This window comes from Cimex lectularius, unplaced genomic scaffold, assembly GCF_000648675.2.
Source record: "Cimex lectularius strain Harlan isolate CLEC.00 unplaced genomic scaffold, Clec_2.1 scaffold13, whole genome shotgun sequence".
NCBI lineage: Eukaryota > Metazoa > Arthropoda > Insecta > Hemiptera > Cimicidae > Cimex > Cimex lectularius.
Window position 1 is genome coordinate 1,728,811 of NW_019392649.1, and position 144,179 is coordinate 1,872,989.

The 144,179-nt window shown below is 35.3% G+C and overlaps 6 protein-coding genes and 1 long non-coding RNA gene across 12 annotated transcripts; 3 read left to right on the top strand and 4 right to left on the bottom strand.

Annotated features, from left to right (window-relative positions):
* Positions 1 to 39,564: 39,564 nt before the first annotated feature.
* LOC106664637 lies at positions 39,565 to 66,276 on the bottom strand. Its single transcript, XR_001340212.1, has 3 exons — positions 66,195 to 66,276; positions 45,999 to 46,106; positions 39,565 to 39,676 (listed from the first exon to the last, which is right to left on the bottom strand). It is a non-coding gene; the product is annotated as an uncharacterized LOC106664637 (long non-coding RNA).
* Positions 66,277 to 66,293: 17 nt separating this feature from the next.
* On the top strand, positions 66,294 to 69,829 carry LOC106664636. Its single transcript, XM_014390550.2, has 3 exons — positions 66,294 to 67,012; positions 68,974 to 69,227; positions 69,286 to 69,829. The coding sequence occupies exons 1-3, from the start codon at positions 66,575 to 66,577 to the stop codon at positions 69,722 to 69,724; spliced, it is 1,131 nt and encodes a 376-aa protein (XP_014246036.1). The 5' UTR covers positions 66,294 to 66,574; the 3' UTR covers positions 69,725 to 69,829.
* Positions 69,830 to 71,711: 1,882 nt separating this feature from the next.
* LOC106664437 (rRNA-processing protein FYV7-like) lies at positions 71,712 to 73,959 on the bottom strand. Its single transcript, XM_014390139.2, has 3 exons — positions 73,784 to 73,959; positions 72,094 to 72,223; positions 71,712 to 71,999 (listed from the first exon to the last, which is right to left on the bottom strand). The coding sequence occupies exons 1-3, from the start codon at positions 73,881 to 73,883 to the stop codon at positions 71,762 to 71,764; spliced, it is 468 nt and encodes a 155-aa protein (XP_014245625.1). The 5' UTR covers positions 73,884 to 73,959; the 3' UTR covers positions 71,712 to 71,761.
* Positions 73,960 to 76,718: 2,759 nt separating this feature from the next.
* Positions 76,719 to 80,874, bottom strand: LOC106664663 (TP53-regulated inhibitor of apoptosis 1-like). Of its 3 annotated transcripts, none has more exons than XM_014390592.2 (4): positions 80,607 to 80,874; positions 77,853 to 77,948; positions 77,600 to 77,746; positions 76,719 to 76,970 (listed from the first exon to the last, which is right to left on the bottom strand). In XM_014390592.2, exons 3-4 carry the CDS (start codon positions 77,732 to 77,734, stop codon positions 76,875 to 76,877), a joined length of 231 nt encoding a protein of 76 aa, XP_014246078.1. In that variant the 5' UTR covers positions 77,735 to 77,746; positions 77,853 to 77,948; positions 80,607 to 80,874; the 3' UTR covers positions 76,719 to 76,874. The 3 variants fall into 3 exon arrangements, with proteins under 3 accessions (XP_014246078.1, XP_014246079.1, XP_014246080.1); XM_014390593.2 differs by having other exon boundaries at positions 77,853 to 77,997; positions 80,607 to 80,863; XM_014390594.2 differs by lacking the exon at positions 77,853 to 77,948 and having other exon boundaries at positions 80,607 to 80,864.
* Positions 80,875 to 81,122: 248 nt separating this feature from the next.
* On the top strand, positions 81,123 to 89,411 carry LOC106664540 (UPF0061 protein Tbd_1019-like). 3 transcript variants are annotated; one of them, XM_024230586.1, is made up of 10 exons: positions 81,185 to 81,258; positions 81,338 to 81,763; positions 84,011 to 84,141; positions 84,370 to 84,575; positions 84,834 to 85,091; positions 85,155 to 85,276; positions 87,356 to 87,594; positions 87,654 to 87,769; positions 88,504 to 88,654; positions 89,330 to 89,411. In XM_024230586.1, the coding sequence occupies exons 1-9, from the start codon at positions 81,242 to 81,244 to the stop codon at positions 88,624 to 88,626; spliced, it is 1,638 nt and encodes a 545-aa protein (XP_024086354.1). In that variant the 5' UTR covers positions 81,185 to 81,241; the 3' UTR covers positions 88,627 to 88,654; positions 89,330 to 89,411. The 3 variants fall into 3 exon arrangements, with proteins under 3 accessions (XP_024086355.1, XP_024086354.1, XP_024086353.1); XM_024230587.1 differs by lacking the exon at positions 89,330 to 89,411 and having other exon boundaries at positions 81,123 to 81,275; positions 88,504 to 88,841; XM_024230585.1 differs by lacking the exon at positions 89,330 to 89,411 and having other exon boundaries at positions 88,504 to 88,841.
* Positions 89,388 to 98,810, bottom strand: LOC106664537 (WD repeat-containing protein 91). 2 transcript variants are annotated; one of them, XM_024230584.1, is made up of 14 exons: positions 98,597 to 98,810; positions 95,489 to 95,612; positions 95,259 to 95,399; positions 95,064 to 95,179; positions 94,477 to 94,652; positions 94,304 to 94,419; positions 92,189 to 92,264; positions 91,861 to 91,966; positions 91,685 to 91,806; positions 91,450 to 91,626; positions 90,198 to 90,312; positions 89,898 to 90,125; positions 89,683 to 89,838; positions 89,388 to 89,618 (listed from the first exon to the last, which is right to left on the bottom strand). In XM_024230584.1, exons 1-14 carry the CDS (start codon positions 98,714 to 98,716, stop codon positions 89,466 to 89,468), a joined length of 1,926 nt encoding a protein of 641 aa, XP_024086352.1. In that variant the 5' UTR covers positions 98,717 to 98,810; the 3' UTR covers positions 89,388 to 89,465. The 2 variants fall into 2 exon arrangements, with proteins under 2 accessions (XP_024086352.1, XP_014245836.1); XM_014390350.1 differs by having other exon boundaries at positions 91,861 to 91,984.
* On the top strand, positions 98,684 to 103,047 carry LOC106664541 (complex I intermediate-associated protein 30, mitochondrial). Its single transcript, XM_014390353.1, has 4 exons — positions 98,684 to 99,153; positions 102,194 to 102,408; positions 102,470 to 102,655; positions 102,749 to 103,047. Exons 1-4 carry the CDS (start codon positions 98,904 to 98,906, stop codon positions 102,971 to 102,973), a joined length of 876 nt encoding a protein of 291 aa, XP_014245839.1. The 5' UTR covers positions 98,684 to 98,903; the 3' UTR covers positions 102,974 to 103,047.
* The last annotated feature ends 41,132 nt before the right edge of the window (positions 103,048 to 144,179 follow it).

Here is a 144,179-nt window from a genome sequence, read left to right on the forward strand (position 1 = left end):
GGTTGTATGCCCGAATTGTTTAGTTCCTATACAATTTTATTGTTTTTCGAGCCTAAATGAGCTTCTCCTTGTACATACGTTTCAAGAGGAGGTGGGTTTAGCAGAGTTTCTAGTGCACTTGTAGGGGTTGTTCTCAGTGCCCCTGTGATACATAGGTTTGCTAATTTTTTTTAAGCTGCCTAATGATTGAGAATAATGATAACCAGGTGAATGATCCATAAGTTATTTTGGGTCTTATTACTGCCGTGTGTAACCAATGGGTCATTTTCGGTTTTAATCCCTGAGCTTTGCCTAGGGTTCTTCTTGTGGACATTAGCGATAATTTACTTTTTGCATTGGTATGCTGCAGGTGAGGGTTCGAGGTTAACTTCTTATCAAAGATTATTCCTAGGTATTTAACCTCGTTTTGTAATTGAAGCACTTCATTATAGAAACGTAGGCAGTGTATTTCTGTTTCTTTTCTTGGTGAAACAATTAGGGTAGTTTTTGAGGGGTTTGCTTTAAGTCCGTTGTGAACACCATTGTTCCACCATGTTTAGTGCTCTTTGGGTGAGCTCTTTTAATGTTGAGTCGAATTTTCCCCTGACTAGTATGACAATATCATCTGCGTTTCGTATTAACGTCGTAGCATACACATACTCAAACCAATGAGGTGCCAAGTTTATGGATCGGCCAAATATTCCAATATTCAGAGATTACAAACTTTTCAATCCAAAATTTTAAGTCTAATTAACTTTACCAAAACTTTATGAATATGGATAAGAGACCTCTTAAACGATTAATTTCATTTTATTAATCCAGACAGGATGCCAATGGGTAGCATTCTCTGTAATGCCCGTAATGCCAGAATCATAAATTGAAATTCAATCTGCTGGTTGTATAAAATACGTATACAGTTGTAGATAAAATAAATAAAGACAAAATATAGAGATCTCTCTGTTGTTTGATTGTACAGTTCTTTTTGCTTTATCTTCCATCCAAACAAGACGAAACAAGCACATCATACGAAAACAAGCCTCTGATACATCTCTATACGATATTTCAGAGATAATCAAGTGAAGAGTAGGGATTATTCATAAACAGCCTACGATTATCGTAGGCGGATCTATGATTCGTTAAATGGTTGGAAAGCCACGCTAAAACTGCGCATTCTTAATTAAACCTTTATTACATCCTCTAATTAAAAGTTTAAAAAATGTAGATATTCCCGGTCAACCGTGTCTCCCATTAATCCATCCACGAAACTACACTTGAAGCGTACGGCGTAAATGTATAGCCCAATTTAAAACTTATTGTATTCTCTTTCATTCTGGTTTATTAGTAGTATTTAGTATTAGTATGTAGATTAGTTTTGTCATTTTTCTTAGGCACCATAGCTTCTAATTATGTTTAATTTTTTTTAAATTTATTTTGCACTGAATTGAGTGGTTCCGTAAATTTGCCTATTTCCCCCGCATTCAGACTTATTTTTTTCCGATATAGGTTTTTTTTTAGTCAGATCAGTTTTTTATTTTGAAATTAACCCTTTTTCATTTCAAATCAACCTTTTAATTTCAAAGTAATTGTTTTTAATTTCAAATGTCTATACAAGAAGAAAATAAGAGATGGCACAAAATGTAAGCGCGTAAAATAAAATTCCTGAATTTGAAAATATAAATTAAATATAAAATATTTCGATTCTTAGAAGACCATATGATATTTAATTAAAATTAAAATTAAAATTATTATGTCAAATTAAATATAAAAATAAATTATTCTTTTTATAATTTGAGATTTTATTATAATATTTTATTTTAATATTTTACATAATTTTTGGTTTTAATTGTAATTAATTTTGTACGATCTTTATTATTAAGAGCCCAATTATTTTTTATGTTACAAACTTCCCAAATTAAAAAATAATTCTTTGTTCCTTTTTTATGTTTACTTTAATCGGAATTAATTTGCATGTGGCCTTTTATATAAGAGCCCGTTTTATATTTGTGCAATTTAAAAGAAAAAAAAATGTTTTTATATTTAATTTCATATAATTTTTAATTGTAATTGTATAAAGTTGCCATGTCAGAGCTTAATTATTCTATATTTTAAAAATCTCGAATATAAATTTTTTCTTCAAATTAGTCCTTTTCGCAACAAATTAAATATGTGTTAATTTCAAATAAAACTCATTTACTCCTCATTAACCATTTCTAATTGCAAATTCGTCCTTTTTATATCAAATAAACCATTTTTTGAACATTATAAGAACCCTAGAAAACGTCTAAAAATGTAAACACGTAAAGAAAAATCCTTATTTGAAAAAAAATACATAAATAAATAAAAATTATATAAAACTGAATATAAAAAGAAATAATTCTACATTTAATTTTTTAAACATGAAATAATTACTCTTAATTTCTTACATTGCTCAAATTGAAAAAAAGAATTCTTTGTTTTTATATTTTATTGTATATAATCTTTAATTATAATTGTATTTAAATTTCATGTTATTCTAAGAGCCCAATTATTTGATGTCAAACAAAAATTCAAATAAACAGTGTTTTATGCTTTAAGGACATGGTAAATTTGAAATTAAAAAAAATTAATTTGTGGTTAAAACAGGTTAATTTCAATGCAAAAAGAAGCAATTTCTTACAACCTTCTATTAAAGGTCTAATTTGGCGGAAAAGCTGTATTGTTTACATTGGACGATATTTTTTTTTAATTCAGTTCAATTTTTTTAGCATAGTTCTGACCGGCGAAAGATTGATTTTAAAAGGCCGCAATGAGGGAAAATTTTAAAAGAACGTAAAGTCATTAAAAATTAACGTCTGAATCATAGACAAACACATTATCCGATAATAAAAATCTCTCTTAAGATGACACATCCGGAAAAAGGACAAAACTTGTAATACTGACTGTCTCTTAGCAAGAAGTCACACAGTAACAGATTCGCTTGAATATATGATTAATTTTTATGTATTTAAAACCTCTACTTAAGGGACACACAAAATAAAAGACAAAATCACTCTCATGCTGTCCTAAACTCAATCGACCAATAGCCTGTAAAGAAAACCTCTGATTAGGATAGAGGCCAGATATATTTTTTTTAAATTCACAATTTAAAGTTCGAAATGTTTAGTGTTGACAAGGTTCCAACCAATCAAAAGTGGGCTTTAAAAGAATGTAAAGAAATGCTTTTTTATTAAAAAAAGTTTGGGAGACTGAGGTCTAGTGTAAGAAATTATTTGATAAATTACACCTATAAAAAACGCTTAGGAGGAAAAAATTAAGATGTTTAGGATTATTGCCTATACCTCACATGCAGTATATACGTATACAGACTGCTGTGTTATCAGATGATAAATATCTCTCATTAGAGGGGAAAATATACAATGACTGCAATAATGTAATTCCAATAAATTATAAAGAGTCAATCCAGAAAAACGTTGAACGTATATATATTAATATTCATAATGGAGGCAAAAATTGTAATATTTGCTTTAAATATTTCCCTTAAATAAAATTTTTATTTTTTCATTGAAAATATATCCCATGTGTTAATGGTGTATAAAAGTTATAGTTATGTTTTTGTCTGAAGGGTTTAAGGCGATAGGAAATTTTTCATAGGAAGTAGAATGTATTAATTATTTTTTATTACTTTTCCACTTTAAATGAACTGGATCGGATTTCGAGGAATGGGACGCCGTCCGGAATGGTAACTATATTTTATTTATTTTACGATATCCAGCCCCGGTGTATGCCTAGCCTTCAAAAATCCCGTTTGGCCCGGCTACGGGACCAACCGGCCCAACTCCCCTACCCAGAAACATTTTAATGAAGGGATCTAAAATCATTGGTTTTTATTACATATTCTTCCATTATTTATTTCCGAAGTGGATATATTAATTCCAAGGATTCTCCCTTGGCTGTCTTGTTATTCCTCCCAATCACGGCACAAGACCGGGCGATATTTCAAAACATCCAGGGCGGCGAACGATAAATTACATTTTTTTTTATCTCTTGAGTCTAATGAAGGAGGTAAATCAGGGGTTTGGATGTTTGTTCCTTTCTCTCGACTGGGCAGATGTCTCTTTCAAATTACAGCTACCGAATGATTGATTATAATAACGATAATTAACTTCGGCCGGACTTAATGAGCGAGTATAATCAAGTTAGAGCGGCCATGTTTCCGTCGAGACCACGCCTACTCTCTCACCTTCCTCCGTATACACACGATGCTTATATGTCTTTATTACAATTCACGGGTTCTCTTTATATAAAGTCGCAAAGTAATCCTAAACAAAAAAAATATAGGGAACAATGAAAGACATGGAGAGTTAATAAACCTGCTACAAACAGGAGGTCAAGTCCAAAAATCATCCCACATTGTAACCGTGCTTCCTGTAAATAAAGTAACATCAAAGATAAGACAAAAACAAAAGTCCTTTCCTACTTAGTTAAAACAAAACGGTCGGAGAACAACAAAGCTATAGGTTCATTACATTTAGAGGAAATCATTGGTCTGGGTCTACAGTTGCTCCCATCTAGCCTGTTGTCTGCTGATTCAATACCCAGAATTTGTACCAGGGCATCCAGGATAGTCCAAGGTTATGTTGTTCCAGGTTTCGAAATTTGGATGCATTCGACTATTTTGACTGCTTGATTTGCTTATTGGACTGCTCGATTTGATGAAGGTTTTTTCGCCAGTCTGAAGATTTTCTATGACACAAAATGATAGCTTGTATTTCGGCTCAAGATAGAAACTTTCTTAATGAGTTACTCATATTTTCGTTTTGTACAGAACATACCTGACACGATTACCACACTGGTCTTGGAGCTTTCTTATATAATACTAGATTTTACCCGCGACTTCATCAATTGGTAATGCATGTTTTTACTTTTGTAAATAGACCATAATAACGACATTATGTAACAAGATTGAAAATAATAAAGCCACTTGGGGGCGTCGGTGGCCGCAAGGTTTAGTCTTTGACACGGCGCTCATCACTGTAAAGTAAAGGTCCCGGGTTCGAATCCAGCGGCACTGCATTCGAACCCTAATCCCTAACCATCCCTTTTTTCAAAAACCCTCGATAAAAACCTCGTTAGAAAAAAACAATCCATCCCTAAATTTGTCATTTTTTGACCAATTTAGAATCCGATTGCACCATTGTTTTCAGCTAAAAAATGATGGGTCTGAATGTATAGGGTCATCTTTGAGAGTTTGAAGTTGAACTGAGCCTGAGGTACTCTGTACAAATTTTCTCCAATAAAAGGCAGCAATTTGAAACTAGTCTAAAAATATTAAACACGTATTTTTTCAATTAATTTTAACTTTTTTAATTTTAAAATTTAAGTCAATCACTCCCCACACGACACAGAAAAATCTCATAATTCAGTTTCAAGTTTTGTAAAGATTTTTTTTTGTCCTCCTGGACTGCTTGCAACTAATAAGGTTCTAAAAGTTCAAAAAATCAGGAACAAATCAAATACATCTATATACAAGGAGTCCTTTTTAGAAAACTTTTAGAAAAATTGTTTAATCTAGTTTGAAATTTTTACTTTTTTGGAAGAATATTACGTAGGTTACCTCGAAAAAATGTTGGAAATTTCGAACGTGGTCAGAGGAAAAGCCGAGAATTTCGTACTCTTGTCATCATCAGGTCATTTAGCATCCGATTGCTCCATGGTTTTCAGTGTAACAAATCCCAGGATATATAGTCATATTTGAAATTGTGACGATGAACCGGGCCTGAGATACCCTGTATAAATTTTCTACAAAAAAAGGTAAAAATTTGTAACTAGACTAAGAGATATATTAAACTTTTTTTTATTGCGTCGTTGGTTCAAGATAAATTCAGCCGGACCATCTAATAAGGACTCCCTCCATATAAATGATTGTACTCGATTTGTTCCTGATTTTTTTGTTCACTTTTGTAATCTTTTAGAACCACATTGGTTGCAGGCAGTCCAGGAGGACAAAAAACTTGAAACTGAATTGTGAGATTTCTCTGCGTCGTCTCTGGAGTGATTGACATGAATTTGTGCATCTGATAATTGTGGTCTACCTATTTTCACTGAGTTAGTCTGTCATAAGCGTTATTTTGACATGTTCAATTTTAGGTCTTTGTGATTTCTCTTAAGTCAAGTGTGTTTAAGACGTGCAAGATGGGGTGGGTGTGTCGGCGTTTTACAAATCTAAAGGAGTTTCTTTGATCAAAAATGTTGATAATTGTAATATTACTGGATTGTAAATAACCTGGTAATTATCAGTAAAAAATGAAGATTACTAATATTTTTACACGATGACTTAATTATTTAAAGATAACAAAAATTGGGATTTCATGTGGAACCAAATGATAATTTATGTGTTTGCTTGTGAACTTAAAAAAAAATAAAATAAAATAAAAATCAGGCTGCCGAAAATCTACACGAAGGCAAATTGAGAAATTACATTGTGAATAAAGTGATGCAATTAGAGTTTCGCCCGGAGGTAACGATTGGGCACGAAATGCAATACGGGGGCACCGGCCGTGCCCATTTTTGGACTCGATCCCATCGACACACTCTTATTTATTCAAACGGCTCTTTCTGCACCGCTATTGAGCGATCAACTGTGGAAAGGTGGGGAAAATATCTAATTCTCACATCCAACTAGTTAGCCTGGAGAGCCGACAAATTGTCCCCCTACCCACGACCTGACTCGTTGCACGACCCTGGAATTGAAATCGTGCTTTGCACAATGGGAGTGCTTTAAAACCTCGCCGTTGATGGCAACTTGAAGCAAGTCTTTAATCTCGAGGGGAAGTTTTCGCCGACTAACACCTCCACTTCTAAACAGCTTATACTTTACCCATATAAACTTTGTCATATGAAGAATCAAATTTTCAAATTATTTTATATCAATTATTCACATAAAACATTGATAAATTGATTGAATTTTGTAAGTTCAACTCCGCACATATTTACAGACATATGTACAGTACCATTTTAGGCTTTAAGTCCAGGGTCTTACCTGTCCAGCCCCGAAGTTTTGTGCTGGCTGTAGAGAATAACTGCAGGTGGTAGTTTAAATAACAACGAAAACATTTTTCAATTCAATGTTTGAAATAAACAGCGTACAGTAACCACCACATGTAAATCGTTAGAAAAACCAAAAGACCCTATTAAAAAACAATATAGTCCGGTAAAAATTCATACAATTAAATTTGCCTTATACATGTGGTTTTCTATATACAGTCGTATAGCATCCAAATCAGGTTGAAGGAGTAACCAATTATCTAACAAGGGGACGACCAGGATGGTGTGTCATGGATTTGAACCAAACCTTTTTTGGTGATTCTACATTCTAAAATCTCGGATAGGTATAGCCATTTCTTGTGAATAGAGCCTAGTGTCGCAAGAAATTTTTTTTGAAAGTTGAAATTTTCTGTTTTTTAATATTTTTTATTTCGTCTTTCTACATTATGTATCAACGATGTCTTGTTTATGTCCTCAAATAAACTAGCGAGTATATCCTTTTACAGCATTTTGTGTGTAATGTTTCTGTCAGTAGTTCAAATTTCTAAAAACCAAAGAGAAAGAGAGAGAGAGAGATTGAGAGAAATTTTATTCGCACAATTTGCTGAAATAGATAAGAACTATTCAATGAAAAAATGTATTCCTATATTGTATGTTAATATAACAATTTTATATAATATATAAAAACAAGTGTTATATTAAACTTAATTGAAATATAATATAAGACCAATAATTATTCAGAGATCGTTTGATGCGGTCTGGTGTGATGTACGTTTCAGAAAAACGTTTTCTTTATCGTGCCAACGTTTCGATCTTTATTGAGATCATCTTCAGTGCCTGGGATTTTACAAACATTGTTTACATTTAACAAATACATGTAGAATGTGGAAAAAAGTGAATTTATACACTGCATATTTTTTTAAAATATTTATTTAAAAAAATATATATATTTATAAATTTCAGATTTATTTAACAAAACTAAAAAAAGTTGTAAATCATTTAAATTAAACTTTAAAAAATTCAGATTAAGAGGCCGTTTTAAAAATTGTAGGCATTTCAAATTTTTATAAAGTCAAAAGGGACATTTTTAATTTTAATTAATTAATATTTATATAAGGCATTTGTTGAGATAAAAAAGTAGTTTGAAAAGTCAAAAGTTTGATTGAATATAAAAAATATATTTTTCATTGTATAAATTCACTTTTTTCCACATGCTACATGTATTTGTTAAATTTAAACAATGTTTGTAAATCCCAGGCCCTGAAGATGATCTAAATAAAAATCGAAACGTTGGCACGATAAAGAAAATGCTTTTCTGAAACCTACATCACACCAGACCGCATCTCACGATCTCTGAATAATTATCGATTACCGATCACTAATCACCACACATATAAGACCAATGTTTACTTATAATTCAGATAGATAGATAAGTGTCTTTGTTTTTGTTTTTTTACGAGGGTTCGCAACAGCAGAGGTCGTATAAACCCTCAGGGTGCCGGTGTTTTTGAAAAAAAAAAAAAACATTTGTAAGTATGTCGGGTTCGAATGCAGGGCCGCTGGATTCGAACCCGGGACCTTTACCTTTCAGTGATGAGCGCCGTGTCAAAGACTAAACCTTGCGGCCACCGACGCCCCCAAGTGTCTTTATTATTTACATTCTTGTTACATAATGTTGTTATTATGATCTATTTACAAAAGTAAAGACATGCATTACCACTGGTTGTTTAAACCGTTGTGGTTGAGTTGACCTTGCGACCTATTACATTTCTTTTATTTCATAATTAAATTAAATAATTCACTTTTAAATTAATAGCATTGCATTACAGTTAAAGTTTCATTGATAGAATAATAATATCAAACTAATAATGACTTTAGAGCTAATTTACAATTGTACATAAATCATATTATTCCTTTTTGAACAATTACTAAATTCTTTCACACTTAATATCAAATGTAAAACCATAATTTAAATACTATAAGTGAAGATAAAGCAAACTAAATCAAACCAAAATAAAAAAAAAATCAATAACAATTAACTCTTCTTCTTTTTCCATTTTTTTAATTATTAAATATTATTAATATATTATATATATACATAAAAGCAAATTACCCTTATACTGTTTTGGCCCTTAAATTGTAAGCCGCTCTGCAGTAACGCACAAGCATTACCCAATTTTCCCCATTGATACATTCAATTATTTTTTGTGCTGAGGGCTTACTGTCGCGAAAATAAGCCATCCTTAAATCGGATAGTTTGGGACAGACCATGGGAAAGTGAAACAGACCTTCTACCACATACTGGTCATTACACAATGGACACTCCATCTCTATCTCCCTGTATGGTTGTTGTTCGAGTTTCAGAGTTTGGCTTCTTACTGCGATTATCCATTGTATGCACGACCATGGGAGTTTTGCCAACAAGTAGCTTTTATCTTTTAAATCAAAATTTAACTCCCGATATACAAGGTATTTTTCTGTTGTCCTTACTGCCTCAAGAAATTCTCGGCGCCATTGTAGGTTATTTAAATTTTGAATATCTTAAATCACCCATTCTTTGATATTATTTAATTGGGTAGGTACTCTGGTGTCCTCTGTGGCCGCCATTACAAGGATATCTTTGAACCTTGATAATTTCTTAGCTATGATTTCTATAGCTACTATTTTGGGATATCTATGACCGGGCATATTTTGTACCTTTATAATGTAATCGTGGTGGATACTTATAATTTAATTGATACAATTTTATATAAAGTATAAAGAATAATTTTGGTTGTAACAAGATATAATTTTTAATTATTATTATATTTAATTAGTGGTTTAACGTATTATTGCCATAATGATGTGTGCCAATAGAATGAAATATAAATAGATCATAATTTTAATCGGATTTTTCAGCGTTTTCATTTTTTTTAAGTTGAACAATATTTTTCACTTGTTTTAGATTAGATTGATATTGTTTAAAATAAAGGATTTAACATTTGTTTCATAGTATGGCTGGATACCTGACAGTGAAGCTAAAAAAAAGAAAAAAAAACTTGAAAAATGGCAAAAAGAAGGGAAAATTTAAAAGGTGGGGTTGAGATGTGAAGTTAGTGTCTGAGTGGATCCAAGTCACGATAGCTCAAGAGGTAGAGCAGCGGCGTATCTAGCCGAAGGTCGTGGGTTCGAATCCCGCTCGTGACACTGACTTTTTAATCTCAACTAAAAACCTTAATTAATTTGTTTCTAAAGTTTTTTAATCGGTTTATAAAAGTTTATAATCATGAATGCAACGTGTCGAAGTTTATGTTATCGATAAGATATAAAATTAAGCTTTTAAATCATAGACTATTTTCGAACCAGTTTCCTAAATTAGTTATATGACATGTCCCACTATATATCTATGTTAAATATAAATAAACGACGTTCTTTTTCCTTGGTGCTACATTTATATATCTGTATTTGATTTCGAACAAGACTAGAGGTATTGAGTGTATAAATATTGTATAAGGCCATACACGATGAAAGGTCTTTTGAAACTATATTCTCTAGGGTACATTTTCAGCCATCACGGATGAAGTGAAGCCAGCCCGTTAGCCGGCCGTAAAGCGAAGCGGCCGCAATTTTAGAAGCAGTAAAAGAGGAAATATTATTGGCAAGAGGACGAGAAGCCGGCCACCGGCAGTAACTCACCGCGCAGATAGCACTCCAACTGGATATATTGTGTTTGTACTGTGTTTATAAAACTGTCAACCGGTAAACTCCCACTGCCCCTGAATCCCATTTGATTTTATGCAAGCACGCCTCCCGGACAGAGACGTACGCTCTGGATGGCTATCGGCTTTCGGATCGTTACCTTCGGCAACAAGCTACGCCTTATAAAGATAACAAACGGTTGAATGTTAAAACGTCTCGAAATCCTTTGGAGGAAAATCTTAAAATGGTTTCGTCAAGGTTGTGCAGAACGAGTATGCGATATGTTTATCACCCGAGCTAACCGGCTTGTAAAATTAATGTTTTCTTTATAACCGAACATGGAGAAACTTGTTGCCCGTAGGTATAGGGCCAGTTTTAATTTCTAGGTGTAGATGTTACCCGTGGAGAGAGAATTCGGGGTCGGACCCGCCCTGTAGAGGGGAGGCCAAAAAACAAAGCCATCCAGCGATGGGCTCTCAGAATTAATAGCAGGTTGCTTTTTCTCCTTTTAATTTTTTTTGGCGGGTCATTTTTCCCCCCGCCTCGCCCGCCCATCGTTCGAGACGCCGAACGATGTCTTTGTTCCAGCAAGGCGGCCGGTCTCGTTGTGATTTATTTCTGGATAAATTGATTTTTCACAGGGCCGGCTATAAAAAATCGGATTTGTAATTAATCGACCCTTGGAGCCTTTCGAAGATTCGAGGTTGGGATCCTAACCATTAAAGTACTCGAATAATTTTTATCCATATATTTTTAACATACATATAAATAACCCAACATTAGATAAATTATGAAATACTCAATTTCAAATAAGAAACTGAGGTCAATCTTATTTTATTATTATGTTTATTTAAAACGTACACATTATATCTGTTAATCAATAACTTTATACATCCTAAGGGGGGGGGGGGTCAGTGGCCGCAAGGTTTAGTCTTTGACACGGCGATCGTCACTGTAAGGTAAAGGTCCCGGGTTCGAATCCAGCGGCCCTGCATTCGAACTCTACATACTTACGAATGGGCTTTTTTTTCAAAAACACCGGCAGCACGAGGGTTCAAATTACCTTTTAGTTGAAATACCATTGTAAACAAATAAAAAAAGAAGTAAATAGGTCCTTTGTTCCAATTTAATCTAGCAATGTGTCAAAAGAGTGGAGTTTTCAGACATCACTAGTGTCAGTCAGGTATATAAGCAGGGTGAGGCATCAACAAAAACTCACCTCTGATCAAGGCGGAAGGGACATTCACAGAAGTGAACATTCAAAAAGAAAGAAACTAGATTAAAAAAGAAAGGTTGAAATAAGAAAAAAACCAATACAAACCAACGATTTCCACAAAAGCACCTCCAAACTGACATCTAGCAACTCTACTTTTTTGTTTATTTTTGGAATTTGAAAAAATCCATTAATCCTTATTATTTAAATCATTGTTGCAATTGGAGAAGGCCAAACTCAGAGGAGTGGTTGGACTACTGACCGGTCACTGGCATCTGAGAAACCATCTACACAACATGGGTATATACAACGATGATCCCATTTGCAGATTATGTAATGAGGAGGTGGAAACAGCCACCCTCATCATCTTCGAATGGGAAGCAACAGGTCAATGAAGATTTAACCTAACGCACGGAATGCACTTAGGGAATCAAATTGCAGCAGCGACAGTCAATGATCTGATACTTCTAAGAAGAAGTACCAGTGAGTCTATTGCACTGAACTAAGGAACTAAGAACGTACAATAAGCCAAAAGCCTGCCCTGAGCGCACAAACCCCCCTCCCAATATCCTTTTTTACCATACCATACCATAGTATGTCATCATGAAGAACTTGCGGACTTGGTAAAAAACTTCGTCGAACTCGTCAGCACATTTTGCAGATTAAACTCTCCAGAGGTTGATCGCATACGTATATCTTAAAAATGAACGCATTATATCTCTATTTTCAACAATTCTGGCGAGTTTAAAGAGCATTTGTTCCCATTTAAGCTAGTGATGTGTCAGAAGAGAGGAGTTTATCAACTTCACTGGTGTCAGGCACATAAGCAGAGTGAGGCATCAACAGAAACTCACCTCTAATCAAGGCGAAAGGGACAGATCAAAATGTTTAGAAAACACCAAGCTAGAGGTCCATCACCTCGCATACCTCAAGACAATTGACAATTGAAGCTGTTTAAAAAATCACGATTTGTTACACAGCTTAGGTGTTGGGCAGAAGTCGTTTAACGAGGTGGGGAAGATCCAGCGGTTTGCGATTGCCGAGTAATCCATCAAATTCTGCCCTCTATCTAAAAAAGGTATCAAAACCAGCACCGTTTTAAGCTTTGACACGGCGTTCATATCTGTAAGGTCAAAGTCCCGGGTTCGAATCCAACGCCCAATCAAACTGCAGGTTCATCACCCAAGAAAAAATAAAAAAGAAAGGAACCAAAATAAATAATATTCTTTTCAATTAATTAATCTTTGTGTAGTTTTGGTTGAGATAAAAAAGTCACTGTCACAAGCGGGATTCGAACCCACGACCTAAATACGCCGCTGCCCTACCACTTGAGCTATCGTGACTTCGATCCACTCGGACACTAACTTCCCATCTCAACCCGACCTTTTGAATTTTCTCTCTTTTTTTCCATTTTTGCCATATAAATAATATTATAAAAAATTTAGTTTTATCGTTACGGTTACACTTAAGTTCCGCGATTTATTTGTCACGTGTTTGTTAAACGTCAAGGGAAGTGAACATTCAAAACAAGAAATATATTAAAAAATGCTTAAAATAAGAAAAAAATTACATCAAACGATTTCCACAAAAGCACATCCAAACTGATAATCTAGCATATCGGCTTTTTTGATTATTTTTGGAATTTAAAAAATCAATTAATCCTTATTATGTAATATGGAGAACTTGAGGATTAGTCAAGAACTTTGGTGAACACGTTAGCACATCTAGCCGATTAAAGTTTCCAGAGGTTAATCACATACATTCGTATATATCTTAATAGCATAATAACACTTCGAACACCATACAAAGATCGCGTGTAGGCCCAAAAACGTTCCACTTTTTCGCGAACGGAAGAAAATAAATGCGTGTTGTATACGCCAGAAAAGGCCGACAGGTTCTGCGAACCGTTCTGGCCGCCCCGCATAAACATCTCATAAAGTTTTACTTTATACCCGGCCAGAAAAGAAAATACGAGCATGAACGGGTAACACGTTATGAGTGAAGACGAGGCTGGCACAAAGGAAACGAACAGGCTGGCTGTCGGACGGCTGCCTTGAAGGGTTTATGAAGGCGGCCCCAGTGACAGACAAGTCTATAGGGAGAGCCGCAGACAGACAGAGCCCCATCACGTGATAATACATTCCACCCAACAAAGGTTCAATCATTCCTTCTGACAATTACATTTTTTTTCCGCCCCTTCCAACTCCCTTGGAGCAGTCCGGTACAAACGGATCGAGGCACTCTTTGTCAGCCGGGCTCCTTTCTTCACACTTTTCCCTTGGACTTGCTCAATAACGATGGTAATTTGTAGAACTCCTTTGTAATGTGACATTGTATCTGGGGCTTAGCTTGTAAAGTTATTTTTTTTTTTTTTGTTGTTGTTGTGCCAGGTTCTATTGGCGGTCATTTTAACTTACAACCAGACATTATTGTATTTGGGATCAAAAGTAAGAAGGAATAATTGATGTTTCGACCAGATCTTTTTATATATTAGCTCTATCTCTCATAAGTTTGTGTAAAACGACATATGGCGGAAGTACTTATAGATAGGTAGTTCCCGATCATCCCATTCTGCCTACCCTTGATATTTTGTTCTGTTAGGCATTTGGCTTTTCAATGTGGTAAGGCAGTTCCCAAAAAGACTAATATCTAAATATATAAAATAATTCCGTGATGTATTGAGAGACAACGCTCAGACCAAACCCCTGGATCTAAAGGGCTGAAATTTGGACAGTGCTTTTTTATAAAGACATGGGTATCTACTAAGAAAAGATTTGCTTACAATTTTTTACCATGTATAGACCAAGTGAACTGAAGGTGAGAAAAATTTGAGAAAAGAGACATTAATTAGAAACCAAATTTAATTAATTACAACTTTAGAACATAACTTTAATTAATTAGAAAGAAAATTTTATCTCAACCAAAACCCTAATTAAAGATTAATTAATTGAAAAGAATTTATTTTGTCAAGCGGACCACGAAACCTAATAAATGTAAAAAGCAACATGAAGTATAATTCGCTAAAAGCTCTCCGTGGCCATTTCCTTTGTCGCCGAGAATCGAATCCTGATTACACGATATTTGCACAATGGCAAAAAGGAGGGAAAATTCAAAAAAGGTGGAGGTGAGATGGGAAGTTAGTGTCCGAGTGGATTGAAGTCACGATAGCTCAAGTGGTATAGCAGCGGCGCATTTAGCCGAAGGTCGTGGGTTCGAATCCCGCTCGTGACACTAACTTTTTCGTTTCAACCAATTCCACTCAACTATTTTCTGTGGGGCCATTTAAAAAAAACAGTGTCTACGCCTAATCATAACCCAGCAACCTCAGTTGAAGAACTGCGGCAATGGATAGAAAATCCTTGTCAATCTATTTACCCTGACTCTATCGCTCTGAGCACCAGTGAAGAGTGATTAAAAAAAAGGAAATCCAAGCAAAGCCAGGCAGGCAGTTCGAACATGAAATGTAATTAATAAATAGCAACCCTTTTCAGCTGTTCATTGATTTGTGTCGGTGTCTCACCTGCTTGTACCCTTAACCAATTATATTAACAAAATAAATATTTTTATCATTTTGGCATATATGTTGTTTTGAAATATATGATGAGTCTGTTACATAACAAAAGTTAATAATGTTATAAAAATTCACTAATTTTCGTGGTCCGCTTGCCAATCAATATCTTTCAATTAATTAAGGTTTTAGTTGAGATAAAAAAGTCGTTGTCACGAGCGGGATTTGAACCCACGGCCCTCGGCTAAATACGCCGCTGCTCTACCACTTGAGCTATCGTGACTTCGTTTTTATCTCAACTAAAACCTTAATTAATTGAAAGATATTAATTGGTCAAGCGGACCACGAAAACTAGTGAATTTAAAATGTTAAAATGAAGTATATCTTCACTAAAGCTCTCCGTGGCCATTTCTTTTGTCGCCAAGAATCAAATAGATTACACGACATTTGAAAAAAGGGCAAAAAGGAGGGAAAATTAAAAAAAGGTGGGGTTGAGATGGGAAGTTAGTGTCCGAGTGGATTGAAGTCACGATAGCTCAAGTGGTATAGCAGCGGCGCATTTAGCCGAAGGTCTCGGGTTCGAATCGCGCGTGTGACACTGGCTTTTTTTATCTCAACTAAAACCTAAATTAATTGAAAGTTATAAGAATTGTCGTACTGTCTTTTCACATCATTTTTAACTTCTTATCCTCGCTCTTTTGGTATGTCAGACAAGTTTTGACTGTTCGCAATCTTGAATTTTTGCTTGTTGTAACTTTTCAATTTGTTTGTTCTTTTTTAATGATATCAATGCTAGCGCAGGTTTGATCAACTCAGACGTCAAAAATGAACCAACACTGTGAAGGCCTAAAGTGAAAATCATACAAAATACTTACGTTTTATTCCTTCACTTTTCGAGGTAATTCAAAATAAACTAAGTACTCCATAGTTTTTCAAGGAATTTTTACTGTGTTGTCAATTGCAACTTCACCCACCACTTCCCTATTAGTGGAATATAGTTACTTATTTAATATGTATTTCTCTTCAACCTAACTCCTGACCTTTCAAATGCTGGCATTGGATTAATTGCTTAAATATGAATTCCAGAATTACTAAAAGAGAAAATATTCTGTTCCCCTTGTATTTGAAATCATGCTTTGGAGCTCGAGCTCACTAATTGCAACTGTCCGCTGTTTTTAGGCCTCGATTTTTTTAACGGCTGCCGCTACCAAAGCGCTAAATTACGGGGCGTCGAGATCTTGTCCGATGAGAAACAGGCGTAATTAGACTTACTTTCCGAGATATTATGACATTATGCTCGCCGGGTCACGCATGGAGGCCATTTTGTCCCGTCCTCCCTCCTTCCTTCTCTTCCTCGCTCTTTTCTCCCTCCGGCTCACTCCGCCCGATTGCCTCTATCTTTCACGGGACCACAAAACACCCCCCGAGATAATTCAACGTCTAGGCCGGTTATTTTTCTCCGGTTGACCACGCGATGGTAATCTCTCTGTTTAATGTGATTATCCCTTTACTCCCCTCTTCTCGTTTATGGAATTAATCTATTACTGGTGTTCTCGGAGCCCGTCCCAGCCACGTTTTCCTTTTAACTTTATACGGCCGAGGCATGCGATTACCTCCTTGTGCTTAAAAACATTGATTTTCTATTAGACTCAGTCAACGACTTCTATAAAACATTTTAAAATAAACTGCTCAAAATGAATAGGGATATTGCTAATTTTGTAGTATTTACTTTCTCTAGTATCTTATTTTATTTTTATTATAAATTGTATTAATATTTATTAGAAATTATTGTTTTACTGAAGAAAATTTAATTAAGGTTTTGAAAAATTAAGGTTTTTAGTTGAGATAAAAAAGTCAGTGTCACGAGCGGTATTCGAACCCACGATCTTCGGGTAAATACGCCGCTGCTCTACCACTTGAGCTATCGTGACTTCGATCCACTCGGACACTAACTTCCCATCTCAACCCCACCTTTTGAATTTTCTCTCCTTTTTGCCATTTTTCAAATGTGTAATCTATTTGATTCTCGGCGACATTTCATAAGGAATTTTACCCCATAGACGTTGCAACGCTGCACTCAGTTGTTGCAGGCCGAGCTGCGGATGGTGATCGGAAAGCCTTCTCTGCAACCCACAGTGGTACTCAATGAGATTAAGGTCTATAGACAATGGGGGAAATGGCAGATGAGAAATTCTCGGGTTTTCTAAGCATTGATGGACAAATCTGTCTCTATGAGGTATGGCATTGTCATCCAGAATTCGAAAATCCCTGCCAACGAGATCCCTGTTTTGAGGGAGGTATTCCTCGATAATTTCTCTGACAAACGACTACGGTGAGGTTGCCTTGAACGATATAGAATGCAGGTCGTCCAGTAACACCTTCTCCTCCAAACTACACTGAAGGGAGCACGAACTGGGGCATTGTACGCATCCCCTGGGCTCGGTAGACTGTTCGGCGCCTGCTATCACTGTACATACAGAATCGAGAGTCATCTGTGAATAACATTCCAATTGGTGTTCTCTTCTAAGAACTCGCTACACCATATTCTCCTGAGCTACTGATGGCGGCTGTTGCTGCAGGTCGTCTCAAAGGGAGATACGATGTGAGGCCAACTTCCCACAATCGTTTGTGTTGGTAAAGGCCTTGCCAAAACATCTTGTGCTTCATTTAGGATCTCACGGGCACTATGGAAAAGGTTCCGTCTTACAGCAATGGCTATATTTCTGTCCTCCCTTAGCGTCGTAATGCGATGAGATCCACTACCAAGCCTACTATTGGCACTTCCACTCTCTCGGAATAAGGCTAAAGCTCGGGAGACTACGGACTGAAAAACACCAACTGCCTCTGCTATCTCTTCCACTAGCGGGTGACCTCCATGACCCATTCTCGCAATAATATTGCGAACTTCTTGACACATATTGACGCGAACATAATGACGTCTTTCCATGGTTAAAGAGAATGGAACTGGATTAAAATGAAGAAAAGACGATAAAAAATATTTATTTACAAAATGAGTAATCTTCATGTTTACTATTCTTATGTAAATCCGTTAGTAAAAATGAGGATTAACATTTGTTTATTTTTGATTTGTCTTTTCTATTTTGTTTTATCCAACTAACAAGAATATATCGGTTACTTTTATTAAAATTAATAGAATAATAATAAATTACAAATATCCCTATTCATTTTTGAGCAGTTTATTATGAAAGCCCTCATCCTAAATTATATGAAATAATAAAAATAAAATAATTAAAAAACAGATAAATAAATAAAATATATAAACAAATATAAAACCATAAATGAAGGTGTGACAATAAATATATTCATCCGTTTTCTGTTTTTATAACCTTTTTAAAAATGATTAAAAGTCAATACTTTTTAAAAGGATAGTTCCTACTCACAGCACGTTGTTTTGGAACGATCCGGATTTCGAGCCTTTTAGCTCATCATCAGGTTGAAGGACTTCTACAACCACGTCTCTCGACATGAACATTATCAGCTGATTTTTTTTTTTTTTTTCAATGACGCTCAATTTGAACGTGCGAAACGCGGAAATTATAACACAAATAAATATTAGAATAATAAAGACTTAATATTACTATAAATTACTATAAAAATAATAACAATTAAAATAACCCATCTAAAAGAAACAAAACAAAATTTCAATTCAAATTTAAATACAAGAGTGTTACATAGTTTCAATAAAGGGAAAGAACTAGATTGGTTTGAGAAATTTGAAATTAAAAAAATGTAAAATTGAACAGGTGATAAAAAATGCATTTATAATATAACAGATTTTGATCTACCTCCCATTTTAAATATGTACATAAATAATATCAAACATACAAATAATTAACCTAATTATTTTAATTGTTATTATTTTTATAGTAATTTATAGTAATATTAAGTATTTATTATTTTAATATTTATCTGTGTTATAATTTCCGCGTTTCGCACGTTCAAATTGAGCGTCATTGAAAACAAACAAAAATCAGCTGATAATTGGAACGTCGCGTTGGCGGAGGTATCAGCGGTTCACTTTGGCAATTCATGTCGAGAGACGTGGTTGTAGAAGTCCTTCAACCTGATGATGAGCTAAGGGCTCGAAATCCGGATCGTTGCAAAACAACTTGCTGTGAGTAGGAACTATCCTTTTAAAAAGTATTGAACACCACACTCACTCCATCATTTATCATTTTTATGATTAAAAGTCTGCCAGATAATTTACAAGAAAATATTTAGTATCAATAATAATTTAAAAAATTTCATTTTATCTTGGTTTGGTCAACTATTTTGATCCTTCTTTTCCCAATCTAACTTGGTTCTTAATTTATGAGTTTTGTACACTTTCATTTTAACGGAATCATCAAAACAACCGGTATTAAATAATTTTTTATAATAAATGGTAGAGCGGCTGCGTATCGAGCCGAAGGTCGTGGGTTCGAATCCCACTCGTGACACTGATTTTTTTTATCTCAACCAAGACCTTACATAAAAAGAAGAATTAATTGAAAGAAGTAACTTGGTCAATTGACCACCAAAACATAAATGGATTTATAATAAAAATTAAATAAAGAGTATTAAACATTAAAAAAGCCAGGCGAAAACGCCTTTTGTTTCTAATCAAAAAACAGTAGTCTTTACTCCGCAATCTTACTAATTAAATTGCCAGAGTTATTTCCATTGTGCTATTTTTCGGACTTGACATATTTTTGAGATTAAATATGCTAATTAATTTTCAAATGTCAAAAAAATCGATATTTCATGATAACTTGTACAATAGTACTTATTAAATTCAAAAGGTGAGGTTGAGATGGGACGTTTGTGTCCGAGCGGATCGAAGTCACGATAGCTCAAGTGGTCGAGAAGCGGCGTATCTAGCCGAAGGTCGTGGGTTCGAATCCCACTTGTGACACTGACTTTTTTATCTCAACCAATACCTTAAATACAGATTAATTAATTGAAAATAGTACTTATGTTGATTTACACTTTAACAACAGTCATTCTTTATTTCGCAATTTCATTATAATTTGGTTCATTACCATAATTTTGTTCTGTTTATTTTTGCATGATTTTTATAGCTTATATTGTTTTAGTTTCTACCTATAGAATAGTTTATTGTAAAATCAGAGATATAAGTAGGGTTAAGCACGGGCATCGACTAATGAAAATCTGTATGTTAATTGAATCAAAGGGAATAATAGTATAGAAATATTTACTATCTCAGCAGTGAAGATGGCGAGAAGGTGAAACGCCCCTGACAGTGAAAAGAAGGAAGCATAGACTGGCCAAACTTCTTTTTTTGCGATATTTCTTAAATACCACCATCAATTCTCGGCACAGAATAGCAACATTTTAAACCTCTTTCAGGCCGAAACTCTTCTTCAAGGCAGATTCTGCTGTAATGGCGGAAATTGTAAAAGCTGAGTCCGAATGATGGCCGAAATGTCTTCAGTGACAAATCGTCCCCCTTTCTCGCTGTGAATAAAGGCGTGAAGCGAGGAGACGTTCCGGCTTTAAGTCTGAAACTACTAAAACGCGCTCACAGACAGGAACAAGAGTTATTAAATTACAGGAGAGCTCATTTAACTGAGCATGTCGGATCGGTGATTTAGATAGGACGACTCGAGCATCGGTTGACAATCTTCTCTCACGCTCGGCGAGGCCTAAGTGGAAAATAATAACGGTGCCATTAAATATAAATAAACTCTTTTCTACGAAAGCACAGTTACTAAATCAACGTTAAAAGTTAAAGTTATGTAGGAAATAACAGGAGGGCGACGTGTAAAAATATTCGGCTCTTAAAGTCATCAATTGTCAAATTATGTTGGGTTGTCCAAGAGATTTGACAAACTTCATCATCTTTATCAAACTAGATCATTACTTACAATTATTTTTCCCATTTTATTTTTGTCAAAATAGAACACACTCTATACAGACACACAAAAAATGCTCATGATCAAATTAGATTATTTATCGTGAAAATTTAAATATTAATCTTTTTATGTAAGGTTTTGGTTGAACTGAAAAAGTTAGTGCAACGAGCGGGATTCGAACCCACGACCTTCGGCTCAATATGCCGCTGCTCGAACCACTTGAACTATAGTGACTTCGAAGTGGCAAATTGAGCTGAAGGTCGTGGGTTCGAATCCCGTTCCTGACACTAACTTTTTCATTTTAACCAAAACGTTACATAATAAGGTTAAGTAATTGAAAGAAGTAACTTGGTCAATTGACCACTAATACCTAAATGGATTAATATTAAATATTAATATTTGAATATTTATGGATTAATTTGATAAATAAAACATATTTTGTCAGTGTATCTGACAATATATTTTTTAATAAATTTGTTCATTTTTTCTATGATTTCCATGTTATGTCATGATTGTGATTCTACTGTTGTGAAGATCCACCATGTCTCGGCATGAAATTTATCCAAATCTTCTACTTCTCGCAAAAGTTTGACCTGAAAAAGATTGTTTGTATTAGACCCATCAATATTTATAACAAATAATAATAATTTTGCTTTATAAAAGAATAAAGTAAATGTGTATTTCACTCAACACTTACTAGGAGCATAATTTGATTTACATAATTATTTATTAGACTATCTGTTGTTCTTGATTGCCTATCCATTTTGGTTACAGTGTAAGATATCTTGGTCTGACATTGGACTCAAATTTGAAATTTAATTTACATATAAATTCTTTAGTCTCCTCTCTGAGAAAGTTCTTTTATAAATTTAGAAATGTACGCAATTTTACGAAATCTTAAGGGTTCATTTATTTCATATTTTTGCATCTAAAAAGGACACTCTGCATTAGATAAGACCTATTAAAACTTACAAAAAAGAAAAGGTGCTTCCGGCAAAGTAGGCCAAAAAAACATTTTTATATTAAAGAAAATTGGATTCCTTTTATGTACGGCCATTAAATTTTATGGCAATTTTGTGCTGGACAAGCCGGCGACATTTTTTTCTTTATCACATCTGGACTTTATCCAATATCCACGGTATTACAAACGTTAGAAAGTATAATTTATTTTCTTTTTTGTCTATAAAAATATTTCAACCTACTTTGGTACGTCGCTCGGTCAAAAAATAATTACGTATTATATTTCAAAAGAGAGCTGGAATTTGCTTGGGTTGATATTTTTCTGTGTATTTGAAAAGTGGGTTAAGCTATTATTATTTTTTTATTTATTTTTTTTTTTTTTGATCAAGAAAGAAAGTTGAAATTTGTTTTGCGCACACCAAAAAAAAATCTTTATAGAGCTGTGTAGGTCGTGGATTCTAGCCCCGCAAGTGACACTAATTTTTCATCTCAACCACAAATTACATAACAATTTAAATCAATTTAAATGTTTACCAATTAATTAATCTTCATGAAAGGTATTGGTTGAGATAAAAAGCCAGAGCCACGAGCGGGATTCGAACCCACGACCTTCGGCTAAATACGCCGCTGCTCTACCACTTGAGCTATCGTGACTTCGATCCACTCGGACACTCGCTTCCCTTCTCAACCTCACCTTTTGAATTTAATAAGTACTATTGTATAAATTATCATGAAATATTGGGTTTTTTGACATTTGAAAATTAATTAGCTTAATTAATCTGAAAAATGTCAAGTCCCAAAAAATGGTACAATGGTATTGTATTGTATAAAATTAGTAAGATTGCGGAGTAAAGACTACTGTTTTTTGGTTAGAAACTAAAGGCATTTTCGTCTGGTTTTTTAATGTTTAATACTCGTTTATTTAATTTTTATTATAAATCCATTTATGTTTTAGTGGTCAATTGATCTAGTTACTTCTTTCAATTAATTATTCTTTTTAAGCAAGGTCTTGGTTGAGATAAAAAAAGTCAGTGACACTGTATTGGCTCAATACAGCTGCTCTACAATTTATTATAAAATAAACCGGTTGATTTGATGAGTCCGTTAAAATGAAAGTATATAATATTAATATGTTGATAACTTTCAAACACCTCGACCGATTCACAGAAAACTGAACCGTAGTTTAAAACTCCAATGACTTATATCTAAACAATTTAGAATTGCTGTAAATATCAAATAAAATGTTTCAGGGATTTTTGTTAGTTTCATCTTTATTTTTCACACTTAAAATCACATACCGTTTAAATGTTCTTTACGTAGGATTGAAGTGGGAACAAAGTGTTCCCAATCCTAAGGAGTTGTGAATTTTTTAAAAACCGATCATTGGAAAAAAAATTCTCATCGGAAAATCTAGCACAAAAATGTCCATTTTTATATGGTCTTTTGTACATTAACCCTTAATGATTATTTTTATGTGTGGTTTTTTTATCTGTTAATTTTCCTTGTTAATTTAACTTTGCGTTATATTTTGATTTATTTAATTTACTACGACATTTTTGTTAATTTCTTTAGGTTATTCGTCTCGAGTAAAAAGATCATTTAAGACTTTCCAGATGTTCAGATAGTTAACTTAATTAAATTTTTAATCTAACATCGTTAGCAGAACAGATAAATAATAGCAATAAATAAAAATGATAAAGTTAAATCTGCGTTATCAAACATCTCTTTATTAATCGACCTTTCAGCTAAACCCAATTAGTAAACCAAATTTAAAAATGACTTTCGCTTAGGATAAAGTATACAATCACGCCAACCTTTCTGGAAAATTATTATTATTGAAGTTTTAATATTTACATTTAAAATTAAGTGGCAATTTGTCAGTTAAAAAACGTGTACTTATGAAATTGAAAGTTTTAGCCGACTGGTTAGCGTGTCAGACTCTCCGAGCATCGACCACCCGGCCGTGAGTTCGATTCCTACCATCGCCCCAGGAAGTTTCGACATGTTCTCCCCCCCCCAAAAATGTGATATGCTACATACGAACTCTGGCTAATTTTAGAAAAATAATGCCATTAAAAAATTCTTGTCTTTCAATATAATTTAGCTCTTCTTGTTGTTCAGTCGTTTCCGATCATTTTGATCTGCCTATCTTTATCTATTATATATGTTTACTCACAAAACTTGAACTTGAATGATTGAGTCTTCTGAATTATGAACAAGGATTAAAAGTGATATTTCAATGATTATAAGTAGGTTGCCCGAAAAAGAAAAACCATTTCAGGGATATAAGCAGGGCGAGACACCTACACCGACCTCTTAATAAGGCTGGAAGGCAACACGCAAAGATAGACCTAATAAAACAATCGGAAGGTTCGTAAAAAAATTGAAAACTCTCCATTTCCACCGATTCATTTGCCTAATAGGCAAACAGTGTAGGCCAAAAGTCAGATAAGGACAACAATCGTATCGAAGAGCCCTTCTCCGCCGCTTTCAATTAACGAGGAGTTGAAAACAATTCTCGCCGAGTCGGCGGAAGAAGGCCACAAATCGCTGCTGACACGGGAAACCCGCCTGGATTAACGGCTTACGATATCGGATAGATGGCCGGTAATCAACGGCACGAAACCGAGTCGCATTACCCGAAACAACTCGGATTTTCGGATCCTGATAGGCTGATTTTTCCGGCGAAGATAAAACTCCTCTTATTGGCCGAGCCGAATCGTTTCCCATCGATGTTGGTGGTCGATGTCCTAACCACGCTCTGTTCCTAAAAAACAAATTGGCATCCCCTTCTCTCTGAGGAGTTACGGCTAAATTAATATAGAAAGAAAAAGTTTTTCGTCTGAACACTTAGACTGCTCCATCAAGCCCATCCTATCAGGACATCTCGAATTTAAACAAATGAGGGATGATACGTAAGCCAAAGGAGGTTAGAAAGGTTTAGCATAACCTTACATTCAAGAGCCGTAAGGACAATGATAAACTACAGGAAAACATTCAGCAGTCAGGAAAAAAATTCTTCTAAGTAGTACCCAAACGATGGCTGGCATGAGTATCCTTGAAACAAGGAGAACCACATCTAATCCTCTCCTATGGATGTTACCGAATACTACCTATACTTATCTTCATCAAAGAGAAGCAATACTATGAAAAAAAACTACCTCCTTAACACCCAACAAAAGAACTAAGAGAAGAACCAAAGGATACAAGGATTATGGACTCCTAGGTATAATTTTACAAAGATACCATCATTATCTAAGAAAAATCAGCATGAGATAAAGTTTCAAAAGTTCGCACTATACGGGTGAATTGCTACTCGTGCTACAAACTTCTCCAGTAGATTCTTCACCCTAAAATGAACAAAAAAGTTCATATTGTCCATGGTCCGATTCTCAACCATTTCAGAGTAATTTCGCTTTTTATCGATTTTGAAAGATATCACGTCCTGGCGTCGGAAAATCGTGATATCTTTTAATCTAAACATTTCTCTTAAAATCTATAAGCACCGTTGAAATCCCCGTTAATTTTTAGAGAGAATCAAAATCATAATTCCATTGAAATTTTTTAATTTAATTTAATGCCCATTTAGTATGTAATGCTTAAGAAGTTTACAAACAGCTAGAAGGTCAAGGAAGAAAGACCCAAACGTTTTGCCACCTTCATCTTCTTATTGAAAAATTAACGGGGATTTCAACGGTGCTTATAGATTTTAAGAGAAATGTTTAGATTAAAAGATATCACGATTTTCCGACGCCAGGACGTGATATCTTTCAAAATCGATAAAAAGCGAAATTACTCTGAAATGGTTGAGAATCGGACCATGGTCAATATGAACTTTTTTGTTCATTTTAGGGTCAAGAATCTACTGGTGAAGTTTGTAGCACGAGTAGCAAGTCACTCTCAAACATTAGCAATCCTTGAACCACCATTTTTTCTCTTTTTGTCATCAACATCTTGGTCTCACAACCACTAAATAAGAAAATGACGAGTGCGTTGGAAGCGTTATTAAATCAGGTAGTTTTCCTCAAATTTGCTGCCTTCTGAGACTAAAATTAGAAACTCTGGATTACTTTATACACTTTCCGATTTACACAATTTTCCACTCTTTTTGTAGTTCTGGCTGAAATAAAACACAAAAAATTAGCCCAAACATTTTGCCACCGTCATCTTCTTATTGAAAAATTAACGGGAATTTCAACGGTGCTATTAGATTTTCAGAGAAATGTTTAGATTAAAAGATATCACGATTTTCCGACGCCAGGACGTGATATCTTTCAAAATCGATAAAAAGCGAAATTACTCTGAAATGGTTGAGAATCGGACCATGGACAATATGAACTTTTTTGTTCATTTTAGGGTGAAGAATCTACTGGAGAAGTTTGTAGCACGAGTAGCAATTCACCCTGTATGTCGTACACGTACAGCTCAAAACCAAACAGGTCGATCGATGTTTTCTTTCAAAGTAAGCATTCACATTTTAGTTTCATTTTAAACGCGAAAATGTAAACACGCAATTTTCGAATAATTTTTGTTCACACTAGCACATTCTGCTGGTCAAGCTGCACGGAATATCAATCACCTTGTTGTTTTGAAAATTTATTTGGTTTACGAAATCCACGTGGAAGTTGTGGAAGAAACCCGTCAGAAAAAAAGTGTTTCTCTGTTTGTAAGCTAAAAAAATTAGCCATTTCTTGGCCGTATAATATGACGAAATATTTATCTTCATGGACAATAGACACTAGGTCACAGGTTAGGTGTAACAGAATCTCTAAACGAAAAACGTTAATAACTGCTCTTCAGTGGTCTGAGGTTGTGGTCATTTTTTTTTTTTTTTTTTTTACCGAACATGGAATATGGTCACATAAAAAATGTACCGCTCAGAAATTGACCAAATGCATCGAAATTTGATATGAAAATTGAATACCTCCAATCTCCATTTCACAACTCTCCCCTTAACCGGAACATGAAAATCTATAAACCTGTAAAAATACATACTTTTTCAATTTTTTTGGTACCTTTGATATTTTATTATATTCAGAATGAATTTCTACATATTGTGCACAATTTTTGACCCGATAGGTACACGAGATCAATGGAGAACAGTTGGCACTGGAGAAAAGGAGAGGTTAGAATCCTGCGATTTATTCTCCAGATCTCCCCACCAGTCGGTCATTTTACTTAAATATAATTGTTTCCGGGGACTTTGGCGGACAAGTTTATTATTCCGTGATAAGATTTACTTAGAAAATCTCATCTTTTCCTTTGACCTATGCATTGTACCTTACGACCCAATCCATCAGACTCCCACAAATGGAGAGATTAGAACCTTGGAAACTTTTATAACTAGAGACTAGATAACTGCCTAGTATTGTTCAACAATTCAAGATTAGTTAAATAAATAGAGATCCAGGAAAAAAAATTCTAGCAGTCCTTTTTCCAGCATCATGACGCGTTTCTATCGACGATCCTGACCTCCTCCAATATGAGTGTCCTGCCTAAACTTGGATTCCTTGGCTATGGGACTCTCCAAAACCGGCCATCGACAGGAATCCTATTTATCCTCAATTGACCTTCTTAGCTATATCTTTCCATCTTTGACTCATGCTCCTCTTCGAACGTAATTTCTGCTGTTGTTTTGCTCATTGGTTGACGAGGCGAAGACCTGCTAGGCGTACCGGTCATCCAGAGGATTGTGCCAACCATGTACAGAATCTGGCTCAATCTCGTTTTTTTCTTGAGACCTAGTCCTAATCTCCTGGCCTCAAGTCGAAGTGGAATCTTCTGCTTAAACTTTCCCTTTGCAGCTCATCCCAGGCCCGTTCCGTTTCTAAACGTAACTTGATGAGTTCAACGCTCACTTTGTGCTTGCCTCCCAGACCCAATCTTCCGGTCTGCATACCTATCTTTCCTTCATTTTATCCAAACAGCTTCTTTTTTCAGATATCTCGTCTGACGCCTAAGTAGGTTTTTTCCAGGGTTCACGTAGCAAAGGACAATCAACAAGTTGAACTAGTCGAATACCTCCATTTCGCAACTCGCCCCTCAACCGGAACATGAAAATCTATAAACCTGTAAAAATACATACTTTTTCAATTTTTTTGGCACCTTTGATCTTTTATTATATTCAGAATGTATTTCTGCATATTGTGCACAATTTTTGACCGGATAGGTACACGAGATCAAGTTGAACTAGTCGAATAGCTCCATTCCCCAACTCGCAATTCGCCTCTCAACGGTGGCGGTGTTTTTGAAAAAAACATTTATATGTATGTCGTGTTCGAATGCAGCGCCACTGGATTCGAACACGGCACCTATACCTTACAGTGATGAGCGCTGCGGCCATGTCAACTTCTTAACCTTGCGGCCACCACCAACTCCTAGTAAGCTGTTACTGTCGCTATCGATTTCGAGGCAGTTGGTTGTGATGGAAGTAAAGCAAAAATTCTTTCTGTTCTCCTCCCCGTCCTGCATGTGATCAATTTTTCCTTAAGAATCTCGATGTTTCCTAAATCAAGGGAAAAAGCTATTGCTATAAAAAAAGCAATAAATAAAATTCCTGAATCTACTTTTCCACCAAAACATCCATCCGTTCAATATCTCTAATGTCTTTGTAGAGATCCAGGACAAAAATCGTCCAGTAATGTAGATTTAAGTTTTAACAATAAAAAATTTTGGTCGACTACCGGATGACTTAGGGAAAGCTATGTGTGATGACATCTACCTGTTTGCTACATTCAGGTTGTGTTGATAGGAAACTGGAAAACATTATGTGACAAGGGAAACTCTTCGGCCGGAGACATTACCGTTTTTCCGGTCGTTAATCGGCCAAGAGAGGCCTAATGGCGGCTGTGTAACAAGCCGGAAAATGACTGTCCCCACAGGAAATCACGAATATAATTTTTAGCTACGGTCGCTGTCCTTCAGCCCGTACTTTTAAAATTTAATCCAACGCTTTATTTCCTGCAACGAAAATAATTTCTTATGGTAGATCAAACCGTGAATAAATATTATTTTATTGTCATAATAAACTGATCACTATGTCTCACTATTGCTCAAATTCCGTCAAGAATCCTTATAGTTTATACAAGCCAAAGGAAAAGCTTTTGTACATTATTAAACATATTATTTTACTTTAGAGTACTTAGGTGTTTTAAATCAAAATTTTCAATATATAAACTTCTAAACAAACTGGCTATAGCAGTATAACTGTAGCATTTATTTCCTCGTATTTTAAAACCGAATTTCGTCCGGTTGATTAATCGCTTTCCTCCTGAGCAGTTTTACGAACGTGTTGCAACTATTGCATAACATAACTAAATGTCAGAAGTTTCGTGTTAAATTAAAGATGCCAAGACGTGATTATTATGGGTTAATCTCATTAATTTACATGTTAAGAGCTGCGGTCGTATCAGAGGAACGACTTGAAGTTAATTATGGGAGAAGACAGACGAATAGTGATAGCATCGTTTATTTATTGTTCTCCTTCCTTTCTTTTCAAACAATGAAACGCTCCGTCGTACCAGATTGAAACTGAATGATAGTTATTAATAAAGCTCTAAGGAACGCGCCATGACCCCCACTGAGTACTTAAGACCCGTACATTTTTTATGCGTGTATGATGATGGAGTGTAACTTTGTTGTTAGGCTAATAACACAATATGAAGAGAGCTGCGACGTCTGATTTCGTGTACATTGTATAAAAGCGTAACAGTAGATTTGGTTATATTGAAATTAATTGATTTGGTTGGTATTACCCACATAGAGCATCTCTTACATATTGCGCAGTATTCCTCCATGATTGAGCATGGTTCAGAATTAATTAATCATTATATAAAGCACTGGTTGAGATAAAAACGTCGGTGTCACGAGCGGGATTCGAACCCATGACCCTCGGCTAAATACGCCGCTGCTCGACCACTTGAACTATCGTGACCTCGATCCACTTGGACACTAACTTCCCATCTTTGTGTATCTAGCTGAAGGTCCTGGGTTCGAATCCCGCTCGTGACAATGACTTTTTTTATCCCAACCAATACCTCCACTCGGACACTAACTTTCCATCGCAACCCCACCTTTTGTATTTCTCCTCTTTTTTTGCCATTTTTTTAACTGTCGTGCAATCTATTCGATTCTCGGCGACAAATGAAATGGCCACGGAGATCTTTCGTGAAGATATACTTCATTTTACTTATTAAATTCAGGATAGTTCGTGGTCCGATTGACCGAATAATTACCCCTCAATCAATTAATTTTTATGTAAGGTCTTGGTTAAGATAAAAAAAGGCAGTGTCACGAGCGAGATTCGAACCCACGACCTTCGGCTAAATACTCCGCTGCTGTACCTCTTAATCTATCCTCACTTCGATCCACTCGGACACTAACTTCCCATCTCAAAAAAATGACAAAAAGGAGGGAAAATTCGAAAGGTTGGGGTTGAAATGTCGAAATAACATCATGGCGTACGATCAGAGAATTGCTATACTTAAATCCTTGAAGGATTCGGACAGTAAATGCTTTTTGGGCAAAAAGTAGTGTTGGTCACACATTAAATTATAATAAATTTTGTAGGACTTCTTGGTATAAGGTGATGTTTAGAAAGCTGGCATTTTGTTTCGGTTAAAAAAATCACATTTGACCTTTGATATTTGATGTTTACAAATATGCTGCCTAAATTATGAATCTTTAAGTTTTATGAGAATAAGAAACATTACGAAAAATTAGTTGATTCCAGTGTAGTTCCTAATAATAATGGTTAAGCTATGTTATATAATAGTCCAAAATCTCTCTACTTATGGGGTAGAGTAATTTCTAAAAGGGTAAATTTACATATCTCTATCACGGTGAAATGTGGCGATTTCCGTTCGGGTTTTTCAGCCGAAATAATAAACTCTTCCAATGGTCCGAAGAATCCTGCGGGCCCGGAGTTCGTGAGCTGGCCCACGGGATTAATGAGCGGGGGGTCTGAAAAATAAACGAATTCCATTTATCTACGTTTCTCTTCGTGTAAGTCCCTTCACCAACAGCGGCCATTAATGGGGCCGTGGATACTAATGACCCGGAGCATTATGCCTTACGTCCCATCAACCATGGATGGATCCATTTAATGGCCGGCCATTTGTAATGATGCGAACATCATGAAGGATTAGTCGAAATAGGGGGTCACTAATTGATCTTAGAAGTGGTTTACAGATGGCCGGTGAAAAATTGAAAATCCGAAATTTTACTCCAAGTTGGAAAGGAGCAGAATTCGGGGCATACTTTCACAATGAACGGAGACTTAAAATACAGAAAAAAATTCTTTTTAATAGAAAGCTCAATTTCTCCTCAATCGAAAATCGAAATTGTTAGTTTATACTAAATGGCCCTTTTTGACAAAGTGAGGCACACAATCATTAGAGTAAAAATAGGGCAATTTTTCTTTTTAACGTTTCAAGACAAATCGTCTACCGTAGAAGCAACATTATACATATTGTTAGGTATTGGTTGTTTTCCCAAAACAGGTTTTCGATATGAATGATAGGTTTGAAGTAATTAAAATACAGATTTTTCAGTTGGTTTATGTTTCGAAGCCCCTTCTTGAATTTGGCACACATAAAACACTTCTTGTCTTGATTCAACACCTCCGTATTACACTATTAAACAAAAGAGATATCTCCAAATATATCTCCACGGACGTCTAAGTCTTATGAAAGATTAAGTCATAAAAAACCTGTCGGAAAGATAAATAGAACAATTATTTTTCAATTTGAGATTTTCACGAACTCCGTGCTCGATTTAGACGGGTCGGAACATAAATTAATTCTACAAGTGCTCAAGTCGTTCAAATCCTTCGGTATCTACCAGGAAAAGCCCTCGTTTTCCATACTTACATCTTCAATTCCGTCCTGCGAATAAGTTTCCTCCTATTTGAAAAGTTTCCAATATAAACCTTTCTTTAAACCAACAAAACCTGTTAATCTTCTTTCATCCTTCCGCCCTAACAGCCTCCTTCCGGTAATGACTAAAATTATCCAGAAACTCCTGTTAAAACGCTTTCACTCTATCATTGAATCTCAAGAAATAATTCCGAGTCACCATTTTGGATTTAGGCGCCTACAGTCTACAATCCATCAATGTCATCGCTTTGTGGACGTCATCCATTCTCCCTTGAGCGTAAGCAATGTTGTTCGAGTGTCTTACTTAACACTGCTCAACCCTATGACAGGGTTTGGCAATCAGTCCTCCTGTGGAAGCTGAAGGTTATCCTACCCAATACCAATCGTACCTGTCTGACCGTTACTTCACAGTTAGTCAGGGAACAGCGATATCCTCTATATATCCAATCAAAGCTGGCGTCCCACAAGGGCGCATTCTTTGCCTCCTTCTTTACACGATATATATTGCTGTATCCTATCTTTCCCGATACAATTATCTCCACTTTTGCTAACGATACACATCATTTTACTCTAATTTCCGATCTTAGCAAGATTGTTTGTATTAAATAAAAGTACTTTTATGGGGTTCAATGTTTTAATACCTACACAGGAGGTCAAGTATTACCAATTTCATTTGATGGGAAATCTATGAAGGAATGCTCAAAAGAAGTATACAAAAATAATACTTCTGAAATGAATAAAATTATTCCAATTTTGATTCCTTTTGGGACTTTTAATGTGTGGTTACCTTGGTAAGGTCTTTTTCGGATTTTTTATGAAATTTTGCCTCGAGGCCTTTGGGTTAATGGTTTAAATTTGTAACAATCGGTAGTTAGGCATATTCAATGATATTTAGGGAAATAAGAAGGACGATGCACCGATACAAGTCCAGCGTAAGATCTGTAGGTTGATGAACCTGTAGTTTGGTCGTTTCCGATTTTGCAATACCTGTAATCACTGTTGTAGCTTGACGCGATTCGGCATTTCTAAATATTCTGTGTATTGGGTCTATGATGTAAGCAAAGTGAGGCACCTATTTTTGTATATTGAAATGAAAAACATGATTGTGATTTCATGTGCATTTAGTTTTGTCGTTTTTGTGCGAATTTAAAGAATGATCACTTTGGCAACTTCAGTAATTGTCAACGAAATAAGCAGGGTAAGGCACTGATACAAACCAACCACTGAATATGGTGAAACACCGAGACGCTTAAGCCTATACACTCTTTGTTCAGTACTTTGCTGTAGGTCTGCTCTCATATAAGCAGGGTGAGACGACCAACTTCTTAAGAAACACGCCAAATAGATACAGAAACAATAAAGTAATTTGATTATAATTCATCTTTGTCAGCTTTTCCGATTATCTTGGTCTTTCTATCCTCAGTGATTTTCAAGGTTATAAGGAGTTCGAGGTGACAAAACCAACGCATTTCTGAACATGGTGAAATCCCCGACAGACCATAAGGTTCCACTTTACCACCTTAGGCACCGCGACCAATCTCCACTATTATTTAGAACTCTTCGTTGTTTTTAAGGCTTTTTATCAAATCCCAAAGCTTTGTTAACGGTGACTGTGTGTATCCTCCAGATTAAGTTTTTCCTCTGCTTAGGTCTTCGCACCAGCAAAGGACATATTCTTGGGATATTTGCACAGGTTTGTTTCTGCTGATCCGAGTCTATACATTATGCCTTTAGTGTCTGCAGTCCTACAATCATTCTTCTCAGCTCATTTTAGGTTTAATAGTCCTGTCCCTCCCACATTAAGAAATCGTAAGAAACAATGTGTGGTGTTTAGACACCGTTAGTTAATGATTATTTGGAGATCGTGAGATGCGGACTGGTGTGATGTAGGTTTTAGAAAAACATTTTCTTTATCGTGCCAACGTTTCGATCTTTATTGAGATCATCTTCAGGGCCTCGTGTTGTCTGCATTTCAACAAAAAGATTCTCTGAATGATAGCCGATGCAAGTTTCTTCTCATTGTTGGCGATGTCCTACAGAATACTCTTTGCTTGGTGTCCGTATAGACAGTCTTCTCGTGTAGAAATGTGTGGTGTTTAGTGACCGTTAATGATTATTTGAAGATCGTGCGATGTAGTCTGGTGTGACGTCTGAGAACTGTTTTATTGAAATGCAGACAACACGCCCTGAAGATGATCTCAATAAAGATCGAAACGTTGGCACGATAAAGAAAATGTTTTTCTAAAACCTACGTCACACCAGACCGCATCTCACGAATCATCCTTAAAAAACAATATAGTATTTGAACAAATTTATTTATTCTTAAAAATTTTGCTTTTTTCTAAGACTGTTTTGAGGAATCTCCTTAGTATAATAGAGCTATTTCGATGTCAGGAAGAGAAATTTTATGAAGTAACTTTCTCAATACAAATCTTAAAAACGGCAAGAAACAATTAAGACATGTCATACGTTTACAGACTTTTCGAAACCCTGCAATTTACCTAACGAGTTCAATTAACGATGTACAATCCTATGTTAAATTAGGCAGGCTAGCAGTGTCGTGAAAGAGGTTTTTCCGCTCGTAATGGCGTAACGTGGGATCTGTAAAGATGGTATTTGGTATATAGCAGACCGTTTAGTGCTCATTGTTAGGGATGGGCGACATCCAGGACCCTATAATATTTCTGTCCGTCCAACTTTATTACGGCATTGTTTGAATTTCCGATGGGACCCGAGGCGATATAACACGTTATTATAATGTGGTTTTTATTAAGCTCGCTATCTCGGATCTACTCGCCTAAAGAAACTATTAACGTCGTTTTTTTTTTCTCCCTATACATTTTATCTAAGTTTTTTTATGGTCCGCAGTTGTTTATGTATCGAGGTTCAGGAGATGTCGGCTGTATTTAAAGGGTCTAATAATAGAGGGGAAATTAATACATTACGAAGTCTCTATAATTTCATTTGCCAGTCTTTCACATATTCATAAGCATATGTTAATATTATCTGATAATTATCAGATAACGCCAGACTGAATAAACGATATGAATTGATTTAATTTTAAACGGTTTGTGTTTGACGAAGATTCTTTTCTTTTCTCCCTCACCTCATCGGACATTCATTTTGAATGTCTCGTAAATCTTCGACAAGCCGTTTTCGAAAATTTCTAATCTAAAAACACATAATATATAGATTATCCGCGCCCTTCTAAATAAGGCAAAAGTCATTATCATTATTTTTGCCGGGTGGGAGTTTTAATAATTAAAGTGTCCCTATCAAAAAAAACATGGGCCTGCCAACTGGACTCGACCAACTTTGAAGAGAAAAAAAAAATTTAATGAAAACAAAATTAGATTTAAATTGTGATTTTTCGCCTTGGAGTCTGACAGATAAATAGGTTCCTGCCATTTTTGTCATGCTATCCTAGGTCTGTCAGCCTCGTTTCGTCTTTCAGACAGGTTCTTTGATGGGTTCAGACTTCTAGACAGCATAAATTCCAAAAAAAGAAACAAATTTTCGTTTTGTTAGAATAACTGCTTATCAGAAATATAAGCAGGGACAAACAAAACAAATGAGTATGTATCAAAGCCCAAACGCGTCTGAAAGAGCAAAATAGCGAGGATAGGAAGAACAAAAATGACCTGAAACAACCGAGCCACATTTTACATATTATAAATTACTCTGATTCATTAATTAGGAAAGATCTAGCAATGAAGATGTCAAGAAGCCGAAATACTTCTGAAAGAGTTAAAAAGATTGGCAGACCGGAGATAAGCTGAAGCAAGGTAGGCCATTTTAGTCTGGATAACCTTGTTGTTTTGGTCTGTCAGTCTCAATTCGTCTTTTAAGAATATTCAGTAGTCAGTTTGTACTTCTATATAACAAATATGCAAAAATAGAGAAGACATTTTGAAACACCGGCCCAAATCAATGAACATCTGGAAAAGCCGAAAGAACGCACGACTAAAACTGCGTGACAGGCCAAAATGATTTGAAACGACCAAGCCACATTTTGTATAATAATAATAATAATAATAATTTTGATTGCTAGAATTACTACAGAGTCATACTGAAGATGTCGAAAAGTCGAATCGCGACTAAAATAGAGAAGACAAAAGACTAAAATGACCTTCAATGACCGAGGCGCATTTTACGTAATATCAATTACTCTGATTCATTAATTAGGAAGGATCCAGCAATGATGATGTCGAGAAGCCTAAAAGCGTCTGGCATAAACAGCGAGGGTAGTAAGACCCAAATAGACCCAATCTAAATTTTCAATATTATTTAACTTTGATTACAGAAATAGCTCTGGCCCAGCACTGACGATGTCAAGAAATCGAAATGCTTCTGAAATAGTTAAACGACAAGGTTTGACAGACCGGAGTTAAGGTGAAGCTCGGTAGGTTCTGGCCATTTTGGTTTGGATAACCTTGTTTTTTGGTCTGACAGACTCGTTTCGTCTTTTAGGCGAATTCAGTAGTCAGTTTGTATTTTTATACAACATATATGCAAAAATAAAGAAGACATTTTTATTTTGTTGGAATAATTTCTATAATTATCACAGAAATGTATGGTGATTAGTGGCCGTTTGTAGATGATTATTCAGAAATCGTGAGATGCGGTCTGGTGTGATGTAGGTTTCAGAAAAACATTTTCTTTATCGTGCCAACGTTTCGATCATTATTGAGATCATCTTCAGAGCCTGGGATTTACAAACATTGTTTAAATTTAACAAAAACATGTAGGATGTGGAAAAAAGTGAATTTATACAATGCAAAAAAAATTATATATTAAATCATAACAATTTCTGAATAATTATCAAAGCCTCACACTGAAGATGTCGAAAATTAGAATCGCGTCTGAAAACCGCAAAACAGCAAAAATAGCCAGACCACAATATAACACGGTCACGCCTCATTTTCTCTAATATTCTGATTTACAGAATAGGCACAGACTCAGAAGTGAAAATGTCGAGAAGCTGTATCGGATCTGATAAAGCAAAACAGAGAGGATAACGTCATCAAAAATTATCTGAAACGACTAAAATAGAGAGGACAGGAGAATAAAATGACCTTAAACGATCGAGGCGCATTTTACATAATATCAATTACTCTGATTCACTAATTAGCACAGACTTAGCACTGACGATGACGAGAAGCCAAATCGCGTCACCATAGAACAAAACAGTGAGGATACGATGAAAATGAGCGGAAACGACGGAGCCACATTTTCTATTATTACCATATACTTTGATTCGAACATCGGCTCTGAAGATGTGGAGAGGCCGAATCGCGTCTTATCTAGCAAAACAGAGAAGATACCTTGACCAAAAATGATCTGAAACAACTAAAAAGCGAGGATAGGCAGACCAAAATAATCTGAAACGACCAATACCGCAAGATCTATAATAATTTTCAGAATTAGCACAGACTCAGCGCTGAAGTTGACGACAGGCCTTATCGCCTTTGAAGTGACTAAAGTACAGTATGACTCTAACCTCTTATATTTCGTAGTCCGATTGACCAAATAAACTTCTCTCAATTAATTAACCTTTATGTAAGGTATTGGTTGAAATGAAAAAGTTAATGTCACGAGCGGGATTCGAACCCACGACCTTCGGCTAAATACCCCGCCGCTGCTCTACCACTTGAGCTATCGTGATTTCGATCCACTCGGACACTAACTTCCCATCTCAACCCCACCTTTTGAATTTTCCCTCCTTTTTGCCATTTTTCAAATGTCGTGTAATCAGGATAATATTCTCGGCGACAGATGAAATGGCCACGGAGAGCTTTAGTGAAGATATACTTCCTTTTAATTATTAAATCCATTATATTTCTTGGTCCGATTGGCCGAATAACTTCTTTCAATTAATTATTCTTTATGTAAGGTGTATCACCAGCGGGATACGAACCCACGACCTTATGGTATGGTAACATGACTATAATTATAAACACTAAAAAAGAAGATCTGTGATAAATTATTATTGTCATTATGATTCGGAGCTCGTGAGATGCGGTCTGGTGTGACGTAGGTTTTAGAAAAATTGTAATTATTATAGAAACACTTTGTTAACCTTAAAGTGTGTAAAAAGTGTTCAGCTTTGACTTTGCAAATCATACAGACATGTCATTAAAGCTTTGGCATCTTGCATTATAATAAAATCATCGTTGTTTAAGCAAGAGATACCGGGGCTGATTATAACTTCTGTAAATCGCATGTGAAATAAATGGATGTTGAAGGTTAATAACGTTATGCTCTCATCGGCAAAATGCGTCTGGCACGCTATGTTCTTATGCACGCGAGCTCCTCATTCGAGCTGGATCGGGCCGGTATGCCTTTCCCGATTCCAAACCATCGCGGCATTTTTCGTAAGAAATAATCTTGTAAAAATATTAATAACTATCGTTTATACCACATACTGAGTTGGTATCCTGGCGTTACTTATCAAAAAACCGAATAAATATTTTGTTGTTGTAGCCGTTTCATTGGTTAAGATTCTCCCTATAAATTTATTTCATTTTAAAGCAATTGCAGGCTGAACATTTTCATCATTGTCTATGAGGGTAAAAGGAAAATGTCGAGTAATCGCAGCACGCAGTGAGGCGAGGCTCTTTGTCGTCGCCGAGGAGCGAAGTCCTATCCCAGGCTCTTTGAATAAATTACACATTTTATCTGAGACTCCGTTTACAGACTCCGGCTCAATCCCGGCTTGTGTCAATAGTCGGCGAGGAGCGGGGCTTGAGATAATAAAAGTGCGGTTTCACCACTGGCCAATTACCGCAGTGTGTGCCCCGCTGCTGCGTGCCCTGCCCAGGACGAAGCCCGGAATAAAGGGATTTCCAGGGGGGAGGGAGGGCATGCTAATGAAGCAGGGGCGCAATTAGTCCCTATCTCTCTCGGCCAGACCTTGTCTTATGCGGGAGCACGAACTTACCAACGGAGAGGTGGCATAATTACTTATTTATGTCCAAAGTCCGCCACAAGGTTTGTACCTTGTTTAAACGCGCTAAATTCAGTTAGCGTGGTCTAATTACCCTTGTTTGTCTGGGAAAATCGAGCTGGTTGATACTTTCCGTGCGATATATTTTTAATATACAGGGTGTCCTTTTCAGATGACCCTGCTGAATTTCTCTTGAACCAATGACTCTCTCTCTCTCGCTCTCTCTCTCTCTCAAAATATCTATCTCTCTCTCTTTCTATCTATCTATCTATCTATCTATCTATCTCTCCAAAAAAAAAAAAAAAAAAAAAAACTTCGAAATTTCAAACACAACCCTGTACATCTTGACAAACATTTTAAAGGATTATTTACGCTGAAAACAATGGTGCGATCGGAATTTAAATTGGTCAAATAATGACAAAGTTGTGGCAAAAAAATTGAAAAAAAAAAAAAACAATCTTTTGGGTTACTATTTATTTATCACATTTCGTGTTCGAACTGCCTGCCTTCTGTAAAGATGCTAAAATTTGTAGAAATGATGTATGATGGAGTGAGTGCGATGTTCAATCCTTTCTAAAAAGATAGGTCCTACTCACAGTAAGTAAGAAAGTAAACCATCTAAAAGAAACAAAACATAACTTCAGTTCAAATTTAAATACAACAGTGATACTTAGTTTCAACTAAGGAAGAGAACTAGATTTGTTTGAGAAATTTGGAATTAAAAAATGTAAAATTGAACATGGAGATAAATGCATTAATAAAATAACAGATTTTGATCTACCTCCCATTTTAAATATGTACATAAATAATATTAAACGTCCAAATAATTAAATTAATTATTTTAATTGTTATTACTTTTAAAATAATTTAATAAAATTAATTATTTACTATTATAATATTTACTTGTGTTATAATTCCCTCTTTTCGCACGTTCAAATTGAGCGCCATTAAAAAACCAGCTGCTAATTGGAACGTCGCGTTGGCGGGTATCAGCGGGTTCACTTTTGCAATTCATGTCGAGAGAAGTGGTTGTAGAAATGCTTCAACCTGATGATGAGCTAAGGGCTCGAAATCCGGAGCATTGCAAAACAACTTACTGTGAGTAGGAACTATCTCTTTAAAAAGGATTGCAAAAATTTGTTCCTTTTAACCACTCTTTCTTTACAAGTGCTCAGAGCGATAGAGTCAAAGGAGATGGAGTGACTCCTTCAAAATCCAACCTAAACTTACATAAAAAAGCAATATCTAACTGGCACTCTCAACTCGATAGACAAGAATGACACATCTACACGGGAAATAAATTTTCTAGTATTGTATAAATTCAATTTTTTTAAATCTAAAATTTTCTAGCATTGTATAAATTCATTTTTTTTATCTAAAATTTTCTAGCATTGTATAAATTCATATTTTTTTCACATCCTACATGTATTTGTAATATTGTTTATAAATCCCAGGCCCTGAAGATGATCTCAATAAAGATCGAAACGTTGGCACGATAAAGAAAATGTTTTTCTAAAACCTACGTCACACCAGACCGCATCTCACGATCTCCAAATAATCACGGTCACTAAACACCACCCATTAAAAAAAAAAGTGTTTTTCTAAACTACTTAATTCTTGACCGCTCTTCACAACTTCAACAAAGTAATAATTTTTTTAAAATGAATGTTCAGAAACGACATAACTTGGTCAGGGATATAAGCAGGGCGTGGCATCACAAACTCATTTAATACGTCAAAAAGGCAAAAAGCGCGTTTAAAAAACCAAAATATTGATGTAGATAGACCAGATTGATCTGAAACAATCAATCAATAAAGTAAAATTCAGATTCTGTTTTAAGGCTAATTCTTGTTCAGCATTAATATAACATGATTATGCACAAAAACATCTGACACACGTCAAAGCTCCGATGTCATTCCATCCATCTAATTCGCATTAAGTAATAATCTGATAAGGGATATAAGTAGGGTGAGGCACCGACAACACTATTGATAGGTTCTTCGGAAACATATTAACACACATGGTGTTTCTTTCTTTTTCATATCTGGATTCAACTTAATTGCCGTGAAATAGGACGATTTCTCTGAAAAAGGATAATGGTTAAGTCGATTGAGGTAATATTTGGCTTGATAAACAATAAAACACGCTTAGATTCAAAATAAAAAATATTGACCCAAACAGTTTATGGGTATTTATAGGCATAACTTATTTAGACAAATAATTACAAAGAAGATAAGTGTCTGCTAAGTTTCCAAGTGAAATGGTATTTTATCTATGACTTTTCAAAACAATCAACCGATAATATTTCAGACTTTTTTATATAATTGAATTTAACGGTAAATTTTTAAATTAAAAAGGTTCATAACTAACTAAAAAGATAGCTGAATGAATGGTTCCTGGCCCGTTCGGATCATTTTGGTTTTACCATTGTTGCTGTTATGGTTGTCAAGCTGGACTTTCCGCCATTTTCAGTGTTGTGTTTGTGTGATTTTTTCTGTTGTCGGATCTGTTTTATGTGTTCTTTGTCTGTCGGCGTGCTTGACGGATTAAGGTGTTTTTTAATGAAAATGACCAAGCGGGTCCATTAACAAACCTCAAGAAGAAATCTCGCGTTTCCAAAGGGACAAAGGGTTCAAATTAGCTCCCTGCGCGGCAAATGGATAATTACCCCTTCTACCCGAGAAAGTTAATGACGGCTATTCTGTTGGCTTTAGAAGGGAAGGGTGTTGTAAAATAAACAACAATTAAACTTAGTATCAAGATAGCGACGCTCACAGATTAGACCCTAATGGGGATTTAAACTGAATATAATTGCCTGGGTGGTTCTGTTTACATTTCCCAACTTCCTGAAACGGCCGAAGAACTCTTACTCTACCCGACTTTCCCCCGGACCAAGTTTACAACAGAGTATTAACAGGCAAGTTTACAGCTTAAAACTTGTAAATTTTATGCTTTTTTATGTGGTGTCACAGTTTTAATGTAAAAATCAAGAGGAATTTCCAAAATAAACATCATTCTATTGTGTCTAACTCCTCGTTTTCCTCGGTCGTTTGAATTTATTATGGTTAGAAGTTTAATTGAACTTTTCCGACCATTAATTAGTTTATTTTTGGCTATTTCGGGACTTAGTTGCTGGCCCTGTAGACTTTGTGAGTTCAAACCTGACTCTTTTGGAGTAAGGTTTGACCTTCAAATGGTTTGATGAGAAAACTGGTAGCTAAGCCCCGAAATGCTTAGGCAAAAATCAACACTACAATTTAATCCATTAGATTTCGTGATCCGATGGACCAAATAACCTGTTTTAATAAATTAATCTTCATGTGAGGTATTGGTTGAGATGAAAAAAGCCAGTGTCACGAGCGGGATTCGAACCTTCAGCTAGATACACAAAGATGGGAAGTTAGTGTCCAAGTGGATCGAAGTCACGATAGCTCAAGTGGTAGAGCAGCGGCGTATTTAGCCGAAGGTCCGTGGGTTCCAATCCCGCTCGTGACACTGTCTTTTTTATCTCAACCAATACCTTACATAAAGACTCAATTAATGTTTTGAAAAGTTAAATTAAACACCTAAATATAATTTCATGACTGTTCCTCTTGAGATCGGCGTATGATTAGTTTGGTTGGGCTTTGTTTTTTAATTTTATTGTGAAAATTGGAGATTATATGATTATTTATTGATTAGATATTATGTAGAAAACTAAAATATAATTTTTTGCATGTTGAATTCATTTGACATAGGGAAGAAAACGTCAAAGGTAGATCTTAACAAATGAGATTCTTTTCTACCATTCTTACACGTCAAGGCCGTTGGATATGGTGGGAATAAAATGAAAGATTGAAAAAATACATAGACCCGTTTTGGCATAAAGAAAGGAGGAAATGTGTAGGTGTAGAGTAAGGGCGCCTAAAGAGAGTCAGCAGGGGGTGCCGGAGACAAGGGTATCAGGTTGTCCCAAGGCACTAAACCCTGTCACCAGGGAAAGGGGATCTAAGGATGAAATAGTGTGGATATTTAGTGTTCTGGTATGGCTGACCAGATCAAAGGGAGACCGCCATCTTACCTTTACCTTAGAAAAATGGTCAGAAGAGGGGGAGATAGTAAATCATGACGACTTGTGTGGTCCTCCGGCAATTACCTCGCTCACCCTTCGCCCTCTCGCTCTTCGGGGGCTTAATCACCGGGGGAGTAGCCATTTTGGTTATTACCCCAAAGCGTAACCGCGTCCTACCCCAGTTGGAAAATAAAATCTAGAAAACGAACATGGAACCGTCTCACAAACAGATAAATTAACATAAAATCTTCACGAACGAGCCTGGTGTTTAATCTCGCGCCCTTGTCCTGCCGGTATGCAAATGACCTTTTCGCTACCACCGCCAGTCGGATATCCTGATTTGTGTTTGCTGATTAACCTCTTTTCTTCGTCGAAACTACAAATAAAACCTGGTATTTCAAATATTGACATGCAAATCTCTTGAAAACTCGATTTTATTAATGAAAGCATAAATAAACTGACAAATAAAGAAGATTATTTACTGCAGAAGAGTTTTCGCTCCTATAAAAATGGCCTCTGGCAAAACGCACAGTTTGTAAATCGCAAGTTTAACTATAATAAATTGCATCAAATTATTATCTATTAAACCATTTCAAGCCTTGGAAGTAGAAAGAAAAAGACCATTTGCAGTACCATAGACAAATTTTATCATTTTGTTAAACAATTGTATGTCTTTTCCAAGCTTAAGTGGCACGTGATACATGCACGAATCACAGCTGACATAAAATCGAATATTCTACAGTATGATGGATATTCTTGACAACTATACACAAATTTCATTCTATCCTCAAAAACACAAATGTACAAATATGATGATCAACGATGATGTAATTCCCAAGTTCTCTCCTTAAGTCGGTAAAGTTTCTGGATAAACAGGCACGACAGAAGACTTTCATGAGAAGCCCCTTTAGGAATGAAAATTCTTCACGACGGACATTTTTTATCGACTCAATGTAGATGATGATGATGATGAGAAATATGTAAGGAAGGTAACGGTTTGGTATTCTCAAGATCTGTAGTCTTTTGGGTTATTGTATTTTTCCTAGTTACTTAGAGAACTTCCATTGACTTGATCTTCTTGTAAAAAGCAGCAGAAAAATAACTGTCACATGAACAGAAATGGAAAAGAAATTATGAAGTATGTCTTTTTCGATGCCCAATACAGAGGGAATTTAGGACAAAATGGCTAACCAAAGTCTCTCATTGTAGGAAAAGCCATAGAATTCGCATAGCAAATGGACAAAACTGAAATCCTTTATCTATCGTCCATGTTTAAAAGCGTATCAAAATTATTTTAGTCTGCCTTACCTATTATTATTAGTATTATCATCAATCGTAAGCCGGACTGTAAACAATGTTCTCGATGTTGCGCACCTGATCATCTTTGTTTCTGGGTTGTTGCGGACCTCTTTCTGAATTTTTCTATTTTGGTTCTGTTCGATCATTCTTGTCTGCCTATCCTGTCTGTCGGGCGTGTTTCTGCCTTGTGTTTAGTGGGTGGGTAAAGGTACTTTGCTCTGCTTAAAACCCACAAGTTAGCAAACTGCTAAAACTCATCTGACCAATTTTTTTACCCAAGATAATGGTAAATTGTTATGCTTTCTTTGGTTTTGATGGTTTTCGATGTTTTAAACAACAATTTGGGATATGACCCGTCTGACAGACCAAAACAAAGAGGATAGGTAAGCCAGAGAGGTGAAAACTACCAAACTGCTTTTCTAGATTCTAATCCTTTAATTTTTTAGATGTATACATCACCCAGCAAACCCTATGAAGAAATATTTCCATTTATGGTGGGACGTCCATTACGCAGCAAAGTTTATTGTATTGGTGATGATGAAAATGAGATTTTTAAAAGGAAGCGAGGTTTTGGTATTCCCCAAGCACATCATCCTTTTGGCTTATTGTAGTTTTCTTAGATCCCATTCGTGAGGTAATAGTAGTGGGTTGGTATTGTTACCTAGCCCTGCTTATAACCCTAAAACCATTAAAGGTAGCACACTGCTAAAACACATTGACCAGTTTGTTTTTTTCTTACCCAGACGCTTTGTACCCAATATATTGGTAAATTTTATGGTTTACTTGGTTTTGGAGGTTCGATGTATTCGATGTATTCAACGACTATTTTGGTGTAACCTTTTACGTGCTCTTACGGCTACCTTGCTGTCTAATCTTATGAGGATTTTTTTGTTGTAAATGAAAACTCTTTTAAGATTTTCAATGATACAAGCGTCGATGTATTTCAGCTTAAAGACCGAGGTGCACCTCCATAATGAGTTTCATTCATATTTTGGGGTCATTTCCGATAATTTTGATCGGCCTATCTTCACAGATTACCTCTGGGCGTGCCGAAGCAAACTTAACGCTTAAGATGGCCGAAACTATCTACCTCCTTAGGTCAGTCCGACATCTTCAGTGGTAGTTTTTATAACCTATTTGATTATAGTTATTCAATTTTACGTAAATAACACAATTTTATAATATATGATCGGTATAGTCATAGATAAAAGCAGAATGACTCACCGAAACAGATCCATCACTGATCTGAAACGACTAAACTACTGTCCCATCATACCGCAGACTTCACTAAGAAATTTCATAAGATACAGTTACTCATGATGATGATACTAGGTGATGATGAATATGGAAACTAGGAAGTAGGGGGTTTTATGTTCCTCGAGCACTGCAGTTTTCTGGCTTATTGTACTTTTCCTTGTACCTTAGTTCAACGCAATCGACCTGATCCTTTTTTTAAGATGTTTTTGGTCATTGAATGGCCAGGAACTAGAATTCATTGCCTTGGGTTTTCTTCATAGCCTAGATTTACTAATCTATAAAACTGAAAATAAATTTAATTCTTAAATAAATAAATTTAAAAAACAAAGTTACTGTAAATATTGTTTGAGACATGATGTCGTATTTTTTCCCCCAACAGTCTCTCGAAGGAGAGAAGATCCTCGGCAACATTTTAGTTGATTTATGCACCATTGTTCCTATCTGGAAACAAAATCAGAAAAGGGGGTTAACGGCTAATACGCGTTATTAATTCCCGGGCACATATCAACCGAATCCCTGTTCAAACACTGTTTCCCACCCGATGGGCGATTATCCCACACAGCTGACATTTGGTTTATGTAAAAAGCACAATTTATTTATATACAGGCGTGACCAGAAAGCGGTTGATGGGTGTATATTAATTTCTGAAGCTGATTTAATATTAATGTTAAAGCGTGCAAGCGTTACGCTTTCTTTTTTTCTATAAATTACTAATTGATAGACTTTATTGGTTTTTATTGGCGATTAAGTAATCAAACAAACTTAAAAAAACTAATTGTCCTATACAAAATTGATTAATAACAATGAGGTTTATAAGAGACGTTTACTTTTTTTAAAACAATCCAGTCAAATCGGTTTACACATTAACAAACTTAAGTAATTACCTCTTCCTTTTTTGACAATTATATCCAGAGATTATTGGGAGATCGTGAGGTGCGGTCTGGTGTGACGTAGGTTATAGAAAAACATTTTCTTTATCATCCAAGCGTTTCGACCTTTATTAGGAACATCTTCAGGGATCAAAGTGTTTGTTTTTCGTGTAGATGTGTCATTCTTGTGGGTCGTGTTGAGATATTTACACATATTTTATTATATTTAATCATAATTGCCATAATCATCATAAATTGTTAAAACAGAATCTTACAGTTTGGTTAAGTGGTGCAAAGCTGCTGTGGTGCTCTCTCTCTCTCTCTCTCTCTCTCTCTCTCTCTCTCTCTCTCTCTCTCTCTTCTCTCTCACTGTCTTACCATTCCTAACTTTTGATGGAGGACTTGCACCACTTAACAAAACTGTAAGATTCTGTTTTAACAATTTATGATGATATGGTAATTATGACACAAGGATTACACGTCCCACAAGAATGACACATCTACACGGAAAACAAACACTTTGAGCCCTGAAGATGTTCTCAATAAAGATCGAAACGTTGGCACGATAAAGAAAAATTTTTTTTTAATCAACGTCACACCAGACCGCATCTCACGATCTGCAAATAATCTTTAATGAACGGTCACTAAACACCATACATCTATCTATCCTGCCTTTGTCTTATCTTTGGCTTTTATAAAAAACCATTTATTGGAAATTACCAACGAGAAATAAAAGTACTATCGGAAAACTTTTGAACAGAGAGTGATCACTAATGGCAACAGTTAGAGCGTAGACCCGACGACGACGGGTTCGAATCTTAGCAGCCCTGAATATTCCTTCCTGACCCCATTTAGCTTATAAAAATATCATCTCATAAAATATATAATCATATCTTAAGAAATATTACATTCAGAAATGACGTGAGTACTGTATTGGTGCCTCACCCTGCTTACATCCCATCCCGACCGTCTCCCTGTCTGATATACCAAAACAGCGAATATATGAACACCAACATGGTTGGAAACGAGCAAGTTATGATTTTTCTAAGATACATATTTATTTTAAAAAACGTGAACTAATTTAGCTATTTCTTTGATTTTCTACCTCCCCCCCCCAGAAGAGACGACAGTACTGCGCTGCAGTTCATTTCGTACAAATGTATGTCACTTATACATATTTAATTGTGAAACTGTTGATTCAACCGACTATGCATGGATTAGAAGCGTACATCATATTTCTTTCCCGTGAGTATTCTTTTTCCCAGTTACAAATCCATGATCGACGGACGGCATTTAACGTGAAATGTTGCCTTCTCGTGATCATAGACAACCATGTTTGATATATGCTAGACGTGAGAGAGTTCTGGATATAATTGTCAAAAGTGAAGAGGTAAGGCGGAGCTGCGAGCACTATCATCAATGGACATAAATCCTGATGAGCGTCTTCAACAACTTAATGGATCACGTCCGAGAAATCCCCGCCCCCGTCATCACTTCATCACGGCCTTCGCCCGTTGGAAAAAAACAACCGACACAGGCAAATCCATAATAGTAATATAAAAAGAGGTGTTATTGATCGACTGTCCCCCGGGCGCGGTCTACACACAGGCAAGAGTTACTGCTTTATCCTTCTTTCTGATTAAATATTCTTTATAATCTCCTTTGGGCGGACGCCGACGAATAAATCTAACGGCGGCTTAGGAAATCGTGAGCATTACCAACCCGTGGAATGCCTAACTATAAAGGGCAATACATTATACTGAAAACCATCAGTTTGAATTTTCACTGCATTCTCTTCAATTTCAATCTCTTTCAAAAGAGATTTCGATTCCAAACTAGTAAAACGACTAAAAACCCGCATCAATACCAATGTGTTTTTGCACAAATAATAATTAAATCTTATTCTTGGAGGAAAGGTCTAACGTAGCGAGTGGAAAATGACATCAATGAAACACCCAAAAAATCATATGAGTAATGTTTAAAAGTAATCATAATATTATTACTTGCAGCACGCTTCGAAGCACGCGATGCCGATATGGCCATGATGGACACCAGCAATTTACTAAAGTACTGTTCACGCATTTCAAACAATAAAAACAAATTTCAAATATTTATTCATTTTAAAATAACTATTCGGAGTTCGTGAGATACGGTCTGGTGTGTCGTAGGTTTTAGAAAAATATTTTCTTTATCGTGCCAACGTTTCGAACTTTATTGAGATCATCTTCAGGGTCTGGGATTTATAAACATTGTTTAAATTTTACAAATACATGTAGGATGTGAAAAAATGAATTTATAGAATGCTAGATATTTGAGATTAAAAATAAAATAAAAACTAAATAAATAAAATGAATTTATACAATGCTAGAAAATTTTAGATTAAAAAAAATTGTACAATGCTAGAAAAATTTAGATAAAAAAATGAATTTAAACAATGCTAAAACATTTTTTATTAAAAAAATGAATTTATACAATGCTAGAAATTTGAGATTAAAAATAAAATAAAAACTAAATAAATAAAATGAATTTATACAATGCTAGAAAATTTTAGATTAAAAAAAATTGTACAATGCTAGAAAAGTTTAGATAAAGTAATGAATTTATACAATGCTAAAAAAATTTATATTAAAAAAATGAATTTATACAATGCTAGAAAATTATATATTAAATGAATGAACTTATACAATGCTACAAAATTTTGGATTCAAAAAAGTATTTGTATACTTTTTTCACATCCCACGTGTATTTGTAAAATGTAAACAATGTTTATAAATCCCAGGACCTGAAGATGATCTCAATAAAGATAGAAACGTTGGCACGATAAAGAAAATGTTTTTCTGAAACCTACATCACACCAGACCGCATCTCACGATTTCTGAATAATTATCACATACGCACACTGAAGATGTCGAAAAGTACAATCGCGTCTGAAAATGCAAAACTGCAAAAATAGCCTTTTTTGTTGAAATGCAGACAACACAAGGCGCTGATGATGATCTCAATAAAGATCGAACGTTAGCACGATAAAGAAAATGTTTTTCTAAAACCTACGGCACACCAGACCGCATCTCACGATCTCCGAATAGTCATTGTCTAACGGTCACTAAACATCATTGTAAAATAACCTTTTTTTAATTGTTCTATTTTTTAAGACGGTAATGACCGTTTAACGGACCGAAAAACGCAGTATTTTAAATTAAACTATAACCGTTTTGAACGGAATGAAACTAGTTCCATGAGATTCCGGGCTTTAGAAGTGCTTCGAGTAAGTTTTGAAAGTTGCGAATCAAGCTTTCTGGTGTTTCTTGCCAACAGGGGCTTGCAACTCGCCATCCCGTAAGCCGTTTTGAAGACTTTTGTCTTTTATGTATGCTCTGTGTCAAAAACCTCCTTCCGAAATAAAACTAAGTCTATCATTCTTCAAAACAATAAATGTGTAACGTTTGTGGCGGTATGGAGCAGGAAGGGACAAATTCGAGTTCGATCAGAAAGCCGATTCTCCTAAACAAATGTATTTTTAACCTTTGGCTATTCTTTCTCGAAAAAAAACCGTACTATTTTCGTCTTGTAAAAAAATAATAGAAAAACTTATAGAGAAAAGTTGTTCTGGATGTCGCACATAATTGAACGAGAATTCCTTGGCACCACTCAGGGAGCGAGTAGGAATGCAGTCCGATATAAGAGTTGTGGTTCCGTATTCCGATTTCTGTAGAAAACTGGGGAACTTCAGTATATAGAGTGGGCTCAACCGAAACAAACATACTTTGAGGATTTATAGGAAATTTCATGTTGAACAAAAATGTTCTTACAAACATAGGTCTTCAAATGAAGCTGAAGCTTTTATCTTCACTCTTGCACTACACACACAATCACGCATATAAATACATTCTTACGAACAATTAAAACATCTGTCACCAACTTTAGTTTATATACCAGAATAGATTTATCTGCAACAAACAAAATACCGGTTGGGCCCAAAAGAAACAAAAATATTTTACGGATTTATAGGAAATGTCATGCTGAACAAGAAATTTCTTATAAACATTGGTCCTCAAATGAAGCCTTCTATGAGAAAAGCCTTTAAAAACCGTGTTTTTTGTTTTTTGTTTTTTCAAGAATTACTTCCAAATGGCTCCCTGTCTCAAATTGAGAATAGAAAAAAAACGATTTCAGCATTAAATTTTGAGTACAATAAGGCTCTCGTTGCCAAGATATGATGTTTTTGATATAACTACTTTAAAAAAAAAAAAAAAAAAAAAAAAAAAAAAAAAAAAAAAAAAACAGTTTTTTTAGACGTTTTTTCTGTATTAACACTTTGAAATAAATTGTAGGAAATTAAATTCTTTTAGAAAGAGACCAACGCCACCTCTTAGGTACCACAATCTTAATTCGTTTATATACCAGGCCAATTTGCGGTAGGTTTTACTGGTTAGTAAATCGCTTGAAAGAAAGAAGACTCATTCTACTCAAAATTTAATGCTCGATTTAATAGTGAAATACTTTTTTTTTCTATACGTATTTTTGAGACATGGAGCCATTTGGAAGTAGTTTTTGAAAAAAAAAAATTTTAGAGGTTTTTAGGTTTTTGCGTTTATCTCATAGAAGGCTTCATTTGAGGACCAATGTTTATAAGAACTTTTTTGTTCAGCATGAAATTTCCTATAAATCCGCAAAATATCTTTATTTCTTTTGGGCCCAACCGGTATAGGTCTTTTGTTTGTTGCAGGTAAACCTATTCTGGTATATAAACTAAATTTGGTGATAGATGTTTTAATTTTTCGTAAGAATGTACTTATATGCGTGATTGTGTGTGTAGTGCAAGAGTGACAGTAAATAAGAGGGAACGTATTTAGGAATGAGTGTGTTTAGGACAAAACTGCATGTTTTGTGAGCTGAAATGACCTTGCCCGATATCCCTTAGGTCTAACTTCGACGGAAATGACAAAGGTCATTGCCATGAGAAGTCTTGTATGGGCAGAATTAAATCTGTATAAATCAAAATCAAAAATAGACAATCATAGCTAGAAATTAAAAAAAAGATCAAAACGTTTTGCTTGATATTGTTGAGATCTTATTTAAAATTATTTACATGCTTCTGTATTAATTATTAAGAAAAACAAATCTATTCGTTTTATTCACTAATTTCGTGGTCCGCTTGACCAATTAAAATATTACAATTAATTAAGGTTTTTATTTGAGATAAAAAAGTCAATGGCACTAGCGGGATTCGAACCCACGATCTTCGGCTAGATACGCCGCTATTTTTCCACTTGAGCTATCATGACCTCGATCCACTCGGACACCAACTTCCAACTCAAGCCAGCCTTGATACCAGCTCAAGTGGTAGAGCAGCTGCGTATCAAGCCGAAGATCGTGGGTTCGAATCCCGCTCGTGCCATTGACTTTTTTTATCTCAACTAAAAACCTTAATTAATTGTAATCTATTCGTTTTGTTATAAAGTTTTAAAAATTAGTGTTTGAGTACGATCATTGCCTCAGCCTATTTACGCAATAGTTTCTACTGTACTTGAAAAATTAACCCTTCTCTCACCAAGTGGCCATTTGAGTTCACCAACTGGAGTGCAGCACACTTTTGAAGGGTTCAGTCAAATAAAACGCAATGATACACTTTCATGTGTTTAAAATATAAAACTCACACTTTTAGAAGATAAAATCATCGCACGTCACAGTTAAACAGAAATCACCCAAATTGGCTATCTTGTTCCTCATCATTGCCAACAAAAAAAAAAAAAGAAATTAGAAAATTTAATTTTTAATACTTTTTAAAAGGATAGTTCCTACTCACAGTAAGTTGTTTTGCAACGATCCGGATTTCGAGCCTTTTAGCTCATCATCAGGTTGAAGGACTTCTACAACCACGTCTCTCGACATGAATTGCCAAAGTGAACCGCTGATACCTCCGCCAACGCGACGTTCCAATTATCAGCTGATTTAAAAAGTTAGTAAAATTTTTAAACAAGAAGGTTTTAGAATAGCTTTAGAAGTACAGGTTCACTTAAAAACATCCTATCAAAACCTAAAGACAAAATAGACAACTTGGCAAAAAGTGGCATCACACCAGACCGCATCTCACGATTTCTGAATAATTATCACATACGCACACTGAAGATGTCGAAAAGTACAATCGCGTCTGAAAATGCAAAACTGCAAAAATAGCCTTTTTTGTTGAAATGCAGACAACACAAGGCGCTGATGATGATCTCAATAAAGATCGAACGTTAGCACGATAAAGAAAATGTTTTTCTCAAACCTACGTCACACCAGACCGCATCTCACGATCTCCGAATAATCAGTAATTTATTAAATTATAAAATACAGTGCAACTCGATAAACATATGCTTTTGAAGTTGTATTTCTGTGATGGCCAAGCCCTTTGTACTCTGTGTTTGTACTGATGTACAAGACGTTCCGACAAAGAAGCTCTAGTATCGTTGCAAAACAACTTACTGTGAGTAGGAACTATCCTTTTAAAAAGTATTGAACACCACACTCACTCCATCATTTATCATTTCTATTAATTTAATTTTTATTTTTAAAAAATTATTATTTTGCATATATACATCAAAAGCTCCAGATTTTCATTTATTACTCCAACAGCTTTAAAAAAAATAAATAAATAATAATAATGTAAATGTATGTTATGTAAATTATGTATAAAAAAATATAATATATAATGAATACAATTGTACTAGCCTACTTTCCTTTAGCTTAAATAGTCTTTTATTTGAATTTCCCTTTAAAAAAATCATCCTTCATCTAGGCCAATAAGACTACTGCCCATTTTGGGTCAAATTTTAGATTGAAAGAGTTCACTCCTATTGAAAAGAATCTTCTAAACCTAAATTCTCAAAATATAATCCTCCAGTGTCAATTTGTTTTCCAACTGTCAATCAGTTTTCCCAACTGCGAACTGTGCCATAACATGCAGACATTATTTCATTCTACCATGATGCGGGACAGTACTGTTCTGGGGGCCTTTCTTGACGTAAGCTAAGCTTTTGAAAAGTAGGAAAGGCTGCCATGTCATTTCAAAATAGTTCTTTCATTTTTTTACAAGTTTTTGTGAAGGTCAGTTATTTCATGGTGCTTTGGTAAACGGTTCTTTTCCATTTCAAAACTGTCCGGTTTGAAATGTTTTTACCTTTCTTCAACTTCGGAGGGAGCAGATCGAATTAAGGGTATGATTGAAGGAGTGAGAGCCTTCATTTCTGTACCTCCCTCCTGAGGTCGGGCACCTTGGTAAAGTTTCTGCGAGAAAAACGTATGATTGATAGCGGTCACGGGGGCCGGGGTAAACTCTCCTCCCAGTCCTGGCTTTTTTAAGAGGGGCGACTAGGGTTTTCTGGGTGCGGTGGTGTTGTGACTCGAGATGGTTATCCACCTACCTGAGAAGCATGGGTGGCCGTTGCGGCATCTTTGCCTCCCTGTCACAACAAGCTACAAATCAGTGGGATCCTTTCACGCACCGACACCGCACTGACGATTTAAGCCCTCTCAAAAGAGGACACAAATAGCATCAAGTGATTTAACCACATCTCCTTTTGTGCGTCCCAACTGCCACCTTGGCCCGACCCAACTATCTATAAGCCCCACCCTTCTTCATTTATCGTACTTAATCCAAATTAATAGTTCTTTCCTATTTTGATCTTCCGATCCATTCAATTCTTTTAATGATCTATCTATTTTTTGCGATAGAAATCATAGTAATTCATTGTAGTATTTATCACTGTGTTTTGTAACTTCTGCCTATCGTCGATGTGTTGGTCTGTCAAGAGAGTTAAAGTAATTTTATTAATTAATTCATTTGAGCTTAATAAAAAAAAAATAGCACAGTGAAAAAACTACAATTCAGACAGTGATAGTGTTGAGAGGAACTCCCGCCAAATGTAATTTGCTACCACAGTTTGAGCCAAATTTTAGGTAGTTTAAAAAAGGCTCCTGAAGGACTTAACATTTCTGTGAAATAGACAATTGAATAGACGTATCGTTTAGTGACCGTTAGTTAATGATTATTCGGAGATAGTGAGATGCGGTCTGGTGTGACCTAGGTTTTAGAAAAATATTTTCTTTATCGTGCCAACGTTTCGATCTCTATTGATATCATCTTCAAGTCCTGGGATTTATAAACATTTTTTAAATTTTACAAATACATGTATNATTTTTTTAATCTAAAATTTTCTAGCATTGTATAAATTCATTTTTTTATCTAACATTATCGAGCATTGTATAGATTCATTTTTTAATCTAAAATTATCTAGCATTGCATAGATTCATTTTTTTCACATCCTACATGTATTTGTAAAATTTAAACAATGTTTATAAATCCCAGGCTCCTGAAGATGATCTCAATAATGATCGAAACATTTTATTAGGTTTCGTGGTATGCTTTACCAAATAAATTCTTTTCAATTAATTAAGGTATTGGTTGAGATAAAAAAGTCAATGTCACAAGCGGGATTCGAACCCACGACCTTCGGGTTGTGTGATTGTCACGATAGCTCAAGTGGGAGAGCAGCAGCGTATTTACCCGAAAGTCCTGGGTTCGAATCCCGCTTGTGGCATTGTTTTTTTAACTCAACCAATACCTTAATTAATTGAAAAAACGATTGAAACGTTGACACGATAAAGAAAATGTTTTTCTCAAACCTACGTCACACCAGCCCGCATCTCACGATCTCCGAATAATCAGTAATTTATTAAATTATAAAATACAGTGCAACTCGATAAACATATGCTTTTGAAGTTGTATTTCTGTGATGGCCAAGCCCTTTGTACTCTGTGTTTGTACTGATGTACAAGACGTTCCGACAAAGAAGCTCTAGTTTTCAAATGTCCTTTTCAGCTCAAAGGAAACAGTCACTGTAAATTTTCCATTCTAGGCCAACAAAGCCGACCAAATGGAAAAAGGTGCAACACGCGCTGAGCGCAGGGGGTCCGGCACTATCAGAGGTCGTTTGCGGCAAATCGAAAAAGCGCCGCTTACCAAAAAACGGTAAAGCATTGTCAGCTCGGTTGGACCACCTCCAGGATCGGTTCTGGGATTGATGGTCGTGTCACTGTGTTTTGACCCACCTGTCTCAGCCGGACAATGATGGACCGACTACCTGGGATGGCGACATCAAACAAACGCCGATTGGAAAAATGCCATTGTTGGGGGAAAAGCACCTAATTTTGACTCTGCGACATTTCAAAAGCTTAGTTTACACTGAAGGCGTTTTCTTTATCATCCTTGACCGATTTTACCCAAAGCACTTTAACCGATTCTATTCCTCATTTTCTAAAAATGGACAACAAACTAGTAAAATAACAAGCAATGATTTTTAAATCAATATGCCATTTGATGATTTGTAATACTGTAAAATCGATATGTACTTAGTAATGAACAACACTCAAACCTCGTTTGTTTTCTTGAAATTACCACGGCTAATGGTATACTTCAAAGATAATGTCCGTACGTTTATAAATAATTTATCTCTAACTTGAATCTTCCCTTATTGGTCAATAAGTGGGTATAGTGTGCAAGCTTTCAATTGAAATCAATGAATAACTGCAATAATCTACAGAACTCACTTAAATAAATAATTCCAACAGCGAGAATAGACGAACAAGAGTTCACACAGCGTATTTAAACAATTTAAATTTAACAGATTGGGCTTTAGAATATTAATTTCAGATTTTTCAAATAGCTAGGAAACCCAAGAAAAATTTGAGTCCAAACTAATTGACGAATAAAGAAAGAAAACAAAAACGAATACGCCATTGAACAACCGCAAATATACAACCCAGACTAATTTCATAAGTTTACAATATATTTTATTATATTTAATCACAATTACCATATTCAGCATGAATTGCTAAAATAGAATCTTACAGTTTGGTTAAGTGGTGCAAGACCCCAGTATTAGGAATGGTCCCAATGCTTTTGAACTTGAGATTGCAAGTTACTTCCAACATCAAAGATTGATGAAAACAAACATTTACTTAAATATGTTTGATATTCAAATCGTTTTACTCACACACACACACACACACACTCTCTCTCTCTCTCTCTCTCTCTCTCTCTCTCTCTCTCTCTCTCTCTCTCTCTTTCTTTCAATGTCTCGCTCTTTCTTNCTCTCTCTCTCTCTCTCTCTCTCTCTCTCTCTCTCTCTCTCTCTCTCTCTTTCTCACTCACTCATTCACCTTTCACACACCCACGCGCGCGCGCATTATAATTTAGCAATTAGAACAGTGAATCCAAAAAACACTTTTCACATTTTGTTAATATTAGAACTTTCGATAATCCTAGCCAATATGGCTTAATTACTTTTTCTTTACCTGACTTGAAAATATCTGAATAAATCTTGTTTACGCGTGAAAATGCTAGCAGTCGTGACTTTGGATTATTTTAAGCTAAAACTTTTTTATGTACTAATGCTTCCTAATCTAACTTATGGTCTTCCGGTCACTTTTAATCACGTTATAAATATGTGTATTCGCTATATCTGTAATCTACACTATGATTCTATACTTTATGACAAATCGTATAATTTATCCATTTTAAAATTTGTCGATTTGTTAAACTCCAAAATTTTGACTATTTCCCGTGACATAATAAGAATAGAAAAACCATAATACCTGTTTGATATTGTTTCTCATTTTAAACTTTTAAAATTTAGTTTATAATTAAGAGTTAAAAAAAATACTTTTGAACGTTCTCAAACTGCATTTAAAATGCCGTTCTATCTATTTTATCCTACATCTATAAAACTTTACAATAAATTACCCAGTGTTATAAAAATCGTATATATCTAAACTTATTTATAAAAATATCTAAAAGCTTTTCTCTCATTACAGCGTGTTTAATACTCTTTACAATATTTAAAAATATATGTAGTCATTAAAAAAAATTATATTTGCATTATAGGTGTTCTATATTTTGGATTATTTAAACTTTATTTGTATGTACGAATGCTCGTTAAACGTAAGAAAGGTCCGTGATACCTAATTTTGCGAGCTTTTATAAATCTCTCTCTCTTAATTTAATATTAATTATTAACTTTTGTTTTTATATTCTAAATCGATCTCAATCGATAATTTGCGAAATTTAATAAATTTTTATTTTTATTTTAGTATTTGTAGTGAAAAGTACATGTTTTTCATGGAATGGTCAACAATAAATATAGGAAAATCGTGAGATACGATTTGGTGTGATGTAGCTGTCAGAAAAACGTTTTCTTTATCGTGCCAACGTTTCGATCTTTATTGAGATCATCTTCAGGGCTTGGGATTTACAAACATTGTTTAAATTATTGATTGAATATAAAAAAAATATTTTTTGCATTGTATAAATTCACTTGTTTCACATCCTACATGTATTTGTTAAATTTAAACAATGTTTGTAAATCCCAGGCCCTGAAGATGATCTCAATAAACATCGAAACGTTAGCACGATAAAGAAAATGTTTTTCTGAAACCTACGGTACACCAGACCGCATCTCAGGATTTCTGAATAATCATCGACTAACGGTCACTAATCACCACACAAATAGATTACGATACATTAAAATAATAATGATATAGATATTAAGGTATTTTTTTTCATACGGGTTTTTAAGGAAGATTAACAATTGGCTGCCTAAAAATTTCCTTATATTGGCCAGTAATAAAAACTCGAAACAATTCATTAGAAGTTTTGACGTTTTTTACAAAATGGCATGGCTATGGTATTAATATTTGAAGTATCAATCAGCCATACTGATTTATTTTATATATCTTCTTTTTTTTAAATCAAACATAGTTGTGTGTACCAGGTATTGTCGTGACACTTATTTCCTGGTAATTAAAAACTAAATGTAAACCCCGAAGAAATTTCGTTTCCCCAAGAGATTTCTATTAATTTTTATAATTATTCATAAATCGTGAGATGCGGCCTGGTGTGATGCAGGTTTCAGAAAAACATTTTCTTTATAGTGCCAACGTTTCGATCTTTATTGAGATCATCTTCAGGGCCTGGGATTTACCAACATTGTTTACATTTAACAAATACATTTAGGATGTAGAGAAGTGGATTTATACAATGCAAAATATATTTTTTATATTCAATCAAGGTATTTTTGTTAAATGTAAACAATGTTTGTTCGATCAATAAAGATCGAAACGTTCGCACGATAAAGAAAATGTTTTTCTGAAACCTACATCACACCAGACCGCATCTCACGATTTCTGAATAATTATCGATTAACGGTCACTAATCACCACACATTAATTTTTATTTATTTATTTTTTGTAATTTTGTTTCTATTGTATTCAGATGGAGCCTGGGGCATTTAAACATTGGTTATGTATTCGCTAGTAAGTTCGGCCTTTTGATCAAGCATTATCTCAACCATCATTTTGGGGAAATGTACAGTACGAGGTGTTCTCCCATGGTTTAGTCGGCCTCTCTTAAGTGTCGTGTTGTTACAGATTGCGTACGTCAGTGCACGTTCGAACGTGAGAAAGGGAGCGCATCTGTTCCATCCCACAGGGTTTTGTCAATCCTCCTCGCAAAGGGAACATTATAGGCTAATGCTTGCCTTGTAATATATGATCCGGTGCCGAATAGGGTGGCTCCCCCAGGTGAGGGTCACAATGCCCTACATTAGCCCCCCTAACAAATGTTCTGACACGGCAACATAATAGGGTAGATTTATTGATGAGCGGCGTGCATCATCCTCCCAGGGGGATGAAGCCGGCCAATCGGCTCTGAGGAAGCTGCCTGCCCCCCCTCTTACCGCATATGACATTCAGTCTTCACATTTCAACATGGCTACAATAAAAACATAAAACGTCCTATAAACAATATTTCCAACATTTCAGAAACATCTCAATACATTCCAGAGGTCCTGTTCTCAACGAACCTTCTATTAAATTACATATTGACCAAAAAATAATATTAGGATCAGTGAAACATCAAAATGGACACTTCCATCCAAGATTTAACAATTCATTACTGAAAATTTAACAAAACAGAGCAGTTATTTCTGCCTTTAATTAATTAAATTAAAACCACTCATTTATTTGGTTTCTCGGTCACAAATTATGTATTTCAATAGCTACGATACCTCATAATGGCTAGATGCCACATACAATTTTCATGTAGGTGATTGAACGAGGAAAATAAGTTAAAGTCTTTCTGAAAATTTTTGCCAAGAAAATTGCCAGTGAATAAAAAAATAGTAATAACTGTAATTTGGTCATTTCCAATTATTTTGGCGTGCTTATCCTTCTTTGATCCGCTTCTTCCTTTCTGATTCCTTTGCAAACCTGTTTTTATAAAGAACGCGTGGTAAACTAAACCAAAGTCTAACTTAGAAAAATGTTTACGAAATAGTTCACCGGTATAACTAACTGTTAGCAGTCTAAGACATTTTTAGTAAAGAGAACTCAATTTAATCACAAGACGATTGACTATTTCTTAATTAATTTTTTACCGCTTTGTTCTTCAACTAAACAAGTAAAAGAAATAATATTTACATATAAACAAATATTAATAATAGCATGAAAACCGTTAGTACATCCATACGATGAGCGAGATGGACTACATCCCAGGAGAACGAGGTCAAGTAGTGAGCTTGTCGCGGGGCCACCGAAGCTTCAGTCTTCTGTTGGATATTAGGTCATGTGGGGATGAGAGGTTTAAGATGAAAAGGTTCAGAAGATGAGGTAGTTCGGAATAACAAGAGGAACATTTAGACTGATGTGTGATTGGAAACAGGAAGGGGCATTGATTACTGTTCTGAGGATTTTAGATTGAAGGGATTGGATTTGAACGAGGTCGGAACGCTTTGCAGTCCCGTGAAGTCCGTATGTCCAAACAAGGGTTCCAAGTCAGTCGTGGGTCCAGGTAAAGTCAAATTTACCTAATTTAGAATTAGGGGATTTAGAAACATTGTTTACATATAACAATGTTTGTAAATCCCGGGCCCTGAAGATGATCTCAATAAAGATCGAAACGTTGGCACGATAAAGAAAATGTTTTTTTGAAACCTACATCACACCAGACCGCATCTCACGATTTCTAAATAAATATCGATTAACGGTCACTAATCACCACACATTTTATATACCTAATATCATTTAATCCGACCATGAATATTATTTTGTTTTTTCACAGAAAAAGCAGAATTACTTTTTTTAATTTTCTGTTCCTAGGGCCCATCGGCAAGAATGCTCGGACACGTGTATAATTTTTTTGACCTAGTATCAAAAAAGTTTCATTCGAATCAGTGGTCCTACGTCGGATACAAAACCATCTGATGACCGAGGGTATTCTTCATGGTGAAATCTTTAATCCCATGCTGTTTTCTATATACTTAATTTATATATTATTTGTATTTACACATATGTACATATTCTTTTTATTTTTACGAACTTGTATACGTAAAACTGAAACGAAATATTTATTTATCTATAATTTATTTCTGATGAAGGGAATAATTTAAAATTTAAAAAATGTGCTGTTATTTCACTCTATAAATCTGGATCAAAATTAGAACTTGTTAATTACAATCCTATATCTCTCGATCTTAACTTGATACGATCATATCAATTCGGTAGAACAGGAGTTTTATGAAAGCTTTATGAAGCTTCACAATTTATTTATAAACATCTCGATGAAAGAAACACGGTTACTAGCCTTTCCTGGAATTTTCATAAAAATTCTGTTGATCGTGGTCATCAGTCTTGACATTTCAACCCTAAAATATTTTGGTATTAATGGAACAATATTAGCTTTGTTTAGATCGTACTTGGTGAACAGACAACTAAAATTGAGAATAGATCAAGCAAGGTGATTTCAATCAAGTCAGGAGTACCACAGGGCATGGCTTTTGGTCGTATGCTTTTGTTATTATACAGGGTGTCTGGACAAGCGTCAATACTTCAAGAGATTATCTACATATGAAATTGAACGAAAAAGTCTCTGTTGTCCAAGGCCTGGATCCGGAATCGTATTAGGGATATTTCACTTAGGTTACTTGAACCTTTCACAGCTTTATCCCATAAAGTCCCTCGTGTCTCATAACATATTAGTCCTACCGTAAATTCCTTTATAGCATTAAAAAGGGCATTGAAAATCCTATGAGATTTGTTTTTACATCGCACCGTTAAGAAAACAAAATGCAAGATCACTTAGAAGAAAAACTTTTACAAGTTTCCCAAAGTTCTTTCCTAAAGTTTAAGTACGATTTTCTTGGCCCTGTAAATACTAACAGATATGGCGCTTACAGAAAGGTTCGACCTTGTTATAAGCCGTAAACACGTGTACTTAAATTTCCAAAGGTCGTTATCACCTGTGTAAAATTAATGTTTGATTTTTCGTTTACAAAGAGTATATTACATCGTAAGCAATAAATCAATCAATCAAATATTCGAGAGTCTGTCATTAGAGTCTTTTATTATGTTGTGATTTTATCAATCAATTGATCATTGTTTATAAGAAAGATTTTCAATGACTATGGACTTTTTTTGTCTGTCTTAAGAAAGTTTTGATCGTAATTGAAGGCTAAAGGCGCACAATCGGTAATGGCACAGAAAATCGAACCGTTTCCTCCCTCTCGTTTAAAAAGCGACCAAGTCCACCGAATAAAAGCATATGTGACTATGTGTTAAGGGCGGAATAATACATTTGACGACCTGGAAAGAGGAGCCGGGTGCTGCCCACCCCAGACAGATATTGAAACGATAAATTCTCGGCCAGTTTTTATCCCCGCGGGCAACATTTGGAAGAAGGTGATTGCGGTCCGTTTCATAAGCGAAAGAGAAGAGCACATGTCACATATTGGACCGAGGTAATGGCCCTGGATATTGGCCATCCGCTTCTTCACGTGCCGACCGTCAACTTCTGATCCCGCTCCACGCCGGAAAACCACTCATATCGACAACTGTTTTCATATCGCTTTATCGCTTGTTTCATTCGTTCCGGTTTTATTGTTCACACATGTCTCTCACATCTCACGGTTTTTTTTTTATTTGGAAATATTTCCTCCGTTGCGTATCCAGGCGAAACTCGCAACATAAAAACGCGAGTTGCATTAGAAATCAAGAAAACTAACATGAACCCTGTTTCTATCCCGTTAAATATTTATCATATTTAAACTTTTCGTTTTAACGAGTCACGCATCTATCTATCAAAACATTCGATATTAGTTCAATAGTAACGAATAGGAGGTATCAAGGTTGAGGTCAACAGTGGTTCTTAATACTTGATACCCTTCATGCAGAGCACTATCCAATCATTGGCATAAATATTCGACTGACAAAATAGAGCCTTGGTTCAATTTATAATGTAGGAAAAGACAGCAGTATCTTAAGAAATGCATGCTTAAATACAAAAATTTGGATGCAGTTCGTTCAATTATTAAAATTAATGGAAATGTAATAATTCCAGAGAAGGTGAAATTGAGGCAAGCGATAAAGAAGAAAATGACAAAGACAATAATAAGGAAGAAAAACGAATAGTATTTCTGATCGAGAAGAGCAAAGCAATAGGAGTTAAAATAGAAGTCAAAGCAGAAGCAAAATTAGGAGTAAGAGCCGGAAAATTAGAAGCCGAAAGCGAGCATTAATCCCAGCTGCAGTAAGAGCAGAAGCAAAACCCAAGCCGCAGCAAGGCAGTAGCAAAAACTCAAGTCGTAGCAAGAGAAGAAGCAAAGCCCAAGCCGCAGCAAGAGCAGTAACAAAAACCTAGGCCGTTGCAAGACAGTAGCAAAAGCTCAAGTGCTAGCAAGAGAAGAAGCAAAGCCCAAGCCGCAGCAAGAGCAGTAGCAAAAACCTAGGCCGTAGCAAGACAGTAGCAAAAGCTCAAGTACTAGCAAGAGAAGAAGCAAAGCCCAAGCCGTAGCAGCACAGAAGCAAAAACTCAAGTCGTAGAAAGACAAGAGTCAAAACTGATTGATAGTAAGGGCAAGAGAAAAAAACCCAAGCCGTAGCAAGAGCAGGAGCAAACCCAAGCCATAACAAGACAGTAGCAAAACCTCAAGTCGTAAAAAAAATGTCGCTTATGATGAAGAGGTTTTTAGTTAGCTTTATTAGTTTAGAGAAGGTTTACTGGAGAAATCTTCATACTCATGAACAATGACTAGATTGTGGTCTAACGAAGGAGTCATCAAACACGAGACTGATGTCTTATGAACTCATGACATTTTCTGCGAAAAGAAAGTATGAATACAATAAGAAAAAAATTGTCGCTGAGTTATTCAGTTTTGGTCATAAAGAGGTTCTTTTCCAGTAAGTGCCTGGCCAATATTTCCTATCAGACCATGATAAATTTAGGTATTTATGGGATTCCTTGCCACCATATAGTGCAGACTTCGCTCCTTCAGAATATTCAGATTTTCATCCTTAGTAATCTGAATATCTATAAATCTCGACTTTGTACAAACCTAGAAAAAATGCCTGTCGGAAAAGACGGATTCCAAATTGTGGTTTGATCTGACAGAGGCGTTTCTGCTTCTCGCCATCTTCAGTGATGAGTGTTTCGCTTCACGTCAAGGCGATCAACCGTTCCCCAACCCTTAGAAATAGTTCCATTTAATTTAGCTAGCAGGAGGTCGCCTTGTAACGGAGAACCATTAGCTATGCGTATTAAAAAGATAGTTTCTGGTATAAAACGCTATTTTATTCAAGGACAATAATGGAGCTTTTGGTAGGAAAAATAATGATAAATTGTTTCCATTGGCATAATTCACATAAAAGCCATAAGCGGAGCTTTCACCATTTATTTCTGAAATGGTTATGAATTCTTTAAAACTAGGTTTCTTCGTTGATCAGTGATCATCGTACAAATCACAATTTGATCTAGTAACAGTTTTTCATGTTATTTGAAATGTTGAAAAAACGCGTATTATTAATAATAATTTGGAAGGGATATTTTTATTTAATGGTTTTGATTACAATTTCCAGCTTATAACGGACCTTCTTGGGCACATAATTATTGACATATTAACCTAAATGTAAGGCTAATGAGCAATTAAACTCGTTAGGGAAGTAAAATGTACTGTCAAGCTGAAATACACAGAATCAATGCTTATGCTAACATCTTAAAATAGATTTCACTGATAAAATAATCCTCATAAAATGAGACAACCGCCACAACAACAAAGCTAAAAATTGTCTCCCTGTTGACTTTGGTTCGTTTTCAAATTTAGCATTAATTACTAGCTTGTATCCATATAGGATCAAAATAATGATCTTTAATTTTCTATAAGGTAGTATAGAAAAACATCCCTTCCATTGCACATTTAAAAATGTCCATGTATTTATTTTACGGAATATAACATAGGATATCACAAAAGGGAAATATTTTGGCGAAAATAATATGAATGTATCATAATGCAGAAAGCTAGGTAAATGTAACGGGGTTGTCCGCTTATTCCGCTTCAGAAAACGTGTTGACATAAAAACATGATGTAAAATCCTGGTCGTCTGCCTGTACTTTGATGCATTATAATTATATAAAGAAATGTAGAGAGAGAAAGGAAGAATTATAGACCAATAGACAAAAATATATAGATGGACAGATTGATAGATAGATAGATAAATAGATCAAGAGAAAATAAGAGAGGGAGAGAGAGAGAGAGAGAGAGAGAGAGAGAGAGAGAGAGAGAAAGGGAGAATATAAAAGAGAGAGACAGAAAGAAAGAAATAGATTAAAAGAGAGAGAGAGAGAAGGGCTAGGGAGAAAGATAAATAAGAAAAAAGAGAGAATATGGGTGAGAGATAGAAAAAGATAATTAGATAAAGAGAAATGAGAGAGAGAGAAAGAGAGAGAGAGAGAGATTGAGGGAGAAGAGATAGAGAGATAAATAGAAAAGGAGAATATGAGGCAGAGAAAGAAAGAGGTAAATAGATAAAGAGAAAGACAGACAGAAGAGATAGATAGAGAGAGAGAAGAGATAGATAGAGAGAGAGAGAGAAGAGATACAGATAGGGAGAGAGAGAGAAAGAGTGAGAGTGAAAAATAGAGATTGAGGGAAGTGATAGAGAGTGAAAGAGAGATTGAGGGAGAAGAGATAGATAGATAGATAGAGAGATGGAGAGCGAGAGAGAGCGAGAGAGAGAGAGAGAGAGAGAGAGTGAGAGTGAAAAAGAGAGTTGAGGGAGAAGAGATAGATAGGTAGATAGAGAGATGGAGAGCGAGAGAGAGAGAGAGAAAGAGTGAGAGTGAAAAAGAGAGATTGAGGGAAAAGATAGAGAGTAAAAGGGAGATTGATGGAGAGAGAGAGAGAGAGAGGGAGAAAGAGTGAAAAAGAGAGATTGAGGGAAGAGATAGAGAGTGAAAGAGAGATTGAGGGAAGAGATAGAGAGTGAAAGAGAGATTGAGGGAAGAGATAGAGAGTGAAAGAGTTTGAGGGAGAAGTGACAGATAGATGGAGAGAGAGAGAGAGAGAGAGAGAGAGAGAGAGAGAAATATGTTGAATGTGAGTGAGAGGTAGAAAGCGATAGGTAGATAGTTAAATAAAAAGAGAAAATATCCAGAAAATCGTTGTGTGGTAATTAATACATAAAAAACGAAAGTGTTTGGTAAGTTTTTAAAAACCAGATTTGCAAATTACGTTCGAAGTTTGTAGTTATTTTGTGGGATTTTCACTTAAGAATAACTAAAATAGATACTCACATTATTCCAAAATACAATCCATTTGGTATAACGTAACAATAAAACTGAACTTTTTAATGACGTGATGACTAGATAATCGTGTAGTTATTTTCAAAGTGACTATAGAGAGGTTACAGTAAAACTGACTATATTTGTGCGTAATGTATTACATTTTAAAATGATCAAAGGCCTGTGGAGAGCAATCAGAGAAATAAGGCGCGAATAGGATTTGAAATTTGGAATTCTGTGATGTTTCTGTGTTGTAAGTTCGAATTTGAAACCTTCCAGTTATAACTCAAGCATCGAGAAGCTTGGATTGACATTTGACACCACAGGTGAAGATATCCGAACGCTACCACCGAGGATCGTAAGATGTTTTGACTTTGCTGTGAGCGAGCGAGATGTCCGGTCCCGGCTGCTGCGCACACCCGAAGAGGCTGGGCGTCCACGCTCTGGACGCCTTGTCGTTGACGGTCGTTGTCATGTTCCAAGGGACGGTCCTCAACTATTACATCATATCCCATTACAAAGACTCGGTGACGCCGTATTTCCTGTTCGCGGCGGACGCCCTCTGCATATCCACGTTCATCGGCACTCTCGTCGCCTCCTACTCATACCTGGTGCGCGTCTACGTCTGCAAGGATGCCGAGGACGGGATTGGCACCAAGATCCGCGCCAGGCTCAAGTCATCGGCACCCAAGATCGGCGTCATGCCGCTCTCCTACGTCTCCTGGCTGTTCTACGTCGTCATCCTCGTCACCAAGATCGTCGTCATCTTCGAGTCCGGTCTCGCCGAATCACTCAACCCCATGGAACACTTCGGGCCGCAGCTACTCAAAGTAACTTCCTCTTTTTACCTTATAAATGATTTGATCTACAAATTACAGCTACAAAAGTGATGCCATGCTTTAGAAACAAGGTCTTATGGAAGTGGTTATCGACTGGCATAAATTGACTCGTCACCTAAAGCTGCGTACCCACCATGTTTGCGAACCAAGTTCGTCTTTAGTGTGTACACTTCTGCACTCGGAGCGTTCAACAATTTTCATGAGCGTTCCAATGGCAGTCAGTTTTGGGGTGGAACCTTATATAGTGTGTACGCTCTTGTAGCCTAACATCACATTGAACAATCTCATGGAGTGGCCGCAGGAAAAATGTCTCGTTCTTATCGCACTGTACCAAAAATACCCATTATTGTGGTATCCTAAAGATTCCAATTATAAAAAACAGGAAGTCATGGTTAGCTCTCTTTTTATAGAAATTTGCTAGCCAAAAATGTCAGGGTCTTCTATAAAATAGTAGATGAATATATATGCTGCACTAGCCACCATCTAGGATGACATATTAATCCTTCCTTGTTCGGATCTCTTGCTGAGCGACCATGTTTGTGACCTCACCTCCACTTGAAATAGTTACAGGTTCGCGTACTTAGTGGGTACACAGCTCAAGACATGGATTCTCTTGTGATAGTTAGTCAGACTATTATTAACCGATAAGACAATTTTACCTCTTGCTTTGCCATTGTCAGTTGGAACCATCAAATACTTTGGTCTGCTTAACATATAGGTGGCTCCATGCGGGATTGGCCAAATGCCGAGCGACAATATTCGGTGCACACCTTGCTTGGCTAATTGTAGGTTTTGTCTGCTTCAAAGTGCATGAATATTCGTGAAGTGGCTGAATTCAAAGCATCCACTCAGGAATGAATTGTAATCCTCAATCAACACTTATTATTTACTTCAATTTTTTTTTAAATAATAAACAATTCCTAACTGGTGTAAATGTATCAATGAAACAGCAATATAGCTGTTGGTCCATCTTAACACTTAACACTGGAGTTCCTCGAGCTGTTCCAAGCTGAACCAATAATTTGGAATGCTTCTCTTCCAAATCACAAAGATCAGTTTTTCAGTTTTGGGGTGGGGCAATATTCTGTGACTGAGTTTTTAGCCACTACACAAAACAACTACAACAAGACAGTTTCACTGTTGTCCGTCACAACTGGTCGTTCATTGAGGACTTGAATGGCACTTGGTGAATATTAGCTGTTTCTGAACAAACTGTGTGGTTGTCCAAACCCCGCATGTGCATATGTGTAATGCCAAGACGAGCATCCCGAGACTTAGCAAATATTGGACATATCGAATACTGCATGTCTAGAGCCACCTTAACATCCAGTAAAGTGCATTGACTGACATCTTTTGACTCATGGCAAAGCATCAGTGAGATATTTTGATTAATGATTGATCCAACACTTAGTCCTGTCAGAGGTTGCCTCTTCTGCTTTTGTGGATCTGTTCTTCCATGGGCTGCCTTTGCAGCTTGCTTCTGTTAAAATGTCTTTTCCCATTTCATCTTGTACTAAAGAAAATGCACTGAGAATCAGTGTTGTTTGGCTGACATAACTAAGAATGTGACCCTATGACACAAACCTACCACTGAAGATGGCAAACTCCAAGGATAGGCAGACCTAACCTATTGAACAACTACCATGTATTTATGTTGAACCTGCACTGGGTCTTGTTCTACTAACTTTTCAGCATTGCGCCATCTTCAGTGATGAACTTGATGTTCCTTTATTGATTTGAGTAATTCAACAAACCCACATGTGAAGAAGTACCCAGTAACTAATCCAGTGTCGGTTCAGTAAGTTCACCGACTCATCGACCAACACCGAGCATCAATTACCAAGTATTTAACTAACTCTGATAGTTATGTTTAACAAAATTAAATGGTTTAAATGATTAAACTTAAATTTCTTGAGTACTTTGTCAGATGTTGCAGTGATGTTATGTTACAGGTGACAATCGCATCGTCTTCTTTTGTTTTTCTTCTACTTGCCGAAGGGCACAATTGGGTCAAGCGAGGTCTTCCGAGGAATGCTTATGTCACTACTGTATGTGCCAAAACTGGAATAGAGATATTTGACTCTGTTTCCCTTTTGTCCATTATCCTAGAAGGTCCTAAAGAGTTAACAGAAGGTTTTAAGGATTTAGTGCTCGGCCTGGCTGCAATTAATTTTTTCCTACCATCTGTCAAGCTTTATCAGTTGAGGTAATATAAATTTTTTAAATTAATTTATTAATGTGAATTAATTTTTTGTTTTTGTTAGCTTTCCTGACTTGTCTATTAATACAGTCGCTAAGACTGTCACCATGATATACATGCTGGCACATATTGTGCTCATAGATATACCTTTTTTGTCGGTACGGCTTTACCTCTGGTTGAACTTTCGCCAAAATGCTTCCATGTTCCTCATGAAGAATGTATTGAGCATAGTCTTGACTCTTAGAGGAATGTACCCGGAATTGATTTCCTTCAAGCACGGCTTCTTCTTGGCTGAAGGCAACACGAAATCGGAAGAAGAGCCGAATTTGAAAAACCCGAAGGAATCGGGTGATGAAGTGATTTGCCTGACGAGAAGAAATGCTGGTAAACAAGAGAAAGAGTTATCAAAAGTGGATTCTGCACAATTACACGACAAAGAAAAAACCGAATCTCCAAGGAGGGACAAAGAAATTGAATTAGAAACATTAATGGTTATCGAATAAACTCGAGCGGCTCTGGTTTACTGAGGATTTACCATTTTCTTAAGCGATCTCTTGTTTAGACCTGTTTTGTTTATTTCTTTTAATAAAAAATGATTTTGAAATGTACGCTTTTTACAGATTTTGTAACTTATTATTGGAACAATTTTATTAACATAAGTTTGTGATATAATGTAACTTTTCTAACTTTTTTTTGTACTTATATTTTTATAACTATTTTTATAACAGAAAAGTTTTATAAAATATATAAAACGTATTTTGAACAAATTTTCTGGTTTTATATTTCATTATTTTTTAACCTTCATGTTTTATGATAAAATTTATCACATTTATAGTTTTTTAAATTTCAAATTTACCTTTTTTTACACTAATGAATGAGTCCTCGGGTTTAAAATTAATTACTAGATAAATTCCAAAAACAACTGAAAGCAAACTGAAAGTGTTTCCTATATGTTGTCACTTCCTTTAATACATTGGGAAGAAAAATATTTTGTTCCTAGACTAACCGTATATTTATATTTTCATATATATTTTTGCTAATTTTGTACTTTGTCTTTCATTTGACTTTGTGCCTCATGAAAAAGTATAGAAAAAATGATGTGCTGAATAATTTAGAGGATGTTAAAAAATGGTATATTGGAAGCAGTCTTACAGGGGGAAATTTTAAGCCCATTTTTGTTTTCCTATTTTTAGCAGACATTATAATGTATTGAACTTGGTCATACAGCTTGTGCGGTTGAAATTATAAACAAGAGATTTTATCATGCTCTTAGCTTTTATCTGTCAAATGAACCCTTTTTAACTTTCAAATTAACCTTTTTTTTACCCCACTGAACTAGTCCTTGGGTTTAAAAATAATTGGCAGAGAAGATCCAGAAACAACTGGAAGCAAACTACTACCTGCTTCATATAATTTATTATAAATATAGGAAAAAATTATGTCTGAATAATTAACAGGATGTTAAAAATGTAAATGGTCTCTTGGAAGGAGTCTTGCAGGGGGAAATTTTAAGCCCATTTTTGTTTTCCAATTTTTTAGCTAACATAATATATTGTACTCGGTTATATAGCTTGTGCGGTTGAAATTAAAAACGAGATTTTTTCATGCTCTTTTATCTGTCAAATCAACCCTTTTTTGTACCCTACTGGAATAGTCCTTGGGTTTAAAAATAATTTGTAGAGAAAACCCAAAAACAGCTGAAAGCAAACTACCACCCACTTCAAATAATTTATGCTAAATATAACATAATATAGATTAATTAGTAAATTATTTCTTGCACTTTACAGAAATTATTTCCTCATATATTTTGTCACTTCGTTTAATGCATTGGAAGGAAAAATATTTTGTTATCCCAGACAAACTGTGTTTACATTATCTTATATATTTTCGCTGATTTTGTACTTTCATAAAGCCTCTGTGCCTCATAAAAATTATTTTAAAAAATTACTGCGCTCAATAATTAACACGATGTTAAAAATGTAAATGGTATCACAGAAGGAGTCATGTGGGGGGAAATTTTAAGCCCGTTTTTGTTTTCCTATTTTTTTATTGGACAATATCGCGTATTTTACCGATCATGAAGCTTGTAAGGTCGAAATTAGAAATGAAAGATTTTTTATCACATTCATAGCTTTCATCTGTCAAATTAACTCTTTTTAACTTCGAATTATTTCTTTAAAGCATTAAGAAAATTTGGGGGTGAAATATTTTAAGCATATAAATTAAAATTTGAGATTGTTGTTAATATAAAATAATTGGACTCTCAGACCACATGAAAATAACAAGTAAAAAAAAATTTTTTTTAGAAAATTAAATCGAACACTCCTATGCATATTTAAAAAAAATAATATTCATATAGGTATTACATTTCTATAATTTGCATCTGACAGACCAACCCAGCAAAAATAGACAGGCCAAAATGAACAGTAACAATCAAACTGCAGATTTATTACAAAGGTATAAGTAAATTATGTATAAATAACAAACATGGATACAATACAAATGTTTTATTTACAAATTAAAATACATTATACTTATTTTTAAGTTGATATACTACTCTGCAGTTGTTTATAAAGGAGTTCTATCCTGGGGTTCATGAGCGGTTGGCCTTTCCTGGTTTTCCTTGACAATTTTTTAACCCTTTCCAACTTTTTAATTTTATACTGTTGTAAAGCTTCTTGTTGCTCTTTTTTTCGTTTCAGCCTATCCTGTTCTTCTTGCTCCCGTTGCTTTTTCTTTTCAGCGAGGGTCTGTTGTAGGGTGACTTTTTGTTTGTGACTGTTAAATAAAAATTGTTAAAATTTGACAAAACTTTTTTGTCAACAATAGACAAACATCTTAACAAATATTTAAACGTTGAAACAAAACCTACTTTTCTTTAAATCTGCCCTTTTCCTGATTTGACGATTGGGAAAGGTCTTTTTGTGTGAATCCTTCTTTCCTAAGCTGTTTGTTAAGCTTGTGCTTCATAACTTTCCTCCTCTTCTCTTCCCATTGTTTCACTTAAAAATAAGAAAACACTGATTATCACTTATTTTATTTTTTAAAAAAATCCTTTCTTCAATAATTCTACTAATCTAAATTTTTTTTCATTTTCAATATTTTATTACAATGTGCGATTTTTGATTACAATACGTAATTTGATGAATACAGATATATGTACAGTACAATTAAAAAAAATATATTTACGGCTATTTACATATTTACATTGAGGGGGAGTTGATGTTGAGCACAGCAACAAGACAAATATTTTCAGGGGGTCTCCCTTTCTGCTCCCTACCTGAAGTGACTGATGAACTTTAATAATGTTAATGCGTTTATGTTTAGTGGTCTAACACCATATTAATTAATTCAATTAATTATTCTTTTTATGTAAGGTCTTGGTTGAGATGAAAAAGCTAGTGTAATGAGCAGGATTCAAATCCACGACCTTATCTAACCTAACCTAACTTCAATACACTGTTGCTCTAACCACTTGAGCTGTCGTGGCTTCGATCCACTCCGGCACCAACTCCCCATTTCAACCTACAACCTTTCGAATTTTCCCTCCTTTTGCCCTTTTTCAAGTCACGATCATCATCGATAGACCAACACAGAAAGAACAAGCAACCCAACATGATTGGTAACTACCAAATAACAGGCTCATCACACCACAGACTGCATACTTCTCGTATGAAAACCTAGCACTTTTTTGATTTCATAGCAATAAATTCAATTCAATATTATTAAAGAGGTATAAAAATTGTACACTGTGAAAGTTTTAAAATAAAAAATTACTAAGTGTTAAAAAGTTTTGGCATTTGCAACTAAAACTGAACTTTTTCCATGTCATATCTCTTTTCTTACATTTCCAAGCTGAGATTCATGCAATCGAAAGATGTACCAACTCAACCTAAGTATAGAATACAAAAACAAGAATATAGCTATCATGTCAGATAGCCAAGCAGCCATCAAAGCACTAAGCTCAAATATCATTAGTTCAAGGATGGTGCTGAACTACAAAACCAAACTAAACATATTAGGTATGCAGAATAAAGACAGCCTCTGCTGGGTCCCAGGACACATGGGAGTAGAAGGCAACGAGAAAATGGACACCCTTGCAAGGAAAGGAGTTGCTACACCGCTGACAGGACCTGAACCCTTCTGTGGCATAGGAACCCACACTATTAACAAGTATCTCAGACAGAAGGACAAAAAGAAAATTAGGGAACTATGAAATTCGCTCATTTGACACAGGCAATCCAAGAATCTTCTAACCGATTTCGGAAGAAAAGAAATTACAGAATGTGTCAAAGTATGCAATAATCCAAAATGGCACATGCAGATTCTGCAAAGAGGCAGAAGAGACACCAACAAACTGCGGAGCTACACAGCCCGCAGGAGGAATTGTTGGGACGTATAATGCGTGCATAGAAGAGCTTCAACCATTGAAACCGGGCCTAATAATTAAGTTTCTTGATGAAATAGGACTCTCCGAAATGCTTTAGGGAGAGCACGGGGGATACAACAGCTCTTAAAGGGCGCAGTATACTATACCCTTTAATTACATCTACATCTATTACCTCTCGCAGCTTTGCTGTATTTAATTTCTCTCCATTTTTTCTTGTCGAATTTTCTTTTCGGCTCATCCTCAGATGTTTTTTTTAGTTTGGAAGTCATCATACAGATAGTACAATTTGAAGTTACGGACTGAGAAGTTAGAAACGACGAAGTAACACGACAATAACCTCCCTGAATGTATGTTTCTGTTCGCGTGATTGGCCATTTATCGATGACGTCATTATATACAATTCAATTAATTATACTTTATACAATATGATTATTCAGAAATCGTGAGATGCGGTCTGGTGTGATGTAGGTTTCAGAAAAACATTTTCTTTATCGTGCCAACGTTTCGATCTTTATTGAGATCATCTTCAGGGCCTGGGATTTACAAACATTGTTTACATTTAACAAAAACTCCTTGATTGAATATAAAAAATATATTTTGCATTGTATAAATTCACTTTTCTACATCCTCAATGTATTTGTTAAATGTAAACAATGTTTGTAAATCCCAGGCCCTGAAGATGATCTCAATAAAGATCGAAACGTTGGCACTATAAAGAAAATGTTTTTCTGAAACCTACAGCACACCAGGCCGCATCTCACGATTTATGAATAATTATAAAAATTAATAGAAATCTCTTGGGGAAACGAAAATTCTTGTTGTTTAAATTTAACAAATACATGTAGGATGTGGAAAAAAGTGAATTTATACAATGCAAAATATAACCATTCAACCAAAGTATTTCTACTCACTCAAAGTGTTTGTTTCCTGCGTAAATGTGTCATTCTTGCGTGTCGTGTTGAGAGTGCCAGTGAGATATTGCTGTTTTGTGTTTATATACGTTGGATTTTGAAGGGGTGGGGAAGGAAGTCGGTATAGAAAGACATTTTTGTATAAGGAGTAGGCGTCTTAGAGGTGAAACGAGCCGACGAAGGGAAAAAAACGTTCGGCCAGATTATCCTTTCAGGATAATTCAAATTACATTAGATACATTTAATAGCTTTCATCCATCCCTACAATTTACACATGAAATCGAAAACAACAAAACAATACCATTTTTAGATACACTCGTAATAAAACAACCAGATGGCACATTAATCACAGATTGATATCAAAAACCAAAAACACAGATCGCACCTCAACTTTACATCTCACCATCCTCTTCATACAATAATAAACACAGCCAAAGGATTACTTCACAGAATGATTACCCTAAGCCATGAATTGTTTCACTAGAAGAACATAAAGATATACAAACATATCCTCCATAACAATCACTCCCTAAACACTTAATATTCTGTTGATTAATCAACAGAATAATCAACAACTACAACTCAACACTAACATCATCTACTAGTACTAATAATACATCAAATCTATCAAATACAAACAAACCAGCATACATTTCCATGCCATTCGTTCATGGCCTATCACATAAATTAAACACATTTCTCTCGTCCGATAACTTTAAAATTGCTTTCAAAAATTAAAAACAATTCAAACACTTTTATCCAAAATTAAAGATCCCACACCAATAACAAATAAATCTGACATATCTACAAAATCAATTGTTTACATTACATGTTACATCCCAATATCTGGATAAGAGAGTAAAGCAGCTTATCTATGATTGCAAAAAATCCAAGCAAAATCCTACAGCACTCGCTACCCACTATTTTGAACACAAACACAATTTCGACTTCAACAATCCATAATTATTACACACAGAACAAAACAAACATAAACGTAACGTTTTAGAAATGGTTTACATAAACCGAGATAAACACAGCATCAATTACAGAACAGACACATGTAAATTCAGTCGCAGCATGCCAATATCATTAATCAAATTCAATATCGATAACATACATATATCATCCATCACACAAAACTTATAAAACATTCATCACATTCCACACATCAAACATTTTTACATAGTCTAATTTTTCAACAATTTAGCATTCCTTTTCCTATTTATCCCCGTCTATATAATCCTGAAAGGACAATCTGGCCGAACTATTACCAACGTTTTTTCCCTTCGTCGGCTTTTTTCACCTCAAAGAAGCCGACGCCTTATACAAAAATGTCTTTTTATACCGACTTCCTTCCCCCACCCCTTCAAAATCCAACGTATATAAACACAAAACCCATATCTCACTGGCACTCTTAACACGACACGCAAGAATGGCACACTTACGCAGAAAACAAACACTGAGTGAGTAGAAATACTTTGATTGAATATAAAAAATATATTTTTTGCATTGTATAAATTCACTTTTTTTCCACATCCTACATGTATTTGTGAAATTTAAACAATGTTTGTAAATCCCAGGCCCTGAAGACGATCTCAATAAAGATCGAAACGTTGGTACGATAAAGAAAATATTTTTCTGAAACCTACATCACACCAGACCGCATCTCACGTTTTCTGAATAATCATCGACTAACGGTCACTAATCACCACACAATATATTATTTAAAATTAATAATAATAATTTTCTTTATTGTGTAGTTAATGTTATTAATACATACTAAATACTTTTTAAGTTCTTTGTTTACATTATTTTAAAAGTTGTTGTAATTCTTGTGAAAGAGCATTGTAAGTCAACTTGGATGACCGCTGATGTTCTAAAGTTCATTCCTAAATGTTAATTATTTGTAAATATTATATTCGATGAAAAAAATTAAAGCACTATTATTATATTTATCGGTTAAGTAGGATTTTAGGATGAGGTGGTAGATAAAAGGAAGTATATGCTTCCAACTGTAACACATAAATTCAAAATGTAATTTATTATTATTTTTTGTTTTGTTAAAAAAAAGAAAAAGAGCTTTTATTGTTGTTTATTAATAACACACTTGACAGTACAAAATAATCCTAAATTTACTAAGTACATATTTATTTACATATTAAAAATTTTTTTTTTTTTACAATATAGTGTAGTCAATATACACTTGGAAATTCCATGTAAATAATTAAAAAATAAAAATAAAAAATACTAAAAGCAACTAGTGCTATATGCTGTACTATTTTATTACATAAAGATTTTCAAGTGAGGTTTAAATGTTGTTTTATTAAATATGAATTCACATAGTTTGTTGGGTTATGTTTTAGGTGGTGGCTTTTTGTTCTCTTTGTGCGTGCCCAAAAGTTGAATGTCTGTGTCTTTTAGTTCAATGTGATTCTCCTTCATAGTTTTCTGGAAAAAAAGTAAAAACAAAAAAAAAAAGATTAAAACAAAATAAATAAAATTGGCCAATTTGTAACATAAAATTTTTTTTCAGTAGCACTAATAAAATATATCCTAGAATGTTGGTTGTATTTATTTATTTATTTTTTTAAACTAAACATGCCAATTATATTCAATATATTTCCGTTGCTAATGCATTTTTTATGTACATAGGTAAAAAAAAGTTCTTACAGTTTTTGATAACAACAAGTGCTTATTTATTATAATATAATATTGTAGTTCTGAAGAGGGCCTAGGGATGTGGCCCAAAATGCATTAGTAACTGAAATATATTGCATAAAAATAAGTTGGTGTGTTTAGGGAGAAAAAAAAAAAAACGCAACATTCTATATTTAATCTTTTTACCACCAAATTAAGTTAAAATTATATTTAAAAAAAAATTAAAAATACATTCGATCTTAAAATCCCTTTTCATTCATGCTTTCAAATTATTAATTACAGAACAAACTCATTCGCAATTGTGAAAACATTCTTGACTATACTTTTTGAACTGATTGAAATTTTGATTCCCTTTTAAAAAAATCCATTCACACTGTAGAGGGTCAAATTGCAATGGAATGAACTACTTTGAACAATACCTCAACACACTCTTTGTAAACTTTAAGCAGCCCAGCACACATTGAATCATTATAGTCGCCTTTTAAAAATTTCTGACTAAACCAAACATTGAAACAAGCATCATATTGTTCCTTCAAAGTGCGACAAGCCTCCATTTATGCCTTATCCTGAAAATTCATTTGTGTTAAACGAAATTATGCTTGGAAAAATGTACCTGTATACATTGCTGGTATATTTTAAATAGAGGTTCGCAAAACTCATCGTTTGTCACACCTTTAAGAAATTTTTCTCTAAACCAAATGCTAAAGCATTCGTCATATTTCTGTTTTATCTCTGTGCAAGTATTTCCGATACTGTTCATCACTGTATCTGAAATGATGATCGATTCTCATGTTATTATCTGCATGTATATTTTTATCTGTATAAATAAAAAAATACTTAAATGATTACCTTAACTAGAATTTTTACAAAAGCAATAAATGTAGAGGAAAAAAAGTTTCTGGGACATTTTTAAAATCTGTATTTTTCCATTATGTCATTTGTTTGGCCTATTTTTAATTTTTTTTTAAAATTTAAATTGATGATGAATGTTAGTTTGCGAGTCAATGAACAAATGTTGAATTGGCACTGCAACACTAACCGGGTAGGAACTGACCTCACTGAATATGGGACAAAGCCAAAACACATTTCAGTGATGTCGAAACCCACAATTAAAAGCCAAATTCACAGCCAGTGCAACATTTTATTTTTAGAATTAATTATACTTTTTATCTAAGGTGTTGGTCGAATGAAAAAGTTTGTGTTAAGAGCGGGATTCGAACCCACGACCTTTCTATTCAGCAGAATTCAGCCGAAGGTCGTGGGTTCAAATCTCACTCGTGACATTAATTTTTTTATTTCAACCAAGACCTTAGTTAAAAAGTTTAATTGATTGAAATAATTAATATGGTTGATTATGACTGCTAAATATATATGGATTTTTTAAGTAATACAAATTTTAATTTTTGCATCTTTTCAGCATCTATTGCGCAATAGGCAGTTGAGAATTTTTGTTTTGTACTTTATTTCATTATTATTTTTTATTATTTATGTGAATATGTTAAAGCTAAATAAATAATTTAAAATAATAAATTATGAGGTACTCCATAGTATCTATTGGCTGATTTGGTATTTTCTGATCATCTTGGACTAGCAGACTGAATCAGTGAGGATTGAACAAAATGTGCAAAGTATAAAAGATGCTGAAAATGTCCAAAAATTAAAGTCCAATGTTAAAAAAAACCTACAACTCCAAAACAGAGCCAAACAAATGAGATCAAATATTGAAAAATTACTGTGACAATCAAAAATATGTTTCTATATACATTATCAATATGCACCTAGACAGAAAAAATGTTAGTGTGCTGTTTAATGTGTTGACTGTGGAGTGTTCAAAGATGTGAGATGACTTCCTTTTCATTTCAAATGCTTTATTCAGGCCCAGGAAACATTTTGGCGTCTGGTGCTCTGCAGTCAATGTTAGGTGTTCTTCAGCATTTTGCATCTTTGTGAAGGGTCTGTGAGATTTGTGTGAAGTCAAGTCACTTTTATAAGTTCCTGAAGAGTAGGGTACCATTATCTCTGTTTGTCGGTGACTTTGTTGGATTAAGTTAGCGATTTTTTTATTGTTCTAGTTGCAATAAATCTAACCTAAATCGTGAGATTTCCTCCTATGGGGTTAAACTTATCATGTGATTCTACCATCTTGGTCTGTCTACTTTTGCTGGGTTGGTTTGTTAAGCATTTTGCTATCTTCAGCCATCTGATACCCATGAAGTGATGGGTCAGGGATAAAAATAGGGAGAGGCAAAGAGAGCAACCGATCAAAATGATTGGATATGACTGAAGTGCAAATGTAATTTAATCTTGTCAACCAAAATGATGTTACTATAATACTAGTCAAGGAGTATATATGTGATTGAAAGGAATGATAAAGCTTAAGCTAATCCAGGTTTTTAACAATAATTTGTGAGTGCATAAGCATAAGCATGTGAAATGCCAGGTCCAACATTAGCAAAAAAGCTGTGCAATAAAATTCCAACACACAAGAAAACTGTATGAATGTTTTTGTTCTTGTAAATTTATTTTTTTGTAATGCTGACCATTAAACAACGCGTTTTTTGGTCAGTAAAGATACTTTCACCATTTTGACATCTTCAGTGAATTGTTTGATTGAGGTTCATCACTCCGCAGGTGTCAAGAACAAATCTCAAAATTCATGAAATTTTCTCAGTTTTTTTAATGAACAGGTCTTATTGTCAATCAATATTTTCATACCAGACTATTATTTGTGCAGATAATGATTAAAAGTGCTTCTTGAGGTCTGTGAGTGATAGTGTTGTTGGTTTTCCAATCATCTTGGTCTATCTCTTTTGGTCTTAGAGCCATTAAGGCTTCTTTCTTAAGCGGTTGATCAGGGTTATAAGTAGGGAGAGGCAAAGATAACCAATCACAATGATTGCAAACGATCTAAATATAAGTATAATATAATCTTTTGACTAGAATAATGGATTAGTGTAAAAAACAAAATGGAGTGGCCTATAATTTAGCCAAGGAGTGTATGTACGTGTGGAAAAGCATTATTTTATTTCACCCCGAGTTAATGATCATGACGAATGTCCTCGCAGTTTTGGCCTGCCGAACCCATTATGGGCTTCTATCCTAAGTGGTGGATCAAGGATATAAGTAGGGAGAGGCACCCAACAACCAAATTATAAATATAATATTATCTTGTACAATAGAGTTAAAATTTTTGTCTCAAACAAAACGGACTGGCTTGTAATTGATTAGAGGAGTGTATGAACCGTTCATAGCTCAACACACAAGAGTTAAGACTTCAAAAATTAATTTCTGCACTGTTTTGAGTCACCGTATGTGCCTACAGTTTGCAAATGTAAAATCGATTTGGTGCATAATGAAAATGTTTTTAAAATGTAAACTACCCAGGGAAAGGGTCAAAATACCGTAAAATAGCCTGGTAAAACTTACCGGAATATTCATTAAACACGTTTTTTGAAAATTTTTACAGGTCCTGTCGTGTCTTTATCCCAACGGTTAGAAATCGTTTTAAAACATATCTCCAAGAATTTATTATTATTTTTTTTTGGAAAGGGCAGAATATGGAATAATTGAGCTTGTCGAAGTATCAACGATGCCGGGGCCCTGCTTTGTCCTTCCTGCTCGCCATTACACACTGACCGTCAGCTGGATAGTGTTAGCACTTTAACAGCATGATTTGATAACGAAAAGATAACCGTTTCACAACAACTATCGATACTAAAGATAATAAATCGATAAATTAAAATAAATCAAATTTTATTTATTATATCATTATTTATTATTATTTAACAATAATCAAATAGATTTTGGTAAAGGTTTAAACAGGTTGCTTGATATTGGTCGGCATCAAAATAATAAATGCGCTGTAATATGATGACTAAAGTGTCAATATATTATTACGTAAGCTTTTACGTACCTGTTTTAATAAATTTATATATGGAAAAATGAAGATTAGAAAAAATATTAAAATTATTATTTAAAAAAAATATTTAAAATATTTATCGATATGTGACAGTTTTTGGAAGGTTAAGTTTACTTTTGCTGTTATAGTCACAGCACGTCCTATGTCGTACACACTTTGGTAAACGGGTTTATTTAGTGAGTTAGTTTTATTTTTTGAAAATTTCGGATTGTTTTATAAAATTATAATTCGTTTTTAGTCGGTCTCGACGGATTTGGGGCGTTTCGGTCCTTAAACGATCCTCTTCGAGAATGTCACGCGAGTCCTTGGTGAAGGACATCAACGACTTCAAATTCTCCAAATGCAAGATCCTCGACTTGCCGATCGACGGCATCAGGGACAACTTCGTGAGACGAATGATGAAAGGTGTCGTCTTCTCCCGGGTCGCACCGACCCCCCTGGCCAGCCCGAGGCTGGTATCGTTTTCCGCAGAAGCCCTGGATGAAATCCTCGACCTGGATCCGGTCGTCGTGAAGTCGAGGGATTTCGTGGAGTTCATAGCCGGAAACAAGCTGTTGCCAAGTTCCACCCCGTTGGCACATAGGTACGGAGGCCACCAGTTCGGCACTTGGGCGGCTCAGCTTGGCGATGGAAGGGCAATCGTACTAGGCCAATACGTCAACAGGTATCTTCCTTATCAAATACTCATAGTTGCAAAGGTGAATCACAATGGTCAAGTAATTTAGTTCGTCAGTTCCCTATTCTCATCATAATCCTAAAAGTAAAAGTAAAGAACTCCTGCCTTACAGAAAGCCACAATGTTTGGGTGTCGTAAGTCACAACTTTACAATCTTTTTTCAAATTATTCTCAAATAAATGTCCAAGATTGTACTAATGTGGCGAATACGAGTTGGGTACACTCTGAAAAATCTGATGCGAAGATGTCGATGAAGATTTGTTGGTGTGTTAGGGAAATGAGTAGGGGAGACACACCAGTCACCACCGAAGATAACCCAAACTGACTGGCAAAGTTGACAAAGACATGAATAAATTATTCTGAGGAAAAATTAAACAATAACGATTATTTGGATAATCAAACAATCATTGGCTAACGGTCACTAAACACCACACATTTTTAAACGATAATATAGAACAAAATAATCCAAAATGAACAGCCTGCTCTCAGTAAGTTTAACATGAGCTTGAGAATATGAGTTGTGAGCTCACAAATGGTTTTATACATTACAAAAATAAACAAAATAATATACAAATTAGTGATAGCAGTATACATTCAATTAGGGGACCGTGGTAACCGAGTGGTTAAGATGTAAGAATCTCGGCTAGTTGATCCCGGGGTCGTGGATTCCATTCCCACTGTCGCCTCTGTCCTTTTTTTTCTGATACCTAAGGGGAGAGGTGGCCACGATTGAAAAAATTGACACGTCACTCATCAATGTAAGGTCTGCGGTGGGATTGGATCTCAGCGACCCTGAATTTGGTCTCAAACCCCTTCAAAAATGAGCTTCTTCGAGGGACGAACACTGGCTCACAGGGGGCTCAAATTCACAAGCATGTTGCAAGCCTCAAAAATGGAGCCAGGAAGTGCAGTAAGCTGTAATACAGCTGCAATGCTTGGGGAACTCCTCCGGTTCCTGGTATACATTATGTAAAAAAAAAATTATGTATGTATAATATCATTAATCAAATTCAATACCCATAACATACAAATATCATCATCACATCACGCAAAACTTATAACATATAAAACAATCATTACATTCCTCACATCAAATATTTCTACATAGTCTAATTCTTCAACAATTTAGCTTTCTTGTCCCTAATTATCCCTGTCTATATAATCCCAAATAGATAATTAAGCCGAACCATTACCCACGTTTCTCCCATTGTCGGCTCCTTTCACCTCAAAGAAGCCGACTCCTCATATAAAAATGTCTTTCTATCCAGACTTCCTTCATCACCCCTTCAAAATCCAATGTATATAAACAAAAAAAAATCAATATCTCACCAGCTCTCTTTAGCTGGGCACACACTAGGTCGGTGGGTCGGCGCAGTGCAGTGCTATTTAAGCTTGGGCATTTCGCCATCTTCAGTATGTCTGATATATATGAAGACATCCCGCAAACTGTGAAGTAAGATCTCTTGTTCGGTCTGTCAGACACGTTTTCGTTCCAGTAATGGGATTAGAAAGGACCAAACTACTGCTCCATCACCCTGTTTTTATCCTTGATATTTTTAATATTACAAAAATGTAATAAAATATTACAATTAATTAAGGTTTTTAATTGAAATAAAAAAGACAATGGCACGAGCGGGATTCGAACCCACGATCTTCGGATTGATACATCCCTGCTGTACCACTTGAGCTATCGTGACCTCGATCCACTCGGACACCAACTTCCCATCTCAACCGCACCTTTTGAATTTTCCCTCCTTTTTGCCATTTTTCAAATGTCGTGTAATCGGATTGGATTCTCGACGACAAATGAAAAATGGCAAAAAAGAGGGAAAATTCAAAAGGTGCAGTTGAGATGGGAAGTTGGTGTCCGAGTGGATCGAGGTCACGATAGCTCAAGTGGTAGAGCAGCGGCGTATCAAGCCGAAGTTCGTGGGTTCGAATCCCGTTCGTGCCATTGACTTTTTTATCTCAACTAAAAACCTTAATTAATTGTAATGTATTAATTGGTCAAGCGGACTACGAAATTAGTGAATTTAATGTAATAAAATAAATCCAAAAATAAAACTAATCTATTCTGTTTTGGTCACCCACGCTAGGATATGCAGGAATAAGTAGATTTGTTTTATAATAATTGCAGTTTCACTTCAGTGATAAAATAACTCCAATATACAATTTGTGATTGATTAGGAAATTAGTTGGGTTTAGCGAGACAGTCAATTATTTCATTTCCTATAGGAAAGACCAGACATGGGAATTGCAGCTAAAAGGGTCTGGCATGACACCTTACTCACGGGATGGTGATGGAAGGGCAGTTTTGAGATCGTCCATCAGGGAATTTCTCTGTTCAGAAGCGATGCACTACCTAGGTAAGAAGTGATTTGTTTATTTGTGCCGCAAGTTGAGATTTTGTGGCTTTTCAAAATTGTGGAATCTAAACTATGAACTTATGTATTATGACCAATGTCTGAATAAGTCAAATTCATATAAAGTTTTATGCAGAAAGTATTTTCTTGAAAAAAATATACTGTTTGCAAGAATTAAAAAAAAACATAAGCTTATTTTTAAGTGAATTCCAAAAATGTGGTCTTTTCAAGGAATTCCAACATCGCGGGCCGGTGCGATAATCGTGAGCGCTGACCATGTAATAAGAGATTTGTTGTATGACGGCCACCCAAAGTTAGAACCAACTTCCGTCGTTTTAAGGTTGGCGCCATCTTGGTTCAGGATTGGCTCGCTTGAAATCCTCGCCAAATATCAAGAAAACGAGCTGCTTGCTGAGTTACTCAACTTCATTATAAAAGTTGGTCTTTTTTTAAAATAAAAACATATCTTTTAATGAAGTTAAAATATTGAAGATAAGCATGATTGATGTGTAAGGTTTAAAATCTTAGTTATCGTAAGGTATTTTTGCTTAGGTATTCACTTTCAAACTTGTTGCTAAAACAAAAAATAAAATTGTAGTGTCGAGTATGAAATGACCTTAGCAAGTAAATATATGTGCCAAATAACTAAATATTAAGTACACCAATGTATATTACATTTTTTTTTTAATATTTAGGAGTATTTCCCAAATATAGAAGACAACGAAGACAAGTTGTTGAATTTCTTAAAAGCTGTATGTCGAATGACCTCCGACCTTGTCGTAGCTTGGCAAGCAGTCGGTTTCACCCATGGTGTCCTCAACACCGATAACATTAGCTTAATGGGAATTACAATCGACTATGGCCCCTTTGGTTTCATGGAAGCGTACAATCCAATGTATGTGCCCAACCACTCAGATTCAACTGCGAGATACTGTTACGGGAGGCAAATTACCGTAAGTTGGTATAGGATTTTTTCAAAAAGGACTTGCCCATAAAAATGTTGGTATTGCTTTCAGATTACTATATATAATCTGACTATGTTAGCGAGTGCAATAGCACCTCTCCTGAACGGTACACAAATGATGAAAGCAGCAAGAATGGTTCAAGAAGAGGAAAACTACATGAAAACAAAATTGGAGTAAGTTAATGTAAACGGCAATAGCGCGATGGCCGAACAATCATTCGCTTGCTTTCTTCTAAGTGATAAGAGAGTAGTTGGCATAAGCGTTTTTCTACTTATTCCTGTGTAGGGGAAGGTAAAGTTTGAGAATTTAATAAACCAGAGAGTTTGTTCTTCAACATTTATTTTAAAACAATTCTTCTTAATTAATCTAATAAGTTAGCCAAAATAATCTGGGACGAGTCTATTAACAAAAGGACTTAGCCCAAGTCACATTCGCCATGATTAGCGCCCACAGCATCCTCAGCCCCTTTCTGGTATCTCGACTATAGACTTGATGTGATAGGTTGCAACGGCTGGTCCTCTCACTGGCTCTGGCTGGCTGAGTCACCTTGTTGAATCCCAGATGGAGTGCGGCTGCTTCTGTTCTGGATCAACTCCTGTAGTCGACTATTCACTGCCCCTAGGTTCCTAGCGAGTCTTTGGTCTTGACTACAGCTGGGTTTACACCGCGTTAAAATCACTCGCACAACTTTTAAAACTAGTCTTGCATTGTGGATACCTAACCGTAACTGCGAAACTTTTGGCGTGGGGATGTTTCAGGGTGAGCCGACTGGCTGTTTGTTTTTAGTGCGCATCAATGTGTTTTGTGTTGTTTGTTTCTCTCCACATAAACACTTGTCTTGAGTATGAGAATGAACCAGGAGTGCTGCATTTGACTTACTCGAATGTATCACAGCTACAGATTTTTGTGGGGTGCTTCAATTCATCCTAACAAGAACAAGAGAGAGGATGTGTGGAAGGAAATGAGCATCAAAAGGGGACAAAGACAAAAAGTACAATAAAAATTATCGTCATGATAGCATACGCTGTTGCAGCAGTACACCAATGCACAAATTGATAGCTCACCTTGTTTCACCTCTGGGTTGTGAAATGTTTGCCTTGTGGAAATATGCGGTCATTAGGGACCGTTAGTCGAGGATTATCCAGAAATCGTGAGATGCGGTCTGGTGTGATGTAGGTTTCAGAAAAACATTTTCTTTATCATGTCAACGTTTCGATCTTTATTGAGATCATCTTCAGGGCCTGGGATTTACAAACATTGTTTAAAATTAACAAATACATGTAGGATGTGGGAAAAAGTGAATTTATACAATGCAAAAAATATATTTTTTATATTCAATCAAAGTATTTGTTCTCACTCAGTGTTTGTTTTCTGCGTAAGTGTGCCATTCTTGCGTGTCGTGTTAAGAGTGCCAGTGATATTGCTGTTTTGTGTTTATATACGTTGGATTTTGAAGGGGTGGGGGAAGGAAGTCGGTATAGAAAGACATTTTTGTACAAGGAGTCGGCGTCTTTGAGGTGAAAAGAGCCGACGAAGGGAATAAATCTCAATAAAGATCGAAACGTTGGCACGATAAAGAAAATGTTTTTCTGAAACGTATATCACACCAGACCGTATCTTACGATTTCTGAATAACCTTGTGGAAATAGTTAACTCGAAACTGCATTTTGCAAGTGATTCTCACGTTTAGTTGCACGAGTGATTTTTTCATGCAATGAAAACCAGCTTAAGGACAGTTTTGCCCGACGTTTCCAAATCATCCCTTTTTATACAAGTTCTCTACCGAAATAGGGGGGTTGAAAAGAAAATAAGTAAGGGGAGTTACCATGTTGCGGGGACTGGTGAAGACCAGGTTGGTGCAACCCCAATTTATGATGTCCGACATTGCTACATATTTTTGGCCTTGTGACAACCCTTCAGCACTAAATAATACGACGTTAGTTATTTATTTGATTGGTTGTCCGACAATTGCAACTTTATGTTATCCAGGTTCCTGGCGTCCCTTGGCTCCCATCTGGGTCTGCAACATTCTTCAATGTTCTTATTTATTTGACCAAAATTTATTACAATCCTAGCTGGATTTGCAATAATAAATGACACACCTTATTTTTCTCGTTATTTATTTGGGTTATTCGGTCATGTTTCTACTTCCTCCAGGGTTTTGATAACTTCCTTTCTAGATTCCATCTACAAATGACCCAGTTCTACATTATTTTAATATATTTTGTAAATGTTTACTTATAATTTCCCAGGGAAAAATTTTCTCAGAAGCTTGGCTTGCACAAATCATCACCAGAGTTGACCACCATGCTCATTAAAATGCTCGAAGAGACCCAGGCTGATTTTGTCATGACTTTTAGAGAATTGAGCGAATATCCAATCGACAAGTTAAAAAAGCCAGCTGCCAGTCTATGGGCACTACAACAACTCTCAAGGCACGCGTCGTATCCCAAATTTATTGAAATGTACCAGAAGCGTCTGGTTGAATTAGGTATCTGATGCCAAACATCATCGAATTTCGGTCTGTGCTAATTTCTAATTTTAATCAAGGCATAACCGATACTCAAAGGATGGAAGACATGCGCAGGGTCAATCCTTGCTACACTTTGAGAAATTGGATGGCAGAAGAAGCAATTAAGGCAGCACACTCTGGAGACTTTTCACAGGTAGTCTAAGCCATAAAGTTCAAATAGGACTATTAAATTGTTTGTTCGTTTCAAATCATTTTACTATGTATATCCCCAGGTATGTTTGTTTATTTTCATTTTTTAAATATGGTGGGGGGGGGAAACTGATACACATATAGATCAGGTCTTTGAAAGTGCATGGTAAGATAAAAAAGGATGCCCCTCGAGGGTTCGAGCAGCCCTGCATTCGAACCTGACAAACTTACAAAATTCACTAATTTCGAGGTCCACTTGACCAATTAATATATTACGATTAATTAAGGTTTTTAGTTGAGATAAAAAAGTCAATGGCACGAGCAGGATTCGAACCCACGATCTTCGGCTAGATACGCCGCTGCTCTACCACTTGAGCTATCGTGACCTCGATCCACTCGGACACCAACTTCCTATCTCAACCCCACCTTTTGAGTTTTCCCTCCTTTTTGCCATTTTTCAACTCATTTCATTTGTCGCCGAGAATCCAATTCGATTACACAACATTTGAAAAATGGCAAAAAGGAGGGAAAACTCAAAAGGTGGGGTGGAGATAGGAAGTTGGTGTCCGAGTGGATCGAGGTCACGATAGCTCACGTGGTAGAGCAGCGGCGTATCTAGCCGAAGATCGTGGGTTCGAATCCTGCTCGTGCCATTGACTTTTTTATCTCAACTAAAAACCTTAATTAATATTAATTTCAATATTAACCCTTTATTTATGTATTTTTTTAAATTCCAAGGTGGACCTTTTGCTGAGAATTTTGAAAAATCCTTTTACAAGGCAGGAAGAGGCTGAGGCAAAAGGGTACGGGGCCAAACCTCCATCTTGGTCTAGAACGCTCTGTTTGAGCTGTTCAAGTTAATGTCAATACATTCCACATTGGTGTCGAGGTTAGTTGTAAAAATGATAATTTTACCTGAACATATTTAATTAATAAGTTACCAAATTTTAATATTAGCTGTACAATCTTTTTCAAAATGGACATTTTTGTGATATAACAACCTTTATTATTAAAATTTGAGGATTGGCTAATTAATATTTTAATTTTAAATTAACGCTAATTAATTGTTGAACATTATTTATTATGGGATTTTTTTTATTACAATTTATTTCTTATTCCATCAACCAACATTAAATTATTATGTTTTTGTGTTAAAACCTCAAAAATATTAAACGATGACGCTGAATAAAAAACAACAACCAATCCTAAATGGTCGTTTTTCAAACTGTTTAGACATTTCTTAATTAAAAATACTTTCAATTGAGAAAAAAAGTTATTTTTTAACCTGCTTACCAAGGTAGTGTACTTTGTAATTCATATCAAGCAAATCACTTATTTGTTTGTTAATACAAAATGTATAATTTATTATTATTGTTTTAGATCAAATATTTTTCTAAATAATCCTTGTGATAAAGTAAAATTAAAAGAAAAAGGTTTAAGTGTTGATATAAACATTTTAAATTGAATAATTGTTGAAAGTTGATATTGGCATATTGTTAGTTTTCCATGTCATATTAATAAAGTTTATTTTTCCATTTTGACTTGTTTTCATTATTTCTTCTAGTTTGCCATCTATCTGCGAGGATTATGTGGACCTAAATTGAAATTATTATACTAAAAAGTTATAATAAAAATTTTATTTAGCCCTGTTATTGTTTTCTGTATAATAAAATAATAGAATTGACTCAAAATAGAGTCGATCATGGTGTTAAAATTGTGGATACATTAATTTTTCCATCTGCAGATGATGAAAGGCAAGTCGAACATTGATTGGCTGTTGACCAGTCACAAGTCGTAAGAGGGCTTTTATGCCCTTCGAGGGATAACATCGCTTGAAGGCAACTGTCAGTAACCTGCACATTCATTTTGTTGAATTGCGTAAAGAAATGCTTATTTAATTTATTTATATCTATTTACCTGGTAAATGTTAGCTCCAATATTGCCGCATGCAGTCAAAACAAGTTTTCCGTTTTGATGTAGGGTAAAGCCTTGGGTTCCGTGTGATGTCTGACAGTTGGGAAGAGTAACTCTAAAAGTCGCTTCACCATTGTGTGCCAAATTGTGTTTGTTAAGCTGAAGAAAAAAAATTTTTCAGTCTCAAATTGAAATTTATTATTTTGTAAATCGTTTACCTTGTGGTCGGCGCCAAGGGTGTAGCAGAAATTGTGATCCGGTGTGATGTGTATTGTGCTTACGCATCCTTCATGTGCTCCCCAAGACTCGACGCACTCTCCGTTCCTTAGATCGAGTGCCCGAACCGAACCGTCCGAACAGCCGACTATCAAAAGGCTGCCGTTGTGGTTGAACTGGCAGCAATTCGCAGACAAGCTGGTTGTTCCGTTACCAAGGGTGAATGATTGCTATTAAAGTAAAAACCTTTATTTGATTTTGTTTTATTTTTAATAGTTTAATAGTTCGAATATACAACTTACTTCAACCTTCTTTGTCTTTATATCATAAAACAGTAATTTGCCTGTCATTTTGTTAAAATTAATAGCAGAACAGGCAACGCTGCACTCCGTGGGGCTACAGCAAAGACTTAAGATTCTAGAAAAAAAAAGGAAGATTTACTTTTGAGGCCAATGGGGAGATGAAACCTGTAATTTGGCCTTTTTCCAATCTTTATAGTCTGCCTGTATTTTAGTCAGGGATATAAGCAGGGTGAGGTACTGAAAACCATATCGATTGTTCTAATGCAAGATATTTCAGCAGTTTCTAGTATCTTTGTGCTTGTTTTTTAATTAACTGGTAATTAAACTGAAAATTAGTTAATAAGAGAAGTGCTCACAAAGATTTGTGGCACAAAGTTCATAAACTTATTAAAAAGGTCCAACTATAAAGAAACAGCACTGATCACTATTAAAGAGAGTGAGAAGGGGAACAGCATTTGACAGGTAAGGGAGACAAGGAGAAATGTAAAAAATCAGCACTGCAGCATTTTATTATGTTCATTGGTAGGTCAAGGACAGGTGAGGCAAACGGTCCTGCTCTACTAGAGTGAGAAGCTGAGCTGACAGACTAAAACAGCAAGGGTTGGTGGACCAAATTGAAAACAAGATCGTGAATGCAGAATTTCATTATTTTCAGTAGTACGTCAGGGATATAATAGGGTGAGGCATGGACATACTCATTTCTTGAGATAGTGATGAATATATATTATTACGATTAATTAAAGTTTTTGTTGAGAAAAAAAAGTCAATGGCACGAGCGGGATTCCAACCCACGATCTTCGGCTTGATTCTCCGCTGCTCTACCACTTGAGCTATTGTGACCTCGATTCCACCTTTTGAATTTTCCCTCCTTTTTGCCATTTTTCGAATCCCGCTTGTGCCATTGACTTTTTTATCTCAACTAAAAACCTTAATTAATTGTAATATATTAATTGGTCAAGCGGACCACAAAATTAGTGAATATATATTATGTTATAATGGGTGTGAAAAGAGATCCGAACTTGGGGGAGCCTATTTTGCTGCTTTCGTCCACCAGACACATTCAACAACGAGATGCTGAAACATGACGGACAGGCCAAAACAGTGAGATTGGACAAAAATGATCAGAAATGACCAAATTCTAAAGTATATGTAGTCTAAAATTTATCATAATATAGTTCAAACTCTGAAGGTAGACTTGATTCTAATATATATAAATATTTGTATTGTTAGTATAGAAAACCATAAAAATTACTTTGTATTTGTAAGGGGACTAGAGTCTTCGTTGCCTGTTTCCCAAATTGTTTTATTTTCCCTGCTGTCGTGAAGCCTTAGGATGCCATCCTGACTGCCACTGACGAAATACCTTTCGTTTTTTGTCAACCAGCTCAAAGAAGTAAAGCCGGATTTGTACTCTAACGTGGAATGTACCCTGCAGGCAGAAAGTGTAATTGTAATGCAGGCAAGGAAGAAAGGAAAAAAAATCCGACTTAATCTGAGACTCCGCCGACCACAGTTTAATAATCCCGTCGCTGTCGCAGCTGGCTATCATATTTCCCAAGGCGTTGAATTTGCACTGGGTGACAGCGGCTTTGTGCTCCGTCATTTTTTCCTAAAACGCAAAACTTTTGAGGTCTTGCGGCCGCAGGGAATATATCGGGTTTACCTGGCTCAAAAGTAAAAACGTGTCTTTGCGATTTCCTCTTTTGTCGACATTTTCAACAGAAACGTCTCTGTTGCTTCTCCTCGGCCGTGAATCAAGCGACAGAGACCTTTTTGGCACAGAAGTGCTACAGTACATAAAGATGTAACATGTTTTTATAAAAAGATCATATTCAAAATATTCAATACTAAGATGTAATTCATGTATATTTCTCAGCGAATACTGAAATCATTTTTGTTTAAACCATGATTGTTGGCTCATTGCACTTTTTGCTTGGAAATTCCTACCAAAATTCACAGCATTAACCCATGTAAAATATAAATTTTCTGACCTGCTTTGTTTTATCCATCCACCTTGTGAGACATGCCTTTTGCTTGAGTGATGCTTTTTTACTCCAAATTGGTCATCTGAATAATAAGTTTCTCATTAGAGACATTTACTTGCTAGTTTTTTGGTTTTTGTTTTCAGAAGTTAGTAATAAAATTATCAGCAGTGCCAATTAAATGGTTAAATGATATAGTTATAAGAAATTATATGGAAAAGGGTATTTCATGCCCTTCTTTTTCACGTTTTGAATGAATTTATTAAATTATAAAAAAAAAATGTTTTGAACTGGCAGGAAATAGGCCACTTACTGGGTATGTCTGCAGGGTCTACACTCTGTGTTTATTTATAGACCCAGAGTGTCGATTCAACATGGGTTAACTGACTCAGACCAACACCCACCATCAATAATAAAGTAGATAAAAAAAATAATAAAAATAAAAAACCACTAAAATTGTACAAGTGAAAACAATAATCCCTAACTCCACAAAATGTATCTCGTCCATAACCGTAACTTTACTTAACCTAACCAACTCATATATTTTATAAGGCAAAATCGACGCTCTGTCTTAAAATAAAATGCCTGCATACTTATATTGCCTTAGAATTTAATGGACTGAAAAAAATCCTCAAACTTCTTCACATGATAACAATTATCTTAACCTAATCTCTAATTAACACATCCCTAACCCTAACTAACCTAACCAGTCCCTCACCCTAATCTAACATAATCCATCCTTAACCAAACCATCCTATGCTCACTCCCCTGCAACACAAAATCGATGCTCTGCCTTAAAATAAAATGTCTGAATACTTATACTGCCTTCGATTTTAATGGATTGAAAAAAAAAAAAAAAATCAAAATTGTTCATGTGTAATAATTATCCCTAATCTTAACCTATTCCTAACCCAACCTACCTAACTAGTCCCTAATCATAACCAAATACTAACCGTACTTAACTTAACCAGAACCTAACCTTACTTAACCAAACCATCCTATGCACACTCTTTACTAACGGAAAATCGATGCTCTGCCTTAAAATGAAATGGTTGAATTTCTGTAGCTTTAGAAAAATGAATGGAAAAAACACTAAAATCCAACTCATCCCTTACCATAACCTTACTTAATCTAACCAACCCTTGTAGACTATACAGTAATGCGTAATCGATTCTCTGCCTTAAAATAAAATGTCTGCATACTTATACTGCTTTATAATTTAATGTTTTGAAAAAACCAACCCTCAAAATTTTCAAGTGATAACAATTATCCCTAATCCTAACCCATCCCTAACCAGTCTTTAATTCTAACCTAACATAACCCATCCCTAACCAAACCATCCCAAGTATTCTCCAGTAACATAAACTCGATGCTCTGCCTTGTAATAAAATGGTTGCATTTCTATTGCATTAGAAAAAAATGGATTGAAGAAAACTCTAAACTTTATAATGTATAAGTATAATCCCTAACCATATCCCTACATTATCTAGCTTAACCTGACCTGTCCTAACCTAACCCCATACACATTCTGGGAATGGGAAATTAATGATGCGAATTTTTTTTTTAACTAGCCCAAAATCACATGCATGTTAATATTGATCATTGTCAAATGATCCTCACTATTTTATATTTAATTTATATTTTTTTTATCATTAGTTCAGCCAGTCACTGTGATAGTTATGTTATAATTCTTTTTCCTATGATATTTCAGATTTATTGTTTTATTCTACACAAATTTCTCTTTGTAATGTTTATTTTACATTATTTAGTATCGTGGCATCTGAGAGTTTAATTATAGTAAAAGTTAGCAACACAATACTGTGTTGAAAGACACAAATTATCCACTTTTTTAAAAACCAAAAACACATCAATTTTACACCATAACCACTGTGCAAACGAGTAAAATGTATGGATTGCTTTGAATAGAACTTACAATAGAGTAAAAAGAAAAGAAAATGAGGTGAAATATAATAATCACTAAAATTCAAATATAAAAAAAGTTGATTAACATTACTTTATTGACAAAAGGCACTTGTACATGCATAAAAAAATATATACATAAACTAAATTAAAAAATAAAGGAACAAATACAAATATTTGAGATTCTTCTTCAGTGTCTGTTACCTTGTGGTTGCGGTTTCCTTCCCATGATCGGGCTAGTCGGAATCCCCCCACCAATTGTACGGATCAAATTTTTCAAAGATTTCGGATGGTTTTCATTATTCGAAGCTGGATTTTCTCTACAATTACAATAATGATAATAACAAAGGTTGTAATTTAATAAAATGTAAACATACTGTGCTATGATATAAAAATCGTCCATGATGTCCATCGGCGGAACGACCTCCGGTACAATGTTCGCGCACTGGCTCAGGGTAGCCAACTTGTGTTTGAGTGCATCATTTTCCTCTTGGAGCCGACGGAGTTTCGTTGCCTCCTCTTCATAACTAGAAAGCGCAGGCTGTGGCATGACCTGGATAAAAAGTGAAGTTTACAATTAAAAGCTCTAAGCTAACCCATCCCTATTCCTAACCTAATCTAACCCATCCCTTAATTATTATTAAGGGTTCCACAATTCCAACCCCCAAACCTTATTTAAAAAAGTCCCTAATCCTAATCTTATCTAACCTAACAAACCCATGCATATCCTCCAGTACACAAAATCGATGCGCTGTCGATAACTTTAAAATGTCTACATCTTTTTACATATTTCCTTAGAAAAAAAAAGAAAAGACAAAAATGGATTGAAAAACAAATTATTCATGTGGTAAAAATAATCCCTAACCCCACATAATTTAACCTAACCTAACTTATCTCAACTTAACCTAATTCCACCCATCTCTAATTCTAACTTTCCCACTGAAATTCACAATAAAAAGCTTACTTGATAAATAATTGCTAGAAAGTTGTGGAGTGAAACGAGAAATGTGTCTTGCCACTGTTTCGTAAAATGGACGGCAAACGCCCCATGTTCTTCGGGTTTTTCAATATAAGGCAGCACTGGGAGAAAAAACAAAAAATAAGTAAATAAAATAATAAAAATAACACAAGTTTATAATGTTTAATACAAATAACTTACTGAACCATTCCTTCCACTCCGGCTGCCCTTGAAGTTCTGGGGTCATTTTAGTAAAAAACTCGTTCACTTTGTCAGGATTTTTACTCGAAATTGCATTGACTAGGTAGTACTTGTGAAGCGATATTTCTAATTTTCTCAAACCTAACAATAATGTATAATTAAAATAAAAAATAAAATGAAATAAAATTCAAAACAGTTAAACTATTTTGTCATATATTGCTGACTCATACCTGGCGTAAATTCATGATCCAACTTTGAGAATATTTTTTGATCAAAATGTGACCAAAGGGCTCTCAGAGAATTTAAATCGCAATTGTTTATAAGAAGCAGAAACTGATCGACAATTTTGTCTACCTAAAAAGCAAATACAATTTATTAGTATTTTATCTATTCTCTTCATTATATAAGAATTTTTGTTCATGTTGTAAGTTTAATTTTAAGCTAATATATTAACAGAATAAACATTCAGCCATTTTTATTGTATTTGCTAAAATAGGATATTTAAATTCTTTTATGCCATTCTGTTTAGAGCACTACTGCAACACTCTAATTGTGTATTTTTTAAATTTTAATAACTTAAACCTGACATGTGATCTTTTAAAAAGGCCTTGGGCCACATGACACAGTACAACAAACATAAAAAATCTTAAAAATTAATGCTTTAGTATTAGATACAAGCAAAAGTGTAGTAACAGGGCAAATGGGGCGAGCATGTTTCAAAATATTACTCCCTGCTATTATGAAATGTGATCCGTGTACATTATGCCTATTTACAACGTCAAGAGCGATTATTTTCAGCGACAAGAAATTGGTAAGCGTTTCTGCACTATTGCTGTTACATGTAAAACGAGTAAAAATATTTTGATTGAGTCTAAAATTTTTAGCATTGTATAAATTCATTTTTCACATCCTACTGTATTTCTATTATTTAGGCAATGTAAAACAAACAATCTCAGGCCCTGAAGATGATAAAGACCGAAACATTGGCACAAAAAAGCAAATGTTTTTCTAAACCTACATCACACTAGACTGCATCTCACAATCTCTAAACAATGAACTATGCAATATTATAATTTTTCATTAAATATGCCACTTAAAAAAAAAAAAAAAAATAGTGTATCATTATTAAAAATTTCCAAACTTGCAAAGAATGTAAACATTTATAATTTCAAAAATTATATAAGATATTTTAAAGCCAAGATTTAATTTTTTCATACTACACGTTTATTCTGTATTAAGGTTGTTCATTATGCTTTTGTAAAGATATATACTGTTTATTTCCTGAGGATCTCAAAAAAGAAAAAAAAATTGGCAGGAATGTACCAATATATTATTTTTTATTATAAATTTATATGTAATGTACATTATTGCAAATAAGTTTTCTCTGTTTTGACCTCTTCCGAAGATCCTCTGAAAAGACTTCAAATAAAGATTTATCATTATTATAAGAAATATCACACTTTCCAAGGTATGTTTATATGCAATAGGGGTTCCTCAACAGACCTTTTTACCTTGCAGTGGACAAAAGAATTGCATTCTGCAACAACACACTCAAAACTTATAAAAAAGTGCTGGAGTACTCAACATTCCAACACCACACTGTACTAATTTAAATGTGGTTCAACTGATGCTCTCAACATTCAGCAATTGGAACAAACTACATATTCACATTTATCCATTCAAATTGATACATTTAACATAAGGTCATTGTGGTGTCCATTCTTGTTAGGTGGCATTCTTACTAGCTCAATCTTTTTTTACATGCTGGATACATTATACTTTGTATATATTATTTCTAAGTGAGATGATTATGATGTTTACGCTCTAACTAGGATATTTATGGTTTTTTAGGTAATGCTTGTGTTTTATATAAGAAAAGCCACACATCACACCAGACCACATCTCACGGTCTCTAAATAATCAACTGTGCAATATTATAATTTTTCATTAAATATGGCACTTTTTTTTTTAAATAAAGAGATCATTTACATATAAACATACGTACATTCTTGCAAATAAAGATTTATTATTATTATAAGAAATGTCACACTTCCCAAGGTGTGTTTATAGGCAATAGGGGTTCCTCAACCGACCTGTATATCTTGCAGTTGGAAAGAATTGTATTCTTTATCAACACACCAAAAACTAAAAAAAAAGGGAAAAAATGTTGGAGTTCTCAACATTCCAACACCACATTACTAGTTTAAATGTGGTTCAACGGCTACTCTCAACATTCAGCAATTGGAACATACTACACATTCTCACTTATTCATTCAAATTGATACATTTAAGTTCATTGTGGTGTCCATTCTTGTTAGGTGGCATTCTTACTAGCTCAACCTTTTTTTACATGCTGGATACATTACACTTTGTATATATTATTTCTAAGTGAGATGATTATGATGTTTACGCTCTAACTAGGATATTTATGGTTTTTTAGGTAATGCTTGTGTTTTATATAAGAAAAGCCACACATCACACCAGACCACATCTCACGGTCTCTAAATAATCAACTATGCAATATTATAATTTTTCATTAAATATGGCACTTTTTTTTAAATAAAGAGATCATTAGTCAAAACTTTAAAAACTACAAATAAGGTGAAACATTTATAATTTCAAAAATTTTAAATTGGAGTTAAGGCCAAGATGTAATTTATGTGTCTTTTTTTATACTACATGTTTATTCTGTATTATGTTTGTTTTTTATTATGCTTTTGTAAAGGTATATTCTGTTCATTAAAACTTCTGCTCTCTAGTTCAAGCTTTGCTTTTTGACAGCAGGCAGGGATGTACCAAAATATTATTTTTTGTTGTAAATTTGTATGTAATGTACATTCTTGCAAATAAAGATTTATTATTATTATAAGAAATGTCACACTTTCCAAGGTGTGTTTATAGGCAATAGGGGTTCCTCAACCGACCTGTATATCTTGCAGTGGGAAAGAATTGTATTCTTTATCAACACACCAAAAACTTTAAAAAAAAGGGAAAAAATGTTGGAGTTCTCAACATTCCAACACCACATTACTAGTTTAAATGTGGTTCAACTGCTACTCTCAACATTCAGCAATTGGAACATACTACACATTCTCACTTATTCATTCAAATTGATACATTTAAGTTCATTGTGGTGTCCATTCTTATTAGGTGGCATTCTTACTAGCTCAACCTTTTTTTACATGCTGGATACATTACACTTTGTATATATTATTTCTAAGTGAGATGATTATGATGTTTACTTTCTAACTACAATATTTATGGTTTTTTAATGTGTTTTTTTAGGTAATGCTTGTGTGTTATATAAGAAAATTCGGACGTTTGTGACTGGCGCTTACCCTGAATCCCCTGTCCTTGTCGACTTTAAGCTCTGCATCGAAGGACTTTAAAGTTATGGTGAAGCCCCTGAACAGGAGATACTCCCTGACTAAGTCGTCCAAGTGCGTGAAGTGCGACATTTTCACTATTTTCAGTTCATTTTGTTTCCGTCCGATTCGTCTCGGTTGAGCAAGAATCCGGGGACCGGGACGATCGAAAGTCAGGAATTGACAGTCGACAGTGGAAGGGAATTGATAAAGTGGGCGATCAATTATCAAACGGGAGGTTACAGTCTGGTTACGATTTTGAGGTTATTCCAGACGGAAGATGAGCTTTGCAGTCAATCTTGTGAGAAAAACTCTTCCAAGGGGATATCTTCAAGCGGGGATTCACACGACAGGATGCAAACAACTTTTCTGGGAGAAGGATATGAAAGGAGGATACGGGAAACCTTCGAAAGTCGGCTGGGCCCAAATTGTGAAAGAGGGTTTCAAAGAATTGAAAACTGAATTCAAGCTCTTCACCCAGGAAGTAAAGGAGAAGTTTGTGGCCGACCCAATCCTGGCTTACCCTCCAGGTATGTCTTCAATTTTAACATACGGTTTTTTTCATATAAAATTTCTTCTTGTATTCTGTGGGGCGATGAAACTTGAGACCAGTATTGAGATTACGAGCTGATGCTGCAATTGTTTGCAATACTCATTAAAATGAACAATTTTTTTTATAATGAACATGTCCTGCTCTTGCTGGGTGTGTTCCAATTTTCCAATTTGCCAGTGTTATGCTTAGATCTGAAAATAGGTCTGTGATGATCACCAAAGAAGATATACTTAATAAAATAAATAACTCAGTCAATAATGTCTGAAAAGGCTCTTTTACATTTGTCCCTTTGGAAGATCATCTTGGATGAATCATCCAAAGTGATAAATGTAAACCGCAATTCATCTTCGATTCCCCCAGAGTGAACAATGAAAGAAGTTGACCCCTACTAACTTTTGAAGAAAGAGTCGTTCCTCCAGCTGGTGTTTCATCTGAAGAGAAGGCGCAGTGAGAAATCTAAACATCCCTCCTCACATTCACTCTTTTGTTTCACCTTTCGCCAGTCAAACCATGTCTTCTAGTGAGAACATTCCTCTTTATTATAAAGTTTTCGCGTCCTAGTTTTATTTTATTGCAGTGATATTTAAGTGGCAAGTCAGACATACAATGTTTCTTGAAATATACCAGCAGTACGAGTGCTTGTGGAATACCAGTTGCAGCAATTATAGTAAATCAAATGCAAGGAAAAAAGCATAATCCCACACGAGTTTACAGTTCGATAAGTGCTCTCTCCGCAACAGGCAGGCTCAAGAAGATGGTTTTCACTTTTTCGTAGAATGCCCAGTTTTGCCTTGCAAAGAGAGCAACTAATCAGTTTTTTATTTCAATTATTAAATGTTTATTATATATATATATAAGAAACACCCTGATTATTTATATGTGCATAAGTGTATGTAAATATTTTATTTTACTTATATAGTTTTTTTCTTTTTTGTTTATTTCTTGAGAACAGATTTTTAGACCTGTTTTCATTGTTTATTAAAAATTTATAGTACGACTCCAACAATGCCGTTATGTGCAGTTTTTTCTCTGTATTGTTTATGTAGTAAAGTACTTTTTTCATTCATTCATTTATATTAGTAATTTCAGGTGTTCCCTAGGGTAGGCATTTGTTCCCTCTTTTATTCAAATTATTTATAAATGATTTACCTTCTGTATTAAATTATAGTAATAATAATAATAAAAAAAAAAGATTTCAGCAAAAAAGAAGGGTTTAAATCTTTTTATTGTAGCTTGTCCGACCAATATTAGAATATAACAGTGTTGTATGGTCGCCAAGCTACACAGTCTAGAAATTCCTTCAGAAAAATAAATTCCTTCACTATACAGCTTATATAATCAAATTTGTTAGAACCCGCTCAAATACAACCAAATTTGAAAGAAAAAGGGTCTGCTGTCACTTGAAAACAGAAGAATGTATCTAGATACGTTATTTTTGTTATTAGTAAATGGTATGATAGATTTTATGGAATGTATAAACTTTAATGTTCCTAGGCTCAATTTGAGAAATGGTGATTCATGTTATACAAATATGGCTGTGACAAACTATATGAAACATAGCCCCTGTAACCATTTAATGACAGAAGGGAATTTGTTATGTTTTGACTGGTATTTTGACAGCATATCTAAACTAAAAAAAGTTATTGCAAATTACATGAAGTTAATTCGTTTAGTGAATAAAAGTATAAAATGTATAATAGTGGGATGTTACTGTGCATAAATAATTAAATAAATTATGTCATAATTAAATTGGATCTGTTTTGACATTAGTTTCTGCAATGGCCCTTTAATGAATGTTTTCGCATGCCTCTGTCCTGAGATGTATTATCTTGGAACCAAGGATTGATTTTTAATCAATTGGCTCGTGGATTCACGTTTTTGGATATTTGGTCTGCCACAAAGACTGGTTTAGGTCCAAAAGGTGAAGCATCCTTCAAAATGATTGGAAATGGCCAAATTAAAGCTTTCATTACCCATGCAAACCTCACGAGGACATGTGACTATTTAAAACTGAGTTTCAGGTATCTTGGATAGCCAAAGTTAATTGCTTGAGATGTCAATGTAATGGAATGGTGTAGCTTTTAGAGATAAATATATTAATACAATTATTGATCCAATTTTTCAAGAAGTTATCAGTTTCTGTTTAGTTTAATTGGGTGATTTATTAGATGATTAATCTTTTTTAATATATTTTTAAACATTTTTATATTGCTTCAACAATTGTTTTGTTCAGAAAATACCTAACAAACAAACAATTTTAAGGGCATATTCTTAATTCTTTGTATTTTATGTGATGTTTTACCTGCTCAATTGTAATTTGAATTAATATTTATTGCATTGTAGTATTATTTATTTATTGTATGGCTCAAATTCTTACATACATACAGACATGTGCTGAGTTGAGCTCTTTCGCTTTTCATAGTCCACCGGCAATTTCAGCGTTTACTATTTACAGTAAACTGTTGGCAAACTCGAGAAGTGTTGGCAGTTTGGGGTCAGACCTCAGTCTTATTGTCCAGCTACTGAGGTCGGAGCCAGTAAATTCATCAACCAAAATGCAGTTCCAAACCCATTGATACTTATGTTCATTCATAAATACATTCACTAAAATTTACACAACATTTATTCAATTAGGGCAATGGGAGTACTCAGTATTCCTCCGCCACCCTTTACACAAATTATACAACTAACCTAATTGAGGGTCAATAGGATACTTGATATTCCGCCATAGACCCTTTCACATCACACAGTCACGCTAATAAATACGTGCATGGTGTTTAGTGACCGTTAGTTGATGATTATTTTGAGATCGTGAGATGATCTTCACACCAAATCGCATCTCACGATCTCCAAATAATCAGCTAATAAATACAATCACCCTCAACACCACCTTTACACAAATTATTCAACTAACCTAATTGATGGACCATAGGATACTCGATATTGCGCCATCCACCCTTTCACATCACACATTTACGCTAATAAATACAGTCATTATAACATTATAAATTTTTTAGGTGTCGTTGACAAAATCTGGACAATTAGAGAACAAAATGATCTAGACACTTGGATTACAACTTGTGATTCTGACCATGGGGAAGGGTTCAGCTCTTGCAGTTTGATTCTCAATAACGGGCATGGTTTGTTTTCTGGTAACCTCAGCACAGACTTTCCGAAAGACGGTAAAATCAAAAGGTCTGGCTACTGCACAGTCAGAACAAAAAGAATGAGGGTGTGTTAAGCATCATAATTTATTCAAATTTGCGATTATTTCAAACATTTTTTTATTTTAGAAGTCTTTTAAAAGAGATGCTTATCTTGATTGGAACCCTTATAATCACCTTGTATTGAGAGTTAGAGGTGATGGGAGATCGTACATGCTAAATATATCAACTTGCGGCATCTTTGATCAGATGTGGAATGATGTATATCACTATATACTATTCACCAGAGGCGGTCCTTACTGGCAAATAGTAAAAGTAAGTAAACATCATAAACAAAAGTTTATGATTTAAGTTTAAAAGTTCAAAAGTTTATGTTTTAACAAAAGTTAAAATTAATTTTTATTGTAGATTCCCTTTTCCAAGTTTTTTCTGTCAAGTAAAGGAAGAATACAAGACATCCAGTCTGAAATGCCTCTTGGAAATATAAGCCACTTTGGCATCACAGCTGCTGACAAGGTGAACGGACCTTTTTCGTTAGAAATCGATTATATCGGTCTTGAGAATGTACCCTCTCACGAGGAAACGACAGCCTACGAAATGTATAAGACTTACAAAAACATCGCTGCAAATTAGTTTTCCTATTGAACAAAATGTGAATAGTGTCACAAGTTTTACAATGTAAATAAATACCATTGTTGTATGTTGAACGTTGTACTTTTTTTCCCAGTAGGAAAGTAAACTGTTATGGCTTAGCTTTTATAAAGTTATTGATATTCAATGAGTTATTGTGGTCTTAAAGGTGATTGCGGTCTGATGTCCTAAGTAGACTGGAGGAAAGAGCTTTTTACAAGGAGCGAAAGTAATGTTGGTGGGCGGTATGTTTACGCCAGAGAGAAATTGTTTTGTTTATATTTTAGCGTAACCATGGCGACGGTAAACAAAACAGGCCAAGGGGATTCAGCGGGAATCAGTGTAGGAGAACTTGAGCAGTTTTGAGTTGGACATGGTAATCGAATTGGTGAGATACAATGCCCGAATAAGAATTTGAGTCCTTTTTTTCGCCCGCTCATCGTTGCGAATTCACGACGTCTGCATGCTTCGCACGCACATCATCTCGCCGGTTTAACCACATGTCAGACCTTTCCTTTCGGCCTGCTCATGCCACCCGAGAAAACATTTCTCCTTATTCTGTTGACTCTAGTGAAGCTGATTTAAAACATAAGTTTTTATTTTAATTTATTAATGGTTAATTTCCAGTAATAATTCTGTCATTATTTTCTTTACTTTATCGACCCTTGCCAGGTCACTTTATTGTCCAATATATGTATAACTAAGTTAATTGTGCCTAGTTTAATTTAATTTGTCATCTTTCTCCTACATCGCTTCACACTTCGTCAGGGAATCAACGTGAAGGCGCGGGGTTAAATTTTATTCTTTCCTTTTTACACCAAGCTTCTAGTTGGAGGTTTGGAGTAGAAACGAACAGGATCGAAGTTAATAGAGAGAATTGCTGTATCATCTGCAAATTTGAATGTGATGCTTTGAGAATGTAATGGAATGCCAGCTGTGTACACCTGGTATAGTGTGAAGGCCAGAACGCTACTCTGTGAAATATCAACATTGACAGGAATATCAACATTAATAAGAAAAACCAGTTTGTAAGGAAACTGGAAAGTGTATTATAAGATAGAAGGTTGTACGTTTTTACCCTTTATCATGACTACCCGGGTGTCAAACTCGAACAAAGGCTTTGCTTACGTCAAGAAAGGCCCTCAGAACAGTACTGTTCAATGTCAAGGGGGGAAATCACGTCTACCAAGCAGCTGTGACTCTAGCTGGAATAATACCTATAGACCTGAAAATAGCAAAATAGCTAAAAACTATGAAGCTAAGGGGTGACAAGCCCACCTCGCCATTAAACGAAGTAGAAAAGCCCAAAAAGACTGGGCTCCTCCAACTGAGGCAGAAAATGTCACAATCTGTAGACTGGTTAAAAATTTGATTCCATAAATGAGAATTATGATTATGGTTTCACTGATGGTAGCAAAATTACCAATATGGTTGGATGCGCCTTCTTAATTACACAAAAAAAGGAATCGTGACAACTTCAAAGTATAGACTTGCAGCGTGGTGTTCCAACAACCAAGCCGAACTCCTGGCCAGTTTGAGAGCACTAGAGTGGTTCCTAGAAAACGAAAAGGGAGGTGCAAAAAAAAACGATAATTCTTCATACGGATAGTGCAGTCTCCATCTCAATGGTTCAAGACCTCAGAAACCATCATAAATTAGTTGAAGAAATCAGGAAAAAAGTAAAAATATTGCGACATGATTTCGGTTGGAACATTATAATTTGTTGGGTCAAGGCACATGCCGGTGAAGTGTGGAATGACATGGCAGATCTCACCCCAAGAGAGGCAGCAAAGGATGAGGAAAGACCCATATGTTTTGGTGAAGATCCTGTATCCTACGTCAAAAATCGTACTGACGAGGAGAACATAAAAACGTGGGAAGAATGGAACCAATGTTGCAAAAATAACTAAACGCTATTTTCCGACTATAAATTTCTCGCCTTCGACTAGATTTAAAGCATTCCTTCACATCCACAATGGCCACGACAAACCATGGTAAAAATAGATCATATCTTGCAAGATTTAATATAAGTAAGTAATCCTGCATGCCCTTGTGGCTACAATAACCAAACCTGGAGTCACATAATAACAGAATGTTGGACATTCGACATAGAAAGATCTATTTTGATACGATATTTGTTTCAAAATAGTGGAACTTGGCCAGAGAACTGAAGAAGAACTAAAAGATTCGTTGTTTTTTAAATTTTTTTAAAAATTAATTTTTTAATTTTTTTTTATGAGGGTTTGCAACAGCAGAGGTAATATAAACTCTCAGGGTGCCGGTGTTTTTGAAAAAAAAGCCCATTTGTAAGTATGTCGGGTTCAAATGCAGGGCCGCTGGGTTCGAACCCGGGACCTTCACCTTACAGTGATGAGCGCCGTGTCAACGCCTAAACCTTTGCTGCCACGGACGCCCCCTAAATTTATTGTTGTTTATTTAAAACTAATAAGCAATAGTTAATCTACAGTTACTGTATAATATATATCTATATTTTGTTATTTGCACAAATTTATTTATATTACTAATATTATGTTATTCGTTTAATTTATTATCCAAATTTGATAAGTAAAATGAAGCTGGTACAACAAAATGTATCTATTTCATTAAAAACTTTCATTAAAAACTTATGTAATTCTAATGCCTGTAGTCTGATAAAGGGAGCAGGCACAAATAAAGTTATTTAAAAAAAAAGTTGGACTGTTGAGACTTTTTTACCCAAAAGAGGAGCTTATTGCCCTATATGAAGTAGCACAGTATGTAAGTTTTTTGGTTTAGGGAACATTTGGACATACGAGTGTTTCCAGGCTATAAGGAAGTAGCCAGTACAAAGAACATTATTAAATAAGTAATGAATATGACGGCCTTTTTTGGAAGCTGCTGGAGAATTTTTTGGGCAATAAAATCAAAACCTGGAGCTTTATTCGTATGGTAGAATGAACGTCAAAAGGTGAAAAAAACTTAAGGAGAAAGGGATAATGGAATCGGGGAAGTGTAAATAATCCTCAATAAGTTGAATAAGTATGGGATATAATGTTGGCATGAGGGGTGAACACTGTGGTCAGGTAAGAGGCGAAAGCATTCGCTTTCTCTTCGTCTGACTTGGCCCATCCCTGGTGAAGCGAAGTAGATAATATGTGGTAAGAAAAGAGGTTTTTTAGCAGCTACCCAGAGCGATTTATCATCTGTTGTTAGTGATTCGGTGATGTGATATTGTAAATAAAATTAATTGATTAAAAACATTATAATTTAACTGGTAATAATGTCTATTTAAAAAACTTTCTCTAAAACTAAGCTTTACTAGTTCAGAGTTCATAGTACTTGTCTATTTGTTTGGCAAGTATTTAGCTAACCGGCTTTCGGGCCGAGTGGAGGGTTGACAGTTCAAATCAAATAGCAGCTTTGGTCAACAGTTAAATTTGACTAACCCTTTTAGTAAAGGTCCGAGACAGTACGGTGAATCAAGTCGGGTTCGAATTGCATCCTTACATTTAATAATTAACAAAGGGTGGTATTTCGGTTGGGTAGGAGCAGGGATTATCTTACAGGTTTATTTTACGAAACGAGTTTTTACGGTGGTTAAATAAAAAAAAACTTCTTGTGGGAATATCTCAACAATCGAGTCAACGGTACTTTTACCCCTTTTACATCCGTTCAAAAACTTGAGGAACGAGTAATCAAAGCTTAAAATAGCCTTCGTGAAGAAACAGCATTCGTATTCAGTCATGTACGTTGTCTGATGTAACGACGAGCAGTGGGTGTCGAATATTGTTTGACACCCAGGTCAATTTGAACAGCTGTAAAAGGAAAAAGATGAGTAACAATTAGAACAACGATTATTCGGAGATCGTCAGATGTGGTCTGGTGTGACGTAGGTTTTAGAAAAACATTTTGTTTATCGTTCCAACGTTTCGATCTTTTATTGAGATCATCTTCGGCGGCACTCTCAACACGACACACAAGGATGGCACAATTACACAGAAGACAAACACTTTGAGCCCTGAAGATGATCTCAATAAAAGATCGAAACGTTGGCACGATAAAGAAAATGTTTTTCTGAAACCTACATCACACCCGACCGCATCTCACGATATCTGAATTACTATCGATTAACGGTCACTAATCTCTACACATTTTGTTTATCTTGCCAACGTTTCGATCTTTATTGAGATCATCTTCAGAGCCTGGGATTTACAAACATTGTTTAAATTTAACTAATTTAATCTTTTTTTTGCATTGAATAAATTCACTTTTTTTTCACATCCTACATGTATTTGTTAAATTTAAACAATGTTTGTATGTACTAGGCCCTGAAGATGATCTCAATAAAGACCGAAACGTTGGCCCGATAACGAAAATGTTTTTCTGAAACCTACGTCACACCAGACCGCATCTCACGATCTCCGAATAATCATTAACTAACGGTCACCAAACACCACATATATCTACATTTTCAAAGCTCCTTACGTCACTAATTTCACTTTCCAAAACTACCTCAAAATTCCTTTGGTGAATAAACTGATCCATTTCCGATTCTAAAAGTTTCATACCAAACTCTTCATCCGGAGGTCCACTGCTGAAGCCTTCCATCCCGAGAACCCGCTCGTCGCTTTAATCGACGATGACCTGACTGAGTTTCTCTAGTCATGTCTCTTCCGAGTGCGTATATAATAATACTGGCGTATAATATGTATTAATAATTACTGTGTAAAATACAAATGAAATAATTAAAAATAATAATATAAAATATTTAGTCCAGTTTTAATAAATAAATGGAATATTAAAAAAAATCTTTTCTCGTTCAGTGCACGTAAAGATTATTGCCACATTTGTAGATCAGAGAGGGGAAAAAATAGACAATGAAAAAAATGAACAATAGCGTCTGATAAATTCCTGTATGTCGAACGAAAGAAGGGTCGAAAATATACGTCGCCACAAAAGGGAAAGAGGAGAGCAAATAAGATTTCACAACTTTGCCATTCAGCACACGTTCCCTTCGCACTCAAAGTCCACATCTCCGCTCCTAACCTTCTTCCCTCAATTTGTTATAATTTGTAATTCATTGGTGCGAACATCTCTATGTTAACTTTTTTTATTACCTGCTTTACAAATACACAATGGAATTTTTTTAAAAATACATAACTTTTGGATTTTGTCGATGATAAACGCTCTTTAATTTTAGGCAAACCATTTTCACCCGACGAAAATCTGTACGGTTAAAGAAAGCTTTGCATTTGACGTCTCATCCTGATAATCCAAGAGGGATTAGAGGCAATAAGTCCTTCTGAGGCGATCAAAACCGTGCGGTCTGCTACAAAGGTAATTTGAAAACTTGCGACAATTGACGGTTTGTAACAAGTTTATATTGCCATCCCGACCTTCTCTTAATATGAGTCAAGTTGGCGAGGAAACGAGGCATCGCAGCAAGTTGTAATGAATGAGCTTTCCGTGTTGTTTCAAGAACCGACCTGGCCTCTCTCCTCACCGCTTCGCTCCTCCAACTTCCAAACCTGTTCGTGTTATCTCTCTTTAATTAACCGCGCGATGCTCTGGAACAATTAATTGCTCACAGAAATTAAACGGCCTCAAGTATAATATTATGGTCTTTACGTGTTTGAGTAATTATAAATTTTTAATTTATTACACCTTGTTTCGAGATTTTGACGCTACATCTATTACAAACTAGAGATAGAGTTTTCAACCTACATATATTCTGAATTAAAGTGTGCCTGGTTAATAGGCAAACTTGGCAAAACTGCACAAGATAAAGTATAAAAAAATGTGCCCAATTTGTACAACTGAAATAAAACCAAAACCTGAAGCCTTTTTTTCTTCGCGAATTGAAAAAAAAAAAAAAAAAAAAATGAATTTATACAATGCTAGCAAATTTTAGATAAAAAAATGAATTTATACAATGCTAGCAAATTTTAGATAAAAAAATGAATTTATACAATGCTAGCAATTTCAGATTAAAAAAAAATGAATTTCTACAATGCTAGCAAATTTTAGATTAAAAAAAATGAATTTATACAATCCTAGCAAATTTTAGATAAAAAATGAATTTATACAATGCTAGCAAATTTTAGATAAAAAAAATGAATTTGTACAATGCTAGCAAATTTTAGATAAAAAAATGAATTTGTACAATGTTAGCAAATTTTAGATAAAAAAATGAATTTATACAATGCTAGCAAATTTTAGATAAAAAATGAATTTATACAATGCTAACAAATTTTAGATAAAAACATGAATTTATACAATGCTAGAAAATTTTTAGAATCAATCAATGTATTTGTACTCACTCAGTGTTTGTTTTCCGTGTAAATGTGTCATTCTTATCTGTATATTAATAAAAAGTAATATTTCGATGAATATAATTGGTTCAATTTTGATACTTTTGAAGTATACGTTTCTACCAATATTAGTAACGAGTATTCGATACTTTTCTTTCGATACCTATAGGAGGAGATGGGAAAAACGAATATTTTTAAGGATCGGAACAAAACCGCACACTCAGTGAAATGAATCAGCTTTTTTTCGTAGCTCACCAAATTTACCTTACCCATAATTCAATGGAGAAACTTTGGCTTTTTTTAAATTTTGGTATGCCAGCGCCAGAGCCAATCGTAAATGTTGATTTTCTGAATTACTGAATGACGAACTGTTTAACCTTGACTAGAAATGATTATTCGGAAATCGTGAGGTGCGGTCTGGTGTGATGTAGGTTTCAGAAAAACATTTTCTTAATCGTGCCGACGTTTCGATCTTTATTGAGATCATCTTCAGGGCCTGGGATTTAAAAACATTATTTAAATTTAACAAATACATGTAGAATGTGGAAAAAAAATGAATTTATACAAAGCAAAAAATATATATTTTTATATCCAATCACAGTATTTCTACTCACTCAGCGAAAGTATACTTTTGTTTAACAATTAATTAAGGTTTTCAGTTGAGATAAAAGTCAGTGGCACGAGCGGGATTTGAACCCACGATCTTCGGCTAGATACGCCGTGGGTTCGAATCCCGCTCGTGCCATTGACTTTTTTATCTCAACTGAAAACCTTAATTAATTTTAAGATATTAATTGGTCAAGCGGACCACGAAACTAGTGAATCTATAAAATAATGTAAAAGTTAAAAGACAATGTAGTTAAAAAAAATATTGTAATTAAGAATGTGTTTAAAATAAAAGAAATGAAACTAAAATAATTCACGAACACTGTAGATCAAAGTATAGCCTTGAATAAAAAAAGCAAATTCATTTGTTACTGCTAAGCTTTGTTAAGGTCATCATCAGGGCCCATATTAATTTCACAATACGAAAAACATTTTTGTACAGTTTATTTAACAATTGTTTTTCATAATGTGAAAATGAGACACCGGTACAGCATAAAATCCTTCACTAAACAAGAACAACTGACGTAACTTGAAATGTAACACTTTTCCTGATAAATACTCACATCGATGCTTTAGTGCTCGACACTCACAACTAAGATATGCTAATTTACGTGAATGGTGACAGAACGTTACCTCCAATTTAAAAATGACACATAGTACTGCCTAGTAGAAAAGAGTCCACCTACAGTTGTGTCAGTTTTTCTGTAGCATCACTTACTATAATAATTCAAAAAACTAAATAATCTGGTTTTTATAATTTTTCTTGACACTTTTTTTTTGTGGGTGTGCGATATGATGGAAATAATACTTTTCATTAAAAAAAATTAAGAAATTAACACATATTAATAAGTAGCAGTGTTTGTCTGTATTTCTGTAAACATTGTAATTTCCTATAACTGGGTACAACCTCTAAATAAATAAGAGCTAAAGTAATGCTTAATGCTGTGGACTTTAAAGTGGGATCGCGGACCGTTGAAACTTGAACGGACGACAACTCAGAAAGGCTGAATCGGTACTCCAAACAGCCTGAACCTAGAGTTGAGATTCAGGAGAGCAAAGGGCGGTCGGAGCTGCAGGAGCAAAAATCTGCAGATTCGAAGAATGGCTGGAGGGTCAAACGGGTTGAAATCATTTGCCAAGTGACAGTGATGTTAAAGACAAAATTCAAAATTGAGCGGAAATCTCCAGAGTTCATTGGAGTGGTTGGAAATAAGAGCTGCCGTTTTTTCCTTTTCTTTTCAGAGCGGTTTCGCTCAGTAAAGTGAGTTAACGTTTTTGATAACAGGTATACCTACCCGGCAACGCCGTAGAGTTATGCGTGGAACGTATACTCTGTGCGCCGTTCGATTATGACTTACGATTAGTGTAGCTGGGTATTTAGGCTAAACAAGTCAAAAACTTCATTTAGAGGTAAAAACAGTTTACATTTTACTTACATATATATATATGTATATACGATATAATCAATAATAATCAATCATATAAGAAACTATGTTATGTAATAATATCAATACATTCTATTCAACTTCAAAATTTCAAATTCGACCCTATACATCCTGCCACATCATTTTAAAGGAATTTTACGCTAAAAACATTGGTGCAATCGTATTTTTAATTGGTCAAAAAATGACCAAGTTAAGGCACAAACTCGATTTAACTCCACTTGTCTTGATTCCAACCCGTTTGATCCCTCATTATATTCAACTATTTTAAATTGGTCAAAGAAATGACAAAGATATGGAAAAAAGTAAAAAAACAAAACAATAATTTGGTTTGCTATTCATTAATCACATTTCTTGTTTGAACTGCCAATTATATAAGAAACAATATTATATAATAATATCAATACATTGAAATTCAAAATTTCAAACGACCCTATATATCCTGACGCATCATTTTAAAGGATTTTTTATGCTAAAAACAATGGTGCAATCGTATTTTTAATTGGCCAAAAAATGACCAAGTTAAGGCACAAACACGCTTTAACTCCACTTGTCTTAATTTAACCCGTTTGACCCCTCATTATATTCAACGTTTTTAAATTGGCCAAAAAAATTACAAAGTTATGGCAAAAATTTGAAAAAACAAAAACAATCATTTCGTTTGCAATTTTTTTAATCACATTTGATGTTCGAACTGCCAATCATATAAGAAGTAATATTATATAATAATATCAATATATTCTATTAAACGTCAAAATTTCAAATTCAACACTATACAACCAGACTAAAATTAATGATCCTGACTAATTTTAAAGGATTTTTTACTCTGAAATCAATGGTACAATCGGATTTTAAATTGGCCAAAAAATGACCTAGTTATGACACAAACTCGATTTACCTCCACTTGATTATTTTCTGTGAGGCCATTTAAAAAACAGAGTATACACCAATCATTACCCAGCAACCTTAGTTGAAGAACTGCGGCGGTTGGTGGGATATAAGAGTTCATTGGAGTGGTTGGAATATAAGAGCTACAGTTTTTTCCTTTTCTTGTCAGAGCGGTTTCGCTCAGTAAAGTGAGTTAACGTTTTTGATAACAGGTATACCTACCCGTCAACGCCGTTGAGTTATGCGTGGAACGTATACTCTGTGCGCCGTTTGATTATGACTTACGATTGTGAAGGTGGGTAATTAGGCTAAACAAGAAAAAAAAAACATTTTTCTTATATACGATGTATGACATTTACGTATATTTCATGAGACACACGATTTTTGCCCAAAAATCTCGAATAACTAGTAAACGGTTGAGAAATTGTGCCAAGTGGAAGATGACAAATTGAAGACTTATTAAAATTTCTCATCCACTACTTTAAAGTGCCGTTTCAAAGACAATTTATTGACTATAGAGCTCAGTTTGAAGTTTTCCTAAAAAGTGCAAAAATTAACATATTCCCTAATTTTTGAATTTACTGACGAATGACTGTATATGTAATAAGTAAGAATGTATTAAAGGGTGAATGAGGGTGTGAACGGATTTAGGAAATGATTGCGTAGGGTTCTGAAATGACCTAGCTGTTGATTCTGGATCGCTACACCTAGGGTGGCTGATGCTCGAGTCATGCAGGTTTGAGTTTATATAGATCAGCAATCTAAAGCCCTATGATTTTATTACCAATGGATGGAAATGTCGAGATCTGTATATATGTCTAATAAAGAAATAACTGTTTTCTTCTAATAATATACTTATTATTGAAGAAATGTGCACTTAAATTTATTCAGTGCTGCAATGAACATCGGCATAGGACTTAATTTTTCCTGCGATATAATTCACCATTGGTTTTGTTCGGCTTCTTTGTGTTGTTTCCACTCAATCGCCCTTTTCATGTAGGCTTGCTCGGCAGTTGCCAGATAAAAATACAGTTTAATTCTGGAAACCTGCTTTCTTGACAAAGGTTGAAAAATGTAATTTTTTGAGTCTTCAAAGTTGATGCTCGAATTTTTTGCCTGCCTTTCACCTAGTACCACGTATCTTTTTAAATATTTAACTCGTCAGGTTGAAATATCCGCCTTTTCGCCATCTTAAAAACACGTCGGTGAGATCGTTCCCGTTCTTCTGAGAGAATACGTCGAGGGGAAATATAAAAGTTCTACAAATGAAAGCATGGTTGAAATGAATTTCAAAACATTTCATTCATAACATGGCCAAATTTGGACATGCATATTTTCTCAGCCTTTTAAGTCGGGGACTTGCAGTAGGTCTCATATTTTAGAAAATTTTATGGTAATTATTCTTGAAAATCGGTAGAGTGATCGGGTTTTTTTCCATGAGCACGTAAAAAAACCACGGTTTTGCCCCAAAATCGAAAATAACTCGAAAACGGTTGAGAAATCTGGCAAAGTGGAAAGTCATAAATTGAAAGCTTACTAAAATTTTTTATCGATTGCTGAAGAGCGTCGCTCCAAAGACGATTTCCTGGCTCCAGAGCTCAATTTGTGAAAAATCAAAAAGTGAAAAATTAACTTGTTCTCGATTTTTTGCATTTACTGATGAATGACTGATGCTAGGAATATATTTAATAAAGCCACCTTGTTCAGCGTAAAATTTCCTAAAAAATGAGGCCTTGCGTAGGTCTGTATCTTAAAAGGCCGAGTAAATACGCATTTCCAAAATTGGCCATTATTTCATGCAAAAATCAGGTGGTCGGTTGTTATTAATGGGCTGGGTGGGTTTTTGATGGGGGGAAGTGAACTTTATAATAAGGATGATTTGAGTCCTACAGTAAGGGGCGTTAAAGATACTGTCAATATAAAGTAATGTTTCTTCTGAGGAAGCGCAACTTTAACGCACGAAAATCCATTAATTTTGGAATAACGTCATTGCGTTTGTTGAATTGCGTCGTTCAATTCGTTTCCGTTCCTCACTTTCATCTAAGGCATGCGTTAAATGTAAGCTGATGCAAAAAAGGCACAAGTGTAGGCAAAAGTAGACGTAGCTATACAGCAGCAAGGGCAAAACACCATTTATGACTACAAAAGCCTGACATATCACGAGATACCATATATATCCACAAGCAAAAATGACAATTTCCAGAAAAAATAAATGTTAATACAGTGCCATACCTCCTTTTCTCAAAATCAAGAATACCTAGGTCAGAATTTTAAATGGTTAATTTCAATCGCGTCAATGTCACGGTATTTTTAATTTATTGTTTTAAGTACCAAATAAATACACATTAAGCAAATAGTACTGGAACTCTCTTTTATTTAATTGGGAGGGTTATATAGGAGGTTTCATCGTCGTTTTAGACGGCTTGGAGGATTATAAGGGTGGTACGTGGATGAAAGAGTTTGTAATGGGTTAGGGTGGAGGTAGAGTCGAAATGAGAAACGGAATATATAAACGTCCATCGTGTTATGTTAGTTATATACTGTAGTGAAAGAAGAGAAGCAGATGGTACTCTTGTGCCGAGAAAATATGTATATCCAAAATTGCCATTATTTCGTGCAAAACCAGGTGGTCGGTTGTTTTTGATGGGCAGGGTACTTGAAAATATTCTGTCCTGGAAGTATCACAGCTTATATCATGAAGATTCATTGGGCATTGTGGTATAAGTATATTGTGTTTTTGATGATGAAAAGTAATTTTTAAAATAATTTGTGAATAGAAAACGTTCAAAACTGGCCTGTGAACCAGTCTTTCAGAGTCTAAAACTTAAAAATTTTGAAAATAAACAAAAAATTGATACTCACCAGAATTAAAATTTATAGTACCATATTCTGCAGAAAGATTTATAATATTTTACTATTAATTTTTTATATATTTGCAAGTCACTCTTTTTAATCAAGACCTTTAAATTGAAACACTTATGGTAAATATTTTTTTTGAAACGCTTATGTGATATCGTTAAGATTGATGCTACTTAAGGCTATATTTTAATGTATTTCTATGTACGACTGGCTCTTAAAAGTACATATATTACAATTTTTCATTTGCTTTATTTGTGGGAGAATATGTTCATTTTATTTTATTTTTTGGCAAGCAGATAGTGTAGATTTATATCATTTTGGCAAACGTTACATTTTCCAGAAGGGAAATACCAATTTTCCAGACAAGGGGAGTAGAATGTTCCCGTTTATTTTATACACTCGTCACGCATGGCAAGTTTGTTAAGAACGGACTTTCACTAATTCTCCCTCGCTGTATCTTTTTTTTTTTTCTGGAACATTTATACCACTGGCAACGGAATAACACTTATTTTCCGGTTATGGAATGTATTTATCTGTCTTCCAATTTCAAAGAAATTGGTTTAAAAAAATGAAAACGATGATCGATAAAACAAATGAATAGTGCTATCTAAATAGATCTATATTGTAACTCTGGGATTTAGGGGAAAACATACTGTAAACAGAATGATAATATTTTACAAAATGTACAAAACTTTTAGAGACGATTGTGTATTATCGAACGTATGATTCGAAACTTAATACAACAGGGTTTCCGAAGCAGTTTAACGTTTAGTCAGACATATAGACAGATTTCAACATTTACATCCATTGTTAAAAAAAATCATAGGGTTTTACTCTTTACTGATTTACATAAACTCAAATCTGCACATAACAGTACAGAGTTGAGCCTATAAATTCTTGCAGTCGACTGTCAATTCTACCTTTTGTGATTTACGGTAAATTACTGTCAGGTCTCGAGATCCGGTGAGAAAATCACCCAGCCAGGGCATAGTAATCCAGGGCCAGACCTCGGTTTTGTCCTTCCCTCTGCTGAGGTGGGGCTCCGGAGGCTATTATCAGCTAGATCATTTTAGCCCCCAACGCAATCAGTTCCTAAATCCGTTCACACCCTCACCTTTTAATACATTTTACTTATTTCCATATCGATCACTCTGAGTAGTGGAGTATGTTTCTCACTGGGGTCGCAATGTCATATAACATTGAGGTTTTTTAACGTGCGCACCTGGCACATAGGCCTTATCACACCTTTAGATTCTCAAGTTTGGAGGGACTCACCGCCGCGGATGGAAAATCTCCTTCTTCCGTGAGGTTCGGTGTAGAGGCCCGCAAATCCACAGACTAATCGACGACTAATGCTGACTTCTCTCGATTCCCCCTTCCAAGGGGGTGGGTTAACATCGTACACTTAACCGTGTTCCGCGCGAAAAGGGACACCCAAAAAATGGTCGAAATGTATAGATCAAGTCTCCTACGCACTCCCTAGATAGATCACACAACTCTATCTCACAGGGTATAGGGGCTCCGACAGCATCGTAACCTCCGGATGCGCACCAGCCGCATCGATTTAAGTGGAATCTCTAACCACCCCCTAGAGGAGACCACGCTTTCCGTAAAGGTAGCCCAGGGCCACCACCGAAAAACATCCGCATCCATCCAACATTCCTCACGCTTTCGAGAGACTCCGTCAGCGTAGTCTTAGCTCAGGCGTAAGTAGGCCACCAGAGTAGTGGAGAATTCTTTACTCCTCTATCAAATTAACTAACCTAATTGAGGGTCGATTAGGTACTGCAATCGGCCCACTCACACTACACGTTCACGCCAATAAATACATTCACTCTCAACATACACTAGGTACTCAAGACTACCATTTTTATATACAGTAAAGAAAGCCCTGTTTCCTCTAAAAATCGGATCAGGAAACCCAGATAACCGTTGCCGTGCCCAAGCACGATTCTCATATCGGGTGGCATTCCTACGCGCTCTCTTTTTTGAGCCAAGTAATCGCACCTTTCAATTAATTCGGTCACATAGAGAAAGGTTTCTCTATATGCCGGACTTATACGAGGGCCGAAAAGTGAGTGTCCTTGTATCAACCTCGGGTGAGGATGACTCTTCTTCTTCTAGTCAGGTCCTCCGAGATCCACCCATCGACAGAGCTCTTAATACGTGAGGACTTCTCTACCGACCAGGCCTACCGACGCTGCCACTTTCTTTTTAATAATGTTTTTTATTTCACTTTTAGCGTCAGGATCGCGGTGGTTAACTCCGGAGATTTCGACGTCCCGGCCTTAGCCGCCTCGTCCGTCTTTTCTTAACTCCTCAGAGTATTGATCGATTACTGATGAATAACCTCATATCTATCTATTGATATAGAATAAAATAAAAACATGTAAAAATACCCGAAAAGCAAGGAAAATAGAGCGGAATAAAATGACTTTAGTGTTCCGGACGTCTGACCGCATCGACGAACAAAACCCACCAAAACCAATTAAACACAACCGGCTAAAAATTTAATCTTCAAAAAAATTGACAGAATAGGAGCTAAGGAAAATGGTTAATCTAATTGGGAAAGTTGTAATGAAAAGGGGAGGAACTTAGATCCGTGACGAGACGGATTTAATAAAGTACCGGCCGGGAAAATTATTATCTTGCATAATCTAAAATAAAACATGCTATTTTTGCATTTTTCAAGTAATTTTATTTAAAGCCATCCATTTAGCTTGAATCATTTTTTTTTAAGTTTTAATTTTTCAGATTTGCAATACAGTTTTGAATAGTGAAATTTTGTATGTGCCGATTAATAAACTGCTATAATTAAATAATTTATTTGATAAAATCGTCCAAGCATTTTATTGAAAGTTATGACGAACCTATTGCAATACATTTTATAAGATTTGTGCTACCAGGGAGTTTTTTTACCTTTAACTTCTTCTTTTTGATTCGTTGATTTTAATTAGCAAATGTTTAAATATCGCATGTTTGGAATAATGAAGTTCTAATATCGGACAATTTACTGGTTTAATGTTTCAAGAAAGTTCGTGAAAGTTATGCAGAGCCTAGGCCGATTCTTGCTGTAAACTGCTGTGTCATCAAGGAAGACGACATCGGGAAACTTCCCACATTGCGGCTATTGAGGAAAATGGACGGAAAGATTGCAGATCGCTGAATTTGATGGGGACGAGTGAGGGATACCGGGGTGATAACGAGACCTAGATTTCCACCCTGTTCCTGTAGCCACCCTAGAATGGTATAATCCGCCATTTTGCCCTGGCCTCCTTGAGGGGTTCCTCCATGAAATATTCAACAAGCGTCGCACCCTACCCACTCTGTCACTACCCGGGGAATTCCTAAAGTTGTTTTTCTTTTTTTCCTTTCTTTTCTTTTTCATAAAAGCAGGTCGAGGTGCGGGATCTAGTTGTCAGTTCTGATGTGTGTAATCCACGGAAGCGATAAAGAGAGAACTTGATAGGATTTTTTTTCTGAGGAAGAAGAAACAAGAATATCGGGCAATCGAACCTAAACGTTGCATAAAACATGTACTTAATAATCGATTTGCTCTACATCTATCTTTTAGGTGGTATTGAACATCTATTATATTTCATTTTATTATTTAAATGATATTAATCGCTTTTCCTTTAATGCCGTTCAGGCTAAAATATCCTTTCTACGGTTTATACCCTTAATCTTGAACTCGTTTTTATTTTTTATTTTTATATTAATATCAATAGTTACACTAAATATATTTGCGGTTTAGCATAATAAAAAATTCACATGGCGTATAATTTAACAAGAGTGCTATCCATTGATGACTTCAAAATCACTTCCGATAAATAATTGAGTGATTTTTAAACAATAAATATGTCATTTATTGTGTGGAAATTATAAATTGTGTTATAATTTCCGCGTTTCGCACGTTCAAATTGAGCGCCATTAAAAATATCAGCTGCTAATTGGAACGTCGCGTTGGCGGAGGTATCAGCGGGTTCACTTTGGCAATTCATGTCGAGAGACGTGGTTGTATAAGTCCTTCAACCTGATGATGAGCTAAAAGGCTCGAAATCCGGATCTTTGCAAAACAACTTACGTAGGCAAAAATGCCACAGATGGAAACTCAGGTTAAACACAACAAAAACTGAGGCAATTCTATTCACAAAACGACATCCACATAGGGAATTTATAAGAATCGGTGACTCAAATGTTCCTTGGCGCAATAGTGTCCAATACCTTGGTTTACACCTCGATAGCACGCTTAACTTTGGTACCAACACTTGTAAAAAGGTTGATAAAGGGAAGTGTGCTATCAAGACTCTGTTCCCTTTAATGTGTAGAGAATCTGGGATGAGCCCCCAAAATAAACTCATTATATACAAAACCATAGTCAGACCAATGCTGTTATACGCATGCCAGGTATGGAGCTACACAAGTAACACCAATATAAAGTGCCTACAAACAATTCAAAATAAATTTTTAAGGTTAATTACATCCTCTAAAAGAAGTGCTCGTATAAATTATATGCACGAAATTTTAAACATCCCATACATTAAGGATGATACCAAAAGCTACTAGCTCGTTTTATGAACGTAGCGCTGAGAGTACAAATATGACAGTAAAGAATGTAGGAAACTATAACCTCAACAATAATTGGAAACACAGGAGGAACAAACACATTTTAGTATGACTGCTTTGTATATTTATTCACTGTGATATTATTTATTAAATTGTTAATTTTACTGTTTATATATGTATTTATTTATTTACCAAATTAGTAAATGTCAGACTATGTATTGCACAAGTCTATTCAATGATTTTAACTCATAATAATTAGTAATTATTTATTAATTTATTTATTAACTTATTTATGAAATTAGCTAATATTAAAGAAATGTGTTGTTTATCAAACTTATCTATTGTACATATGTAGTCAATGACTTATGATATAGGTAATTATTTGTAACTTTCCTATTTATTAATGTATTCTTTCTGCAAGTGGTTTTTAGTATAATTTTCACCACTGTTCTTATTTCTCTAGGCCAAATCAACAAATATTGTAAATATACTTAACCCCTCAACAACAAGGATGTATAATGTCTTAGACATTTCCCCTTGTAGTCACTTTGTACAAAATGTATGTAAAAGTAAAAGTATCTAATAAATAAACTCAAACTCAAACTGTGAGTAGGAACGATCTTTTTAAAAAGGATTGAACACAACACTCACTCCATCATATATCATTTCTAATAAATATGTCATTTCCTACTTGGGTACGTAAATGCATCTGTTTTCAATTAAAAGTTTTAGATGCAGTAGTAAATATTCTGACAATCTCTTTATAAAACATGGGTTTTAAAATAAACCCGTAGCATTTTTTCGTGGTAAATTCAATGAAAATTTCAAGAACTTGTTAACAAATTTAATCAACATTATGTAACCCATTTTGTTCTACTACTTGCTGCCATGTCCCATGTAATTTTGTAATTTCTTCCTTCCAGAACTTCTCAAGTTTATGAGCAATGAACTCTATGTGCTTTTTGCAGTCTTTAACCGAATTTAACTTTTCACTATAACAAGAAATTTTCCGAGCTCGGAATAAGTGAAATCCTGAAGGTAGCATGCGCCAGTCAAATAATTTTATGACGCGTCTGCACATGGGGAGGAGAGCATTAACCTGGTAGAAAATAAACTCATTGTGATTAGCCAATGTCTGTCGTGCAACAAACTCATGAAAAGAAACAAAACCAGAAGCAATAAAAAAATTCTCTCAAAAAAAAAAGAAGAGGAAAACACTTTGACAGACAAGTGTTCAGAAAAACAGAGGTTTTAGAAGGATGAAAATGCACCAGGTATGAGGAATGCTAAGAGATGTATGTCTGTCCAAACGGCAGGTGAAAAAACAATCTCTAAGCAGGCATGGTTAGACAAGTAATTAATATTAATTACTTATCTGTACAAAAATTATGTTCTCTATACCGGCCATTGCTCGACTACGTAACACATACAGAAACAAGCAGAAAGATAGAAAAATGAAAAAATCAACCTTAAATTTTTGGAAGATACATATGACAAGATGGATCATAGCTGGAACAATGAGTAGGTGTAGGTAACACGGCATAACTACTAACTAGCAAAACCCCTTAGACTGGTTCGCACTATCTTCCAAGCAGAGGTCCATGCAATCCAACCCCTAAAGTTGATAAAGATGTAAATGAACGTCCACTAAGTGAGAAGGCTTTTAGCTTCAAACGAGTCTGGAAAAGCCGAAATTGCCTAATGGCCCAAGATGAACAAGATTATCATGTAGTGGGTTCCAGTACATGATGGTATAGAAGGAAAAGAGGAAGGGTCAGCCCTCTCACCCATTGGATATTAACTAGGAACATTGGAAAGTGTTCTAAACTTGGTAGTAGCCTGAGAAAGAACAACTCAAACAAGGGAACAAAGTACTATGTATGAGGCAAGCTAAGAGATACATAAATCTAATAAAAAGGGAAATCTCAACAGGTAAGATTAGAAGAAAATTACAGGTCTCTATATCGGCCTCTACCCTTTTATCTACCTCCTAAAGAAAAGACCAGAGAAGGAAAAAGAAAAAGGCAACCCTAAATTTTTGGAATGGGCCCAAATTTGGTGTAATGATGGATCATTGATAGAACAGGGAGGAGGTATAGGGATAAAATGGCAAAATTACAACCTAACAAAACCCCTTCGACTGGTCCCAACTGTATTCCATACAATGGTCTATGCAACCCAACACTACGCACCTGAGGTGATAAAGGAGAAAATTAAAGTGCACGGGTCGACATACTTTCGGACAGTCGAGCTGCCGCAGTAACTCCATACTAGTAGAAATACCTAAATTGCCTAATGGCTGTGAGCATAAAAAGATTACCTTGAGGGGGGTTAAGGTACTTGAGTTTATAGAAGGAAACGAATCGGCAGACCAACTAACAAGGACCTCACACCCGTGGGACCATAACCCCAACTAGGCACATCGAAGGGATCTCTTTTTCACTCTCTCTCTCCTCACTCCCTCTCTATCTATCCATATATCTATCTATGTATTCTTCTATCTGGTCACCTATCTGTATATCTATCTAGGTATCTATCTCAGGCCTTCAGCCTAGAAGTTCCACAATGCAGGATTCAGTGGAGAAAAGGTTGGAATTTATAATTATATGACCTCCCCCTTACAAAAAATAATAGCATGTAAACAAAAAGTGAAAAGGATACAAAAATGAATTTTATTTTGTGACGATCATGTGACGAAGCATCATCTCCCAAAAAAGTCTCGTTTTTCCATAATTGTATACCTATATCTAAACATTGTCTATTCCCTTGTTTTCAGCTAGTAGTAATATGTACCTATGTTCTATGTTTAAAAGAAAAAACGGGAAAATTCAGTGTTTAGAATAAATTATTTGGAATGGGATTCTAGTGATTCCGACAAGTGACTGGTCGGCTTTATGTGGCCCATTCCCGCTGCATTGTTCTCTCCCGGGCTTTTCTATATTGAAAGTAAATAGGACGGACGTTCCTTCCTCCCTCTTTCAATTCTACACTGCTACACAATCCCTTTTCCGTTAACCCTTGGGAGCCTTTTCATTTAGTGAATTATTGGTCGGAGGGGAGAGCCGGCACCATTCCAGAGACGTTGAACCGAGACGTGTTCAAAAAAACCCATGAAGATTTGATTTTTGCTTTTTTAATCAAACACAAGGGCAGAACGGGACAGAAAGATATAATCGAAATTAGTTTAAATGAAAGAAACATCAGTTTAATCGTTATAAACTGTAGTAAACAATTAGCCATTTGTAGAACTTTCTTAATTAGCGAAGTACATTTTTTCCAAGTGCATTTCATTTTGCGGTCTGTTTTTAATATGAGAGGGTGAACGAGTCTTCACTTTTGTTTAGGGATATTACGTTTTAACGTTAATTGCTAGAATGGAGTGTAATTGCAGTGGGAAAAAAAGCTATTCTCTTATTAAAACTTTTTTTAATTTTACCTCGAGTAAAGTGAATCGTAATAAGTTAATAAACCATAATTCCAACATATTTATACAATTTATCGAAGCAAAATGAACGAAGTGGCAAAAAAATAAACATACAGAAAAACAAAACACTTTAAAAATAGACAATAAATCGACCAGATTAAGAAAGAGACGTACTAAACTATCTATACAAGAAACTAATAAATACTGCTCTTTGTGACACCAATTCAATTTTTAGTGTCAGACAGTTTTTTATACATTGTGTCCCCTGATCTGACGTCAGTACTTCAGAAGGTCATTCTACGTGACAAATGGGACTAAAAAGTTCCAATTGTCCATAGTTTGTCAATTTTATCGATGATAAATATTTCACTTTTCTTGTTATTTCGGTCTTTCAAACTTCTTTTTAATCAGGCAGTACTTTAAATTTGATTACATCATTGTAAAGACCACTAAAAACCCCATGAAATTATTTTGTTTTGCTTTATTGTAACTTGAACCAAGCAAAGTATAAAATCAGTTGTAACATAAAATTTACGATTTTGCAAAGGTCTTGTATAAAATTAAAGTAAGTATTTCTTGGTTTTGTAAATACTGACAGATAAGAGGCTTTTAAAAAAGTTGCCTTTACTAAAGAGCTTTAAATAATGGTACATAGTTTCTCAAACGTCAGTTATGACCAGTAAAATTAAAGTTCAGTTGCTAAAAAGTTGAGTTTTTTGGTTGTAAATATGTAAATTAAAAAAAAGTAGCCAGAAGATTGCATCTTTTATTGAAAAAAAAATGAAAGTAATACCGCGCTACAGCTTCACGGTCATTTTCCAGAAGGAGAACCCGCTTTCCAAAATATTCGAAAGGCAAATTTTTAAAAAAAATTATGGTGAAAATAAACAACCAGCAATAAAAAACGTTAAAGTTTCCAACAAAACAAACACCAAAATTAAATTTTAATAAATAAAATACCTATTTCTTTACCCAACAAATGTAATTCAAATTAATCTTCTTTTATTAATACAAACAAATTGAAATGCTCTACAGTTAAAAGTTTTCAGTGAAAAAAAAGAGTAGTCCTTGTCGCGGGTTCCTCAAGGTGCCGAGACATCACCCACCCCCTAAAGAAAACAACCCCCGTAGTGACGGTGGAGGCTTCCGGATGTAAGAGGAACCATGGAGATTAGGTACGTCTACACTTGTGCGCTTTCGTGTTCAACTTGTTTTTAATGCCTTTTGTTAAATGCATGAAACGCATTCAGCTAATTGTCCACATCATGCCAGTCAATTTTTCGCCTTCGGTCGGACGTACATTATTTAATTTCAAAATTAAACCGTTACCGAATTGTTACCTTACTTAAAGTTGGTAAAGTTGCAGCTTTTATAATAATCAAAAAATAGAAAGGAAGGCGGAATAAGCGATGGCGTGTAAGGATGAAAGAAACGTTGAAATGTCTTTATTTTGAAATTATGAAAGAAATAGATATAGATAAATCCTGTTTAGAAGTTATATGCATGCCCACAATTAAGTTTTTCAAGCTTCTGGAATTTGTTAAAGCACAAATTGAAAAGAGTAAAACACACTTCACAGACCCTACCCCTGCTGGTATTAAATTAGCGATAACTCCCAGATTTTTGGGAAGAACTAATGAACTATATCATGTCCCATGAAGGCAATGGCGCATCAAAATATTCACATGTGACTATTGTGTACCACACGTTTACCTGATTAAATAAGAACTGACAAATTGCTTTTTTTCGCACCGGCTCCCCGAGGATTGATATGACCTCTGGTGTTGCAAACCTTCGTAAAAACAAATTAATACTTACTTGGTTAAGGTATTTTTATTTTCAACAGAAGTCCCAGTATTTTTGCGACGTTCTGATTACTTTCCCTGGTTTTATTTGGTGTTATTGAGTCAAAACATCATCGGCTTACACCCAGGAGGAAGGATAGCAATCCTCTGAACCCGACCCGCACGTTACGGTCAAACATACCTATAAGACCAGTAGTGTCCTTTTATAATTCTCCATGCCAAAACTCGTGATTACAATTGAAAAAATAATTAAAACTCATGCCGATTTTGAACCTACATTCGGTATTAACATTTCTTTAGAACTGATAAAAAAATTAAAGTACATCAATATACCTAACAATGTATTTTAGTGCCAATTGATGTTACTAATTTATTCACAAATATCCCTGTTAAAGAATGTACAAAACCCATTTATTTTTTAGTGCCAATTGACCAAGATACTTGATTTAAATTTAATTAATATTTTGGTCTCGTATTTATTTTGAATTGAACGTTTGAATGGAACATATTAAAAAAAGGTGACTGATCAATAAATTAAATTATTGTAGTCAGGTCAGATCATAAGAAAACCTCTGGGACCTTGTTTTTGGTTCTCTGAATTCATGGTAGGGTCCAAAACAGAAGAGACGCGCTTACAAAATTGGTAGCAGAGCGTGGTTATCTTTTTTTTTTTTTTTTTTTGTAGTTGTACTTTCTTCCGTGGTTCGTCTCTTTTTTTCCGTGATTGCATTTTCTTCCATTGTTACAAATTTTCCTTAAATTCTTTCTTCAATAAAATTTTAATTAGTTTCCAATTAATTAATGTTTTTAGTTGAGATGAAAAAAGTTAATGGCACGAGCAGGATTCGAACCCACGATCTTCGGCTAGATACACCGCTGCTCTACCACTTGAGCTATCGTGACCTCGATCCACTCGGACACCAACTTCCCATCTCTCAACCCACCTTTTGAATATTCCCTCCTTTTTTGCCATTTTTCAAAACCTTAATTAATTGTAAAGTATTAATTGGTCAAGCGGACCACGAAATTAATGAATTTTAATTAGTCAAATATGCTAGATAGTCAGAGAACCCCACAATCATCTCACGCGAGATTGTCCTGCGAGTCTCAGGCTCTCAAACTACAATCGTACTCCGATCGTACAAAATTGAATTCTTTCCAGTCGCAAGAATTTATGAATAAAATATCTAAGACGGTGAATGAAATTATTTGGAACTCCCCGGATATCCCTCGACTCGCAAAAAAGAAACGTTTAGCATTAATTGATAAATTGACCACAAAAATATATAAAAATTTTGAAGAATGCGTAAACGACCCTTTAATAATCGAAAGGAACCAAAAATCTTAAATGAAAACGAAGACCAATTATCAGTTAAATCGGAAAAGTCCATCAGAAAAGTACCAATCCCGGCACCTAGAAAAAGTTACGCAATGGCCCTAACGGGAAATAACACTAATTTAGGACCCAACTTTTACCCTAAATTTAATACGACTGATTCAGAACAAAGCCAGGTAGGTAAAATTGAAGAAAAATATGTCCGTGCATCAAAATTACACAAAGCACGTTTAACAAGGATTAATCGGTTACCTATGTAGTCACTAAACGATCCAGAATCTGTTTTTAAATTTTTTTGCGCGCTACATCCCTTACTTTAGCATTATAAAAGTTTAACGTCAGAAATTCACTTCTTTCAATTAATTATTCTTTTTACCGAAGGTCTTGGTTGAGATGAGGAAGGTAGTGTCAAGAGAATCGTTCTTCGATCCTCTCGGACACCAACTCTCCATATCAACCTACAACCGTTCGAATTTTCCGTTTTTTTGCCACTTTCAAATGTCGTGTAATCAGGATTCGCTTCAATAGCTCAAGTGGTAAAGCAGCGGTGTATTTAGCCGAACGTCGTGGGTTCGAATCCAGCTCGTGACACTGACTTTTATATCACAACCACTACCTTGTATAAAAAGAATAATTAATTGAAAGAATATACAAAACTTATAATATAAAAACTTACGGAGAACTCTATTTACGAATTGGTAAAAAATGATACAATAGACCTCATAAATATACTCCTACTATCTAATTATTGTAAAGTCAATAATAAATTTTATGAAATGAAAGTGTTACCAATGGGGTCTCCATTACCACACTTTGTGCCGAAATATTCATGGGTAATTTTGAAAAAAAATTTTTCAGATCAAAGAACAAATTAATTAAATCTGTTCTTTTTGGGAAACGCTATGTAGGCGATATTTTATGCACATGGTCGGGAACATTAGAGGATCTAAAAGAGTTCCTCCAACTAATTAATTCTTTACACCGTAAAATAAATTTTACATTGGAAATTAATAAAGATGGTTGTTTACTCTTTTTAGACCTAAAACTGTCCATATTAAACAACATTATTGAAATATGCGAATATCGAAAAACCACGACTACAGACAGTATGTTACCAGCTGATTCTTCTCACACAATCCAAAAAACTGCTGGTTTCATTTGGCTAGTAGACCGTACGGTTAAACACGATCAACATCTGCTAACTAAAAAACAGCTAAAACAATGGATATCAAGAAATATTTATTGATAGGTTTTCTAGTTAAAAGAATGAAAAAAGTAACTTTAAAAGAAGCTTAAATAGAGTTCAGCCATCAAAAATAAATCATTAGGTTTCCGTTGTAAGACTTACATTGGTGAACTATCAGAAAAATTAGGTAACATTCCAAAAAAAGAATCTTTTAGAGGTACGTGTTCACTTAGAAACATCCTCTCAAAACCTAAAGACAAGGTTGACAACATGGTAAAAAGCGGGGTTTACCAATTTAATTGTAATGATTGCGACTTTAAATATATAGAACAAAATGGTAGAGAAATTAAGACGATAGTTAAAGAACACTTGCATAAATCGAACGTATTTTCGGAATTTAGGGGCCGTCTAAAAGAAACAACACCCAATATCAATTTAAATTTAAAAACAACAGTGTTACCTAGTTTCAACAAACGGAGGGAACTAGATTGGTTTGAGAAATTTGAAATTAAAAAATGTAAAATTGAACTTGGAGGTAAATGCTTTTGTAATATAATAGATTTTGATTTACCTCCTATTTTAAATACGTACTTAAATAATATTAACGTACAAAATAATTAAATTAATTAATTTAATTTGTATTAATGTGGGGTGATTAGTGACCGTTAATCGATATTTATTTAGAAATTGCGAGATGCGGTCTGGTGTGATGTCGGTTTCAGAAAAACATTTTCTTTATCGTGCCAACGTTTCGATCTTTATTGAGATCATCTTCAGGGCTCAAAATGTTTGTTTTCTGTGTAATTGTGCCATTCTTGCGTGTCGTGTCGAGAGAACAAGAATGAAGATGATCTCAATAAAGATCGAAATGTTGGCACGATAAAGAAAATGTCTGTCTGAAACCTACATCACACCAGACCGCATCTCACGATTTCTAAATAAATTTGTATTAATTTTATCATTAATTTACTAATCTATTATTAATGAATCATGTCAATTTTAATGATTTGTTAATTAATAAAAACAAATTAATCATTAATTTATAATTATTTTCTTACAGTATTCATTAATAGAATATTTAATTGTGCTATAATTCCCGCTTTTCGCGCGGTGAAAATGGAGCGGCATTAAAACCATCTTTTCATTGGGGAAAAAACAAACAAAAAAAAAACACCCAAGCCACAGGAGTAAAGTAATCGGCCTATTCTCGCAGTAGTTCGGTGGTGGATTAGTGCCTCAGCCTGCTTATACCCTGAGTAGGTTGTTGATACCGACCAAACCACATGGTCATCTGCTTAACGACGTACACAACACCTCAAAATTAATGTTTTCTCCAAATGAGCCTACATTAAAGTAAAACAATATTTAAATAACCCAATATTTCATTTTTATTCAAAAATTTCCACACTAAGCGAAATCTCAACAATTACCATGCCTCAAGAATTTCTGGTGCTACAATGCCCCGTTAATCGTACTTGGTTACTTAATTTTACAAAAAAAATATAATGCTAGTTTCACCTAAGGAAGTAGCACAAGAAATTAAAAAATTACCTGCTAAAAAGACTCCAGGATATGACCTTATCACTGGAGAAATACTAAAACAATTGCCAAAAAAGGGTGTAGTTAAACTAACATACCTATTTAATGCTGCAATCAGACTGAAATATGTTCCCAGCATCTGGACATTTGCAGAAGTCATTATGATAAAAAAAAACGAGAAAAACCGGCGAACGAGGTCAAATCATATAGACCAATATCGCTACCACCGACAGCTATTATTAAAACGAATAAAACCCATTGTAGAAAAAAAAGAAAATAATTTCTGACCACTAATTTGGATTCTGAACAAGACATTCAACAATAGGCCAAATTCACCGAGTAACGGACGTAATAGAAAAATCTCTTGAAGAAAAACAAATTTGTTCTGCTATCTTCCATGATGTCTCACAAGCTTTAGACAAGGTCTGGCACAAAGGACTCAAAAATAAACTAAAAGGTATGCTATCACTATGCTACCAAAGCAGTATGTCGATATTATCAGTTCCTAACTGACAGACTATTTAGAGACAAACAAGAAGATCAATATTCATAATTAAAAACAATTAATGCGGGAGTGCCACAAGGTAGCATATTAGGTCCACTGCTTTACTTGTTATATACCGTGATTTTCCGAAAATAGATGGAGTTCAAATTGTTACGTTTGCAGATGACACAGCGGTGATATCACTAGGACCGACTATCACCCATTCAACCAAAATCCTCCAAAATACATGTAATAAGATAAACGAATGGACAAAAAAATGGAAAATCAAGTTAAATCAGCATAAATCAGTTCATCTAATCTTTACAAACAGAAAGGTGGATCATGTTCCGTCGCTCACAACCGATGGAATTACTATATAATACAGCAATACAGCTAAATATCTGGGAATGACCTTAGATGCCAAGCTGAAATGGAAAGAACACGTGAAGAAAAAACGGACAGAAATAGGTTTAAGGTATAGACAACTATACTGGTTGATAGGACGTGGCTCCAATCTTGCTATACAAAATAAAATATTATTATATAAACAGGTGATAAAGCCTATGTGGACATATGGTATTCAACTATGGGGTTGTAGCAAACACAACAATATCAAAATCATACAAACACTCCTAAATAAAATCTTACGTAACACGGTCAATGCACCTTGGTACATAAGGAATAAGGACTTACAAAGGGATCTTAAGATCCCTGAAATCACGGCGGAAATACAAAGATTTGTCGCCAAACACCAGGCTCGTTTCAGCCAGCACGAGAATGTGGAAGCGACCAAACTCTTGCATAACCGAAACATGGTCAGAAGATTAAAAAAACAAAGCCATATGAACTTGTGTAGTTAAAAATGAATAGTGAATAGTGAAATTATCGTACCAATGGGTTTATAAGAATGTAAACATTTATTTATTCTATAATATTATTATAAATTTATGGTTGGTCAAATAAGACCAGTTTTAATAAATAATTATTCAGAAATCGTGAGATGCGGTCTGGTGTGATGTAGGTTTCAGAACAACATTTTCTTTGTCGCGCCAACGTTTCGATCTTTTATTGAGATCATCTTCAGGGCCTGGGATTTACAAACATTGTTTACATTTAAAAAATACATTTAGGATGTGGAAAAGAGAATTTATACAATGCAAAACATATTTTTTTTATATTCAATCAAAGTATTTCTCCTCACTCAAAATGTTTGTCTTCTGTGTAATTGTGCCATTCTTGCGTGTCGTGTTGAGAGTGCCAGTGAGATTTTGCTATTTTATGTTTATATACGTTGGATTTTGAAGGGGTGGGGAAGGAAGTCGGTATATAAAAGACAATTTTGTGTAAGGCGTCGGCTTCTTTGAGGTGAAAAGAGCCGACGAAGGGAAAAAATGTGTTGGTAATGGTTCGGCCAGATTATCCTTTCAGGATTATATAGAAAGGGATAAATAGGAAAAGGAAAGCTAAATTGTTGGACAATTAGACTATGAAAAATATTTGATGTGTGGAATGTAATGTAATGATATATGTATGTTATATATATTGAATCTGATTAATGATATTGGCGTAGCTGCGACTGAGTTTACATGTATCTGTTCTGTAATTGATACTGTATTTATCTCTGTTAATATAAGCCATTTCTAAAAAGTTAGGTTTATGTTTGTTTTGTTCTGTATGTAATATTTTTGGTTTTTGAAGTCGAAATTGTGTTGGTGTTCAAAATGGTGGGTAGCGAGTTCTGTAGGATTTTGCTTGGGTTTTTGCAATCATAGATATGCTGCTTTACTCTCTTGTCCAGATATTGGGATGCAAGACCGATGTAAGTTGCCGGACAGTTTAAACAGTTGATCTTGTAGATTACGTCAGATTTATTTGTTATTGGTGTGGGATCTTTAATTTTGGAAAAAAAGTGTTTGGATTGTTTTATAATTTTTGAAAGCGATTTTGAAGTTATCGGACGAGAGAAATATGTTTAATTTATGTGATAGGCCTTGAATAAATGGCATGGAAATGTATGCTGGTTTGCTTGTATTTGGTAGACTTAATGTAGTATTATTAGTAATAGTGGATGGTGTTAGTGTTGAGTTGTAGTTGTTGATTGATTTGATCCTAAATGTATTTGTTAAATGTAAACTATGTTTGTAAATCCCAGGCCCTGAAGATGATCTCAATAAAGATCGAAACGTTGGCACGACAAAGAAAATGTTTTTCTGAAACCTACATCACACCAGAACGCATCTCCCGATTTCTGAATAATTATCGATTAACGGTCACTAATCACTACACACTTTAATAAATAAAATTAATTTAAATTTTTTTAAAATTGAGTTGTTATATATAGCAATCAATTAATATTACTTAATTGATTACCTTAAAGTAAAAGAAAAGATTTTTTAAATTAAACACTTTAAACTAATAAGGAAAAAACAAGGGTATTACAAAGAACATTTCTTCTAAAGCCGAGGATTAGGGGACAAATTGTAATTAGACAATGGTACATCGGTATTACGGTTATAACGGTCCACGTAAATAGTCTTTATCGTTTTTTTGGCCAGATAAGACTAGAAACAATAATTGCTTGTCCATTTATGGGACGGGCAGCCTTTCCGCAACGGTTTTCTGTGCCGATGGCACCGAAGTCGGGCTCGGAGAGGCGAGCTGTCTCGTTATTATCTGGCACAACCACTGAATACTAATACTAAACCTTGACTCCGGCGTTTTACCTATTAAAATGCTAATCCGGGGTGTATAACCAGAGAAAATGTGTGCCCGCTTGTTGAGAAGGATAGACGGTTGAGCTATCGCCTTTTCTCGGCTATCGACATTTTTTCCATTTTCATTACGACCCAGGATTGGAGGGGAAAAAGAAGCCTGTGTAACGAACTGAGCAAACTGGCCGTAAAACGTCGAAAGAGACGAGGCAGGCTGAAGATAACGGAGGAGCCGAGCGGATAAAGTTAAAGGTAAACAATTGGATTTTTAATTTAAGCATAAAATCCTCAAACCGGCTGTTAATTCCCTTGGATAGTAAATTATCTTCAAGTTGTTTTTAATAAAAATTCAAAATAGGAAAACAAAGTGAACACCAAAAATAAAGAAAAAAGGATATGTACAAAAAGAGAAACTATTCAATAATAGTCATTCCTGTTTATTGGCGTCAATTCTTTCACTATCATTTAGAAAGTTGCCATTGACGCTTCAATTACCAGAGAACATCATCTGTAAGGAATAATAAGGTTATACATGAGGATTTATATTATAAGATAATAGTTTGTGAAAGTTCTTTTGGCTGTTTTGGCTTCTTGAACGACACATCGAATATTAAGGTCATTGTGAATGGAGACATTGTATACATGGAATATGTTGGAACGTTTGGTTGAACACTAAATTTGATGCTACGTCCAAATGGCTCTCAGAACGGTGATACAAGACTTCTGTTTTGAAGAGTATGTTTGGATCGTTGGTCCACCAAGCGCTTTTAACAAATCTGAACCGTCTGTTGAGAGAGTGACAGTTCATTTCTTTTGAGTAGAGTGTGTGTTTCTTGTATGTTGTTTGTCAATTCATAGGCCAAGACATCTATGGAAGAGGGATACTATTGTTGTACATGCAGTGGTTGGTTCTTCGATGGGTGAAATTGACATGTTTTCATTTTTGCACGTTTATTGTCCTTTTCCACTGGTTAAACCACTAAGGGATGTAACAATAATAGAAGTTTTTTTAATTTTTATCTCAACTGAAAGCTTAATTAATTCTAAAATAATAGAAGTTTGACACGCCTTGGCTCCTTACGGCCCCCTTTTTTTACGCATCCACCTCCCCGCCGTACCTAAGGGAGACCCCATACCGGCGGACCACGGCCACTAAACTAATTCAAATGGGATGCAAGTTTCGGAGATCTTATTGTATCTTAACGTCTTCATTCGACCTTGCCCTGAAAGGGAAAAACCAAGAAAGAAGGGAAATATTTTTCTTATTATTAATTTATCTAATCTAATAGGTCTCCCCCTTGCTGGTTAATCCTTTTGAATCCACTTTCTAATAAAGATATATGTACAATATTTTAATAAATAACTAACAATTATGGGTACAAGGAGTAACCAGCCCGGAACTAAAAGTTCAGGGAAACCTAAGATCTAACAAGTAACTTATCATAGGAAGAAAAAGAATAAAAAAGGAAGAAAGAAAAAACTAGTCAGGTACTTTATCGACTATAGCTTGGCTAACAGGCTTGAGGACCTCAAACGTCCTCTTTTCTTTAACCAGCTCGTTGAAGGTCGGTGGCCAAGTGTGGTGGAAGAGGAGCTTTAGTGGTTCCCTCACACTCTCAAGTAGGGGGCAGTTGAATATTCTGTGTAGTACACTGTCATCAACTCCGCAGTCAGGACACAGTGAACTGTTAGCTCTACGGAATCGGTGCAGGTAAGCGTTGAAATTTCCGTCACCTGTCATTATTTGTGTGATCCAGAAATCTGGTTGAAACCACTTTGCTCTTGCTCGGTCCTCAATACTGTGTAGAAACTCGTGGGTTAGCCTTCCCTTGGCGCTTCTGTCCCATCTTTCCTGCCACGAGTTGTCTATCCAAACTCGTGATCTCACGGATCTGCTTTCTAGGTGCAGTTCGTAGCCTTTCCCTATCTGAAGCATCCAAATTTACCAATGTTGGCTCTTTTTCATCTCTTAGCTGCCGGATTGCAATTCAACTGTAGAGGACAATGTCTATTGGTGCAGCGGAAGCAAGGACTTGGAGGGCGTGAATAGGGGCTGTCCTGTAAGCTTTAGTCGTTCTCAGGAGCGCTATTCTTTGACTCTGCTCGAGGATGCTTCTACTCCTGCTTTGCAATTTTGTTCCCCATGCTGCTCCTCGGTACGTGGCAATGGGCAGGTATTCGCTTTTGTAAGTGATGGAGAGCGCCCTTACGGTCCCCGGTAACGGTTTTAGAGGACTCGGTTCTTTTTATTTTATTTATTTATTTTTTACGAGGGTTTGCAACAGCATATTAACCCTCAGGGTGCCGGTGTTTTTGAAAAAAAATCCATTCGTAAGTATGTCGGGTTCGAATGCCGCTGGATTCGAACCCTGGACCTTTACCTTACAGTGATGAGCGCCGTGTCAACGACTAAACCGTTGGGGCCACCGCCACCCTTGACATGTTTTTTTTTTATTGTATACAATTATTTTCTATGTGTTTTGAGTTTTTGTGTTTAAGTGCGTGTATTTGTTAGTATGAGTGGAGAGGCGTGATGATGAAATATAATCCGTCCAGCAGTGTGTTGTTGTTGCTGGCGAAATATTTATAAAAGTACCTTAGATTTACATAGGTTGAAATGAAAAAGCGTTACGTGCGGGATTCGAACCCACGACCTTTGGCTAAATACGCCGTTGCTCTACCGTTTGAGCTCTCGTGACTTCGATCTTCTCGGACACCAACTTCCCATCTCAAAGTCGAAAGGTAGGTTGAGATGGGAAGTTGGTGTCCGACTGGATCGAAGTCACGATAGCTCAAGTGGTAGAGCAGCGGCGTATTTAGCAGAACGTCGTGGGTTCGAATCCCGCACGTGACACTTTTTCATTTCAAAAAATAGCTTACATAAAGATTAATAAATTGAAAGAAGTTATTTAGTCAATCAAACCACAAAATATAATAGATTTAAATTTCATTGATTTTGATTTCGTTTGTTCAAAAAATAAAACAGTGCGTTTAATTTCATGCTTGAACCGATATAAAATGATTGTTCACAGAGATCTGAACAGCAGATCCATAAGTTTTAGATATTCTGACGGTTGCTATCGAGGAATGTTCACCCGGCAACTATCAGATGAATCCTGTTCTGGAATGTGGGAAATTTAAGCACGCAATTCGAAGCGAGCTGAATATCGCACGGGAGCATGCCAGTCTCTTTCAAGCGTAATGATATAATAATAATAATAATAATAATAATTAAAGTGAATTATCTAGATAACAGGGTTATGTGTCAATAATTGATTTTTTTCCGTTCAAGTTTTGTCTCACTATGTTTGCTGTTTTGTACTTTCAGAGGCGTTTCATCTTTTCGTCATATTTATGGTGTGATTTTTAGCCAGGCCTTTTTTCATGTTGGGTGTAATAATTGTTATAATTCACTAGTTTTCGTGGTCCGCTTGATCAATTAATATCTTTCCATTAATTAAGGTTTTTAATTGAGATAAAAAGTCAGTGTCACGAGCGGGATTCGAACCCACAATCTTCGTCTAGATACGTCGCTGCTTTACCACCTGAGCTATCGTGACCTCCATCCACTCGGAAACTAACTTCCCATATCTCAACCCTACCTTTTGAATTTTCCGTGCTCTCCGTGGCCATTTTATTTGTCGCCGAGAATCAAATAGATTACACGACATTTGAGAAATAGCAAAAAAGGAGGTTAATTCCAAAAGGTGGGTTAAGATGGGAAGTTAGTGTCCGAGTGGATCGAGGTGTCTATCGCAGCGGCATATCTAGCCGAAAATAGTGGGTTCGAATCCCGCTCGTGCCATTGACTTTTTTATCTCAACTAAAAACCTTAATTAATTGTTGTAGTTGTTTATTTGTGCCTTCATGGGTTTTTCGTGGTGTATGTTGTTTTATATTTCCAGGTTGCACATTTATTAGAACATTCACCAATTTTCAAGCTGAAACGAAAAACTTCTTTTCGTTTGGCGACGGAAAAGCAATTTTCCGGCTGTTGGAAGTACCAACGGTTGAAAGTATCGTTCCGTATTAACGACAGCGGCAATATGAGCAGCCAATTTTCTCCATCAATTGATTCCTGTCCGGTCCCGATTGAATCGGAAATCAAGAGTTTTACGGAATTCCATCCTGGTCGTATTATCATTAGCGGTGCAATCACTAGCCCGGGCTGAAACCTCATTACCATTGACAAACAAAATCAACATCAGTTAAACAAATTGATTTGGTTCTCGAACATACCCAGAAAACAGAGTAAACTGCCGTACTACAATAGAATTTCAATTCCATTTTCAACAATAAAACAATATTCGCGGTGATACGGTGTTGGCGATGACCCCCTTCTTAATTATTAACATTGGATGAAAGATAATTAATTCTTATTTCAAACAATAACAAGCCATTTTTGTAATAACACGTTTTTTGAAGTATAAAAACATACTTTGAGAATATAAATATATTTGGTTTGTGGAACGAAATCAGCCTTATTTTGAATCAAAGAATGTACGAAAATAATTTACTTCCAAGAACGGTAAATACTTTGGGGCTGTTTAATGCTTTGTAAAGAACACCTTGTTTGTTTGTGTTTTTTTTAATTGTTTATATTGTACAAGATTTATAAGGACTCAATAATTCTTAAGTGAAATGAACGATACCAATTTTTATTGATTTTTTCCCGATTTATACACAGTAGAGAGACAGAAACACATACCAAAAAATTTTCATTGATGATTAGAATGTCCGACTTGTATTTGCCACGCTAGCCTAGTCCTAGGTAAGAATCTCGGAACAGTCCTCGAAATTTTATTTTAGATTTATTTAAAAAAAAGAAAAATGTACTGGAATGAAGTTCTGACCCTCTTTGAGAGATCCAAGGGTAGTTAGACGTTAAGCCCATTTTTAATGACAGGTTTACTTTACTTTAATTATTTTATTAAATTTTGTAAAATAGTGTGGTGTTTAGTGACCGTATAGTGACCATAACTTCACAAATTACCACCACACTAACCCAACCAAACACCAGAATTAACGACATACATTTAGAAACGGCACTTTCAACACGACACACAAGAATGACACAATTACTCAGAAAACAAACACTTTGGGCCCTGAAGATGATCTCAATAAAGATCGAAACGTTGGCCCGATAAAGAAAACGTTTTTAAAAAACCTACGTCACATCAGACTGCATCTCACGACCTCTAAATAGTAATTTGTAAAACAGTTAAGCCGGAGGACAAAAGGTTTTTTGGAACAACACACGATTGGTAGGGCAATTCTATCTAGAGATTTGTCATCCGAAAGGAAGAAATGCTAAAGGCTATCGACGGATTTTAATGAAGTTCTGCAGGAAACTATTGAATCAAATGTCACAAATTACTCTACTGCCAGGGAGTTTCCCTAGTGCCAAAGACACTGCCAACTACATTACAAAGAGAAACGTGCACATCAGCAGAAGCTCGTCCCGTATGAACTTACAAGTTTGTTTCTATGAATTTAGAACTGTGTTAAGATAGAAAGAAAGTATTAGTACTGTTTGGTCAACCAGCACGTACAACCACACGATTCCCTAGGGCAGTGGAAGACTGAAAGACGAATGTCACACCTTACTCAACTAGAACATTAATGGATTCAATGGAACGTATTTATTCAAGATAAAAATAAGTTTTGTTTTTAAGAGTTCCTGACAATGTACCCAAAAAGAATAGTTAAACGTGGAATAAAGTAACTGGTTGAACGATGTATTATGACAGTGTACATTTTGGACTATACAAGGTGTTCGGCCTCTCTGTTAAAATAGAACCAAAAAGTCCTAATTAACTACGGTCCGAATTTCAGAAGTTTCGGAGTTATTCCACTTTTTCTGATTTTTTATGATTTCACCACCTTGCTTCAAACAAACCATGATAACTCCAAATCTAAAAGGTTCTGGACAAGTCCGATGATACCATTGAAAACGTTAAATTTCTTTAAAGATATGACGAATACTAAACTTGTAAACGTTCGTGAAATAAATGTTTTAATAGCGAGAACTTTGAAAAATATTTTTTTTCAAGGTTGGAAAATTTACTATGATAATTCAAAGCTACTATTTCCAAACCTACATACAAGCAAATTTCAGAAAAAGTAATCCATTTAATCCTGTTTAATGGTGTAATTGCTTTTTAATTACTTTTTTTCAAAGATGAAGAACTTAACGGAGGAAAGGAAAACACCTTGGCTGACGGATTGGTAATGTGGAAAGATTAAACAAAAACTTAAGGACATTTTGAATGAATTTATTGAACTTTTTTTTTAAAATTTGGGTTCGAAACCGAAATAGTACAAGTGTTTATTTATTTACCAACACGACTGCAACTTTGATTAAAATTTTTTTTAAAAGAGGGTTCGCAACAGCAGAGGTCATATAAACCCTCAGGTGTTTTTGAAAAAAAAGCCCATTTGTAAGTATGTGGGATTCGAATGCACGGCCGCTGGATTCGAACTTGGGACCTTTACCTTACAGCGATGAGCGCCGTGTCAACGCCTAATCCGTTGCGGCCACCGACGCCCCCTAAAGAATTATTACATTATTATTCTCCGGAACAAAAGAATATTAAGATTCAAAACGGTTTTAGTTATCTATTGATATCTTGTGAAAACTGTTGTAACTTTAAAGCTACGGATCCTGTCCGCTGCTGAAAAACATAAACTTAAATGAAACTAGAGTTAGAAGAGCTAATATAAGAAAACGGGCTCGTTGCTGCATCGCAGAGAGTGAAGAGCATTTCGAATAAAAATGTAAAAAAGTTGAATATATTCATTCAAAATTTTCTTAAGTTTTTTTATATTTTTTATCAATTTTCCACCTTACAAATCCTTCAACTAAGGTTTTTTCCCTTTCCTTCATCAATTTCTTCACGTTTGAAAAAGTAATTAAAAAGCAAATCGCAACATTAAAAAGGATATTAAATGGCGTACGTTTTCGGAAATTTTCTGGTCTCTAGGTTTGGAAATAGTTATTTAGAATCACCATAGTAAGTTTTCAACTTAGAAAAAAAAATGTTTTTTCAAAGTTTTCTCTACTAAAACGCTTATTTCAAAGGTTTCCAAGTTTAGTATTAATCACATCTTATTAGAAATTTAATGTAGTTTTCAACTGTATCAACGGATTTGTCCAAAACTATTAGTTTTGGAGTTTTCATTGTTTATTTGGAGGTCGTGAAATCTTAAAAATTCAGAAAAAGTGGAATAACTCCGAAACTGCCGAGATTCGGACCATAGTAAATTAAGACTTTTTGAATGTAGAATCTACTGGCATGGGTAGCCGAACACCCTGTAAATTAAAACTTGTTATTTGAGTATAGTATAAAAGGATTAATGTAAAGTGTTTCATCCCTCTTACTCTAGCTTAATATAGCTGCACGTTAAGCCAACTAGTCATGATTTACATTGATTTAATTTAAAAAACTGTATCTTCCAAAGCAGTTTGTGAAATTATTAAACAAAATTGATTTTTGATCAACACTCCGTACATGGTTAATTAAAAACATCTGACATTAGAGATTCGTCCTCGGAAAGCAAAAAGGTCTAAGGCCGACCATCTATAAATATTGATGACGGTTCATAGGAAACTCTAGATCCAATGCCACAACTACTCCTCCACCTATAAGGAAGTTGAGTGTCGAAAGACATTCTTAGTTCCGTAAACAATAGGTGAGGAGAAAATGAGCAGAAGACACGTTCCACATGAACTTCCAACAATTAGAACGTTGAAGCTGTGGGACTTGTGATTTAACCAAAGAATTGTTGTATGTGATTAAAACTCCTGTTACACGTGGACAATCGTCATGGTCAAACCAACTCCTTTTGTAGCTGCTGCTGTTGGAATAAACATGCTGTGTTTTTTTTCTGGTTCTAGAAACAGACGGTTAAACAGTTGACGCACAGGCAGAGTTTCCTCAGATTATGTAAAAGTTAGGATTACTGGCACACCCAGACCTTTTTCCACCAGGTGCTTGATTCAACACTTTTTTCAGGGAAAAATATATTTTTCAAAAAGTTGAACAGCCATATCAAGGAATGGTAGTGAAATATGGGATAAAGCAACTGGTTGAAAGATTGGTTATGACCATGTGTACCTTATTGGAATATGTAGGGACTGCCAAGTCGTTAGTTTCTCCCATTCGTGTTTACCACGCTATCAGTTCTGGGTTCGAATTCCGGCATAACCGAGAAATTTTATTTGAGATTTATTTGGAAAAAGTACTGGAAAGTGGTTTGACCCCTCGTCCGCGACGGTATTTGGATGTTTAGCCATCATGTATGACAGGAATTACTTGACTTTACCATCTAATGTAGTTAATTAGTTTTGCTTGAGATAACTGATTTGATAACAGTGCTTTTTTAATGAAACAGTCTTATAATATATTTAAAAACTATTTTTTCATACTAAAAAATCCCCTGTGTTCAAAAAATATACAATTCATGACATGACCTCAAATTTCTTATAATGTTCAACATTGAAACGAGTTTTCCTCTGTATATAATCAAATTGGGACTTTGGAGGAAATAAGCATGTTCTCATAGATAAAGCTGGTCGGAATGGGTATTATTATTGTTATAATCCTCGCCGGTGTTTGATGTAACGCCAAGGCGTAGCCTGTTGTACAATTCACCTAACAGTTTGAAACTTACCCTTCTGGCTTACAAGGCCGTAATTAGATTTCACAAACAGATCGAGGGATGTATCACAAATTAACAACGACCCCGGATTAGTATTTCGACCTTGTAAGAGACGCTTGAAACGGAAGGGAGGTAATTAATAAAATTATCTTGCCGTTTCAGCCAGGGCTCATCACACCCTCTAATGAGTCCATTGCCGGCGATTTGCTCAAATATACAACAATAAAAACGAGCGTCCTGACCCCCCAAAAAATTTATTCTTTACCTTTTTACTGCACCTTAGACAATACTAATATTGTCCAAAAGTGATTTTTTAAAGAAGAGATTATCAACAAGACACTAATCTAGAATCATATGTCTAGGCTTTTTAATAACTTCCCTTAATTTAAATTGTCAAATTTGGGCTGTTTGTAGCCGTAACGATTAAGGCGTTGAGTACTCACTGTAGCGCCTAGATACCCCTTTGCATCCAAGGGTTGGGAGAGGCTTCAAAGAAGGAAGTATGCCGAAGGACCTGGATTGGGAAACAGAAGTGTGCGAGGACACAGGCTTAACTTTTCATGTTGCACCCCTCGCCTTGGCCACACTGTACCACCTATTGTCACCGTAGTCTCACATTTAATGGGGTATGGCTCCTCTGGGCGGATAAAAGAGATGAGATGGCCGTTCATGTGTCGAACGAATCGACCGCCCATCCTGACCAGTCATCTCGAGGGACGAATCCGAGACTGTGTGACCGCCCGGCACATATCTCGGATTGAAACTGTTCGTTCTGATACCCTTCTCCACATAGGTTAATTCAGGAGGAGAGGTGGTCAGGCTCTCCCCTATGGGTAAGGAGTGTTCCAGGGGATTCACAATCCAACCCTCACGGGCTGCGCCCACTTCTTCCCGGAAGTCCACCAGCCCCAGGTGGTATTTGCTACTGTTGTTCGGACCGTGCCCGAGGGCTTCGTAGGCCGAACCACTCCATCCCCACAGCCCAGCCGCCCCAGTCAGTATTTGCTACTTCACTGAATGAACAGTTGCGATCCTTTATTTGTTCAATCTCCGAATTGACCCTAAGGCCTAGTACGCACTGGGATTTTTTGAGTCGACTCTATGATTCTCCGGAGAGTCTCGGCTGCGTCTAGCCTGAGTCCGGGCTGGCCCGACTCATAGTTCGATGAATCTGGTGTGTTGCGGGCTAACATTTTCTGACTCTTTTGGATCCCGTCTGGTGTAGGATTCTTTGACTCAATGTTGCGCAACATTTGCCAGTGTGGACGAGAATCGAAACAAGCGCTCTTGCTTCACTTGTTCTGTTGACGTTCTAGTGAGTGTTTTCTTGAAGATTTTGATACTGCCTTGTATTAAAGGTATGTTGTGAAGTACCGTGTTGACTTTACAGTTTATTGAAGACATACATTCCCATCGATGTTTGTGGGATGTATCATTCATGGACAACAAAAATCGGGAATTGAAAAGCCAGATATTGAACGGTTTAACCCAAAAATTCAGTATTTCCGTCGCCGAAATTGAGAAAATGCACACTTTAAAATGACAGTTTTTTAATGCACTTCCGATTGGATGCACTACGTGCAATGCAAAAACGAGCAAGGGAAATTCCTGAGAGCTAGTTCCCCCGTCAATTTCGCATGCACAGATGAATGTGAACTGTATCTTGGTCTGGACACGGTTCTTTGTCGTGGAGCAGAGTCGGGGCTGCATCGCAACAATGAATCTACGCAGCCCCGACTCTGCCCCGCAACATGAATCGATTCAAAGAATCTCATTGCGTACTAGGCTTAACAGTGGCGCCACAAGTAGGCAAGAGGTCGAGGAACAGGATAGGTTGTTTGTTGCACTTCCGCGTTCCCCATACGTAATCGAGGGACTCCGTCAGCTTAGTTTCAGCGTCCTCGAACGCTATACGCCTCGGTGGTCCGATCCTTTGTATCCTGCGAGGCCGGGAGTGATAACGAAGATCATACGCACAGGTGTAGGTGGATGACCACCTTGGTACGAGGGCAAACCCTTTTTCCTGCTAAATATAAAAAAACGCAGACATTAAAAATAAAATACAACACTTTTTTTGACTTTTCATAAAGGTCGTATAAAACTGCCCTACTAAAAATTGCGTAAAAAATAAAAACAGTGATGGTAGGCGGACCGAAATGTTGGAAAACGATCAAGCAGGTTTGTTAATTTACAGTCATAAGAAGCAATCGCAAAATGATTTACATTTGTAATAATTCTTTAAATGAGTTTTAGTCTTAATTATAATGAGTTAATTACTACTATTGACATAAATATTTTTTCTAATTTGGTTTTAAAAAAAAAATTAGTATCGTGCCATATATTCTCTAATTATGAAGTCGATTTGTTTGTCACTTTCTGGATAGAATATTCGATCGAAAATGGAAATTTGAATGGGAATGTTGTTGTTGGCCTGATTACAGATCTAAGCCATGGAGATCATCGGTGATCAAACTGCTGACAATATTTCAACATCTAAAGCCGAGGGGGATAAAAAAAACGAATTCAACTACCCCTCCTGAACCGTGAATAATTCATTTTTCTAGGGCTGTAAGCATATATATCAAGAAACGAGGGGGAAGGGTCGGTGATTTGTCAGCAAAATGTCCACTTGTGGGTTTGGCGGTGCGGGAGACAATTATTCCAAAGAACTGTCTAACTGTTTCACCTTTGTTTTTGAAAAAAAAAAAAAAAAAAAAAAACCCGACCTGCGTTTACACTCTCCGGTCTCCAGCCGCTCAAAGCTTGATGCGAGAAAACTTACTAATTAGCCGGGATGATAAGTTCTTGACGTAAAACCCGCTGGAACTTTGACATATCACCTCGACATAGATATGACTACCTTAATGAACCCAGGGTACTACAGTCAACAATTTCCAAAACCCTGGAAAGTTTCGTATTTCCCATCGTACATGTTAGGCTTTGACGTTCAATGCTTTAAACGATGGGGCAAATATTTTTGTATTGGCCAAAGGGAAGTAAGATTAGTTTGTATAGATAAAGATAGAAAACAGAAGGAATGTCGTAACCACCTCTGAAAAAAATATTTTAAATAATTAAAATTCTTCATGTAGACTGGTGTTTGCGATCATCTTGGTCCATCTCTCTTCGCTGTACAAATCAAAATGATCAAAGTAGCCAAAGAAGCCTCCACCCAAAACAAGAATCTATAAAGCGGTTATAATTGACCTAAGGAAAATAATCTGCCTGAATGCTAAAATAAAATCTCTGATATGCTCATTTATTAGACAAAAATAATTCCTTTAAGAGAAAAGGTCGTACATGCAAGTAATGAAAGAAGGAAACTTATAAAGTAAATTATTCAGAAATCGTGAGATGCGGTCTGGTGTGATGTAGGTTTCAGAAAAACATTTTCTTTATCTTGCCAACGTTT

Coding starts and splice junctions, on each gene's coding strand:
- LOC106664537 (XM_014390350.1), bottom strand. CDS start 98,716: ATGTCGCACTTCACGCACTTGGACGACTTAGTCAGGGAGTATCTCCTG. Junction 95,613..98,596: donor ACAAGGACAGGGGATTCAGG/GTAAGCGCCAGT, acceptor TTTGCTTTTTAG/GTAGACAAAATTGTCGATCA. Junction 91,985..92,188: donor GGATGGATAAAACAAAGCAG/GTCAGAAAATTT, acceptor TATGTACTGTAG/CACTTCTGTGCCAAAAAGGT.
- LOC106664541 (XM_014390353.1), top strand. CDS start 98,904: ATGAGCTTTGCAGTCAATCTTGTGAGAAAAACTCTTCCAAGGGGATAT. Junction 99,154..102,193: donor AATCCTGGCTTACCCTCCAG/GTATGTCTTCAA, acceptor TAAATTTTTTAG/GTGTCGTTGACAAAATCTGG. Junction 102,656..102,748: donor CTTACTGGCAAATAGTAAAA/GTAAGTAAACAT, acceptor TTTTTATTGTAG/ATTCCCTTTTCCAAGTTTTT.
- LOC106664663 (XM_014390592.2), bottom strand. CDS start 77,734: ATGGAGGCTTGTCGCACTTTGAAGGAACAATATGATGCTTGTTTCAAT. Junction 76,971..77,599: donor TTTACAAAGAGTGTGTTGAG/GTATTGTTCAAA, acceptor CTTTTTTTCCAG/AAAACTATGAAGGAGAATCA.
- LOC106664636 (XM_014390550.2), top strand. CDS start 66,575: ATGTCCGGTCCCGGCTGCTGCGCACACCCGAAGAGGCTGGGCGTCCAC. Junction 67,013..68,973: donor TCGGGCCGCAGCTACTCAAA/GTAACTTCCTCT, acceptor GTTATGTTACAG/GTGACAATCGCATCGTCTTC. Junction 69,228..69,285: donor GTCAAGCTTTATCAGTTGAG/GTAATATAAATT, acceptor TGTTTTTGTTAG/CTTTCCTGACTTGTCTATTA.
- LOC106664437 (XM_014390139.2), bottom strand. CDS start 73,883: ATGATGACTTCCAAACTAAAAAAAACATCTGAGGATGAGCCGAAAAGA. Junction 72,224..73,783: donor ATACAGCAAAGCTGCGAGAG/GTAATAGATGTA, acceptor CTTATTTTTAAG/TGAAACAATGGGAAGAGAAG. Junction 72,000..72,093: donor AAGGGCAGATTTAAAGAAAA/GTAGGTTTTGTT, acceptor TTTATTTAACAG/TCACAAACAAAAAGTCACCC.
- LOC106664540 (XM_024230586.1), top strand. Junction 84,142..84,369: donor AGAAGCGATGCACTACCTAG/GTAAGAAGTGAT, acceptor GGTCTTTTCAAG/GAATTCCAACATCGCGGGCC. Junction 87,595..87,653: donor GAAGCGTCTGGTTGAATTAG/GTATCTGATGCC, acceptor ATTTTAATCAAG/GCATAACCGATACTCAAAGG.